The sequence below is a fragment of the Nuphar pumila genome, chromosome 10 (assembly GCF_984573655.1).
Source record: "Nuphar pumila chromosome 10, dmNupPumi1.hap1.1, whole genome shotgun sequence".
Lineage (NCBI taxonomy): Eukaryota > Viridiplantae > Streptophyta > Magnoliopsida > Nymphaeales > Nymphaeaceae > Nuphar > Nuphar pumila.
Genome location: NC_143258.1, coordinates 31,298,013 through 31,442,191, shown reverse-complemented (window position 1 = coordinate 31,442,191; position 144,179 = coordinate 31,298,013). Strand labels below are relative to the sequence as shown.

The following is a 144,179-nucleotide window of genomic DNA, read 5'->3' as shown; positions in this document are numbered from 1 at the left end:
TCGTGATTTTACTTGAGCTTTCTAGCTTTGCATAAAGTTCAAAATTTAAGTTAATAATAACATTTCAAGCGAATTTCATGACCCATGTAAATCCATTGGAATGAGTATGCTAATAACATAGGTTTGGACTATAGTCAAATCCTGCATAGCCTATAATCGAATGCATAACCAAGTGAATATGTTCTATGTCTGGATATAATATTATATTCATTCGACTTAGATGGTAATCATATGAATTTCGATGATAATCAAATTCTGAATTATATATGTTTGTTTGACTTGATAAAAATATCTCAAGTCGAATTTAGATATGAATTTAATCCAATGAACTCGGTCTTAGATCTATCTATAAATGTAAAGGTTCATGTGTTTATTTGATTTGTTAAAGTCTTAAAATGATATAAATTGCACATATGATTTCTAGCTCATTAGTTTTGTACATTCATTAGTAGCCAATATTTACCGTATATATACACGTGTGTGTCTAAGATAGGGATGTGCATCTATAGCTTTCTAAACTGATGTTAAAGATAGGAAATAAATTAATCTCAGCATACACAAAATTAAAATCCCGATACTAGAAACCAAGTCACCAAACCGATTTCTAGATTGATCTCACCCACAAATATATATATATATATATATATATATATATATATATATATATATATATATATATATATATAGAGAGAGAGAGAGAGAGAGAGAGAGAGATTGGATGGTGTGCCTCAAGATCAAGCACAACTCTTTCAAGCAATTTAACCCTAGGAATGTGTTAATCATAGTTTGTTTGGTAAGAATCATACCTTGGATTTTGCATTTTAGATATAAGATCATGATTTTTCAAGTGGTAAAATTTTGGTACATTGTGAGCATTGTTTTTTCATGCCTTAAACAAATCCTTCGTACATGTTACAATGATACGATCTAAAACATGTTTTTTTATTAAACAAACTATAGGATTGTTGGGTTTGTTTTAACCATTTGATCACTCGATTGAGAAATTTAGGGTGGGGCAGACTTGGGGCACACCATTTGATTTCTTATATATACAGAGTAATGTGCTCTTCTTGCCCACCTTCTCACTCGGCCCCCTCAAAAATGTCCCTTTTGGGTTTTTTTCTCACATCTAACACCATAGTTGTGATCTATAGGTTTTGTTTAGTGAGAACCAGCTTTTAGATCACCAGAACCCGACCTTTATACAGGTTTTTCTGGTGATTCAAAATCAATGGCTGAAGGTACCGATTTTTTCCAACTCATAAAATCATGTTTTTTCATCGAAAAGACATGATCCAATAGTCGGTTCTCAATGAATCAAGCATGCTAAACACATTTAACTGTGTAGATCTATCATAAAACACTTCAAAACTATGGGGCAGAATGGGTTAGAACCAAAAATGTATATATATATATATATATATATATGATAGAACTGGACATATTATGCCTCTTTTTCTCATTCTGCCCCATTAGGCCCCATAATTTGAAGTATTTTATGATAGATCTGAACCATTAGATGTGTTTAGCATGCTCAATTTAGTGGAAAATGACTCTTGAATCATGCTTTTCAATGAAAATGTATTTTTATGAGCCGGAAAAAGTTGATGCCTTCATAGCCATTGATTTTGGATTACCATATCCAAAAGTCAGTTTTCACTAAACAAAACCTATAGATCACATTTATGGCGTTAGATGTGAGAAAAAAAATGCAAAAACCTATAATTTTTGAAGCGGTCTAATGGGGTAGAACGAGAAAAGGGACAACATCAGTGCATTACTATATATATACATGCTAAATGAAACATGCTAAATGGTTTTTTTAAGCTTTTTTATTTTATTTTAAATTTTAACCATATAGATGTCATCTAAGTATTTGATTTTATAGGGATTAACTCTTCAAGAGTTCCATTTTGATGCATATGTGGGTTTTTATAAGGTTCAAAAAATCAATGATCCATAATCTTTGTAAATTTTTTAGGCTCCATATTTCATTTTTTCATTGAAAACACATGATCCAGGTATAGATTCCTAGTAAATTGACCCTGCCCAACACATTTATGGGGTCAAAACTACAAAAAAATATAAAAAAAACTGAAAAAACTGTTTATATAATAACTAGAATATGTAAAATACCATGTGAACCTCAGTTTTCATGAATCTTTTATTCTTCTCTTAAATCTAACCATATGGATATAATCTGGATCTAGACCCAATCCTGGTCTTGGTCCTAGTCTTGACCTTGACCTATCTTGTTTAGAACATTTTTGTATCTTATAAATCCTCTCTTTAAAAGTTTTTTCAAAAAGGTTTTTTAAAGGTCTTTTGTGATTTTTCTGAGAGGTGACACATATCCTTTTTAGATAGTCTCTACGTGCAAGCATGTTGAGACGTAAGTGACACGTGGTGCTCATGTTGGAACGGTGGTCGCCTATGATGAAATTAGTAGCACGTGCTGCCCATGATGGGACACTAATGACACATGGCACCCATGTCAGGACGATGACCGCCCATGATGGTCGAGTTACCTAACACTATTTGGTTTGTTATACTCTAGCTGCCTTAGATGAAAAATACAGAGATGAGTCTCTTCTTCTTACTTTTTTCTTCTTGTATATCTCTCCTTCTCTTTCTCACTGTGGAGATGTTCAGGGTAATTGTGTCGTGGTAACTAACCTATCCAGTGCCAAGGGAAGTTAGTATTGCACGAGAGGTGAATGCTTGGCTGTATCTTGGAAGCGAGGTTGTGTTCAATCTTATTACACTCGGGTTCAATCCTTGCCTTCATCCTTGCACGGGGATAAATTTTAACCTTCATTCCCGCCTCCATTCCCGTTTCATGCCCTTCATCTCCGACCCAAATGGGGGCGAGGCGGGGCAGAGCCCCGTTGTCCCCCGGTCCACTGCCATCCCTAGTACTAACCTCTCTCTCTCTCTCTCTCTCTCTCCTTTGCTTGCCTTGCTGTGGAAATACAGATTTTCTGTGGAAAGGAGCAGAAAGCCGTGTATTTGCTTCATTCAATCATTGAAATTTCCATTCCCCCATGTTTTTAAGAAGTCCGTTTCCCTAACTTTTTTTCTCAATTTTTACTTTCTCACACACAAATCAGATTTTTTGTGGAAACTGTGTAATTGCCTCTGTTTTTTATAAATCTTTTTTCTGTAGTTTTTCTAGTTTTATTTTGATAAATTCTGATTTTTTTGTGGAAACCGACTCCAACACACACAAAAAAACAAATCATGTAGTCGCCCCTGTTTTTTATTAGCTTTTTTTTTTCAGTTTTATTTTTTACCATATTTTTATAATATTACCCTACCACTTCAGTTTCTTTTTCAGCTTCCCGTCTCCTCATATTTTGAAGCTATGCATTGTTTCATCAGGTAGGGATGTCCGGATGTGTGCTCAAAGACAAGCTTGTATAATATTGGGTTCTGGATCGAGAGGTAGGTAGGTCTCTTAGTTTTCTGGATTTGTTTTTCCTTTTCTTCAAATTCCTTAAATCTTACATCATTGATCCAAATTTTGAGCGGTAAGCCTCTGTTCCTTCCAGAATTCGGTGAGTTCTCGGAAACACAAGTTCTGGTTCATGTTGGGCTAAAAGAAATTGAATAATTTTGCTATGTCTCTTTTATAAAATTATAAAATGGTCATAGTAGTAATAGGCCATTCATGATAACTGTTATTTTTAAAATGTGAACTGGTTCACGTCTATTAATGGTCATATGATATTAAAAAATTAAGGTAACATTATTGTCTAGTTAGGGTAAAGCATGAACAAAGCCCCTATGGTTTGTGAAAGCACACACTTAGCCTTACACCCACCCAACTTCAATAAACACTTTGTAGAAGATGACTTTCTAATTTATTCCATTTTTCCTAAGTAGGTGCCGGTGGGGATCCCACCCTCCATGAGGCTAAGGCAGTGGACCAGCAGGTCCTCTTTCAAAAGCTCCACCACGCAGATCCTCTCCCATTACGTCTCACCTTTTGGAGGCTCTTCAACTCAGGGGTCTCTGCAGGTTATCGTTTGCTGCCATTACCTATCTCTAGGAGCTTCTCCTCTCTCAAAAACTCAAGGCTCTCTGCAGGTTTTCTTTTACTTCAATCTGAGGGATCTTTCATTTTTTTTTCTCTTCTCAATGATTTTTGCTTCTTTCTATTGAGAATAGTGGTGATTTTGGTTCTTTGTAGTTTGGTTTGTGTCTTGTTTTTAGAGTATTTGCTTGACTTGATGAGTTTGATGAAAATAAAAAAGAAGCAGAACCAATGAAGTTTGAAGATTAAAATCTTTGTGCAAATGGAATGTCTTAGTTTAGCTAATTTATTTAAATGGATAATTCATCACTTTCTTATTTCATGTAATGGGTGTTCGACTTTTCTCTCCTGTAAGATTATATGCCATATTTTCTATATTAATTCCAAGAACTGGAAACCGTAGCTGTCTCCTGAACTGTAAACTGTTGGACATTTTGGGTTACGGGTTCAACCCACAGTTTGACCCGGTTTGACACCCTCTTAGTGGGTCAAGTAAGTGGCTGAATAATGGAGATAGTGGGTGGGAGTTATAGTGGGTGGGAGTTACGTGAATGTGGAGAGACCACATTCACGTAACTGCCCAATTCTTCCATTATATAAAGGGCTTAGGGGTTACGAAGTTGATGAGGATTCGTAACACATCCCTGCCCAATTTCAATTCTGCATTCAGGCTTAAGCAGAATAGGGTCCTGCTCACCGTCGACATAAGGTCTGGGCTCATTGTGGGCGTCGACCGGCTGAGGAGAACGCCGAACTACCTACACGGACAATGGCGAATCTAGGTACGCTCCCTGTCTTGTTGTTTTTACAGAGTTTCGCCCAAACAATGGGTTATGGGCCCACTGCCACGCATTTTCGCTGCGCATGGCTGTGTAGGCTGTATCGGCGATTTGGGCATCAGTGGAGTCGCCGTGGGGCGACAACCACCGATAACAAGCAGAAGAAAACCCTGGATCGCCTGTGGCCATTGGGCTGCAAAGGGGTTTAACCTCTGCCGGTGAGCCGTCGCCTGATTATGTGACCGGCAGATGTCGAAAGGGGTTTAAACAAAAAAAACCCTTTTCTCTCTGTTTTCCATTTCTGTCATCGGGCGAGGGGCTTTTGTCGGAAAGCTGCAGAGGTGACAGCGGTGGTCTTGCCGGCGCCACTGGTTTTCCCACCTCATCGCCGAAGTTACCTGTAAACCGGCGGCGACAATAAAAAAAAATTTATTTAAACCCTTACCTGTCGCTGGGGAGGAGGTGGGTTCATCGAGGTTTTCGCCGTGGGGTGTTTTGCCGACAAGGGCAGCCATTGGGTCGACGACAAACCTTGCTGACACCGCCGGGGACGCCGCCGTAGGGCGACGTCGTTCGCCGATGGGAGGGCGACGTGGGTCGCCGGAGGATTTTTGGGCATTTTAAAATAGCAGCAGGATCTTTGATGCCGGACTTGTCGCCGGATTGGACGATCGTCGTGGGGCGATATGCCAGCTGGATCGACCGGCAGTCGCCGGCGCTGCTGCTTCAGCCGTGCCTTTTTTTTTATTTCCTCTGCTTCTTCAGACATCGGACGACAAAATCTAGCAGCGTCGCCGTGGGGCGACGTCTTTCGTCGGTTGCCGGCAGGCGGCAACGGAAGCCGGCAACCGGCGCCGTTACGGCGACGTGGGTCGCTGTGGAACCGAAAAGGGCAGAAACCCTTTTCGGTTTCTCTGAAAATTCAAACAGAAACCCATAGGGTTTCTGTTTAATTTCTATCAGGGGACCGGATCGGGTCCCGAGTGAAGACCCGATAGCAGGGTCCGATCCAAACCCGAAATGGATCGGGCCTGCTATTATTTTTTTGATCTGACCCGGACCCATGAGGGCCGGGGTCTGGGTCTGATCCGAAAAGGATCGGGTCTCCATTTAGGATTTGGTTCGATCCGGATCCATTTTGGTACGGGTCCGATTCGAACCCATTAAGCTCCGGGTTATACCCGGATCCATGAAGGACCGGGTCGTACCCGGGTCCGGTTTGGACCGGGTCGTACCCGAGTCCGGTTTGGACTGGGTCGAACCCGGTATCCGTTTTGGACCGGGTCAAACCCGGTATCCGGTTTGGACCGGGTCATTCTCGGGCCTGTTTTGGACCGGGTCTGATCCAGGACTGTTTCGGACCGGGTCCAACCCGGGTCCTGTTCGGGCCGGGTTTGATCCGTATTAAGTAAGGGTCGGATCAGACTCGGATCCCATTTAAACTGGATTGGATCCATAAAAGCATGATCCAAACACTATTGAGACTGAATCGGATCAGGGACCTGATCTGACCCCTTCCGGAATCGGTTCAGAGCCTTTTTTGACCGGTTCTTTCCAGTTTTTCACCGATTCCGAGATGCTGAGACTTTATTTTCATAAATATAAAGAAATACAAGGATTTTGACATACGGTTATAGGGTTTTATGAACTTTTGTTCATATTAAGTATCAGTTTATAAGGTTAAGAACCAGTTTGGACCCTTAGATGACCGGTGCAGGGCGTTTTCAGACCGGTTCAGAGTGTTTTTAGATTGGTTCCTACTAGAGGACCCTGGGTTTTACCCATATGAGCATGCTTTTGTTATTTTTCATGCTTTATAAAGTATTTATTTTGAATAATGCATGACTTATGCATGTTAATTCATATATTTAGTGTTGGTTAAGTTATGCATGATGATTTTAAGCATGAATTGTAACTGAATTCATGAAAATTAGTTTATATATATTTGTTAAAGTATGAACTGATATTATGTCATGAATATACATGCATTAAAATGTGTGCATGGGCGTGCTCCATAATACGAATAGTTTTTTCGGTAAAAGATTTTGATTGATCGATTCATGTAATCACCAAAGTGATCTGAATCGTGTTAATTAAGGATTCTTCGGACCATATTAAGATTCGTAATTATGATTGTGTGTGAATTTATGAAACATTGATTCTACCCAAAGGTAGGTCGTTGTGTTCCAAATTTACACAGGGTGTGATAGTAGATGTGCATTCCAGCCCATGAAGCATGTTCGTACCCAAAGGTACAGTGTTGAATTGCCTCTGGATTCATGATCTACTAGTTTCACCAACTGAAGTCAATTCCTTGGGAATTGAAGAGACGGAGCAATTATGAGTATTATCGTTTTCACCAAAGCGAAACGATAATGGCTTAACTATGCTTGTCTCAGAAAAGGTGAAAATAAAGGGGTCTCATATTTACCTTTTCAATATAAATCTCGTATATAGCGATTTATCCCCCACTCATACGGAGAATAGAAAAACTGTTTTGAAGGTTGTCTATGAGAAGTGGGAGCGCTCAAAATGATGTCTATGAGAAGTGGGAGTATTCGAATAATCTTAGCCTGTTGCTTTTGCAATCTTGAGTGGCTTAGAATATTTGAGGTGTTATCTCTTACTGCAAGACAGTGAAGGAATTTCTGAAATCCATTGGGACAGAAATTATTAATTTTATACGAGATTTTATCTCAGGCCATTTGGATAAAGAACTTCATTATGGGTCTTGGTATAGTGGACTCTATTGAGAGACCACTAAAGATCTTTTGTGATAATGAAGCAGTTGTGTCCTTTTCAAATAACAACAAGAGCTTAACATTGTGTCGACACATGGAGTTAAAATATTTTGTTGTTAAAGAAAGGACTGAGAATCATCTGGTATGTATTGATACAATTGGGACGAAGGAAATGACTGCGGATCCCCTTACTAAAGGGCTAGCACCGGGATTGTATTCCCAACATGTAAAGGGGATGGGTCTTTTTTATTCCTTCTGATGTATGACAATACATTATGTAATCACATTTGTGTTTATTTTTTTATTCTCTAAGGTTTTGAGTTATTGTTGATTTTGCATAAAGAATCTCTCATATGGGTTAGAGAGAATATCATAATAACAATATTAAAGGACCAATAGAATAGGTGAGAGACCAACCTATTTATAAAGGTAATTTCTTTACATGCCTAAGCACTGAAGGTGAATTGTAGTGTAGTACAAGGAAATATGACATTTCATAAAGGGGTGTTCATATCCTTGACTCATACGATTCATCCCTGTGATAAAGGGTGGCATGTGAACCCACATGAAGAATTAAATCGAGATAACGGTATACACCTCGATTTAGTACACTTTTGGTGTCAATGGGTCAAGTGGGAGAATGTTGGACATTTTGGGTTACGGGTCCAACCCACAGTCTGACCCGATTTGACACCCTCTTAGTGGGTCACGTAAGTGGCTGAATAATGGAGATAGTGGGTGGGAGTTACGTGAATGTGGAGAGACCACATTCACGTAACTGCCCAATTCCTCCATTATATAAAGGGCTTAGGGGTTACGAAGTTGATGAGGATTCGTAACACATCCCTGCCCAATTTCAATTCTGCATTCAGGCTTAAGCAGAATAGGGTCCTGCTCACCATCGACATAAGGCCTGGGCTCATTGTGGGTGTCGACCGGCTGAGGAGAATGCCGAACTACCTACACGGACAATGGCGAATCCAGGTACGCTCCCTGTCTTGTTGTTTTTATAGGGTTTCGCCCAACATAAACTGTATACATGTGTTTCTTCTTTCTAATCCTATGATTTCACAAGCTGCATCATAGCCTTTCTAACGGCAGAACTGCACCTTCATTATCTATAAACCAATACATAAACATGTGCATGTACACACACTCTTTGTTGTTTTCCTTTATCTTTGTTGGGAAACTTAATCTGTAATTTATGTAAGTCTGAAACAAAGTTGTTGAACCCTTAGAATGGGGTTTTAAGTGAGTTGTAAATTAGCTACCTTTTTGCCATTTGAAAAAGTTGTAATATCATGTGTTTTTCCATGGCTATTTGAAAATTCTAAAATTTTGGCTAAGTACTTATGGAAAACATCTTCTAATATAGGTGACGTCAACTGCATCTGGGCATGTCTCAGGGCCCACCACTGACAAGACTAAAACGAGATGATTAATATTGGTAAAACTTTTTGTTTTTAACCTTTAAATTTGAGCAAAATTTGAGAAAAATTAAGGTTAAATTTAGGCAAAATTTAGAGGAAAAAAATCAAGTAGGTATACCATTAGATGCGTCTTCTAATTCTGACAACATTAGTATTTCATTTTTCTGAAATCCAGTTACGGTTGGCCCGAAAATCGCATTTTTCAAAAATGCCCTACCTTTATTTTTACCATTTTTTGGATTGGATAGGATCTGATCCGATCCGATCCATTTGATCCAAGTTTATATGAATCTAGACTCAGTCCAGGACCCATATTAAGTAAGATCTGATTCAGGTTTGGATCCATATGGATTTTGAACATGGATTTGGATCTTAGATTTAGATCTGGATCTGAAATCCAAATATAACAAATTTAAAGCTTTAAAATTGATTTAAAGGTTAAATTGAAGGAGAATTATGCTAAGAGAGGACTTATAGAGCGGGGTGACACTCTCTAAAATATTAAAAAATTTAATTAATAATTAAATATTAAATAATTAATACAAATATTAATTAATTAAAATTCAAAATTTTATTTATTGGATAAGGTAGAATTCTACATGAAGTAGAACTCTACCTAGATAGGTGTTCTAGAGGGGATGTCGCCCTCTTGATACACTTCTAATATATATATATATATATAAGAGGATAAATAGAAGAAGTTAGAGATAAATAGAGTTGTACATTTGGTAGAACTCTATCTTCTAAAGGATAGAGAATCTAGATAGAGCGAGGATTTTTTTTAAAGATTAAAAATAATAATAATAAATAAGAAAGAATAAAAAAATTCTAGAAAGATATATAAGGGGTTGGATTCCCCCTCTCTCCAGAATCGATATTCTAGAGAGAGAGAGGGAGCCCAACTCATGGGAGAGAGAGAAAAGAAAGAAATAAAGAAAAGAAAGGGAAGAAGAAAAAGGAATTGATCCGTCCTTTCTACCCTATATCCGACGATTTTTTTATTCTTTTACTTTTCCAAAATAAGGTACGGGTTTCTCTCTATGTTTTTACACGGAAGAATAGGTTAGATTTGATTCATGTATGGGTTTGAGGAAAAAGGAAAATCTGGTTACGAAACAACATATATTAGGTATATGTATTATTGATTTTAGTAGATTAATGTGTTCATATCATTTTTCATATATATATATATATATATATATATATATGTATATATATATATATATATATCGATTTTCCTATATGCGCAAATCTGAAAATATATGTAAGTGTATTTTCAGATTTGTCAATACTTTTGATTTTTATTTTTATATAAAAATAAAATAAAATAATGGAAGCATATAGATATTTTTTGATATCTTGTTCATGATAATATGTTTGTAAATCTATGGTTATATATATATATAAGCTTTGGCCTTGCCAATTTTAGGATAGGCTTGTTTCTATTCATGTTCTAAGAAAAAAAGGAATATCGAATGGTGTAATATGTTGTTTATTTTCTGCATATTGTTGTCCCTGCTTTGCCGGATTCCTGTGTTCAAACCAAGGTTTTAAAACCCGTGACTCGGAACTCGACTCGTTTTTTATTGACTCGTGACTCGACGGGTCAACTCGGTGACTCAGACCGGGTTTTGTTAACTTTTGATTTTAAAAGAAAAACAATATATAATTTGTCTGAAACCATGTTTTTGAGTAAACATAGTCTCCAAATGTCTGTAAGAATATAAAAACAACTACAAAGAGCTATAGAGGTTTGCTTGAATAATTGAATTTGATATCTATACAAGCACTTTGACTAATTCATGACTTGAATTAGAGGATTTGGTCACCATGAGTTCAGTCTGCTACTACCTAAGGTTCCTAAAATGGCCAATCATATATGCTAGCTTGTTTTAAAAGTTTTAATTCCCTCTCTAACAAATCCAAAAATGTAAAACAGGGATATATGTGCATATTGAAAGTTTACAGAATGCCCAATATCAACATAAATAAGCAATTTTCTCATGTATAAAACTATGCAGGAAATATATTAATGGCACAACTATAAAAAGACTACTAATATTTGAATATGTGCAATGCTTGTTCACATAACAAATGGATGATGAAACCTAAATGTGACTTCCCAAAGGAACAGTTGACCCGCCATATATAGTGAGAATCATTTCTTTAAAATATTTTGCTAGAATAAGTTGATAACACAGGGTGAACAGTAGTTTGAACAATATGGCGATTTTATTATATGGATTTAAATGCTTTTTTATCTTTAAATGATTTTTATTTTCTTTTTTATACAAAATCTGGGGGTAACCCTTGTTAAAATATATGTACTTATATATTTCGAAACTGTAATTTGAAATCGGGCTGAGTCAGGCCGAGTCAAGCCCGAGTTTTGGCAAACCGAGTTTGCCTTGCCGGGTTGACTCGTTGGAGGGGCGAGCCGAGTCGAGTCAATGAGTTGACTCGATGAGTTTTAAAACACTGGTTCAAACTGCTTGTTATGTCGTGCTGTTATGCTGGCTAGATTTGCATCAATTGATTCTACATCATGAAAATCTGGTTTGACACTTATAAGGTGGATTGTTATCAAAATTTTCTTTTCTGACTGAAAATCAGATTTGGTTATGCCACACCGTGAACTGTTGATGAGCAGGTTCTCTTTGGTCATATGATTGGTTGGTTCTGGCCGACTGTCATTGGTTGAGTTTCACTTTATAAAACTTTGTTTTGAAGCCCTATGTGACTGTCAAACAAAAACTGGGACACACCACCATGTCGATCATATTTATCATCATGTGGTAGATGTAAATTGTTCTGCTGATTTTGTATATCAAAAACATGTTTTGTTGTTGTGTATATCAAAAGTTTGATTTGTTGTTTTGCTTTTTAAGTTGTTTTACCTGGTTGATTTTGTTTATCTAATTGTTGTTGTCATACATACCAAATTATGTTGTTGTCATGCATAATAAAACTTGTTTGGTCATTGTGCATACCAAACTGTGTTGCTATTATATATAACAATCTGATTTGTTGTCCAAAATTGTCTATGTTATATTGTAGGTTATCCACCATCAGAATTGTCTATGTGCTGCTATGAAGACTATTATAACAGTTATATGTGCAGGTCTTGATGACGGTTTTCAAAACTAAAAATTTTGCTTAAGTTGTTTTGGGATAAAGGCGTAGTTGTTGTTGGTTGTCATCAGACCTGTATATGTCTGTTTTTTTTATTAGCAACATATCTGAACATGTTAGCAAGTTGCAGACTGTTAACAAATCTTGATTCTTTTTAGCCAAATGTGATTGTCACCAGCATCGATTCGCCTCATAAAAATTTGTTTTATGCTATTATTTTTGGGCTGACTATAACCCTATCGGATGCGGTCTATTTTCAAATGCATTTGGCGAGCTGTTAAGGGCATCAGTGTTGCACCCTTTGTGCAGCCACATAGTGCTGTTCATAGCACCCTAATGTACATTTTGGCAGCATAATATGCTGCGGGCATCATGTTGTTGCTTGCCTCAGCACAACAGGGACATGCAGTTGATCGCATGTCATGATGTCGGATGAGATAAAATACATACACATGTGTTGAATATAAATTGTGCATGTTATACATTTAATTATCATGTTGCAAGTGCTTATGTAATTTCTGAAATTCATTTTGATGTTTGTATAAATATGATCATATGCATATGTGAGAGCTTATGCATGAATTAGATCATGTTAATGGGTGTTGCAAGCATCTGTTCGCATGCGTATGCAAATTGATATTGTGTGATTGAATGTGTATTGTGAACGTAGCTTGAACGAGTGTGTGCATGTTCACTAAGAATTTTGCATAAGATGCATATGTCACTTGAGATGCTTATGTGGTCAAATGTGAACTACTGCAGGCCATGTGAGCCAAGAGCATGTGTTGCTCCAAAGTTGTTTTTATCCTAGAATTATCAGCTTTTCAAAATTTAATTATACTATTAAAATGTAACAGTTAAGGGCCCGAGTTGGGTTTTGCATATTGATTTGCAAAACAGTTCTTGTGTAAATAATTTGAATTTGTTAAAAAGTAGAAGAGACAAACATTGTAATTATTTTTCTTTCTGGATGTCCTTTCCATAGTGTAAGAATCTTGGACGACGATTTTGAGAAAATCGTGATGATACTAAAACTCTGTGCGATTGTGTCACTGAACCTGATGTGTTGGTTCACTTTCTGATACACTTTTAGGGAGATTTCAGTCACTTTGCCTGAGGGTGGCGTTGTTGACACAACTGTTATTGATATACCAAGAAAGTAGCATCAGTGGATGCTGATTTTTCTGATGTCTCAGCATTAGATGTTGATTTCTAATGTTCTGATAGATGATACTGATTCCTTATATCGGTCGAGAAACAAGTGTTGAACCCAGTAAATAAAATACAAATTGTGTCTTAAGCTATAATTGGGAACCTAATTTGGACTTCAAAAATTATTGTACTCGTTTTGAGTATCTGCAGGTTTAAGAAAAAGTTGAAACTAAAATTGTGTGCATTTAATAAGGTCATGCATACAAAAGAAACTCTGATAATAACTTAATAAGTTATTCATGCATGCGCATTGAGTCATGCATTTTTATTGTTCTGTATTAGTTCATGTATTCATGTTTATTCTGTTTTGCATGATATTTGTTATTGCATGATACTTGTGTTAAATGCTTGAATGATAAATTGATTATGAAATTGTTGTGGTTATATTCTTCTAAAATTATGCATGAATTTTGTTTATGCTCTTTACTTTCTGTTTGGATTTTTAGAGAAATTTGTACAAAGAACTTTGGTTGTTATCCCGTATTTCAAAAATATTTTTCAGGACTGGGAGCTCAATAATAGGGTGACTTGCTGCATAAAGCCTGTGAGTTAATTAGCGTGACATGTTCTAAGTTTTTAACAGATTGGCTATGTGTGACAAACTATTTATTTATTTTTGTTATTATAACATTTATTTTATTGAGTAATAAGTTTGTTTATTCCTTCATTGATTCAATACACTATCTCTTGTAGTTTGGTAATTATTAAATCTGTGAGACCCTGGATCCTTGGGTTTTGTTTTCACAATTGTTTAAAAAAAAATCACTTTTTACGAAAATAAGTTGGGGCGGTTATAAAAGTATTAGTGCAGTATCACCAACACAATACAATCCTTATAGGTCTACATTAACATAGAATAATGTTAAATTCAGATAGATATCTATAATTATATTTGCCTAGATTTTGATGGAATAAGACCTTGAAAATTTGCTACACGTGATAACAAATTTTGAGGGATTTTTTGGGTTTCTTGACATGCATCAATATGGCTTACTTGCTTAATTTATATTATGATGAATCTTCAGGGATTGTTTTGCTTTTGCAGCTGAGTTGAACCAGTTCCCCAGAGATCTAAAGACAGGTTGAGGTACATTGACAGAGCTGGCTGCGTTAGGTGCAGAGAAAAAGAGGATGATGTGATTCATAGGCTCAATATATGTTTCAGTTGGAAAGGAGTAACAAGAGTGAAAGTGATAGCGTAGTTGGATTTTTTTGTTAATTTTTTCTTGATGAGTATTGGGTTTGTGAAGTCTTCTGAGTGGATGACTTGAGTCATGGTTGAGTTTTTGGGGATTCTTCGAATTGGACTTTTGGGTCAATGACTTCAATTGCTCACCCCTTTTGTTATAAGACTGCTTGTGTTTGATATGTTGACCCTAGTTGCTAACATATTTAACCCTTAATGTTATAAAAGCACAAACATAGTAGTTGAGACAAAAACTTGGCTCTCTATAATTTTTTCTCAAATGACATCTATTACCATATTTCTATTGAAGGGTTAACCAAGCAAGCTGACAGAAACATTTGGCCAAACTGAACAGACATTATAAAAGATGTCACCTTGAATAGCATGGTTGATCTAGAGTAAAGCTCCTTTGTCATCCCTAAATATTCGAGCATTTGGTTCATTCAAAACCCTATTCTTTGTTCTCGTAACGGCACCTCTTCCCCTTTCTATCGTCAGAGAAAGCAGTTTGTTTGCGTTGTCCCCCGCATCAACAGAAGGTACCTAAGAGAATGGACCCACAAATGCAACGAGAACCCCCTGTATTTGCGAAAGCCAGTCGTCCATTTAATATACTATCCGAAGCAGATGGTTGAGCTTGAGATTCTTTTTTTGAAATCGGAATCGCCAATCGCCCCAACAAAATGGCCTTTACTTCAGCAACATCTGCCCTATTCACCATGCTGAAAAAAGGCCACCATTTCCATACCAGGCACCAATTTTTTGGAATGACTAAGTTTGTCTTGGCTAAGAACCAGTTGTCTAAAGCATGCAGATGGGTTTAGATGTAAATTCGGTCATGCTAACCAACAGGGGCTCCGCTTGTTTGGTAGGAGCAGCTAGTGCATGTCTCCTTGTGTTGGGACATTACAAGTTCAAATCCCATGGACCATGGTATCGTTGTATAACTGATAGGGGTCTCTGCCTAACCCCAGCTTGCCTTTAAAAAAAAAGAAAATCGGTCATGCTAACAAGAGTAAGCACTAAAAAAAAAGGTGCAGAACTACCTATTATAAATAAGTTCCATTAAAACTCTCTTAACGATTTATACATTTCAAAACGTCTCTTCCTCTCTCTCTCATAAGGGTAGGATGCCACAGGTGTCTAATGATGACATTGTCGTGCTTGGTCCCACCAGCATCCCCTGCCTTCCAACAAGGAGGTGTATACGTAAGGCAAGAGGTCCATGTAATATAAAAATTATCTAATAATAACTGAAAAAAAAAATATCATTTCAAAGAAAAATGGTGAAAACTTACCAGGTTAGCCGAATCTGAAATAAGTTATTGAATTTAACAATATACATGACTCTTACTCTAAAAAAACAATATACATCCGTCTTAAACTTTTAAAGGTTTGTTGGCCCTCAACCAAAGCAACTATAATGCTAAATAAGAGATCATATCTGTAAGTCAAAATGAACAAAAAAAGAGCACTAAAAGCACCTTTCACATAACCGTCTACTAGACCACAAAAAAGCCACCAAGAGTCGCACATTCCATCATCTCTTCTAAACGATAGCAAAATTACGGGTTAACACTAGGGGTGGCAAACACTACAACAAAGTAGTGAATTAACGACGACCTCATTCTGTCGTTATTCCGTCGCTAACCGGCTTAGCGATGGATAGCTTACGTCGTGAATTTTTTGATGCTAACTGGCGACGGAATAAATTCATCGTCAGTTCCGTCGCTAATTGCGACGAAATAACGAATGACGGATTCCGACGCAAATCCACTGGTACTAAACGACGACCTCGGCCTGACGACGAATTTACACCCGTCGCTAAGCCGTCGCTAAATTATATGTATAGCGACGGATATATCCATCGCAAACAAGAAAAAACTAAAAAAAATTATTTGAAAATTAAATATCGAGAACGCTACAATTTATATTTTCTTTACAATTTATATTTCTTGTAAATAAAAAACAAAGTACACATAAAATTTCATATAAAAGGAATCTAAAACAATTAATCGTTCCACTTTAAAATTAACAAGTTTAATTATTTACAATTCAACAATTACATTTTCGAAACAAAAAAAATAGAACAAATTCAACACATTAATCTAATCATCGTCAAGATTTTGTGAGTCTTCTTGTTCATTGCCTTGATCTGTCCCTTCAGCTCCGCTACGCTGATTATCGCTAGCAACCTACGCAAGAAAAGAACCGTCAGTATTGATAAACAAAATATATTTAAATAAATTATACACTATATGTGATTCTATCATGTGCTCATATGTGTTCTAAGGCAGTAAAAAAACTCTATATGTGATTCTATCATGCTCATATGTGCTCTAAAGCAGTCAAAAAACTCTATATGTGATTCTATTATGAATGATATGTGTTCTAAGGTAGTAAAAAAACTCTATATGTGATTATATCATGCTCATATGTGTTCTAAGGCAGCCAGAAAAACTCTATATGTGATTCTACCATGCTCATATGTGCTCTAAGGCAGACAAAAAGCTATATATATGATTTGATCATGCTCATATGAGTTCTAAGGCAGTCAAAAAATTAAATATGTGATTATAGCATGCTCATATGTGTTCTAAGGCAGTCAGAAAAACTCTATATGTGATTCTATCATGCTCATATGTGCTCTAAGGCAGGCAAAGCAAAAAACTTTATATGTGATTCTATCATAAATGATACATGTTCTAAGGCAGTAAAAAAACTCTATATGTGATTCTAGCATGCTCATATGTGTTTTAAGGCAGTCAAAAAACTGAATATGTGATTATAGCATGCTCATATGTGTTCTAAGGCAGTTAAAAAACTGAATACGTGATTATAGCATGTTCATATGTGTTCTAAGGCAGTCAAAAAAACTTTATATGTGATTCTATCATGTTCATATGTGTTCTAAGGCAGGCAAAAAACTTTATATGTGATTATAACATGCTCATATGTGCTCTAAAGCAGGCAAAAAACTCTATATGTAATTCTACTATGCTCATTTGTGCTCTAAGGCAGGCAAAAAGTTATATATGTGATTTGATCATGCTCATATGTGTTCTAAGGCAGTCAAAAAACTGAATATGTGATTATAGCATGCTCATATGTGTTCTAAGGCAGTCAGAAAAACTCTATATGTGATTCTACCATGCTCATATGTGCTCTAAGGCAGTTAAAAAGTTGTATATGTGATTCTAGCATGCTCATATGTGTTCTACGACAATCAAAAAACTGAATATGTGATTATAGCATGCTCATATGTGTTTTAAGGTAGTCAAAAAAATGGAATATGTTAAGACAATCAAAGTTACATGAAATCTAATGACATGTAATATATTGCATGAAACTTTCATACCTGAGAGAAACCTGCAATCGAAGTTCCCCTGTTCGGCAAAAAACTGTTGAACTCAGCTCGAAGAACGTCGGCGACGGTTTCATGGAAGTAGTCACGCATTGTGTCCTTAACGATCTGGCGCACATCATCACCAGAAAGAGTAGGTTGCTGCTTAGAGATTATGTCGACGGAAGAAGTCTGTGAGCCGTAACTGGAAGAAGCAATAACAGGTGAAGTGTTCATATTACTCTCAAACCCGAGCACACGACCCTTTTTGGGTTCACATACTGCAGTCACCCATGCTGCAGAATCAAATGATGGATGTTGAGTAGCGTCATCGCCATATCGCTCTACCATATGTTGCTCATATGCCTCCTACAAAATAATGTTTAAAGTATGCATTAATAATTAATGATAACATTATGATAACTTGTATATTGCAATGATTATTAATAGAATAAATACATATCGTTGTTGTTCTCGCCTTCTCTGATACGAAGTCTCCCGTGGTCTTCCGTTTATGTGTTTTAACAAACACATCCTTATATGGTACAATGTCTCCTTTTTCTGCTTCCTGCGAAGTTAAATGATAAAAGATTTAGTTAACAAGTTTGCAACAATACTTATAAAATTAATATTATATATTGATGAGTTACCATTTTCTTCAGTTGGCTCCCAAATGTCTTAGATCCACTTGTGTGTAGATGGGCTTCTAGCATTTTCACTCAATTTTGTGCAGCCTTTGCAGAGCGATTTCGAAATGCATCCCCCGCCCACTTATCGCACATTCTATCCCAATAATCTCTCCTGATAGTAATAGGGTCATGGCCCTTCCACTGTAGTGGATCATCTATTCTGCCAGATGTTTTTTTTTGTTGCAGTCTTCACATTGTGCAGCATGTCTACAAATCGATTGACAGTCACCTTCTGCCACACCTTCCTTGCATTATTTTTTTCCATCGTAGTTACGAAGCGATTCGAAGCCTACAAATATTTTCAGAAAGATATGACTAAAAAAAATTTAAATATGAAACACATTAACTATGATAAACAACTGTATACCGTGAATGAGGACCACAATCTATCTATCACCTCTTTTGGATACTCTTTTCATTGAGCGACTGGTCCTGGTAGATGTTGAAGAAGTGAATTCCTAATCTCGCGTACTACTTCTTGTAGCTCAAACCTCGTGTTGTGTATGAATTGGTACACAATAAATAACAATATAAAATATTTATAAGATATTGAATAATTGAAAACGAAATACTTACGGTCGATTATCGATATGCACTATTCAAATGAGTCTTCTTGTGCCAGACTGAGAAGACTTTGCATCCTGTGTTGGCTCCTGACTTGTGTGATCAAATGGTGTAGGTGGGTGGTGTACAGGCGAAACATCATTTATAAAAAAATACGTTAGAAATTCTCAGAATGCGCATTTCAACTAATCAAGCATCCAATTAGTTAAATGATATACCTATCACAGGAGCCCGTGAAGATGAAGGTTGGGCCTGACTACTACTGGATGAACGACCACTGTAACCTCTACGAACCATATTCTAACAAATAACAAATGTCATACAATACATTCAAATCATTCGCATCAAGTATTACAATACATTCAAATCATTCGCATCAAGTATTGCAATACATTCAAATGATTCGCAACAAGTATTACAATGCATTCAAATAATTCAAATCATTCATATCAAATACAATACAACTCATTCATTCGCATCAAGTATTACAATACATTCAAGTCATTCACATCAAGTATTACAATACATTCAAGTCATTCACATCAACTATTACAATACATTCAAGTCATTCACATCAAGTATTACAATACATTCAAGTCATTCACATCAAGTATTGCAATGCATTCAAATCATTCACATCAGGTACTGCAATGCATTCAAATCATTCACATCAGGTATTGCAATGCATTCAAATCATTCACATCAAGTATTGCAATACAACTCATTCATTCACATCAAGTATTACAATACATTCAAGTCATTCACATCAAGTATTACAATACATTCAAGTCATTCACATCAAGTATTACAATGCATTCAAATCATTCACATCAAGTATTGCAATGCATTTAAATCATTCACATTAGGTATTGCAATGCATTCAAATCATTCACATCAAGTATTGCAATACAACTCATTCATTCGCATCAAGTATTACAAAACACTCAAGCCATTCACATCAAGTATTATAAATTTATCATGCAATATATGATGTCATACAATAACAAAAATTATGATGCATGCATTGAAAACTTAATATTTTCATGTGCAAACTATTAATGACACGATACAATCATTTGAAACATGCTTTCATTATACAATTTCACATGGAAGCCATAATCAAATTGAAAGTAACTACATGCAAGCATGGATACAATTACATTAAACATTGCAATACATCGTAATCATTCATATCAAACAAATGACAAACATATACATGCAGCAAACACACTTCAATATTCCACTAACTACTACCATGCCGAGCATAGAATCCGTACTCAAAAAATAAGAATATTTCTATATTCATACATTAAAATCATGCTCAGCATGATCTCCGAACTCCAACAAAGCAACCCTTGATATCAACAACTAAGTGAGTGTGTGAACAATAACGTGTTACATATAATAAATTAAATAACATGTAATACGCTTGCATCACTTACTCACCACGGGTATTTACCCGATTTGCATTGTTTTTGTCACTTACTTACCACGGAAGACTGAGCACAAGCGGATTCCGTTGAGAAATCTGCAAAAAACACTGTTTTAAAATGAAGTTACAAAAACAAAAACGAGGCAAATGAAAACATCTTGCATAGGCCTTGAGAAGCCCAGTACCCAATGACCTACCGAAACCGCAGGGGGTCGACCCCCTGCTGGAAAATGCAGGGGGGGGGGCGACCCCCTTAAGGTATTTTAGAATACCTGTCTCCGTGCGGCGGCGAACAGTGGAGCCAACGAACGACAAACGACGAACGACGAAAGGCTGGCGGGAGCAGCGAAAGAAGAAAAGAAAAAGAGGACTGGGATTAGGGTTATGCGACAATTCGCGACAGATTAATTTTGTCGCTAAGCCGCCGTAAATCAAAACACGTAAATGACGACGGAATATATTCCGTCGCTAATTAGCGACAGAAGATTTTCCGTCGCAACCCTCGTCGCTAAATGTTGCATCAATTACGACAAAATATTCTGTCGCAAAATCCGCCGCTAATTAGCGACGACTTTTGCGACGGGATATATTCCGTCGCTATTTTCATAAATTTCACTGATTATAGCGACATATGTGTTTCGCTCGTTAATCCGTCGCTAACTAGCGACAAAATAATTCTGTCGCTAATAACCTATTTTCTTGTAGTGAAAATTCGACCCGACCCGTCAACCCGCTTCTTAGCCGGGTTAGGATTTGGCTTAAACTTGTCGTAAAGGGGTTGACCTGCCTAATCCGTTTATTAAACGGGTCATGTTCGTGTTAGGGGTATGCCAACCCGCCAACCCCTTTGAGTTGTTTAATAAACGGGTTAGGCGGGCCGGTCAACCCGTTTACACGAACCCGTCAACCCGCCGACCCGTTTATATATATATATATATATATATATAACCCTAACTCCAACCTGCCAACCCGTTTGACCTGTTTAATAAACGGGTTAGGCAGATGGGTCAACCCGTTTACACAAACCCGTCAACCCGCCGACCCATTTATATATATATTAAGTTATCTAACCCTAACTCCGACCCGCCAACTTGTTTAATAAATGGGTCACCGTGTCGTGTAATCGTGTCGTGTTGACCCGTTTATTAAACGGGTTAACCATGTCGTGTCGGGTTACCCGTTTAATAAATAGGTCGTGTTTGTGTTAGGTATTATGACCTGCCAACGGGCCAACCCTAGTTAACACCATCTTCATTTCCCTATGACATAAAAAGCCATTTGAAATTAGAAAAGTGAAATCAATAATGAACAAAATTTTTACATTATGTGCAGGTCACATCAACAATCATGCAAAATATGTTCATCTTGTTCAGTTGTTCTATTCGATACTCGTTGGAGAACCCGACTTGGTATATCTCATAGCTAAGAATATTAGATCTCTCATATATGAGATCTAAGGGATTAGAATGAAACCTAATTAGACATTCTTATGATCCTACGATAATTTGGTTTCCCCAAAACATCCTCTAGCCAGAAATTCAAACAGAAAGGCCTCGCCAAGAAAATTCATCACAATCCAAGAAATGCTTTTCATGGTATGTGACACCATGTAATATTACAAAGGTATAATATAACAAGATCTTAACAAGAAGTGCCCACTATGAGTGATGCAACATTTCACAATAGTGGACACTTGGACATCTAGGCAAATGGAAACCCATCCATGAACTACATCTAAGGCCTCACCTGGTGAGAATCAGCTAAACCAGCAGCAAATGTAGCTTAACCTGGCATGCATACAAGCTTGTCTTTGAGCGCATATCCGGACATCCCTACCCGAATATGAGGAGACAGGAGGCTGAAAAGCTGGGGGAAAAAGCTGAAAAAGAAACTGAAGTGGTAGGATAATATTATAAAATATGGTAAAAAATAAAACTAAAAAAAAAGCTACAGAAAAAGGGTTTATCAAAAACAGGGTAGGGTAACTACATGATTTTTTGTGTTGGAGTCGGTTTCCAAAATAAGTCAGAATTTTGTATGAAATAGTAATTGAAGTGGTAGGGTAGTAGGTATCAAAATAGGTAAAAAATAAAAGTGAAAAAAAAGATACAGAAAAAGGATGTATAAAAAAAACAGGGGCAATTACACGGTTTCCACAAAAAAATCTGATACGTGTGTGAAAAAGTAAAAGTTGAAAAAAAAAAACTAGGGAAAAGGACTTCTCAAAAACATGAGGGAATGGAAATTTCAATGGCTGGATAAAGCAAATACACGGTTTTCAGCTCCTTTCAACAAAAAATCTGTATTTTCTGTGAAATCAGAATATGTGGGAAAAAGCTAAAAAAAATATGAAATACAGGAGATACTGAAATTTCAATGGGTCAATGAAACATACCTCCACTGAAGCCCCCTTTTCTTCGTCCACTTCTTCTTCTCCGTCTTCTTTTTCCTCAGACTGCCTCTTTCTTTCTTTTTTCTTCCTGTCCTTTTCCGTCTGGGTTCGTACTAGAGCTCGCTGAAAGAGAGAGAGGCGGGAGAAGGGGTGGCGGACAAGGGGCGGCAGACGAAGCGGAAGAAGGGCCAGCGGCGGTGGCGGTAGCCGTAGCCCTTCTTGGTGGTCGACTCAGAGGAGGCAGAAGAAGGGCGGTGGTGGTCGACGCAGAGGAAGGGGGTTCTCCTCTGTAGGACATGCAGAGAGTGAGAGGGGGGTTCGTACTAGGGGGCCCAAAGGGGAGGTCCAAGGGCGAGAATGAAATATTTTCATTTTTGCTGGTGTTACGAACCCCTCAAACACGTTCAAATGTGAATGCCATCTTAATCCTCCAATTTACTGAACAAACGGTTCAGATGAAAACGCATTCCCCACATGAATGTGTTCCTTCCGTTAAACCTGCAATCAGAGGGAACAGTTACTCAATTGTTCTCATTTTTTGCTTATAAAAGGGTTTCATGAGCAACCCTTTTAAGAGAGAGCGAAAATACAGAAGTTCAAGGAAGGAAGAGGTCGACTTACCGTCTGCATACAGTGGTCTGCGCTTGTGGTGGCTGCGGACAGGCTGAGTTGAAGATCGTCCCTTTCCGACAAGCACAACAACTTGAATAATGGCCGCCTCAGGTACGTGAGCTCTGTCTTTCTGTTTGTTATGCAGGGCTACCACTACAGGGGATGCCGATTGTTTGTCGCTTCGCCGAAAAACCCCCAGCCATCCCTACATTGGGTTATGGGCCCACACCCCGCTTCCGCTGCGGGGTGTGCTCTGGGTCGACCAGCAAAGTAGGTCACCGTGGGGTGACGCTGCTGCTGGTCACCGGCGCCTGTCGCCGCTGGGCGACAGACAACAAAAAAAAACATTACCTGTGTCGTCTTCAATTCTCCGACGTTGATCGACAGCAGGCGGCGTCGATCGGCAGGCGTTCGCCGACAGCCGACAGCATGGGTCGCTGGCAGGCGGCGGGAGAGGCCAGCTCCCTCTGCAATTGTTGTTGCAGATGCTGTCGCCCCACCGTCGATTGCAGGGTGACCATTGGGTCACCGACGATGGTGGCTGACACCTCCTCGTCGTCGGGGTCGCCGGCGATCGTTCAATCATAGGAGCCGGCGGCAACACCCTGCAACAAATGAAAAGGGCGAAATAGGGTTCAGAAAACCCTATTTCGACTCTTATCGTTTTGTTTTTCGGGTCGGGTTCATTTTCTGAACCGGACCCGCCCACCAGAATCCGATCCATAAAGTTGATTCGGATCGGATCAGGGATTCGGGTGGGGACCCGCTGGGGTCCGACCCAGATAAGGTAAACAACCGAGTCAGACCCGGATCCAGCGGTTACCGGGTCCGACCCGAACCCGGTTATTACCGGGTTAGACCCGGATCCAATCCGAGCCGGGTCAGACCCGAATCCGGTTATTACTGGGTCCGACCCAGATTTGGTTACAACCAGGCCAGACCCGGGTCCGGTTTTGTACCAGGTCTGACCCGGATCCAGTCAGTACCGGGTCCGACCCGGATCCGGTCATTACCGGGTCTGACCCGGATCCAGTATGTACTGGGTCTGACCCGAATCTAGTTGCAACCGAGTCTGACCCGGATCCAGCCTATACCGGGTCTGACCCGGATCCAGGAGGGTCCATGCACTATTTGGATTGAACCGGATGAGGGACTGACTCAGCCCCTTTCCGTGACCGGTTCAGAGCCATTTTTTGCCGGTTCCTTCCAGTTTTTCACCGGTTTCGAGATGCTAAGACCCTGTTTTCTTAAATATAAGAAAATACAGGGATTTTGGCATACGGTTATAGGGTTTTAATGAACTTTTGTTCATACTTGACCCGGTTCATAAGGTTCAAAACCGGTTCGGACCCTTGGATGACCGGTTCAGGGTTGTTTCAGACCGGTTCAGAGTGCTTTAAGACCGGTTCGTGAAACATATGACAGGTTCATTCAGTTTTAGAACCATTTCGAGAGTCATATGTTTAGTCCATTTGGTTTACGGACTATTTTAAGATATTATTTTATATATAATATTGGCATTAAGGATAGTCAGATAACTTAGTTTATTCATGTCACCAAAGTGACTGAATACACATATGTTGTCAAAATATTGTACTATCATATGGTTTTAGTCAATATTACTGTTGTACTTATATTTATGAAACGATAGACGACCCAAAGGTAGTTTTATCGTGTTTGGAATTTAAGTAGGGTAGAATAAGGTAAATGTGTCGAGATACATCACACATGTGTATCCAAAGATACCTTGTGTTGATGGTCTATCTTCATAAGAACCTTAGTTTTACCGAATATGGTCGGTAGGCGAAGTGGTTTCGCATGTCGGAGCTCTTACCAAAGTAGGATTCCGATGACCCCCTTTACTCGCCTGGAAAGAAGCATATCAAGGGCCTTTATTATTTTGCTTTTTCCACTAAAGTTTTAGTCTCGTAAGAATGCTTCCTGATACGTGTCTTTTGTCATGCAGTTTCTAGTTCTGTGATTTTAGATGGCTCTAGCTCTATACCTTTTCTAGATGGATCCAATTTTAGTGATTGGAAAGAAACCGTTTTATTTGCATTAGGGTATATGGATCTAGATCTGGCCCTAAGGATAGATGAACCCGCTGCCCTCACTGATCAGAGTACTGTTGATCAAAAGATTGCTTTTGAGAAGTGAGAGCGCTCGAATAGGCTTAGCCTGTTGCTTTTGCAATCTAAAGTAGCTAAAAACATTTGAAGTGCTATCCCACAATGTAGAACAGTGAGAGAATTTATGAATGCCATTGAGGCATAGTTTGTGAGTTCAAACAAGGTCAGAGCCAGTACCATGATGTCAAAACTGATATCTATGAAATATACTGGAGGTCGAAACATTCGCCAGCATATTTTGGAGATGAGGAACATAGCATCTCAGTTGAATGACATGAAACTCACCATCTCTGATTCTTTCCTAATGCATTTAGTCCTAACATCCTTACCTTTGGAATACGGATCTTTCAAAATCTCGTACAACACACATAATGATGAATGGACATTTAATGAACTCATGTCCAAGTGTGTTGAAGAAGAAGAGAGGATGAAAGGTGAGAAGGTGCAGAGTGCACATATGACTTCTCATACGTCCAAAGCAGGACCAAGGAAGAATGCATTTAAGAGAAATGCTAAGAAGAAGCCAACTGGGGATAAGTCATCCCAAGATAAACAATCCAACTCTGCTCCCATAAAGTGCTTCTTTTGCAATAAGAAGAGACACATAAAGGCAGATTGCATAAAGTACAAGAAGTGGTTGGAAAAGAGAGGTAATTTGTCATTTGTTTCTCATGAATGTAATTTATTATAAATTCCTGAAAATAGTTGGTGGATTGATTCTGTTGCTACTGTTCATATTTCCAACTGTCTACAGTTGTTCCTGAGCAGAAGGAAACCAACAATACATGAGAAAAGCATCTATTCGGAAAACAAGATGCGTTCACATGTGAAGGGTGTTGGAACCTGCAGGATTACTCTGGATACGGACATAGTTTTAGATCTTCATGATGTCTTTTATATTTCATCGTATAGTAGAAACTTAATTTCAATTTCAAAGTTGGATAAATTTGGATATTGTTTTAAGTTTGAAAATTCCAAATTGTTCATATTCAGAAATTCAATTGAAATTGGTTCTGCATCTGTTTATGATGGTTTATATAGATTGAATGTGAAGATCCAAACTCAGGAGTCTCTGACTTCTGAATACGCATTAGTTGGAAATAAACGTAGCATGATGAATGATAAATCTTACATGCTTTGGCATCGAAGGTTGGGTCATATCTCTGAAAAGAGAATAAAGAGACTTGTAAATGAAGGGATCTTGCAATCTCTAGATTTTACAGACAATGACCCATATGTTGATTGCATAAAGGCTAGGCATACAAACACATATAAAGAGGGTGTCAAACGCAGTAGTGAGATACTAGAAATAGTCCATACGGATGTATGTGGACCGTTTTCTCCCTGTTACACAGGCGAAAAATATTTCATCACCTTTATTGATGACTATTCTCGGTATATGTATCTCTACTTGATTTTCGAAAAATCTGATGTTTTTCAGATGTTTAAGGAATTTAAGAAAGAAGTAGAGAAACAAACTGATAAGGTTATTAAAATAGTCAGATCTGATAGAGGTAGCAAATATTATGGTAGATTTACTGAGATGGGGTAAAGGGAAGGACCATTAGCGCAATTTCTTAAAGAGGAAGGCATTGTGCCTCAATATACCATGCCTGGTAGTGCCCATCAGAATGGTGTAGCTTAAAGAAGAAATCGTACGCTTAAAGAAATGGTCAGGGCTATGTTGAATTATTCAACACTTCCCATAAAATTGTGGGGCGAAGCCTTAAGGACTGTTGTGCATATTTTGAATAAGGTTTTTACGAAATCTGTGCCTAAAACTCCTTACGAGCTGTGGATAGGTAGGAAGCCATCATTGTCTTATATGCACATATGGGGATGTCCTGCAGAGGCTAAATTGTATAACCCCCATATTAAAGCCTTTGATCCAAGAACAACCAGTGGATATTTCATTGGTTATCCAAAAAGATCAAAAGGATACAGGTTTTATTGCCCATCTCACTCACCACAGATTGTTGAAACGGATAAGGCTAAATTTCTAGAAGATGATTCAGTAGGATTAAGTGCACTTCAAAGCATTGGTTTTGAGGAAATACAGGATCCAGTTTCATCACCTGTTAAGGAAAACATCGAAAGATACCACATTGCTATTCCTAATGATGGTGTGGTTGATCATTAGATTGTTAATGCACAAATCCAAAGTGAACCTATTGTGGACAATGCAGAAGAGCACGAACAGGATGATCAGGTTCCATCTGAGCCTGAGGAACGACCTGTTTGGAGATCCACAAGGATTAGGAGATCTGTCATACATCCTGATTATGTGGTGTACCTTCAAGAGCTTGGTGATTTCATAGATATGGATGATGACCCGTTGACTTTTATGGAAACTGTTGAAAGCAAACAATCTTTGCACTGGATTGAAGCCATGAAAGAAGAGTTAGACTCTATGGCTAAAAATCAAGTGTGGGATCTTGTCACGTTACCTAAAGGAGTAAAGCCCGTAGGGTGTAAATGGGTCTTTAAGACCAAGAAAGACTCCAAAGGTAACATAGAGACATAAAGCAAGATTGGTTGCTAAAGGATTCACCCAGATGGAGGGCATTGACTATAATGAGACATTTTCTCATGTCTCAACTAAGGAGTCAATGAGGATTATTCTGGCCCTCGTAGCTCATTATGACTTAGAGCTACATCAGATGGATGTGAAAACAACATTCCTCAACGGGGATCTGAATGAAGAGGTATACATGGAACAACCTCTTGGTTTCTCTGAAAATGATCGTTTGGTTTGTAAGCTTAACAAATCAATATATGAACTTAAACAGGCCTCCTGACAGTGGTATATTAAATTTTCCCAAGTCATTGTGACTTTTGAGTTTACAGAAAACATTATTGATCAATGTATATACCTTAAGGAAAGTGGGAGTAAGTTCATTATATTGATGTTGTATGTAGATGGCATCTTACTTGCAACCAACGATATAAAGTTGCTTTCAGAGACAAAACAGTTTCTTGCATCACATTTTGATATGAAAGATTTGGGTGAGGCTGCTTACGTTCTTGGCATTGAGATTCGTCGAGACCGAGCAAAAGGGTTTCTAGGCCTCTCCCAAAGATCCTATATAGAAAATGTGTTAAAGTGATATGGGATGGAGAATTGTTCTCCTACTTCTACACCCATATCAAAAGGTGACGAGTTGAGCCTAAAGGATTGTCCACAGAACGATATTGACAAAGCACAGATGAGTGCTTATCCATATGCATCAGTTGTTGGCAGCTTGCAGTACGCGCAGACATGTTCTCGACCAGATATTTCTTTTGCAGTAGGGGTACTTGGCAGATTTCAGTCTAACCCAGGTTTACCCCATTGGAAGGCTGCCAAGAAAGTCTTGCGGTATTTGCAAGGAACAAAAGACTACATGTTAACGTATCATAAAGTTGATCACCTCGAGGTCATTGGCTACTCAAATGCGTATTTAGGAGGATGCCTTGATAGTAGAAAGTCTACTACTGAGTACGTCTTCTTACTTGCTGGGGGAGCGATATCTTGGAGGAGTGGAAAGCAGATGACCACTGCTGCCCACACCATGGAGGCAGAATTCATAGCTTTGTACGAGACTACATCGCAGGCTATATGGTTAAAGAACTTTATATCACAGTTAATGGTGGTCGATTCCATTGAGAAGTCACTGAAGGTTTACTGTGATAATGAAGCTGCAGTGTCTTTTTCGAACAACAACAAAAGTACTACGTCATGCAAGCATATGGAATTGAAGTATTTTGTTGTTAAAGAAAGGACGGAGAATCATTTAGTGCATATTGCCAATATTGGTACCAAAGAGATGATCGCTGATCCTCTTACTAAAGGGCTAGCACCGGGATTATATTCCGAACATGTAATGAGGATGGGATTGTTAAACTCTTTTTGACATATGCATGTAAATAAAGTGATCACTTTCATATTTGATTCTTATTATGGTTGTTGTCAATCTCCTAAGGATTAGAGATTCAACTAAGGACCTTTAGAATAGAATAAAAGGGCCATTCTATTCATCAAGTTATTCCCATAAGTTTTTCTGGTTAAAAGGGTTTATCGTCGGAACAAGTGGGAGAATGTTGGGTTAAACCACCACGTTGGTGGTGGTTACCCACGATGTGGGTAACGCTTCCCCACATGAATGTGTTCCTTCCGTTAAACCTGCAATCAGAGGGAACGGTTACTCAATCGTTCCCATTTTTTGCTTATAAAAGGGTTTCATGAGCAACCCTTTTAAGAGAGAGCGAAAATACAAAAGTTCAAGGAGGGAAGAGGTCGACTTACCGTCTGCATACAGTGGCCTGCGCTTGTGGTGGCTGCGGACAGGCTGAGTTGAAGATCGCCCCTCTCCGGCAAGCACAACAGCTTCAGTAATGGCTGCCTCAGGTACGTGAGCTCTGCCTTTCTGTTTGTTATGCAGGGCTACCACTACAGGGGATGCCGATTGTTTGTCGCTTCGCCGGAAAATCCACAGCCATCCCTACATTCATATATATATATATATATATATATATATATATATATATATATATATATATATATATATATATAATGAAAGAAAGATCGGATCAAATATTGCTGTTGTCTCCCTCGTTCCCACCTCTTCTAAACATCTTTCAACCCAAAAGCATAGCTTTCAAGCCCTCAAAGACAAGTCGTGGCTAGCAATGAGAGGTCAAAAGGCTATCTGCAAGCCATGTATGTTAGGTAACTCGCATATAGTCGCCAAATGTATGGCAAGTTTATGTTTAATTGTGTCGTCTCAAATAGTTAAGATAGACACATAAGCTTTAAAGAAATTGCTCAGATGACCACCTGAGTTGCTTTTTCTCTCTAAAATTACTTATTTACTCCTAAATATAGCTATCAAAGTAAGGCTTACAAAAGTGAATTCAATATTTCAAAAAAGAAAAGGTTAACATTGTTATTTTCAAGGTTGTTAAATGCGATGAGGCGAAGCGAGGCGTTGAGCCTGTTATGAAGCGAGGCGTTAAAGCGTAAGCTTCATGATCAAAATAATAAAATATATAATATTAATAAAATAATGAAAAATTTAAATAAAAACTAATAATAAATAATAAATGACAGTATAAAATAAATTGTGTCCTCTCAAGATCAATTAAGTTCCAAATCCATCAAGAACCACTGGAACTCCACCCTCAAGCGCAAGTGCTCCACTGTCGGCAACCCTTCGGCCAAGCGATCCAACAGCTCCAAAAAAGATAAGTAAAAAAATAAATAGGCAATTTCTTCTTTGAAGCACGTAAATAAACCGGTAAACAATCCCAAAAAAACAAAAGTGAATAAAAAAAATGAAAGGATGAGTTATTCGAGTTCACTATGAGGGTGCACGCACGCACACACGCGCGTTGCTCCTGCCACTGGACCACACTTTTTCTGTTTCGGAATAGAAGAGAAGGTGAGGCACCAATTATACATTCATTTCACCATTAGCAATTGCATTAGAAGACAAACAAAACCAACTATTCACTACAAGAGGAAAACCCTTAAAATCAATGGAACGAGTTTATATACATGCACACTAAGAACTAATTTGACTAAATTTTCCTAGCCCAAGGAGCATGGGCTTACAAACAAAATATAAATAGACAACCTAACATTGCATATGTATTAAATCTAAAGAAGCAGATTGGTTAACCAAGCAAACAGATACAACAGTGTCTAACTTTCTGAGCTTGTTTGTTTGGCATGTCTACATTACAGATCTTTTGGCTCTTACTGATATCTATCTGAATCTATGCCACTATTTCAGAAGCATTTATTTAGATGTCTCTCTTTCAGTTCTTCATACAACTTTTACCTGAATTTAAACATGTTAGGAGATCTTTATCCTTTGTAGCATATTACTATTGTACTCAGATAAATCATGGGGGAACTGATGGTCAAAGAAACCAGAGTTTGTTGTTTCCAAGCACTAGATGAGCTCCTAGGTGAACAGTTTTCACTGCATCATCCAGTTTGAAAGGTTTTAATTTATGTTAATGTTCACATGGTTGTCACCTTACTTCCCAAAAGCTTATTTCATATGGCATATTTTCTTCACAATTTGAAAAGATAAAAGCAAGGTTGCCAAGAAGGGAAGTGGAGTTGGGGAATGAGGAAGGAGTATTATTTAGGCCCACAAAGTTAGAATTCAAGAAGCAGAACACAAATGGCTGGAAGATCACTTGATTACTAATTTACTATAGAGCATCAAGAGGAACCATATCAGGAAAATGTACAGAACCTTTGTACAATTTATCAAATAACGAGAATCCCACCTGAAAAATGCATTGCATGAACATCTGAATAACTCGATGTAAAATGCAAACTTGATGATTTATCTACATGCAAAAAAAATATATGGATCTCATTTGCAACTACAACACCCTTAATTCATCACATTAGGCCATCACTTCCATAGACAGTGTACCCCTTTATAAAAGCCATTTTCATGACAAGATAAAACAGGCAGAAATCATGCCAATCAATCCTCAAGTAAAGCAAACACTCTACAGCACTAACCCATATGAACACGTTGTTTCTATTCTTTGCCAGAGACATATATGAACCAAAATAAATAAAAGCCAAAATCCCCAAAACAATGATCAACTTCAACCCATGTTCTTCTATTACTTGCCCGAGAACACGCACGAACCAAAATGAAAAAACATTTATCGATGTCAACTCGTAGAATCTTTTCGATTTCATAAGTTAAATGCACGAATGAAAACATTTACTGCCAAACATTAACCGGCAGCAACCACTGAGCAGTCTCTTTTGAACAAAAAAGACTTCATGAAACTTCTCCCCTTCCCATTAAATTCTAGATACACCACTCACAATCTAAAAACAATTAACCGGATCTTTCATATTTTGCCTATCAGATAAAAAAGACTCAACCATGAAAGATGCAAACACAATTCCAGACAAACACTACCAGACCCTCAAGAAAGAAGAGGCAACTAACTTTAAAAGAAGAAATCACGTCGCTGATGCCTCAAGAAGAACAATCAAAAGCGACAACTACCAAGGGAAAATCAACTCCCCACACTGACAAACACCCAAAATGCCTCCACGATCGACCAAAAACACTTGATTCTCATCGTCAAAGCAAAACCAATTTGCACGACGAACAGAAACAACCGAACACTGAATACACGAAAACAATTTCCACGCCTACACAGGCAACAAATTGAAGAACTGACAATCATCCACACAAGAAAAACCAAAAAATCAGATGTTTCCAGGAGAAACGACAACTCCCACATAGAGAAAACACCGAAATTCCTCAACAATTGAGCAGAAAAGCTCTTTTTTCACGAAATAAGCAGGAGTACGACAGGAGCAATCGACCAGGAGGTCGTACAACCACCCACGCAAGAAAACACAAAAGAAACAGAGGTTTCAAGAGAAACGGCTATTCCCCACATAGAGAAACACCCAAATTTCTCAGCATCGAACAAAAAAAATGCCATTTCGTTCGGGAAATAAGCAGGAATATGCAAGGAACCATCAACCAGGAGGGCGTAAGGCTGAGAGAGAGAGAGAGAGAGAGAGAGAGAGAGAGATCACCTTGAACGGGCGACGTTGCCACATTTGGAGCACTTAGGCTTGTTGAGACCCTGAGGCTGGTCTTGGGCGCGTCCAAGCTTCATTTCGGACTATTTACATTGCTTTGATAGCTGGAAAGTGGCGAAGTGCCAGCCATGGCCGGTAAATAACACGCCGGACGATGATTCGGATGATAAGACCAAAAGCCCCACCCAACAAAACACAAAAACGAAGTTCTGATCTCTTTCGAAATAGAATTGAGAATCGAAGACGACATTCAACATGATGCACACGCCTTAGAAACGAAGCGCGTTTCGACTTGAGGCGTGCGCTTCACATGAGTGAAGCGTGCGTTTCAAGCTTGAAACGCTTCACTGCAATGCCTCAATACCTTGAGCGTGCGCTTCGCCTCTGAGGTGTACGCTTCAGGTATTGAGGCGTACGCCTCTCACAACACTGGTTATTTTTAAAAGTGAGCTAGAGTTAAGTGAATAAAAAAAAGCATCTCGAGCAGTCATTTGAGCAATTTTTAAATGGTTAGAAGTCTATTTTAAATATTTGGAACCTGAAGTAGTTAGATGTAAATTTACTATATGTTAGGCGCCTATAAGTAAATTATCATTTATTGTATGCTATATCGTCTCTGCTATTCTTTTTTTTTTTCCTTTTTTTATTTGAAAAGCAAGCTGAGGTTAGGCAGACCCCACCAGTTATAATTCAAAGTATCACTGGGGTTTTGAACCTGCAACACAAGGAGACGTGCACTGATAGCTCCTACCAACCAAGCGGAGCCCAATATGGTAATTTTGCTTTCTGTTTTTATGTTGATGTTAGTAATTTTGCTTGGTTTTGCAATAAACGCAAGGCCGGGTTTTATGATGCGGTTAAGTGATGGTCTAGTTGTAGGCGATGGACGACGTCTGATTTAATATTCTCCTCATTCGTCATACTCAATGGAACAATGGTGTTGCTTTATGTTGTCGGGTGGAGCAGGGGAAACAAGGAGGAAACACTCCCCCTGTTGAATCAAAATCCACTTCCTTCTCTTTAACGCCTTGATCCAAACATGCCGTTGGAAGAGCATTTGTGTAATTCAAGGACCAACAAAATTACATTGGTCATAGCCAATGAGAACGGTGCTGTAAGAAGGCAGCGGAAGAAAAAAAAAAACGCGATGACAAGATATGGTAAGTACGTCATTGATGATGTTATCTTTCCCCTTGGTAACCTTCCCACGTTCTGGCATATAAATGCCTCCTTTCAGTTGAACGTCCCACTATATCGTCATCAACACAAAACACGACGCTAACTAAAATACTCCGCTAAGCACGCGCTTTAACTCTTGCATCTTTTCCTGAGATTCCTGCGAAACCAAATCAAACAGGCAGTTCTCTCATCAATAATGGATACGATTGTCGACTTGCCTCTTTTCCCCTCTTAACACTAATCCCCAATTGGGACTACGAACTTGGGTAAGATCGGTTCCTAAGACGATGAAGGACAGCCACACAAAAGACTCGGAAAAGGAGGGTGACGTGGAAATTGTCCCACGAGACAAAAACAACTGTCTCTTGGGCCCTGAACGGTCAACAGGCACAGAAAGCAGGTATGGACTTGTGTAACACGACCTATAACCCACCGATACTAGGGGCGGAAAAAAATGGCGAGAGAGCATCAGGCCTGGACCTGATGCAGCTCTTAGATGTCGTTCCTTCATGTAATAAACGGCAGCTAGAACCATGAATGGATAGGTTGTTTCTTGGATGGGCTCCACAAATTCTGTCAAAGCCATTCAAGTTTTAGATGAACGGCATCTACGGCGAAAACAATGAATGGCTGAAGCAAAAAAGAAACAAGATAGTAGTATTCTTGCTGCCATTCATCACAAGGATAAAGGGCATCCAATGCAACTCTTAACAGTTTACCACCAGAGCTGCATCTGATTATCTAATGGTAAACCATCAGGATACCTTGGGTTGCATTCATCCGTGTTGATGAACGGCACCATAGTTACATTTCTTATGCCACAGATGGGCCTGCCCCCCACCACGATTTTCAGAGCCTTTGATGCTGTAGATGAACAGCATCTAGAGCACCTCCAAGGAATGGCTGAGAGCAAAAGCTCCATCCATGGCCATTGGGTGCAATTCATGTAGTGGATGAAGTATGAACAACATCCAAGGAACTTGGTGGTAGCCCTCATCCGATCCACACTCAATACCAACTAAGAGGCAAGCCCAATCCTTTCCAAGCAAAAAAGAACGATCTGACCTGACCCAAATAGACAGATCTACTTGCCGTGTGTAGACTTGTCTAAACATGAAATCTATTTGCAAGGAGTAGCAAATAGGTCCAGCTGCCAAAAGGGCCACAATAGAGCTGATTATCAAACGCAGTCAGCCTAACCCCATTCCATTCATTCCCTATGTCATCTCCTATCGGCATACCCCCTCTAAGATCTCATTGATGCAAATTGTTTTGATCAAATCCCACCTCATAAATGGTTTCAGCATAGTCAATTTAATTGAGATCGATCAACATTCGACAGATGTTGCTTTTTTTTATTTAAAAAATCACAAAAATTTTGTTTTTCAGCAGTTGACTTTTTAACCGCCAAAAAATCCTGCACTAAATGGAAGATGTAGATCACGTCTACAGCATCCGATTTGATCAAAACAGTTTGCATCAATGAGATCCCAGGTAGGGTATTATGATTGGGATAACCTTGGGGATGACTGAAAGTCTGTAACCCAAAGCTTTGCGTTAGATGACCCTGTCATTAATTGGGTTAGAGAAGGTTGACTTGCCTTTTGCAGGGCCACGATTCTTCTTTCAGCGTCACCCAACTGAGCAGCCATGTCATTCTCTACTTGTAGGAGCAGCTTCCTATGCGACGCCTCTAAGTCATCGCACCAAAAATTCCAATGTTAATAAACCGATCAAACTCAAAGTGAAAACTAAGATTTTCGCAACATGCATCTCTTGAAACAAGTCATCATTTACGGCGAAAGAAGCAGCAGCAATTAGGTGGGAATTATTGCACTTGTAAAATCTATATCGTAGGTGCAGTTTGGCTGGTCATGGACTTGGGCAGTCTAGGAGGACCAAGAGTTTAATTGTTCCGGCCAAAGAATCATCTGTCACTTGGACTGATAAATTTGAATGCTTTTGGTAAAGACGCAATCATATGAACAGTGTGTAAAGCAATTGGTTGCCAGGCATTGATTCTAGGAAAGAGGTCGGGAGCTTAATTCTTAACCTTATTCCCGTTTGAAAAATATCGAGCAAACCTTGGCTCCACTCAGTAACAAGCCAGCTCGAGCTAAGCCCAAGTTGATGATGAGTAGGGGTGTCAACTTACCTGGACTAGGGATGGCAGTTGGACCAGGGGAAAGCAAAGCCCTGCCCTGCCCCGCATCGCCCCGTTTGGATGGGGGATGAAAGGCATGAAACGGGAATGGACTTAAGCTTTCCCCCGCCCCACTCCATCCTTCTAAGGGATGACAATAGACAGAGAGGAAACGGGCCCCGCCCCACCTCACCCCCATTTGGACCGGGGATGAAGGACATGAAACAGGGGTGGAGGTTAAAATCCACCACAGTGCGGGGATGGAGGCGGGGGTGGAGGTTCGGATTTTGAGACGGGGCGGGGGTGGAGACCTTGTCCCCTGCCCCCACCCTGGTCCATTGCCATCCCTAACCTGTAAACCCTATAGGGTCTAAGTATGGTGATAAATAAGAAGACCCAATTAAGACCCATGTCTGGACCCTAAGGTCTGATTAATACATGGACCCAGGTATAGTTTGTGAAATTTTATACCAGACCCGGGCCCGACCCAAATTCCGATTAAGACAGCATAAATTTTCGATGTAAAAATGATAAAAAATATTGTTTAACGAGTATGACATGGCCGGGTTTGGTTCCACCTGAGTCCAAACCAAACCCGACCCATTGACACCCATAATGACGAGGGCAAGCTCGGGCTTAACAAATAAGTCGAGTTTGAACAAACCAAGCTCAAGTGCTCAACTCGTCCGGCTAGTTTACCTGCCATAGAGGCGAATTTAACTTTGTGTATTGATAAACTGAGGTTCTGAAATGAAGTGTACCAAAAATTCTGATACTCACATGCCCCCCTCTTGGCTCTGCCTCTCGGTAGTGGTACAACAGATTGACCATGACGACACGTGTTTTATGTCAATAAAATATGGGTCTCCCCTGAAAAAGTGTGGAACCTAACAGAATAATTGGACACCCCCTTCACCAGACTAGCCATTGGGTGGGCACCATCTGCTGGGGGTGTGCAGAGATCTGCTCGATATATTATATATCACGCTTCACCAAAGCGACCACCTTTGACTACCCCGTGCACTGATGAAATGTGACTGGATCCAGAGTGACCCCAATGAAAGCATCAATTATCACAATTCTAGTTCTCAATGAAAAGTCTCCCATTAATTGTTAACATTTTGAAATATTTTCAGAAAAATATCCGTATCATGAATAAGTACAATTTTAAAACGTTAAATATATCAAAATAATGATAATATCTCAATAAAATGATGTCAATAAAAATAGGAGAATTTTGAATTTCTTGCAATATTATCAAGATTTTCACGGCCTGTGATTTTTATCACCAGAAACTCAAAATTCGCTGATATTTGTGACTGTATGGGCTTGGGTCGACTATCCAACCAATCCCAGTTCCATTCAGACCAAACCGGTAACCCCTACCAGGTTAGATAATCGGTAAAGCCTGCTGACAGGGTTTTCAAGACATTCCAAAGATACCCAATCTTATTGGAACATTTTCCCCCATGAATTTGAACTCCGAATGGAGCTAAAAAAGGATTCAGATCCAGTAAGAAGCCTGCCAACCACAGTATGGTAGGATTCAACTTGGATCTGTATCAAAGCGGACCAGTTAGCGTCCCTACTGGCGCTCCTGTCAATGTTATTCTCCAAAAGACCCTAAAACACTAGCACTTTATTGTCGAGAGCAGCTCAGGTCATGTTGTCACCCAGGGCAGATTTGATACTCGGCCGAGCTGGGTACCTTTGTAAGGTACTCGACCCAATATGTGACCGGCTAATGGGCTATATATATATATATATATAATATGACCAGATTTGCTTTCATTCTTAGAAAGTTAAAACTCCTTTAGAGCTAGGTGGAAGAAGGGTTAGAAATATAACCATACTTTGCCTTTCCGCCATTGCTCTCAGATCTATCTGATCTGCTTCCATCTCTCCTAGCACGTTCTTGCACTCTTGGAGATGTAGACTCACGTTCTCCTTGAACTTTGCATGGATTTCTTGTAGTCGTTCTTGTTGCTCTGTACAACAAACGAAGAAAAAACATAACACCTTAAATAAATCATCAGTCACCAACAAAACCTCCAATTTGATTAACCACAATACCTGCTTGTTTTCTTCCAAGACAGCAATAATAAACTTTTCTAGAATGCGCTTTTTTCTTTCTTTTTTTTTCAACAGATTCTAATTAGAGGTGAACACATTTGTTACTTTATTTTGCTTTATCTACCTTGAAATCTCGTTTCTAACTTCTTCCTCTTGGTTTTGCTCAGATTGTTAAACTTCCCTCTGTCAAGAAAGATAAAGTTAAGTGAAGACAAACTAACTTCATGTAAAGATACGTGAAGACAAACTAACTTTTATGTCGCACACACACGTACGCACATATGGGTCTCATCCTGGTTGCCCCTTATAGAACTATACTCTCTTAACAAAAGTCAGTTTTTTTAACGAGGAACCCTCATCAAAGCAAGGAAAACCCCGGGTGGGGCCCCACGACCACCCTACCTTACGTGGCCCACCTCTAAAAGCTAAGGACACACCCATGCACCAGCAGCGTTTGATCCAGTGCCTTCATCTCAGCACCGTCACAACCGCCCTGCTGGCCAGACGGGCAAACCCTGCAGTGGTCTAACAAAAGTCATAGTTGCAGGCATTATTTAGACAATCATATCCTAAGGATGTGTTATGGTTTGTTTACTCAGAGATATGCATCAGATCAAATTATTAGATGCAGAATTTGACATTTTCTGTATGATTTTGGTGCATTGTGGGCCATTCTTTTTAAAAACCTGTGTGCAGACAAAAATCTATTAATCTAATACACCTTTTCCACTAAGAAAGATATGGAGATCTCATCTGTAGAGTTAGATCCTCAAATAAAAAAAATCAAAGGGCGACTAAAGAGTACGGCACTGTCAAGGGTACCAAAGCTAAGTTCATGAATGTGTGCAAGCGTGTGTGTATGTTTTTTTTTTTTGTGTGTGTGTGTGTGTGAGTGTGTGTAGAGAGAGCAATTTGGATCACCCACAGTTCGGTATGTATTTGAGACTCTGCACTGTGTAGTTGTGCTTCAATTTTTTCAATGGTGGATGAGAGGATGCATGAGGCTTTTCTCCTTGTATGAGACTTCATCTTCGTCTTGAATCTTTCTAAACCCGAAGTAAACTGAGTGATGGCCCTGCTTTGCCATGAAAAGGAGAATGCCCTTTAGTTGAGAATCAGATGGTAGCATTGTAAAATGATAATGGCAATAAAGAACTGCAGGTGGTTCAACAATCTAGTACAAGATTATAAAACAATTATTAAACCTGCACAGTAACAAAAGGCATATAGTGCAATGGGCCGCTTACAAGCTGCCAGATAGTATAAACTTGGTAAATTTTCACTGCAACTTTTGATAAACTCCAACTGTTCATAATTAAGAAAGTTCACTGAAGGTCTAAAATACGGGGGTCATCAAGTGACAACTTTCTTAAGACCAAAATGCTGAAACAGGCATCCAGCTAGCCATTTCCACTAGTGTCTATGATGTAGGGCTCCAAATTGGCCAGAGCCAGGGCAGATGCAGGTGAGTCTGCATCCATATCCAACTAATGAATCTTTTAATGAGTCCAGGTCTGGTTCAAACCAATTCTGTCATTGGATCAGGATTCGGTGGGGAAGTACAAAGATCCAGTAAATCAGGCAAATCCAAGTGCCATTAACCTATGCATGCAAAAGGGAGAACCATACAAGACATTACCATGACACTATTGTGTCTGGTCCTATCAGATCAGGCATTGGTTTGTATAACGGCATTTTGCAGGGAGGACCCCTTTTACAGAAACATTGGGATAGTGCTGGGATGTTTTGGTTAAGTTGAAATAGTCATGAGAGCAGATCAGGACTAGGAAGCCTTGAACACATTGCGATCCAAGATATCCCTGTTAATCATTAGAATGAGCAGTATCGGATGCACTCTTGTATTAGCACCATACTTCAGATAGGGAGCAAATGGCATTGTGATACCATTTAAACTTGATTCTCTTAATGACATTACAGGATTGTGCTCTGAAAGCTCATATGCATTTTGGCAAAATGGTCAGTGCACTTTACTGACTGAGTGGCAAACTACAGATAAACATCAGCGAGGGGCTTTGAGAGCATCATGCAGTCATTGACACCATTCAGGTTTCTTGACACACATTTTACATATGTAGATGTGGTAGTAGGCATGAACCTTGAATGCCACTCCCAGGTCTCTAGTGGCATCCAAAGCATATATAGAGGAGCTTAAGATTACAAACTCCAATATCCATTTGATACCTACAATATAGTGTTGGGATATGTTCAATTGCCAAAATGACATTACAAAAGCCTCCCAGAATGTTCGAGAAGGAGCAACTCCAGCTCAGAACCTGTCATCTGGTATGAATCTGAACTTAACTATAAAAATATATTGCTGAAAATCCAAGCCCAACATCCTGGATTCCTAACATCATGCATCCAAGTAAAATCTAAGAAAGTTATTCGTTTATATATGCAAAATCATTAGTAATCATTTGACCATGAGAATCCAAAATTTTCTTAAGAAGCAAAAGATGCAAATGCAAGCTGTTTCATTTCTCAAACCAATCATTAACTGTAGTGTAGAAGTAACCTTGCCAGTCCATCCTCACTTTGCTGAGATGCCACATGGAACTGAGAGGTTTCCTCCTTTCCTAGTAAGTTTTATGGCGATGATGCAGTAAAAGACATGTCAACAGGATAATGAGAAGCAAATGAATTGAAGAACATGATGAGGCTTACCCTTTTTGGATGGAGAAGTGGAGCTTGGGACTTTGGCCAAATTAGCTTGATGGCGTATTCGTATGCTACGACGGAGCAGAAATAGTGGCTTGTCATGGCTTTCTGGGGTCCATTTCTCTGTTGCCATCAGGAAACATGAAACTCGTGACGAACATTAAAAACCTAGGCATCCATTTTTCTGAAGAAACAGACAGACATCCAACATTCTAGAAGACTTGGTACACAACCATGCTTTGACTCAATAATAAATAGAACAGTTGATGCATTCAGATATTTGATACTCAAACATAACTTGGATCTGGAACTGGGATTCTACATTCCCTTTCCCAAGTATATCCATATGTTATCCTTCTCTAAAGATTAGTCATCACCTTTTTAGGAAGACATGTAGTCTTCAGTAAAACTGTGGGTCTTTCATAATTTTTGCATTTCAGTAGAAGGCAACAGACTTTCACAATAATATTTCAAAGATCCTGGTTAAAGATAAAAGAGAAGACTTCATAAAACAGAAACCGAAACAAATCTAGAGCAGACTACGATACGACTCATTTTCCTGCAGCTCAGTTCTCTCAATGGGCACTGGAGATCAAACGCACAAGGGAGGTGAGGGGCAGTACATTGATATATAATGTGGCCAACATGTCAATATGGCATAGTTTCACAATTATGGGTGCTTAAAAAAGAATAAAGTGGACTTGTTGGTGGGTCTATAGAGACCCAGGTTTAGACAGTCTCACAAGCACTGACTATCCTTTTGCAGGAAGCAGTTCAGAAACACTAAATCTTCCTCCTGCCTAGGAAGATAAGATGGGGGACCAAGTTTATAAGACGTTAGTCCAAATCATGGTTCTTTACCAATATACAATCATGCAATTGTTAGCAGTCTTTTGAATGGATGGTAGACTTGAACTGGTTCATGTCATGTGCAAGAAAGCACCTTTGTGCAACAGTTAGTTTGGTTGATCACTTACCTCCTCTGGTCATATGATGATTTTCTGAGTATTCTATATTCTGCTCTTCCACTGAAGAGGGAGAAGAATTCTTCTGCACATCCCTCTTCCCCAGTACAGGTGGAGTCCCAGACAAGGTCTCCTTATCCTCTCTGGTATCATCCTGCAAAACTAGTTAAGGAGGTGCACTAAAATCTCTTCTCCCAAGTGATCCAAACAGAAAATATAAACACAAAAGAATTAAGGATACAGAAGATGCTATGCATGTGTGTGAACGCCTCCGATGTTGGTAAAATCCTTCTGCTATTGACATGTTCTCAGGAAGTTCTGGACTGGCATCATCTATGTTATCATCATGCAGTGATGGGCTATGAAAACTCTCTTTCTTAGCTGTACCCATTTGGAATTTTTCTTTGTCTGCATCACATAACCATGATCTATGAAAACTTCCTTCAGCAGCTCCATCTTTTGCAACTGGTGAATTTTCAAGCACATCAGGGTCAAATCTATGCATGGGTGATCCCTGAATAACTTTGCCACGGCTACTCTGCCTTCGTAAGGCAGTAGCGTGACTAGCATCATCATTCTCTTCCTTGTCTTTTCTTTTTGTCATTATTGGAATGTCAAAAACTCCTCTATCAGCATCCTTTTCCATCATAGGACTTCTCAAACCTTCTGCATTTACTGTTTCCTGGGGTAATGGTGATGGCGATCGCAGTTTTTCCTTCTGTCCATTCATTTCCAGTTTCTTTTCAAGAATTGTGTCAGGCGAATATTGAATTCGCCGAGGTACAATCAAACCATGCTTCTTAGGCTTCCTTTTGAAGTTGGAGGAATGCCTGTTTACACCCAGTGCATCTGCTCCATGCCCTTCTTCTCCAGTAAATATGAAAATATTTTGCTGTGGAAGTTTCTGTTGGAGGGGTAAACTTGGAGGAAGCAGCCCAAGATTGAGTTCATGCTGCAACTTTGGAAACTTAATGGTTGGCTTTCTTTGCAATGCAGAACGAGTAAAAGGTTTACAGGCATTCTGGATTGGTTTCTCAGAATCAGTCTCGATGGTATCAGAATTCTGCTTAGATTTGTGGACTTTAGCATCTTTATCATCTCCTGCCTGTGAAGGAGCTGTTTGCAGTATATCCCACAGTTTCATTCTCAAAGTTTCTGTGCATTGATTTGTCTGAAGATTTCCATTTTCTTTGCTCATTGTTTTACTTTTTGTTTCCTTTTTATTTGATACATGCATTTCTTGAGTTGCTGTGAAAACAAACTCTTCTACCTTTTCTGGGTTAACACCATCCTTGCTCTTCCTTGCATATGTAACACAGTCAACCTTTGTTCGGAGACCATTTCCAGACTGCAAAATTGATGCCCTATTAGCACAGAATTCTACAGTTTTATTTTCCTTGTGGAAAGAGCGTGAAACCCATGCACCTGATTTCTGAATTGAAGTTTCTAATTGGCCACTTTTTAAATTTAATTTTCCCGCATCTTCTTTTATGTTTTTTACGCCAGCAAGATTTTCTGCACAGGGATCACCAGTTTCACTCTTCTTTTTTATGTCAGAGTCTATTCCTGCCAAAGCTCCCTGAACTGTGACACCAATTGAAATTTTGCGGTGTTGACCACAAGAATGATAGCTACTGCTGAAGCTTGGACTAGTACCAACATGTTCCTACAAAAATTTGAAAGCATCAAGCATTGGGGTTGGTTTTCTTGTTTTCCTTTTCATGAATCTATAAGTTATCAAGGAAAAGTACCAAACAGATTCAAGAAAGAGCAGCTTGAAATCATTTGTATAATAAGACATGCACACTTGAAAGGACAAATGATTACTTTAAAGTACATTTTCTGTAAGACTAACATAGAAACAAAAATTTCTGTAACATCCATCTGATCAACTGATAATCCTTACATGTAAAGATATGTTTTTGCAATATCATTTAGCATGACCATGAAGTTTCCACACCACAAACTGTTGAACCCAGCCATTAGAGTCCTCACATCATGGAGAATGACACAAATCGGACAATATCTGGATGCTTGATTGTGAAGGCATTATCATTTATCCATTTACTAGATTTCCTCTACACAATAACAGAAGTCCTAGATATTGAACATTGGGAAACTATTCTTAAACCTAGAGGATCGAAGGCTTATATGAGTGATTTAACAAAATAAAATAATATGCTTTATACATGTGCATCAATCTTCCCATACATAATGTGCAGCCAGTGCGCCATGTAATCAACTGTTTAATTTACTTGTAGGAATATCCGCAGCAAACGATTGAACCTAGAGGATTGAATTTCATCATGTGTTTAGTGTTGAAATGGATAAGAACTGCCTTGCATGTTGCACCCATACAGATGGCCAGTGCAAATTCACATTGTTTGAGCCCCATTTAAACAAGGAATTAATTGCATTTAAAGGCAATCCCAAACAAGGTCAGATTCTGCCTTCATGGCAAATGATATGTGAATCTGAAACATTTCTATCTGAACATTCCATTAATAACCATGAATGCTAAATTACAAGTTTGTATAGGGTAACTAAAATGTATAACCATGAAGGGCTAGAATCTTGTAAACTAGAATGTGCTGCAAAAGAAAATCAAATTGAGTCATTGCAGATGATGTTGCAATTTGTAGGTTGCACGTCCACCAAGAACAAATGAAGGACATAAGGTGAGCTAGGCATCAATTGTTCCCTCCTCAATGCAATCAAGTCATATCGTTTGTATGCATTGTTTAAAGATGCAAAAAAGAACACATAAAAATCATTTGTTATGACAATAAAGAAACTGTCTTAAGAAAAAAAGACTTCAAGAGAGTAGAATTCATGAGCTTCCCCCTTTATTGAACTTTTACAGACCCTAATAGCAGGATTTCTATCTTATATAACAAAATTGTAACCAAGTTGGCGAATATTGTTGTCATCATCTGCTTGAAGCATCCAAGGTAACTCATCCATTAACGAATGAAAAAGCCAGAAGACTCATTTTAGGTGCCAACCTTGCCACAAGAGGCAAAAAGATATCCTAGAAACACCGTTCCAAGCAAACCAGCAATTGAAGGTTTGCTTTATCCTTTCACTGATTGATTGAGTTAGCCCTGCAATTGGAATTGTTTTCTATCACGACAATCCATTGTCATAGTGTGTGTGTGGGGGGGGGGGGGGGGTGAGGGGGTTGGACTACATCAAAAAGTCAAATGAAGCAGGCATATTTCCAAGAAGCATACAAAGTTTATATCAGTTTATGAACAATCATAAGAAATTACTTACAAGCTGTCTTTTGTTTTCTATCTCCATCGCAGGCATTCTTCTCCAACTTACTGGGAAACCATGAAATAAGTCAAATGTTCAAGTTCCTATCTGAATGTATATTTAGAATAAAAAAGAAATGATTAATGACACAAAAATTTTATGCTTTCATTAAAGCATCAGCAAAGCAAATGTGATGAACCATAAACAAGTAATAATATCAATGATAAATCATGTAGGGTCTAACCAATGTTGTGAAAGCATTGAAGCGTATTGAAGCGCTCCACCAAATATGAAGTGAGGCGTAAAACGAAAGCCTCAAAAATATATTTTTAAAACTTTAAAAAATATAAAAACTACAAATAAATAAATAAAATGCTTTATTCATGAAGCAACAACCAATAAGAAATAGGAAATATCAAATAAATACCAAAAAATATGAGAATAACATGTAAAAGTAACATGAATGCAACAACTTGATCTAACTAAGTATTTGACATATAAAATATGAGCACTCAATGAACAATTAAGTAACAAAATCACTAGCAATTAGATTCATCAACATCATGTCATCATCAATAATGCATATTAGCATTAACAACCAAAAGTTAATGTATATCTAACTAATTTTTCAATCGCTAGAACACGTAAGAATGCATATCTAATTATCTATATTTAGTCTCACCCACAAAAACGCTTAAACTTATTTTTAATTCCCATGATCTAATGACACAAACTAAAAGTCACAAATTCACATTAACAATCTTTATATACAAAACTACAAACCTATACGTACACAATAGATTACATGTACATACACAATCTTTATATATAGTTATGTACATGTATAAACCTACACATACACAATCAATTACATGCATATCCACCTATCAAAAAATTATTTTTAAAATAATGGCACAAACTAACATTCACAATTTGATATACACAATCTTTACAAAAACCAACACATACAGTCAATTACATGTACATACATAATAACATGCACAGTCAATTAAAGAAGAAGAACAAAGGAAGAAGGAGGGAAGAAGAAGAAGAAGAAGCGGCAGCAGAGGAAGGGAAGAAGAAAAGGAAGAAGAAGAGAAAAGGAGGAGGAAAGAAGAAGAAGCGACAGCAGGAGAAGGGAAGAAGAAGGAGCAGAAGAAGAGGGAAGAAGGGAGAGAGAGAGAGAGAGAGTATGTACTTGCCGCCGGTGGTGGCTGCCGCTGGTGGTGGTTGCGCCTCAAGGAGTATGAGGCACACACCTCACACATGGTTGTGCCCCAAGGCAAAAAGTCCCTCGCCTTGAGGCGAGGCACACTTTTTGCGTATTGAGATGCGCTTTTCACAACATTGAGTCTAACTGAGCATTTCAAAATTACCAAAGATCAATCAAATACATACTGATAACAAATAACGAAAATGTGTACTTGTTTTTCTTACTTTATGTCAAGATTCACTTCTTATGTTCTTCAGTTTTACAATGTTTTAACCACTTAGCCATTTCAATTTCGCTAGGACCTGGAAAAAAATGTTTTCATGTATAGTTGATAGTTGAATAAAAGACTAGGGCTTGTTTGTTTCACACATTCTTTCATGTCAAAGGTCATTTTCATATGAAAGGGGGATCTTTCCTGCCTGGGTTGAAACCAACACCACGCAGGAAAGAGCAGTTGGGCCCCCCACCTTTTCACCTAAAATAAGGGGTTTCAGAAGAAACTGGCTTTCGTGTGACTTCTATTTCAGGCGATTCCCATTTCTACAGCACATGAAAAATGCCAAGCATAAGAAAATTCAGAATTATTTGAGACCAGCTATACCTAGAGAAATGTCAATTTGTATCTTATAAAAGAAATAATCCTTCAGAAGAATAGTTGTTGTAAATGGATGCAGCATTAAGGTTTAATGCAAACTTAGGGCCATAGACCTAAGAAATTTCTTAAGATCCATCTCGCAGCAGTTTGGTCATGACAAAATCTGAGTCCTAAGGAGAAGCTAGTTTTAAAGAATGATGAAATTGCGCAGATATTTGCATGAAAACTATTTAGTCTCGACAAATTCAGATCTGGTGTAGAATTAGGACTCCTGTTACGTGAAATGAATTATTGATTTATTCTAGAACCCAGTTAGCAGTCTTGTGTTTTTTATAAACAGACGCTACCCTCTGGGTTATGTCACTTTCCTAATCCTTCGATAGTAGAGCACCCCATCTCCCTAAGTTACGGGGTCATTTTGTCAAGTTCCTTCGAACCCTTATGACTATGACAACAGTTGTGACGCATACTCGCTACTATGGCAGGGCGGTACACTGTGCTCTCTCACGAGCCCTATTCACATCTAAGACTAAAGGCGAGCACTGAAATGAGAAAGGTTCACAAACTAAAGTGCTTTGTGTCTGCAGGTGTGCTCTGCCTAGCACAAGACAAAGCAAGGCAAGGATGAGCACAGCGCAGTTAGAGGCATTTGTCTTCGCCTTTAGATAGCATCAAGTGTCCGCCTAGCTCGTGCTGCAAACTCGCACACTTCACAATGCGAAGCTCGTTGTCTATTCCCTGCAACATTGCCATCTATGATATCCCTCAGTGATTTGCTAAGAAATACTAAAACTGCCACAAATTCCAGATGCAGGGCAAAATCAAGATTAAAGACTTTTGAAATCTTCTATTGATTGACTTCAGTAACAACACGATTCAAGGTTTAACATAGAATTAGGAACAGATATCTACAACATTTCCCACTCATTTATTTTGTAGAATGTAAGATTAAATTAACTATTGTGCTAATCTACTTAAAAGGAAAATATATTTTAAAAATTACAGAATCTATATCTGAATTCAAATAGAACTATGCATACATCAAATTTCTAGCAATTCACTGTGAAAAAGTAAAATTAAGCACTTCTATGGTGGAGTTAGTAGAAGAGAACCACGAGAATACTTGTCAAATTTTTATATGGCCTGGTTTTCAGCTCAGATTTCGAACTCTTCCCTGCTCCTAGACAATGCAGAAGTGTAGCGGCCAAGAATTGGGAATCCCAAGATCGAAATGCATTATCTGATCGTTGGTTTCGAGGTCTATCACATGCTTTCTGCTTATAGAAAAATTTACGACGGATATGTTGAAATTATGTGATCGGAAGGATCGCTACTCGTACGGGTTCCAAGATTTCTTTTTTGTTTCTTCGTTTATAGGGAAGTTTCAAGCGAGCACTTTGAAATTCCGTGATCGAGAAGCTCTTTGAAGATCCGATCTCGGACGCGCTTTACTGCTTTTCAATCGGCGTGGAATTTTCCGATGAAGGAACGAAAATCCAGTGACCAGAAATGCGATCGGAAACGACAATTCCCAAATTGAAGGGAATGACGGGAAACGGCGGAGAGGGGGGAAATGAGCATTCGAAAGCCAAAAGGGTAACCGGCTTCGGTATTTATATCCTTTGGTTGTGGGTTTTGGACATTTTCTTGAAGGACAATATTGTCATATAGGACATTTTTCTTATGACGAACTCACCCTCTCTACGACTACAAGCTTCTTTTTACCTTCTTATTTTTGTTGTGGAATTTCTGATTTGTCAAAGAGTATTTGTGTCTTGTGATGTGAGCATCATCAACCCTCGTGGGGGTGAGAAAAGAGCCAAATGAGTCGAGCTTCTCCTCCTCAGGTTTGGCAGACTTGGACCCAATGCTGACCTAGTCTCGCATTTGTGCGTCCGTTTTTTTCTTTTTTTATAGAAAAGTTGGGGTTTGGCAGACCCCTACTTGTTCATTGGTGAGAGAAAGAAAGTTGGGAGCCTACTGTCGGAGGATGCCAGAGAGGAGATGAGGATTTCATAGATGCTAAATTTGTTCACGAGCAAGGTGCTATAAGAATTATGGTAACTGGAATGGCATTCCACATCATCAAAACCCATTCATTTCCTCAAATCAACTGCTTTCATGAGAAGATGGTAATTACCAAAGTTAAACGTCGACTGCCACTCTGGCTGCCCATTCAAATCCTCCACAACTACCTTCTGTCATAGCTGGCAATGGCTATTCAAGTCGTTTTGACTTTTCATGGATTCTATACTTCCTACCCCAGCTACCCTCTCCCAAACAAAGCCTAATAAACCATTACAAGTTCTCCAAGGAGGGAGACCAATTAGGAGGTTTATCTTTCTAAGGCTACTCATTTGCCATAACAGTCATACTAGCTAGCAGTCTTGGAATGTGATTACACGATTTTGGAACAAAGGAGATTTTGAAATATGTAAAACGATAGAGAGAGTTAAGAATTTCCTCATGAACCATACCTGGCAGTCCTCGTCCTTCAACATGATTGTTGAGTATTCGAACTAAATCTCGTATGGAACTCTCAATTATAATATGATGATGACGTTTGGGCGTCTTTATGCAATATAAAGCTCAAATTCTTTTGTTTGAACTTGGCTCACCACAAGCTTTAGTTGAACCAAGCTTCAAGGAATGTGACAAATCTGGGTATTGAGATTTTCTCACCAAGGGAAAACCCTTGTAGCATGGTGGGGTTGGGCCTTGGCTGTTAGACAGGCAGTCAAGATTTGATTCTTGTGGTTCTCACCAACGATGTAAGTTGATGCCCAACATAGGCCTTGAGGGAGAGGGTCCTAGCATCGAAGTTTTACACTTCTACGACGATAATCTTAGGTAGGGAGGGCTAGGTTGAGCCAATGTGATTAGGTCTTCAATCTCATACATGGTTTCTTCAAGCAATAAATTAAAAAAAATTGTCATGTTTGCAAGTACTTTAAGAAACAGATTCAGGCTGTGTTTGGGAGCCATAATTGTTCCAGGAATTATGGATTTAGCATTTCTCTGCCTGTTTGGGAGCACCAGCCAGGGATTTACCAACTACATGCTCACACTGTTTGGGATATGCCAGGAACAGTTGTGGATTCAACATTTGCAACCCCAACTATCATCTCTCATACAATACCCCTAATTTGACAGAAAGTTAACATTCTTATAGCGTGGTGTTCAATTTTTTTAGGCAATAAGGCAAGTGTTATATGCAATCAAAGTAAATAGAGAGAGAGAGAGAGAGAGAGGTGCTACGATTTTCTGGTTTTATGGAAGGGTCAAGGGAGATAACGTGGTAGTTAGGAGGTCAAGGAAAGACGGGGAGTGTGGAATACAGTCGGAGGTGAGCGTCGGCATGGGAATCAATATTTACCTCCTCCCATGAGAGGCAGTCAGTTTGTGGATTTGGAGTCGGCACTTCCTACCTGAACACCCATAATTCCTGCTTTTCCATGCTCCCAAACATCATTTGGAGTTGTTTCCACATCTCCACTCCAGAGACCTCCGACAGTCAGCACCCAAACAGGGTCTCGAAACAAATAAATAAAAGAATCTTTCTCTTTAGAAAAAAGTGTCATGGGTCGACTCAGTGACTCCATTTCTCTCAAATTTTGGGGAATCATTTTCTTTTAGTGATGTCAATGGATTGAATTTTATTTGATATCCGATCTAATTCAATTCCATTTAGTTGCATTTGGTAAGCCAAAACAATATTCGATTGTAATTGGATGCAGATGTAGTTTTGATTTTTTGCTACCGAATCCCACAAGTATTCAAATTTAACGGATATCTGAATCCGTTAATATGTGAAAAATAAAAACTGCGGACCTAGCATTTGCTTTTCACCATCAAAATCCGAGTCCAAATTCAAATCAGTTTAGCAAACACCCAATTAGCCAAATACGGTATTGACACATCTGATGAATCTGAACCATTTACATCCCTATTTCCTTTGTTTTTCTCATTCTTCTCGTGCATCCATAAGAGAACCTTTTCTCTCATGTTTGAAATCGCGTGAGATTATAGTTCAATTGAGAATCAAATGATCTAAGCAAATATGCCCTAGAACATTTTGCTTCTCTCAAATATACATAACCAAATATAAAATATGAAAAATACAAATATATATCATCATCACCATCCTTGTCCCAGTAAAATCATAAAAACATATGAATAATATAAAGAAATCATATGAAAATATAAAAAAAAGTAAAGAATATTATGTCTCGTTAATGTCACATTCTTTTCAAAATAACTGTTATTTTGAAACTGTCATGATGTTCTTAGGATATATATCGGTGCTTGAATGTGATGATAAAATCACAAGGTTTTGAAATATTCAGTGGTATTTATGACATACGCTAACAGTTGACATTTATAAATCATGTAATTACATAGCCTAAGGATTAGCCAAATTAGTGTTGGTTTGTGTTATCATTGGATTAAGATTTCAAATAATTGTAATTCTGACAGTTAATTACTAGGGTCTACATAACAATAGCTTCATATTAAAAAAGAAAGAACATGTTTTCCCATGTTTTTTATAGTCCAGACCAATGTTGTAAAAATTAGTTTCTTAACGATTTTTTTCAAAAAATTCCAAAAAATCAGCCTGAGTAAAATATAATTGAATTGGTCTATTTAAGTACTGGTTTTTAGGATTTTTAAATAATAGGAACTTTGAAAAAATTACCAAAAACAAGGAAAATACAAGAATGAAGTAAATGATGACTTATATGGTCCAATCAAATTCCAAAATATTCATTTCTAAACAGTAGAATATTATGTGACAAATATCATAATTCTCATGAAAAAAACTAATTTAGGTCCAATGCAATTAAACTGGTGAGGTATCAATTCAATTAGAGTCGGTTGATTCAGGCTCATCTGAAACCAATTCCAATAACATTCGTCAATACACGACAATGCAACATTACCATCCAGCCATTGCATTCAGCCTCAATAGCCAAGAAATGTTGCAAATGAAGAAGAGCAAAAGGGAGAGTGGAATGCCAAATATTTTTTACATACCTCAACCAACTACACAACACAGGTATTTGATATTTGTGTTATCAAAAGATAGTTTTATTTATTTTTTAACAAATTGTTTTAATCTAACAAATCCTTCCAAAACATAACAAAATTTCAAAAGTTAGTTATTATAGTAATGCTTTGAGTAATAAAATGTAGTAACTAATGTTTTTAATGTAATTTTCATGTTTCTTAATATCTTAAAACTTGCTTCAGACAAATGATTTCGTGAAAAATGAATTATCCTTAAGCACACCACAAGTAGATAGAAACATACGCTTATACATAAAAAAATAGATTACATGATAGATCATGATTTTCTATAAATATTCTTACTCAACAGGGTAAAACAAAAGGAGCGAAAAAACCCTTGGAGTTAAAAGAAAAAATGAAGAAGAAGAGGAGGAGGAGGATATAAGAAAAAATCATCAAATACTTGTACAAAAAAAAATAGCAAAATCATAAACAACCATATTTCACCTTATCTAAAACCCAAAATATCAACAACTCCCATGGTTATGATCGAGACAATGAAATCCATTGAAGCTCAAACACTGCGATGGAGTTAACCCTAACCTGAGCGAGAGAGGAGTGCGCGAGTGAGCTGCTTCCTCAATGATCGGAGTGCTGCTTGCTTGCTTGAGGATGATCGCAGGTATATGGTTGATCAGAGAGTAGCTTCGTCAACGATCAGAGTGCCTATTGAACAATTTTCAGGCATTTGGATGATCAGAGAGTTGATTTTTAGATCGAGAGAATGAGGGTGAAGATGGAGTTAACCCTAACCTCAGCGAGAGAGTACGAACAGAGGATGATCGGATTGCTTCCTTGCTTGAGGATGATCTCCAGCTGAGGATGATCCGAGCTGAGCTGCCTCCTCGATGGATTAAATCCGCAGAACGAGAAGGAGGGCAAGAGAATGAGGGTGAGAATGGGGAGAGAGTTTAGGGCGAGAGAGGAGTTTGGGTTTCCATCTTTCGTCTCATTTATTTCTCCCGCCTCGCCTCTTTTTTTTTGTCTAAATGTAGTCTATAGCGACGGTCAAGGCTATACTTCAACACATCCAAGAACGACGGAATCCCCCTTTTATTGTAACGAAGAAAATATACATTATGAAAAAAAACAAATATATATCACCATCATTGTCCCAATAAAAACCTATGAATAATATAAAGAAATCATATGAAAATATAAAAAAATAAAGAATATTATTTGTCTACTTAATGTCACATTATTTTCAAAATAATTATTATTTTGAAAATGTCATGATGCTCTTAGGATATCTTGGTGCTTAAATATGATGATAAAATCACAACATTTTGAAATATTCAGGCGGTATTTATGACAGGCTAAAAGATAACATTTATAAATCATGTAACCTAAGTATTAGCCAAATTAGCATTGGTTTGTGCTAATATTTGTAATTCTGATAGTTAATTACTAGGGTCTAGCATCATATTAAAAAATAAATAACATGTTTTTTCTTTGTTTTTTATAGTCCAGACCAAGGTTGCCAGACTAGTACTTTAAAATTTATATGAAGTGAGAAATGGGGAATACAAAAGAAAACCATAAGAGAATTGAATGGGAATTGAAATAGAAAGTGAATAAAAACTAAAATAAAAATAACTATTCTTAAATTTCATGACCTTTTTTTGTTTAAAAATTATTTTTTTTGTCAAAATCTAAAAAAGTTGACTGCCAATTTGGAGAAAGCTCATAAAAAGTAAATGAGCAGTGTGAGAAAACACATAAAAAATATAAAAAGATGCGTGAAAGAACATAGAAGAAGCATAATATGGAAAGCGTAAAAGCGTGCGAGAATAAAGATTCTCATCAAGTTTTAGAAGCGAAGAGTATCGTGCTTACGGAGTGAGTTTTTGATAAGCGTGCTTCCCACCTATTTAAGATGCTGCCGGTAGCTCTCAAACAGACCAATGCAACAAAAATTTGTTTCTTAACGAAATTGGTTTTTAAAAGTTTTCAAAAAATCAGCCTTAGACAAAAAGAATTGAGTCGGTCTATTTAAGTACTGATTTTTAGGATTTTTAAATAATAAAAACTGCAAAAAAAATACCGAAAACAAGGAAAATACAAGAAGGAAGTAAATGATGACTTATAGGATCCAATCAAATTCCAAATTATTCATTTAATGTCCAAACGTTAAAATATTATGTGACAAATATCATAATTCTCACAAGAATAACTAATTTAGGTCCATTTGCAATTAAACTGGTGAGGTGTCAATTCAATTATAACCGACTGATTCAGGCTCATACGAAACCAATTCTAATAACATTAGTCAATACAAGACAATGTAGCCTTACCATCCAGCCATTGCAATCAGCCTCAATAGGTAAAAAAAAAAAAGGCAAATGAAGAAGGGCAAACACAACACATAGGTATTTGATATTTATGTTATCAAAGGATGTAGTAACTAATGTTTTAAATTTAATTTTCATGTTTCTTAAGATCTTAATTAAAACTTGCATCAGACAAATGATTTTCCAGAAAAATGAATTATCCTTAAGCACACCACAAGTAGATAGAAACATACGCTTATACATAAAAAAAATAGATTACATGATAGAGCATGTTGTTTATATAATGGATTGTTGACATATTATGCAAATTTCAAAATCAAACATGTATTTTAAGGACTTATATATACACAAAGGCAAAAACTAATAATATCAAATCATTTAACTAGTTCTTCTTCAAAGTAGCTATTAGTTCAACTATAAATGCCCACAATACATGGTTATGTTTAACATTAGTAAGAAAGTTGCATCATAAATCAGTAGGAAAACATAATTATTTATGAAAATAAAACACTACTATAACAAAAACTTACTGATCATTTCACAAATTCTCTAAACAATGATGAATTATTAAAACAAAACGAATGCTTTATGACAGAAAATTTAATGAATGGTTGCAAGTTATTAGCCATGTCTCCATTATTCTCTCTATAAATTAATAAGGTTCATGAGTATTATAAGATATAGTCATTTTACATTTAAATCCTATTATAATTCTCTATTGGAATCATGTGTAATGGAGTATAGGGCCTTTGGCTGGGACATGCTCTTTTCTTAATTGGTTGTCACACTACAAAAAAAATGTGAATTGTGCAATGCAAAATTGTTAATTTTTGCCAAATATTCAACTATTATAGTTTACAGGAAAGTTTAATCATCATGATTAATGAGTACCTTTTCGATGTTGAGACAATCTTCAATTATTGCTCAATATAAAAAGTCCAAAGTTGAGTACTAGAAAATGCTCCACTTGTTGACTGACTTTACTAACCTCCCTTCCTTCCCTCCCCCATTTTTTTTGGACAGAGAAAGTTGGGGCTAGTCTGACCCCTACCGGTTATACAACCATATACCATGGGGATTCAAACTTGCAACCTCCCAGCACAGGGTGACATGAACTAACTGCTCTTGCCTGACAAGTAGAGCCCCCCATTGGTAGCTTTTCCTGTAATGGCCTCAACTTATCTTCGTAAAAAGTATTTTTTTGTAAATAATTGCAGAAACTAAACCCAAGAATCCATGGTCTCGTAGATTTAATATATATCAAACCACAACCAGACAGTGCATTGAATCAACGAAGAAATAATCACTATATTAATTAATTGAATAAATATCATATAAGATGAAATAATAAAATTGTCTATCACAAAGAGCTACTCTGTCAAGAACCCAGAACATGTCACGCAAGGCTCGCAGTCTCCAGCTAGCAAGTCGACTCATCACTGTGTACCCGATCATGTAAAAGTTTTGAAAATGGTTAAGAACCAAAGTTCTTTATACAGATTTCTCTAAAAATTTAAAGAGTAATAAAATAATATAAATCAAATTCATGCATAATTTCAGAGGAATACTACAACAACAATTTTCATAATCAACTTATCATTCAAGCATTTAAACAAGTATCATGCAACAGCAAATATCATGCGAAACAGAATAAGCACAAATGCATAAACTAATGCAGAACAGTAAAGGTGCAGAATTCAATGCACATGCATGAATAACTTATTAAGTTACTTATCATAGTTGTTTTTGCATGCATGTCCCTATTAAATGCATACAATTTTAGTTTTTACTTTTTCTTAAACTCGTGGATACTCAACAACAACAACAACTACGCGGATACTCAAAATGGGCATAATATTTTTGAAGTTTAAGTTAGGTTTCCACTTGTAGCTTAACACACAAATTGTATTTTATTACTGAATTCCACACATATTCCTTAATCGATATCAGAAATCGGCACCATCCATCAAAACATTAGAAATCAATATTTAATGTTAGGACATCAGGGAAATCAACATCTACTGACATCACTTTCTTAGTATACTAATAATTACAGCTGAGTCAATAACACCACCCTCAGGCAAAGTGGTTGAATCTCCCTAAAATCGTGGCTAGGAGGTGAACCACCATATCGAGTTCAGAGGCATAATCACATACATAGTTTTAATATCCTTACAATTTCTTCAAAATTGTCATCCAAGATTCTCACATCGTGTAAGAGACATCAAGGAAGAGATTAATTACATTATTTGGTCTCTTTTACCTTTTTAAACAAATTCAGGTGCTTTACACAAGAACCATTTTGCAAATCAATATGCAAAACCAATTTCGGGCCCTGGCCCGTAAAATATAACAATGTAATTAATTTTAGAAAAACCAATAATTTCTAGAAATAAATTTTATAATGCATAAATAAAAATCAATAACATTGGAGCAATATATGCTTCAGGCCCACACTGTTAATAGTGGTTCACATCTGACCACAAAAGCATCTCAAAGTGATTTATGCATTTTTTGCAAAATTTTAGTGAACTTACAACACACCTTGTTTCAAAACATGTCCATAATATAATGCCCCAATTTTTGAAACAAAAAATTTTAGGATTTTTTTTTTTAAATTGCTTTACACGATTTTTTTAAGAATACAATGAAAACTCTTTTTAGACTTGGTTCAAGCCTTGGGTGGGTTACAATTATAAACACACACTTGTAAGACTAGAATAATTGAATCAAAGCATCACTTAGATTGCAATAAATCAAATACTAGTTTTTCAAATATCAGATTTTACAGGACTAAAGGAAAACAATAAAGTAAATATAATGATTTAGTCCATCGAATAGCCTAAAGAAATGTGACCCTCTTAACGCCACCCCGAGCCTCCTGTTATCGCCCTCTAGCTTATTCGTTACCTGAAATATTAAAATGTAAGGGCATTAGCTACAACCCCAGTAGAAAAATACCCTACATATAGTCATGAAAAGAACGTAAATACACAAAGCATACATCTTTCCCATTGCAAACAAATCATAGCATGTCATAGCATATAAACTCAATAAAGTTAATGATCACAACAATAATAATTTAATCATGCAGGATTACATAACAATTCATTCTTACCATCATGTAACATACCTGCATCATATCATTAGTAATCATGATAATAATCAACTAGATCTAGGGATGGCAGTGGGGCGGGGCGGGGCGGGGCGGGGGACAAGGTTTCCACCCCCGCCCCGCCTCAAAATTTTATCCTCCACCCCCGCCCCGCCTCCGCGGCGGGGATGGATTTTATCCTCCACCCCCGCCTTCATCCCCGTTTCATGTCCTCCACCCCCGCCCCGTCCCCGTCCCCGTCCCCGCCCCGTCCCCGTCCCCGCCCCGCCCCGTCACCGTCCCGACCCCGCCCCCGTCCCCGACCCCGCGGGATGAGCGTGCTCGTCACCGGCGCCGCTGGCTTTGTCGGCACCCACGTCTCGCTCGCCCTCCGGAAGCGCGGTGACGGTGTCGTCGGCCTCGACAACTTCAACGACTACTACGACCCCTCGCTCAAGAAGGCCCGCCGTCGAATCCTCGGCGACCACGGCGTCTTCGTCATCGCCGGCGACATCAACGACGCCCGGCTCCTGGCCAAGCTCTTCGACCTCGTCGCCTTCACCCACGTGATGCACCTCGCCGCCCAGGCCGGAGTCCGGTACGCTATCGAGAACCCGGCGTCCTACGTGCACAGTAACGTCGCCCGGCTCCAGGGTTAGGAAATTAGGGAAGGGAGTTAGGGTTAGTAAACAGTTCATCTGAGTTGGGGGCGGGGATGGGGCGGGGCCGGGACGGGGATGGGCCGGGGGCGGGGCGGGGATGGGCCGGGGCGGGGATGGGGCGGGGCGGGGCGGGGCGGAGGAACGTGCCAGTCCATCCCCGCCTCCACCCCCGGACGGGGATGGATTTTAACCTTCATCCCCGCCTCCATCCCCGTTTCATACCCTTCATCCCCGGTCCAAACGGGGCGAGGCGGGGCGGGGCCCCGCTTTCCCCCGGTCCACTGCCATCCCTAACTAGATCTATATATGTCAACATATGCTTGAACTAGAAATTATACATGGCATGCATAGAATTTTAAGTCAACATTCCATAAATCATTTAACCACTTGTGAACCTAATCAAATGCATTGTTTCTCTTTTCTTTCCTGAGGGGTACACGCCCAAGACCTAATCCTGACTCAGCAACGGTAGTAACCTCATGCTAACTATCCTTTTTATTTTATTTATATTAACATACCCTAACCTTAAATGTCATAAATATGCATTCACAATCATTGCACAATCAGTATAACAAAAAATAATCATTGCATTAATGTTTGAAGAAGTTATACCAAGACGAAAGAGACCATGGCCTACATCATAGTGACCCCTGAGCATCACTTTTCCATGTTTCCCAATTGTTACTTTGTCACTACGAAAAGAGACTTTGAAGCTCTCTTTGACAAAATCTACTACAGATAACAAATTTCTTCTCGTGAAAGGTACATATAATACATTTGTCAATAATAAACTAGTCTCTTCTAATTGAACCCTATAAGTTCGAATTCCGACCACATCACTATATGTATTATTACCCATATATATCTTATGATCACGAGGCTTTAGCTCCTTCAGTTCTACAAGTCCCTCTTTTGTCTTTCAGATGTGTCACGTCGCCCTTGAGTATATCCACTATCCTGGGAGGTTGACATCAGTAATTAAAGACTTAGATACCATGTAGACAACTTTACGTTTTTCTGCAACCTGCTTTCCTGAATTTTCTTTCTTTGACCTGTTTGGGCAATCTTTCTTGAAATGCTCTGATTTTTCACAGGAAAAGTAAGAACTTTTAATGGCTGCTCTTAGAATCTTATTCTGCACTTGACACCCCTTGAAATTCTTTCTGAACTTCTTGAATTATGGACCCTTATACTTTATCCCTTGAGATGGTTCAGGGAAGGTGACTTGTGTGTTTTTGGCTTCTCCCCTCTTATCTTTATTCATATGATCTTACTCAAGAGCTAATTATAAGGGGAGCTCGGTTGGGGTGGGGCACTTACAACATTTTTCCACGATGGTAGAAGGCTACTAAGGATGGTAAAAATTTGCATCCTCTCTAGGATATCATTCCTAGCTATGGCCAGATCCTTGGCCATTACTAGCATGTGAGTTACATGATCAACGATATTATCAAACTCTTTCATCCTACATGAATTGTACTACTCGATGAGAAGTTGAACATGAGTTTTTGAAGTCATATCGTACTTTTCTTTGATTGCCTCCATCATCTTCTTGGCCGAGTCATGGTCCTTAAAAACTCGAATAAGATTATCTTGCATGAATGTGAGGAGAGTTGTTCGAGCAAGTTGAACATCCTCAATAAACGTGTTGGATACTTTCTTATCCTCTTCACTAAATTTATCTGTTAGTGAATGTTTTATCTTAATACAAGCAAGGTTTTGTCATGGGTTAATAGGTACTCCATTTTCCCCCTCCATATGCCAAAATTTGTGCCATCCAATTTTTCAATTTTAGACAGCTCAACCATAATGTTTCTGTTTACCATAATGCTTAAACATATAAATACTAAGATTAATTATCAATTAGTAAATCTCAACTAATTTTCTTTTCAAGAAAATTAATCTTATGTCGCTTCTATTGTTTGGGCATGCATAAACAATTATTAATTATGCTAAAACATGTTAACCAAAAAATAATGCACTATTATATATATATATATATATATATATATATATATATATTTGATAAACAAAATCACTTATTCTAAGCATAATTAATAAATTAAAACCTTGTGCCTCAAATCTAAATTTTGAGTTTATCATAAAAGAAAACCCATTTATCTAAAATTTCAAAATTTACTATTTTTTATGAAAAATAACTTGGCTCAACTTAATAACAATAATTTTATACTTTTTTTGAGTTAAACAGAAAAACAACAACTGTTTTGTAATTTCAGAAAAATAGTTCCACTATTTCTAAAAAACATGAATCAAAAACCTTGTTCTGGAATAATTTCAATAGATAGGTCTTAAACAGATAAATGAGTAAAACAAAATAGTTATTTAGCAATATTCAAGCCTCTATAAGGAATTTTCAAGAAAATAATGGTCCTTAAAGCAATGTTTATAATATAACACAAAGTAAAGTAAAGTAAAGTAAAGAAGGAAGGACCTCGAGCCTTCCTTAAAACAAAAGAGGAGAGAGAAACCATCGTGAGTGGGGTTTGACCAAACCCTACTCATTGTAATATTTTTTTCTTTTTTCGACGAAGAGCTACGACAACGACGGTGAGCTATGGCATCGATGGGTAAATCTGACAAGGTAACCGAGAGGATGAGGTAGGAAACTCATGATTTTCTACCTTATTCTTCATTTTTCCGGTAGAGAGAAGACCCTTCCACCGTTGCCGATAAGGTAGGTCCCTCTAATCACCCTCACACCCCCTTTTTGGGTGGATCAAATGACTCAATCAACCCTATTTTTGGCTTTGATCGATGGGTTTTTTTATTATAAGGAAGAATTGGCCCTTAAAGAGGATTTTTTTTTCAGTGACAAATCTTACTACCACCAGTGCCAAAACTGGCCTCCATCGGTGCCAGATCCGGCCTATTATTGGTCAAATATGAGTCAAAGAAGGGTTGAACAAAATCTTCTATTTTCCCCCTTTTTTACTCTTTAATTTTTCACGATTTCATTTTTTTTGTTTTCTGTCAACTGCTCGTTAAACACCTGACCGATAGCCTTAAAATAAAATTTTCAGGGCTTATATTTTTATTGCTTAATCCAAATTTTCTTTTTTATGCTTGTGAGTGATGAGTACACTACACACGCACAATCATTCTGGATGTTGCAGGCCTTCAAACCAAAAACCACACCTGATAAGTAGTCGACTTGCTCTGATACCAATGTTGGACTTTGAATGCACAACAAAAGTAGAGAGAGAAAATAGGGTGTGAGCAGTTACGCGGTAAATCACTAAGGGCACTAGATTTTAATCATAGCCTTTAGTCCTTTGGATTCCTGATATTGTGATTACTAAAATCACTTGCCTCTGTATGTATAAACCAACCTCTCTGGCCTCATACTTATACTCCACCAAAGGGTGTTGGATTGGTTGTGTTGAAAGGAGAAATGTCCCTTCAATCTCAAGAGTCACACCTCTTGGAATGTGTTAATGTAACCATGTGTTTTGTATTGGCTTATTAGTGTTTGATTTATGTTAATTAGCAATTATATGTTGTTAATGTTACACAACACATGGCCAACCATCGGGGTGGCCCTCCCAACGATTGTCTTATGGCCACATAGTCATACACCTCAAACTTGTTATACTGCAAAGCATGGGGCCAATAAGGTAGGGGATAGACAAAATGACTGCGATTGAGGTGGGAAAGTTGGTAAGCTAGCTACTTGTCTTCTTCTTTGCATGCAAGCCAATCCTTCATGTTGTTTCGAGTGATCCAATGCTCGCTTAGTTTTTAGCTTAACTTACCTACCTAACACGACACATCCCACTCTGATGCTAGTGCTAGTTCAGCATGTGACCAAGAATGCATTGGTTGGTTGTCTTACTTACTTACCTCCCATCTTTGTTCCTCGCATTGCGAGTGAGAGGACTTCAGCTCGCTTGCTTCAACAACTCTTTGTCAGGCCTATACTCAGGGCACTCCCTCTTGCCTCAGGTGCCTCGTGCATTAGTAACCTTGGCTGCTTTGAATTAGTTTGCTAATACATTTTTATGCAACACACAAACTAGGTAACTAAAAGCTAGGGGAATATATATATATATAGCAACCAAAAATATGAGAACTAGAGTGTGAACTAGGTAATTTAATTTTTTTTTTTTACAAAGGCCATATAGATGTGTTTAACATGGTCCATTGTTGAGAATAAACAGTTGGATAATGCTTCTGTGATAAAAAAAATGACTTTTGTATGTTTGCATATTTATAAAAATTTTGAGTTACCAATTATCAAGCCTTAAAATTTTGGGGCAGAGAAGGGGACAAAGTCTCCACCCCCACCTTGTTTCAAAAGTTTGCCCTTCATCCCCGCCTCCATCCTTGCATGGGTTTTGATTTTAACCTCCATCCCCAGTTCATTCTCCATTTTATGTCCTTTATCCTCAGTCCAAATGGGTATCGATTTCATGTTCATGGAATCTGAATACATGTTTTTGTTCAGTTGGCCGATTTTATGAGTTTGAATCATATATGTATATGCATATATGTTTAGCCTGCCAATCTCATGTCTGAATTTGATTTATATACCAGACTACTAATAAGGTGTGTCTGATATAACTGCTGATTCAATGATGAATCTAATCCATATATATGTATCAGAGCATTTTTTTGAATCTGATATATATATATATATATATATATATATATATATATATATATATATATATATATATATATATATATATATATATTTCAAATCAAGCATTGAAATCTGATATAAGTATATATATCAGGCTATAGACCATGTATATGATCTAGACAGACATGTTCTACATGTTTGTTGATCATATACATGAGCTGGGCATATTTGGTTCTACTTTTTCTATTGATCATAAGCATGTCTTCATCTTGGATTCCACCTGGTACAAATATATATTTTCTGGTAGCTAATTCATGTACATGATTCTGATAAGCACACTTTATGTTTCTGATCAACACACTTTATGTTTCTGATTAGCCGATTCATGTACATGAATCTGATCAGCACTTGTTTATTTTCTGATCAGTTGATTCATGTACATGAAGTTGTTCATGCACATGAATCTAATCAACATTTATGCATTTTCTGAGTAGCCGATTCATGTACATGAAGCTGATCAGTATATTCATATTTTTGAGTTTTTGATTCATGTACATGAAGTTGATCAATATACTTAGATTTATTTCTGATTAGCTGATTCATGTATATGAAGCTGATCATGTACATGAATCTGATCAACATACTTGGAAATTTTTGCTTAACTGATTTATGCACATGAATCTGACCAACACATAGATTTATATTTTGTTAGCCAATTCATGTACATGAGGTTGATCATATACGAATCTTATCGACACTCATACATATATTTTTTGTTAGTCGATTCCTCTATTGAATCTGATCAGCATATACATATTTTTCTACTTAGCCGATTCATGTACAGGAGGCTGATTCTGATCTGTACACATGTATTTTCTGTTAGCCGATTCCTCTATTCAAATATGATCATGCATATGTTAAATTTCAGCTAGTTGAGCACTTACATGAGGTTGATTGATGTCTTCTTTTAAATCGTTGTAATTTTGAAAAGATTTTTAAATGTAAAACATGTGAAAACCAGACATCAAATAATAAAAACCGGTTCTCACTAGTGGATGAGACCGGGTCGAACTCAGGGAACGGGAATATTTCGTATTCAAGTACACAAATCTAAACTATTCTTTATTGCCGAGTTATTGAAATGTAAAATGTTCAGAAAAGTAAAAACAACTAACTATTACAACAAATGAATACCCTTCGCAGAGGGCGTAAAGTGCAATATTTACAAACCCAATTAAATTCCTAATTCTAAAAATAAAAGCAAAAATCTCTACTTGTGTACTTCCTCGTGTCACGTAATCTCTTCAGTTCCACTCCTGTGCTATCCTGCACAATTCAAAGGAACACGAGCAGCACAAGAGAGAAATATAGAAACTAAACAGAATATACTAACTAAATACTAAAACAATGAAAGATATGTAAAAGAACATGCAATGACAATTTCATATGGCATTGATTACTACATACTAAATCATATGCTAAACATGTAATATTACCACTTCCTAACTACTTAATCTAAGAACAAAACAATTAACAATGCTAACTATTATCAAATGCAAAGTATGTTATCTAATGTTAATGCTATATATGAATACTACTACTTCACACAGTAGATGCATCAAATTGCTGTTTATCAAATATTTGTTTATTAATCAAGAACAATCATGACTCAACCAAAGATTTAAACACAGGAGTTAATCAGGAATAGCTTTTGCTCAATTCAACCACATGTAAAGCTTTCACTGTTTAAAATTCAGCAACTCAAACAATTAGTAACTGTAAGACATGAATACTATTTGAATTTCTACTGGAAACAGTAAAAATCAATGCCATCAGAAACATTCACAAAATGAATTTCAATTGAAATTCCAAATACAGTTATTAGACAGAAACATTGATCTTTTGAAATTTATCTTCTGGAATTTCCCACAGTCACAAAAAAAACAATTTTATCAATCATGTATTAATCAAATTCAACTTTGATTAACTCTGAAAAATATTTTCTGATTAATTTTGAGTAACTTTGATTAATTCAAAACATAAAAACCTTGATTAAGTCAATCCTATTCACCGAAAATCAGCTACAACAATTTTGGAACTCTGCTATCAGAACTTTTGATTTCATTCGGCTGATCAAATTCAGATGACCGATTGAAGATGCAGTGTCCACCGAAGAGGCAATATCCAAAGCATTAATGAAATTCCTAATCGATCATTTGCAGTGCAAGGGATCACCGGAAAATGAAAAATTTTACCAGCAAATGAAAGAGTTCAGAAACAACTCTAAACTGCCGGATAGATCAGGCTTACCTGTAGCAAAGATGCTGAGACTTGTGTTCACGAGTGCTGGATTTCATTCAGCCTCAGCCGCCGGAATGATATCGCCGAAAAACATTGAACATCCGTGAAGTTCAACAATTTCTTTTGTAAATCACGATTAATCTAGAGGAATCACGATTCCTCTGTAACTCATGGCTGAACTCATGATTTCACAGCTTATGCAGGAGATTACTGGAGATTCAATGCTCAAACCAACGCCAAATCGTCGGATAGATTAGGCGATCTATTTCTGGCAAAACATAGATGCCAAAAATCGGGATTCCGGCCAGCAACAGAGCTCAACAATATTTCAGTTGGCTGGAGTTATTCCAGTTCTCTGATTAACACAGGAAATCAGTTTGATCGATCAATGCTCACACATGCTATGTTTCAATCATCGGAAGTCAGATGATTTTATTCCACCGTGAGACAGATTTTCACGGTGACTGGAAAAATTATTGTAAAAAAAAATGGATTCCGGTTAGCTGGAATGGATCCCAATTTTTGCTCAATATCAGATTATGATTCCGGTAGTTGGAGTTTCGTTGATCATCAATCAAATGCTCAAATGAAGTTCAAGCTTATCAAAACCAGAATCAATTGGATGTAATCGATCAGATGATCGATTTTTGTTTTGTTTTTTTTTTTTTAAATTGCTATCGATCATAAGAAAAAGAAGAAAAACAGTAAATCGAAATCAAGAAAAACAGTAAATCACAATCAAGAAAAATTGGAATCAAATGCAATAGATCAAATGCAATAAAATCTGCAAAAAAAAACAATATTAAACAATGCAATCTGGAAATTTCTGAATCTACATACAGTAAATCAAAACATGAAATATGCATTCCAAAACATGAGTTCAAATGAAAATTCAGAGAGGAGAAAAGAAGAAGAAGAAGAAGAAGAAGAAGAAGAAGAATTTAATACGTAACCTGGAAGGGTTAGAAGAGAGGTGGAATCCTCTCTCTTGCTTCAGCCTTTGTTGGAATTCTCCACCGGAAAGAAGATGAGAAAAAGAGGGGAAAATAGGGAGAAGGAGAAGAAGAGGTAAGAAGAGGTGGAGAGGAAGGGGAAGAAGAGAGGGCTTGGGCAAAAGAGAGAAGACAAGCTTCTCTTCCCCCTACGTATCATATTTAAAGATTTGAACTTTTCTCCATAAGTCCCTCTTCTTTGTAAAATTTCATTTCAAAAACTTCTCTTCAAAAAGTTATTTACAAAACAACTCAAAATGACTATGTTTTAGAAAATACAAAACTAAGTCTATTTTAACTCTAATTTTTTTTTTATGATTTTCAAAAACTAAACTACTACAATTATGTCAAACACTAAAATAGGCATTAAAATGTAAAATAAAACTATTTTTCATGCATTTTCTATTTTTAAATCATTTTAGCACATTTACTCAAAAACTAACATAAAATTGGGTTTTTGAAACATTATTTCATAAAATCATGCATATTTAAATGTTAATAAACCCTGAATTATATGCATGATCATTGATCTTATGCAGTTTGCATTCAGCTGATCATGTACACAAATCTGATCAGATTTATATATATATATATATCTTTGTCAGCCAATTCATGTTCATGAAGCTGATCATGCGCAGTTTGCAGTCAACTAATTGTGTGCATGTTTGTAGTCAGCTGGTCATGTATATGAATCTGATCGAAAAACATATTTTTTGATTAGGTACATAAATTTAATCCTAAACAGATCAATTTATAGTTTTCTTAGCATACACATGAATATAAATATAATTAAATATTTGCATGACTATAATTCTATGTATGTTTGTTGATCATATGAATAAATTTGATCATGAATAGTGTGGTATGCAAGTTTTTTATTTGCATGTGTATATGCTTGGCTAAATGTGCATTCTTTTTGTGTTATGAATGTGTATTGTGAACATAAATTGTGAAATTGTGTGTGTGTGTTTTATGTACACTGAAATTTTGTAATTTGCACAAATCACTTTTTGAGATATGTTAGTGGTTATGTGTGAACCATTGCCGGCCTATGTAGGCCAGGAGCACATGTTGATATATGTAATTAAATTATTTATGCATTGCAAAATAATTTCTGAAAAATATTATTTTTTAAAATTAATTAGACTATTAAATTGTGAGGATCAGGGCCTGAAATTGTCATTACATGTGGATTTGCAAAATGATTCTTCTGTAAAGAACTTGAAATTGATTTGCAATGGTAAAAGAGATCAAAACAATTTAATTGAGCTCTTTCTTGATGTTCCTTCTATAGTGTGAGAATCTTGGATAATGGTCATGGGAAACCGTGAGGATACTAAAACTTTATGTGCAATTATATTCTCGAAACCTGATGTGAGGTTCACGTTCTCTACCACAGTTTTAGGAAGCTTTCAGCCACTTTGCCTGTGGGTGATGCTATTGACTCAACTGTAGTTATTGGTATACCAAGAAAGTGACGTCAATGATTGATGATTTTCATCGATGTCCTGGCATTAGGTGAGGAATCCTAATGTTCTGATGGAAGGTGAAGATTTCTGATATCGGTCGAGGAACAAATATAGAACCCAATAATTGAAATACAAATTATGTGTTAAGCTATAACTAAGGACTAACTTGATCATCGGAAATTATGCCCATTTTGAGTATCTGTAGGTTTAAGGAAAAATGTAAATTAAATTTGTACATATTTAAATAGGGACATGCATGCAAAAACAACTCTGATAAATAACGTAAGAAGTTATTCATGTAGGCATATTTAATCATGTGTCTTTTACTGTTCAACATTAGTTTCATGCATTTCTACATATTTGATTTGACATGATATTTGTTGAATGCTTGAATGGTAAGTGTGGTAAGTTATTTCTTCTTAAATTTATACATGAGTTAATTTATGATATTTCTTTTAATGTTAGATTTCTAGAGGAATTCATACATGGACTTCGATTCTTACCCATTTTCTAAAACTATTTTATAGGCACATATGCTCAGTGATGCGTAGGACTGGCTAGCTAGATGACTCGAGACTTGTGACTTGGTGCTTGGGTTCTGACTTGTGTGCAGGGTTATTGAGAGAGTTGATTTTATATTTATGGATTTTTTGACTTATTGATTAATTAATGAAGTTTAATTTATTACTTTTAATTGATTCAATGAATGGAATTATTCATGGTTTAGTTATATTAAATCTGTGATGTACCTCGGGTCCTTGGGAGGTCTTTCATAATTTTTTTTTTTTTAAATTCACTATTTTATGAGAGTCAGTTGGGGTCATTATAAAGATGGTATCAGAGCCATACATCAGATTATTTGAAGATACCAATCTGTCTTTAGAAAAGACAGAGTTGCTATTAGAGCTAGTCAGAACCACCATCATAAAAGTCACAAACTTGTACTCTAGAAGTAGTCTCTACAACACTGGTAAGAGCTATCTTGTGAAATTTGTTTTCTTATTGTCTTAAAAATTGAGATTTTTTATATTTTGTTTGTAGGGATAATTATATTTAAATCAATGTTTTGTGATTTAAAATCTATACTTGATATGATTTTGCTTGTTGTATTGGGATCAATCCTAAGGGGGTAGGCTTGATGAGGGTTGTAAAATTTACTAATAAATTCTGGTTGAATTTGTTTTATAGATGTATGCATGTACTTGCTCTAGTTCTGGTGCTTCAGTGAACTGACAGGAGCAGAGAGACTTGTTCATGCATTTTGTAAATGTTCATGCATGTGCATAATTTATTGTATTGTTGAAAATCTTAGTATAAATGAATGTGCATTAAATTGACTTGATAGCATGATTTTATATTTATTGCCTACTAAGATATGTGTTACATGATTGATATATGAAGTTGTATTTGAATGTATTTTGATGTCGTGCATTTATTACAAGCATGTTATTTCCTACTAGGCTTTCACGAGTCTAACCTATTTTATTAGGTTTCAGGTAAATTATGATGTGCAACTGCAAAGCAGATGTGGAATGCATGGGCGACATCGAGAGTTTTTCGAGGATAGTTTTGAAAAAATAATTATTGTTATCAAAATACTCTGATATATATTTTAAATTATTGAGACAAAATTAAATCTTAATGTTCTTCATATTTTAATTCATTTATGAAGATTGATTGTATTGTAACCTGCCCAAAATGTTTAACCCAAAAAAAGAGTTATTTTTGCTGTTGTAAAAAGAAAAAAAAGTTTCCTCTGAAATTTTAAGTTTAAAATTTTGGAGTGTTAGAAAATGGTATTAGAGCAGGATGAAAACTTTGGCTCATGACACATCTAGCAGTCCGGCATCGCTCGATAAGTGGGTTTAATTGTTTAATAATTTAATTATACTATTATTATTTGATATAATTTATTTGTGCGATTGAAAACCTAGAAAATGATAATTTAATGGACGAAATTTTTTTAAGGAGGGTAGAATATATCATCTGTGAATTTTGTTTTAACTTTTAAATTTGAGCAAAATTCAAGTTAAATTCAGGTTAAAATCAAGTTAAATTCAGGCAAAATTGAACTACGACTCTAGTTAGGTCTGTTATTATAAAACCTATAAATTTTTGTGATTTTAAATAAATAAAGAATTCTGCTTTATCATTGAATTAGAAATTATATTTCTACCTTTTTTATTTGCAAGTATTGATACTATACATGCTCAAATACTCAGTTCTGGCTAACAAGGGTAAAAATGGTATTTTTGAACAATTTCAGACAAAATATTGTTAAATATTTAAATTATTATGCAAAATAATGCTTTTAGAGAGTCACAAACTCATCTAGGTATTTTCAAGGTATTTTGAACTTAACTAGATACCTTTTGGTGTTTTTTCTAAAGAAATTCTAATGAAGGACATTTTGGTTATAAAATAATATACGAGAAATATTTTAAATCAATTAAATTATTATTTTAGAAATTACCAAAATCATGAACTATTTAGAGTTAGTATAAGTATTTAATCGGAATAAAATGTAAGAAATCAATTTATGAAAAAAATGGATTTTTAGATGATTAAAATTTTGGATTCAAACCGGATCCAAATAGGACCCGGTTTGGACCTATGCGTACATGAGAGGGAAGGAGCAGGCGGGGCCCACTAGGGCACCCTCATTCTCACTTCCAAGAATCGGAACCCCAACCATGTAAAACTTGCAAATTTTTGATATTTTACGAAAAATAACATTGAATTAAGGTTAAAAATATTATTAATTTATAATTCGAACATTTATTAGGATTCAGAATAAATTTCCAGTGGAGAATTTATTCTGAATTAGGGTTTCATTTTTTAATCAGATTTGAATTTGAATTCAGATTTAATATATATATCTCAAATATTATAATTAGATTTAAGTTTGATTTAAATCTAAATTAAGACTTAATCAAATGTTAATTCAAGTTTGAAAAATACAATAAATTATATTTTTTATATATGATTTTAAATTTAGTTCAGAAGTAATACATGTGATTCTTTAGGGCATTTATAATAAATAAATAATATTTTTATGAGAAAAAAGTGTAAAAATATAATTTAGCATAAGAGAAATTATAAGAAATATCGTATGAAAACTTAAAGGTGATTTCAGTTGATTTTTATGAAATTCGCATTCAGAATTGAATTTATAAACAAGATCAGAATTTAATAAAATAACTGGTAAATTTCACCAAAATAAAGTCGAATAGGATTTTGGACGAATTTAGGATAAATCGATATGTATGTAATGTAAATTCAATACATTTAAATTTAGTTTCATGAGTTTGAAATCTAATATACAAAAAAATAATAATAAAACACTCAAAATGACACTAGGTCTTGCCGACCCTAGTAGAGATCGTTGTCGAAGTTCATTTATGAGAAAACATCTTTACGCTCAAGGGTCTCATCAATCCTTTTAAGTTTCAAATTTTCAAAAATTATTTCTGAAAAAATTGAATTAACCTCTTAAGGAATATTTAAAATAAATAATTTAAATATATAGAAATTCAAAATTTTATAGGTAAAATCTATTTACATCTAAGCGTAATTCAGAGTCATTTAATGTCATTTCATCTAATTTTATATTTGAATTTGTAAATAATTAAATTTTAATTTAATTAAGCAAGAAATCAAAATTTAATCATAAATAAAAAAGTTTATATGGATTTGGACCTTAAATTAGGTAGTGGATTTAACTAATGATATTTGGATCAAACCTAATTAAGTTGGATATAATCCATAATATTTAGATCAATTTAGGGATAGATTAGATTTGATATAACTCAGGGAGTTCTATACTCTACACGTAACCTGCGATTCGTGGGTATGAATACCTTTGATCTTTTATGAGTACATACTCTAAATCGTACCTCTCACACGTGGGTTTGGTTTAGAGCTGTCGGATCATGTGGTTGAAAGGGGGTTTTGAAAGAAAAACCCTCTACAAATCATTTTCCATCAAATCAATTTCTTCAGAAAATAAAATTATAAAAACTATGGTAGCTGATTGTTTTTCCAAATATTTTGATTTGGGTTAGTAGGTTACAATAATATTAATGTTTTATAAAAATTTGAAGAATTTCTATGGTCACTTTTCTGAGAAAATACGTGTTTTACAATCCAGGTTCTTTAAAAAAAAGTCGGTATCATATTTTCAGCCTGACACCTGACCAATAAATTGCTCGTATCTCCATCATCCAAAGGAGTTTTAATGAGTGGTTTATTGCGTTGAAAAACCAACAAAATTTTTTATCTACTGTGAAATTTTGGACTCTGTTCGTATCCAAATTTCAAAAATCTAATGTTGTGTCAAATTTGCCCAAATTACTTCATATCTTAAAGTGAATCCGAATTTCAAAGAGATCTAATTGTCATTGAAAAATCATCTGAATTTCTTGAGTGAATATAATATCCAAAATCTATTTTGCAAATCATCCACATTACTTTAAACATATTCTTATAAATTAATCATGCTTGTATGGAGTTCTAAAAATTTCCTTTTCCTTAAGTGCCTTTCATTACTTCATACTAACTTTGAGAAATTCCATAAGAATCTAATTTTTAACATTCATATTGAATGCATTTCATAATAACACCTTCACAAAAATCATCCAATTTGGGGGAAACATGACTCTTCTTAGGTCGACTTGGAATCGAAATTCGTGATATGCCTTATGCTTTAAAAAGTAAGAATTCTATAACATCAATGAAATTTTGCATGATAATGAACTATCAATAAAAATCTCTAATTGCTTCCTTCAAATCATGAGCATGATAAAATCGTGTGACTTAAGAGGAGTCATAAGATAGAAAGAATAGCAAAATTGCATATCCCTTTTCCATATCTACATGTGTTATAAAGACACATGTCTACATAGGTGAGGAGAGAAAGAGATTAGGAGAGAGAAGAAAATTAAAAGATTACAAATTTACTTACCTTGACTTAGGAACTTAGGCTTGAGCTTCTCCTTGCTTTAGATCTTTCAAAGCACTAAAGGGGTAGAGAAGAGTTCCTAAAGAGGTACCCTTCACTACTCTCAAATGAAGAAAGAAGAAACTTTAAAAACGTGAAAGGGAGAGAAAAACAAAAGAGAGAAGGAAGAGATGAACTGTTGGATGCTTAAAACTCTCAAATTGATGGGGTATTTATAGAGGGATGATAATGATTACTTTCTAAATGGATGGCTAAGATCAATTAAAAGGAATAAAGGGTCGAGATTAAATTATCTCGATTGTTAAAAATTTTCTCCCAAGCATAACCCTTGAGCCTCATATCTCATGTTATATTTTCCTAATATGAAAACCTATTCAAGCTAGATATTTTAGCCTTTATACTTTTTTTGTTTCACCTATGAAATATTTGGAGATTCATATGAGATTTAGTGCATCTCTCTTGAAGTTTATGAAATATTTGGAGATTCTTATTGGATTTAAGAAATCCAATATCTCATCATGAGGAAAAATTGCCCCCCTCTAGTGTACTTGCATTTGGTTTGATTCAAATTGATAATTACTACTTAGTTGTACTTTCTAACTACTTTAACTTTTCATCATTTTATTTGGTTAGATTCCAACTATAATTATTATCTAGTTGTCTTTTCTATTTACTTTAACTAATTATTATTTTATCATTTATTAGATATTCCATTTGACAACCTCAATTTATGCTAATTATATATTAGATATTATTTTTCTCAGAATTTCATATCGAGTGTCTAATTTTCCAAAATTCATTTACAAGGCTTATATATTTCAAAATTCATTTACAAGGCTATATTTTTCTAAAATTCATTTACAAGGTTATATTTTTCTAAAATTCCTTTACAAGGCTTGTATTTTCCAAAATTCATTTACAGGGCTATATTTTTTCAAAATTCATTTATAAGGTTATATTTTTCCAAAATTTATTTACAAGGTTATATTTTAAAAAAATTCATTTATAAGGATATATTTTTCAAAATTCATTTACAAGGCTATATTTTTCTAAAATTCATTTACAAGTTTGTATTTTTTCAAAATTCGTTTCTGACCAGTTGTTCTAAGTTCAATTAATCCTATCAATTTCTTACTCTAGATCATAGAGATATGAACCTTAAGTAAGATCGACATGAGAAAAATACTTGGAATTTCGTGGGTCTTACACTCGTGGAGGACTGAAGTGAAGTGTTAGTTATTGCGCGGCTAAAGCCTCCACTCTTACCTATTACGATCCTTGGAAGATCCAAGACAATTTTTTATGGTTATAAACTCATAACAATTTAACTTTATTATATTTGGATCTTTATGTTAGAAAAATCATAATATTTTAGATTGAGAATATTTCTGAATTATGTCTTTTCACTTATGCAATGGTTGTGCTTATGATTTAGAAATTTTAAAATCTTTATGTAACTCCTCAATTGTCTTATATCTTAAATAAATTTCGTCTTCCACATTTTTTTACGTGTGAAGGTCCTTAGAGTAATAACCTCGATTGAGTTGTATCTATGAATAATTTTGTACTAAATCTGATACTGAGAGACTAATATACACTCGCGCTTGCGCACATGTGGGCCATCTAGTATTTGGAATGTGGTCATAGATGTACTTGTTGACATATTATTTTCGAGAATCATGCAAAATTTTGTTATGAATAAAAAGTTTTAAATTTTTCTCAAAATGTTGGGTTTGGAAAAGTTTTAAAAAGGTTGGAGTTTTAAGGGATGTTACAGTTGGTATCAGAGCAAGGGTAAGAGTGACCTCAAGTCACGAGCAATACCGCCTTCGCAGGTATAATATCTATTATGTAAGATATTTTTTTATGCACATGTGAGCTGCATTATTATAAATTATGAAAACATGGTTTGATGTTTGCTAAAAAACCTAGAAATATGCTAGGACTCACTATTATTGTGTGTGTGGTTGCTTGCTTATTCAGATGGCATGGGCAGGGCGAGTAAATGACCTCTTAGACACTCTGACCACCGTAGTTGGGGTAGTGTAGAGACAATCGACAACCATGAGGGCCAATTTGCAAAATTTGGCAGATCATCGTCAGAATGCAGAGGGAGATGTCATATATAAAAATTTATGAATATGGACCCCCCCCAGTGTTCAAGGAAAAGGTAGACCCTACCACTGTCGAGAACTGGATAAAGGAAATGGAAAGAATTTTTTGTGTTCTTTGAGTTTTTAAGGATCAGAATATGGATTTTTACCTTAGAGAGGATAGGCAGTATGAACTCTCTGGGCCTTATTTTTATTGAGCTGTGAGGGACAATACCTTGATGGTCTCCTAGCCAAGAAAATTTAGAGGAACCAGGACTGCTACTTTTATCCTAGGTGGGCATGTCCCTGTGTACTTCTGCAGAAGTGAGTGATCATAATCATTGTGTGGCGTAATGCCACTCCCCTAAGTAGAATTCTCTCAGAGCAACCTGTTTCCTCTCACGATCTGGGCTCCGTCCTTGGGGGCTACAACTTAAGGAGCTACTCAAGAAAAATAAAATACATAGCATAATAAACACCCAAGTTAGTCAGCCTATTTCGGGTTGGTCCTACATTATACCCAGAAAGGCCGTTACAATCAAGTGAAACATAAAATACTTGCTCACTTTACTTTACCGCATTTTATTCCTGTTTCTAAAAGTTGTGAATTCATGCTCATTGATACATATCTTGTTCTCATCTGGATTTGATGATAAATACTTGAGATTGTTATTTCATACTTGCTTATGAATTATGGATATATTAATAGCTTGTGAAAATATTATACCTACCTTGTTGATAGTTGATGCAAATTCTGAGATATTTATATCATGCAAGCTTTATGTGTTCTATCTTGCATTAGCTATGTGAATTTTATTGAGACTTTTCAAAGTCTAATTCTTTCAAAATAAAAATGTTTTTAACGAGATATGTGATGGCTAGACCGAGTGCAGGATGCTAGAGGGGGTTGTGCACACTGATGTTTTTGATGATCCCAAGGGCTTCTTGTTTTATTTAAATTTTAATATTTTTTTTATTATTTAAATAATTATTTAATTGGATAATTGATTTATTGGTTCAATTCTGAAATGAAATTATTTTATACTTAGTCAATTTCTATTCAGAGTATGTGATGGTAGTAATTCTTGTAATGCAATATGTTCGGGAGATTTAATCAAGAAACCAATTTATGAAATTGATTTTCAAAATCAATATTTTCCCACTGTGTTTACTCACATAAGAAACAACAAAAGGATTTTGTCATTCAGATGCTTTAATTTTGAACTTTTTTCTATGGAGCTATTAAACGCCGGTGCATGCACAGACTGACTCCTTAGAGCTTAATTTGATTAAGGTGATGTCAATGATAAAAAACATGATTTAATAATTTCTATTATGTAATGGTTCAATCAAATTCATTGAAAGTGATTTCATACTGGATTTAATACTAGGAGGCTAAGATACACTCACGCTTGTGCTCAGACGGGTCGTCTAATACTTGGAACGGTTGAAATGAGTCCATTGATGAGACCATTGCATTATTACATTTTAGAAAAAAAATATAGAATCAACATTTTGTAAACTTGAAAAAAAAGAATTTCCTAGTATTTTTGGGTTGAAATCTGTTGGGTCGTTATACGATCTTTCAGAACGGGTTTGAAAATCCTGAATTCTAACTTAGGGATTCCTAGTCGAGATAATATAACTTTTCTCTCTCGACATAGGATCTTAACCAAGTGTTGGTGTAATCAATTCATGCCTAATATGCTGTCATATTCCTTCATATCAAGTAGGATTGCATCAACTGGCATATTTTGTCCCTTTATTTCAACATTTAAGTTTGGTACATATGTTACACAAAGAAGTATATCCTACAAGATTGTATACTTCTAATGTATTGTTCAGCGGTTCAACAGGTATATATAATTATTTAGCAAAATCTACCAAAATAAATGAACGTAATGCACCACAGTCGAATAAAACAAAAGCAGCTTGACCAACGATCAATATGGTACCTTGCACTAGGTCGCCCTTGGTGAGCTGCTCAACAGTCATGACATAAACATGACCTATTGATGTTGGCTTATATGGTTGCTGCTGAGATTGGGGTTGCCTGGAGGATTGCCCTCCTTTGATCATCCACCGCCTTCTTACAACATTCCTTTATATAGTGGCCCATCTTATCATAATATATGCAACCTCTCATATCCTTGAGGCAAGGTTGTCCTAGATGTTGTTGATTACACTTAGGGTAGGGGGTGTTGGATTGTTGTTATTGTTGTTGGAGAGAGGATTTTTCCTGTTGTGGTGGTTTCTGGGTTGGTGTAGTGGAGTTTCTTCCTTTGAAATTCTTCTTTCGAAATGGTGCTCATTATGCATGGCCACCAGAAAATGGCCTCTTGCCATTTCCTCCTTGTTTTACTGTCTTTTTCTTGCTCAAACTTTCCTTCAATCAATCATATTCTTCATTCAGCAAGATGCCCGCAACCACAACTACATGGAAAGTTTGTGGCATACTTGTCAGGACTTTGAAGCGAAGCCCTTCCTTAAGTTTCCTGAGATACTTTTTCACTCTCTCATGATCGTCGGCGAATAGGTTGGGACAATACCTCTCCAGATTCTGGAACCTAGTGGTGTAATATACTAAGTTCATACTTCCTTGACTTAACTCGAGGAATTCTACCTTCTTTTTACCCCTTGCATGCAGAGAAAAGTTGTTCTATAAGAAGGCCCTTCGAAAATCTTTTGAGAGAATCACTTTATTTCCAAAAAAAATAAATTCCCTTGACGATATCCCACCATTTTCTAGCATTATCCGTTAACCTACACGTACCAAAGTCTGTCTTCTTATTTTTTGGCATGGACAATACTGAGAAACCTCACTCAATTTCCTCAACCCAGCTTCCTGCCATTTCTGGGTCAACATTTTTGATGAATATCGGTGGTTCTAATTTAGAAAATTCTCGTATGTAACCTCTCCAGTTACAATTTTTGGGTACAACTTCTTATCATTGCCTGCCTCAGGCCTAATCTCGGATAACTGTGGCATGAGTATTGAGGGTCTCCATAACGAACCTCGTTGCTCTACCCATTTATCAGGTAGAGTTGGATTCCTTCTCGTGTGGCAAGTCATCCTTTTCATATTAGAATTACTCGATTATTACATGTAACAAATATAACCACAAAATAACAGAAAATACGATTGATAATATCCATTCGTTATTGTTTGACTGTCTTATTTAGGGCATTGATAGCCTCAATCATGTCATTGTAAGACATCTATTCAAAACAACTTCTTAGCATCTCAAAGTTATGCTAAGTCAGATAATATTAATAAAATATTACTTAAGGTATAATACTTACAGTGATATGATGGAGACAAGGCATATTCTATTCTAAAACCTTTTTGTGATTCTAGTTTCTGATACCATGTCTATCATGCCCCCAAAACCCCTGACCCGATATTTTTACTTAAAAATTTAAAAATTTTTGTTTCAAACTCTCAAGTAATGAAAAATAGAGTCTTTCGGCTTGATGTTCGGGTCAGACGATTCTGACAGATTACCAGGTAGAAGGAAAAACACTTTTTAAAGATCAGAGCAATTCAAAGATTCTATAACAAAATTTGCACATTTATATATATCAGAGTTTTAAAAATAGTTTTACAACTTCAAGAAGGCTTAATAATCAAAATAATACAAAAAGTATTCTAAGCAGGACCTGCCCTTGCCTTGCACAATCTCCTGTTCATTGCTCACTTGAAATTTTATCATAATAAGGTCAGACTTATGCCAGCATAGTATGTATCTTATCAATTTAAGGTAAAAACATAATATTTGATATTTACAATACAGGGTTCATAAATTTGTAAAGTTTGGTTTGTGTTATAACATGTATACAATAGTGTGATTCTGATAAACTTATGTTTTAATATTTAACTCCCGTTGTGGGTACTCACAGAGAAAACTTTGAGTGAGTTGAGACTATACGAGGGTTTATTATGCTATATGTTTTAGTACCATGTATGACTAATTAGCTCTATGACTCTGCAGAGGGGTCTTTAATAACCGGGAGAGAAGTTCACCCTCAGCTATAAACAAGGATGCACTCTAACCTTCTGCAAAAGTATGAAAACTACCCACCCAAGATATATATTGTAGATCATGTCCCGTATCTCTGATGGCCAAGAACATCGAGTCATACCACTCGAGAGGCACATTAACAATAGTATCCATCAAAGTTTGTACCTCCTACCCTCTCCAAGGTAGGCCTAGCTCTGAATGAAAAACAAGGAGTTTATCTTTCTTAGTATGTGTTTTATTAATGTGCCTACCTCTTATGAGCATTCTAAGGCACTGAGGCCCACATACCCCGATTGGGTAGCCAATGTTTTATGACACAATTATATGTTCTCTCCCATTCGGTGAAAGCTCTATATATATACGAGCTTGCGCCTGTGAAGGTGGATGCCCCTTTAAGTGTATGTATATGGATTTTCTTATCTTTCAGTGTTGCTCTAGCACTTTTGCTCATTCTGAGCACTTCGCCTATTCGGATCCCGACTATTATATTTTTCACACACTACAAGTATTTAGGTTGAATCTCAGAGGTTCCTTGAACCTTGACTCTATTCTTGGAATCAACGGTATGCTTATAAATAGAGGTCATTATTATGGACCTTAGGATTTAACAAATTTTAAGTCAATATTATTGAATTATCCATGTAGTTTATGTAAAAGACTCTTTGTAAAGTATGAATAGAGTTTATAAGAATCTAGGATAGTTATTTTTATAAGGGATATTCGCCAAATACCTATTTCCTGGAGGATTAGTTCTTTTAGAAATCTTTTTCTAGAATTTCTTGCCTTGCAAGATACTCAAAAATATTATGGTGTAACTTCATTAAGGGAGGTTGGTGGAATCGAATCTTGTTGGACTAAGCTAACTTGAGTAGAACCTAACTAGAGAGAATAAAGGTGGAGCCAAGCCGAGTCAAATCTAGCCGGGTTATGGTCAAACTGGGTGCACTTAGGAGGACTAGGTGGGTCAAGGTCTAGGCTCAAACCAAAAACCGGGTTAGGTCTTAGGAGAAAGTAAGCTAAGTTAGCTAGGGCTGAGTTTAGACCAAAGGCTTAACTTGGTTATGTAGGTCTGAACCTAAGGGGGCTGGGTTTTGCCTAGTAGCTAAGGTGTAGAGGAGGTGGCTAAGTGGAGGAGGAGGATCACCACAAGGGTGGCATCAAGGGGGCTAGAGGGCAGAGAAGAGAGAGGAAGAATGGGAGAGAACTTGGGTTGAGAATGAGAGAAATGAGAGAAGAGGGGGATATTTATAGGGGGTAGAGGGTGATTGACCTTGGTTCTCTTTCGGAAAACCATGGCTGGCCCATGATGGCTCTCAAGTGGGTCTGGACCTTCGGTAAAAACCCAAGTTCAATCCCTCTAAACCCAACTAAAGCCTAACTAGGTTAGTTCCTAGTTAGATTAGTTTTTTAGTCTAGTTACTTAGGTTAGTTTCTATTTCTACTTAGACCCCTAATAAAATTTTTATTTCATTTATAGGCTAATCTATACTTAGGGTGTGGTTTTGAATAAAGGGAGATTTTATGGGGTTTGATTAAGTCTGGTCAACAAAGAGTTGGACAATTATGATCTTCACATCATATTTGTCCCTAAAATTCAGTAATAATTACCACTATGCCCCCAAAACTTGTCGAGAATGCTCTGAATGCGTTATAACTCCAATTTTCATGAAATCAAGACTGTTCTTCTTAGAATTTCGATAAGAATGTAACCCAATATTTAAAACTCTAAAAATAGATCGGTAAAATTATGGCTTTTCCCTTAACCCCTCTTTCTTTCATGTATATATATATATATATATTCATTCAACATAAATTCATTGAAACAAGAAAATCTTTTATTTTTTTTATTTTTTTAATATTATGACATTGGTAATATAGGGGTCAGACTCATAAAGTCTTAGTAGGAATACAATAACAATGCATGCATAAAAAAAACTAACCATAGATGAAATCAAACATCATTTAGAGCATATGTATTATAGCATAACAATCACAAGGTATTCAACTGAATATGCATAGCTAATACTTTTATGCAACATGCCACAGAACAAGAACAAGTTCATGATTATGCATATGAATTATTAGGGCATATTCTCGCACAAGTTTTCATAAAATAAATGTGTTTAAGGGTTTTGTTTATCTTTCTTACCACTCCTGCGGGCATGCATAGGTTAAATCTTCGAGACAGAAGGGACCACCTGATGTTTATTATGCTATATATTTTAGTTCTTTGAGTGCCTTATTAAATTAGTTCTACTAAGGTGGTCCATGACCGAGAGAGTAACCCTCTAATGGCAACACCAAATCAGATGCATACTAATACTTCTGTAGAAGATGTAAACTTACCACCTAGGACACATTGGTAGTCTAACCCCCTAACTCCAAAAAATGGGGTTCAAGTGAAATGATCTTACTCTCAAAAAACACATGACGGTCCAATGAAGTTTTGTACCACCTACCCTCTTCAAGGTAAGTTAGTTTGAATGAGTTACTGTGTTCTCTTTATTAAGGGTGTCATTGCATTCATCACATGCAGTGTATATCATTCAACACTCAATGGCTCAATAGCCCCCATTTACCCCTTCAGTGTAAGTTTCCACATTGCCTTTCATAACATGAGCATCATACTACCCAATCATGGCAGTTACACAGTTTTATTAGCTCAAACAAATTAATAACTCATTCAGTATGCTCCAGTGCCTTTAAACCAGTCAAGCATCTTGCTTGTGAAGACAATAACCAAATATTATGTGTGCATGTATTTTTATAACTTGGTGTACTTTTAGCACCCCATGGGTTCTCATAAGCCCCTTGCCCATTCATGAGAGATCCTACGTGCATAAATATTTTTCATGCCTTATAGTACACCATCATTACATGCCACATAATATACATATTTGTGCACTCAAGGGACCATGTTGGCTCCTTTGAACCGCAAGCACACAATAACATAGTCATATGCAACGTATCAAATTCGTGCACTCATGGCACCACATTAGTTCCATGAACCACAAGCTTATTCATGGGCATCAATAAGTGCATGTATGCATTTCAGGTCTTATAGCACTACATAACATATGATATCATGTTGCATACCAACACATCATGCTGCATATCAACATATCATGCTGCATATTAAAACATTATAACATAATATTTTAGCATAGCATTCAATAGTTATTTTTAAGTGATGACACATTTTCCTAGCCTCAATAGGCCAACATATGGTACACCTACAGAGCATGTACCCATCTGGTTCACCTCTAGAACCAAACCATGTTCAACTGTTTTATTTTTAGAACCATGAAATGCTTTAAAGTACAAGTTTGAACTTTAAAACTGTTAGGATAAAATTTCTCATTCATTAAAAATTCTGCCATGAATCATACGTAATGATTTTGGTTATGAGATTTTTACTGTAGCCACCATGTTAGTTGTCTATAGAAAAAACCTAGACTCAAACTCATTCTTGATCATAGAATAAAATTTTTGTAAGTACAATTGTTTTTTGTTTACAACATAGTATTTTCTAATTTGGCCTTTTCAAAGAAACATCAACCAATAATTATACATAATGAAATAAATTATGGATTTTTTATTATAGTTAGCTTGATGTGTCTGATACAAGCTCCAAAAAAATCAGAACTAAACCCATTCCTAGTAGAGAATTAAAAATCACTCACTATAGTTCATTTATATTCTTTGACAAACTATGTTAAAAAAAATTAGGTTTTAGATCAAAATTTCATGTTTTTTAATTTTTAAACCATAATAAATTAGTGCACATAATTTTTTTCATTTGTTCTTCAATATACAAAATAACAAACATAAAAATTTTAATTATAAATCCTGAATATTTTGAGAGTTATGAATTTTACAAAAATATGCAGCCTACATAGATTTTATGTCGGGATAGAAAATTTGTGTCGACTTGTAGATGTTGTATCTCCCAACCTTTAACTCAATTGAGTCTAATTTTTTTGTTGAGAGTGCTTCCACATGTCTTAAACTTCTTCATTTTTTTTTAGGGTTTATAGGCTTACCGTTTTATATAACAATATTTATTTTCAAGGCTATTCAGAATAAGAATACAAGACAATATAATTTACAAGAAATAAATAAAAAACTTAATGATTTTCATCAAAAATACTAAGAACATGCATCTAACATGTAACGCCCCAGATTTCCAAAACAATGCTAAGTTAAAATTTTCATGATTTTTTTTCTCTGCAGCGGAACTTAGAAAAACTTTTAGCAGCAGAATCAGACGATATTGAGTCGTCAGTTTTAGAAAACTCCAAGCATATTACAGGTATGTGGCCAAGCAACTCATTGACTACAAAAGTGTTCCATTTTATCGAAAACCACATGTTTATTACAACATCACTACTTGGAAAAGTATTATAGGTTCAATAAAAAGAAGCAGTACAACTCTGTCTAGAGAAACCCAGGAACTCGATGCCGCCTTGCTCCGCATATCACAACGCATGTCCAACACCTGAAATCCTCATAAAATGGGGTCAGAACCACTGATGGTCTGGTAAGCAAGCAATCATGCATCCATTCAACTCAAGTAAATGCGTTGACCACTCAGGGTCACAGTTCACAATAACAATGCTCAAGTCTCCATGACTTAGCGTATATCGCAAGAGCCTCCTTAGAGCTATGAGTTGAACATCCGCTCAAGTCTTCATAACTTAGCGCAAGCCTCTTCCGGGTTGAATGTCATGTTCAAGTCTTTATACTTGGCACATCTGTATCCCACACATCTAAGAACAGCTCCTCGAGCTTCGTTTAGTCGTGCAGATAGAACACGGGTCTTTGCCCAGTCGATCCAGTCGTATACCGATCATGACATCTTCACAAAGGTTATGCAGGACTTGACTCAACCACGTCCATCCACTCATACATTTAAGCATCGCTGAACCTAGAGCTAATGCATTATTTTGATATTTAACCTCTTCCACCCTTGGTATGCGGGCGAAGCATTGTCTGAGCATCAATTCGACGTTCTGGGGGTTGATTATTCCATGTATTTTAGATACCTCAAAGGTTTGTTGACCCTATCCATAGTAGGGCAGTGTGTTTCAACCGGGAGAACCCTACTAGGCCCACATTAGGATGCATCATCTACTTGTAGTAGTTGGGTTCAATCCTTAGATCTTAAGGATAACCACGACCTCAAAACCAATGAGTGACTGAGGCCATCGTGAACTCTATTAGGTCCAAAGTCAATACGTGCCACTCAAGGCTGTACCATCACTGTCATTCCACAGTGAACATAATTCCTGAAGGGGTCTGTCAGTCTTACGATTACTTGGTCAGATATTGCATGCCATTTTAGGCAACCCGTGCTTCAGCACTATGGAGATATGTACCCAACCCCATTCAGTATGCCCCAATCACGGTCATCAACCGAGGGGGATACCCTAACACGATCATCAACCGCGGGATATATGTGAACTTAAGTTTTATTCATATGCATGATTAACTCTGCTCTCGACACTGCAGCCATCACGAGCATATCACCTCTTCTGGGTGGAAACAACACACTCTGGCTCTGCGGCCCTTACGAGTCTGGTTATATAACAGTTCTCGATGAGCATGCATATGACTCGATCTCAATAGATCGGCTGCTTGACGTATTTTTACGCAACGAGGTCATAACCTAGTCAAGACACAACCACTACTCTGGCGCAATGACCCTTACGAATAAGGTGCCCTTATAGGTATTAGGGAGATGAGTCATTCTGACATCATTCCAACAACGTGTATCGTTGTGTCATTTGACCAATTTTGATAGCTCTTTTGCCAACCATTTTGCCATTACCCTCCCCTGCTTCAACGACAGGAGTGCGACAATCCTTCCTACGTTGTAGAAAGTATTCAACGAATTGGGTAGCAACTCCTTTGTATGACGGAGTAACCTGCTATATTCTTTCTGAGCTATTTTTAGCTTATTCAGAAATTCCAGCAACACTTCCTCTCTTTGATGGAGAAAGCTTGCATTTCTTTTAACCATTTCAGCGGCATCTCCCCTCTTTGGCGGGGAAATTGCTACGCTTAACTCGGGGATGGATGCACACCGTCGTGATTACCCCACATCCATCAAGGTTGATTGGAACCTTGGGCCATTGCCAGGCTGTACACAATTGACATAGTTTTTACGAAAAAGCGGTTTTGCGCAAAAATGAAGCCTTTTCAATAAAAGCTTCACTCATCAAGCAAAATCTTGATCGATGAGCGGTAAGGAAATCATATCGGTGAGTTGGAGTTGATCTCTATTTGAATGTTCATTTACGTGCCATATATGTAATATAAGCAGAAGTCTGTGCTTTATATGACGGCTACGTAAAAGAAATGCATATACTTATTGTTCGGGGTGTGTAACCGAATAAAATATTCTACATATATATATATATATATATATATATATATATATATATATATATATATATATATATATATATATATATATATATATATATATATATATATATATATATATATATATATATATATATATATATATTTGCAGAAAGCAAGAGCCTTGGCATCATTCAACGCGATGACATAAGTTAAATGCATAATTGAAAGTGCATAATCAGAAATTGCATAAAGCAGGGAGCCTTGACATCATACAACGCGATGGCAAATGATAAATTACATGAGCCTTGGCGATATAAGACGCGATGACCATTTTCAGATGATATACTCCAAGTTTGATATCCAATGATAGTTATAAGACGAGCGAGTGAACACCGAAGTGTCCTAAAGGGCTCAACCAAAAACTAGGGCAAGATACCATTTTTAAGAACGCATATACTGCATATTCAATATATATATCCGACGATAGTTGCGAGGCAAGCGGTTGAACACTGAAGTGTCCCAAAGGGCTCAACCAAGAACTAGGGTAAGATACTACTTCAGAAGGTATAAGCTATATATAAACAAGCAAATACTTGGGAGAGATGGATCAACGAAGCAAACTTACTTCAAATTGCGGAAGAAACAACTCTAAGATGCTCCGACTACTTCGAACTGAGCTCGAACCTTCCTTCAAGAGGCCATACTAGGTCAGATGAGGTCGACCTAGTTGAGAAAGAGGAAGAGCAGGTCAAGCTACTCAACCTAAGTGGTTTGAACCAAACTGGGTTCGGTCCAACTCAACCAGGTTTAGCAGGTTCAGACTTAGCTTAAGCAGGCTGGGTCTGGGTTCAGAAAATCAAACCAGGGTTTGGGACCAAAAAGGACTTTGACTTTGACTTCAAACCCAACTAGGTTCAAGTCAAGTCAACTAGGTTTGGACCAGGTCAGGTGAGCTATGACTAGATCATGTAGGCTAGGACCAGATCAAGCAGGCTCAGGCAGGTTCAGACCAAGTGGGCTAGGTAGGGGAGGTTTAGGAGAGAGAAGAGGAGAGCGAGGGGTTGGAAATTTTTCAAGGAGGGGGGCTCCTCTATTTATAGGCCAAGGAAGTAAAATCTTTCTTGCCTTTTTAAAGGATAAGCCTTATCCTTTTAAAGGATAAGGTTTAGTCTATTTACTTAAACCACCCCTTGCTTTAAAACAAAGACAAGAGGCTCCCTTGGGTGTGGGGCCCACATGAAAATTCTATGGGATATTTTGTGGGTCTCATAAGATATTTTCTGAGGAATATTTCTGTGGGTCCCACAAAAATTTTGAGTTTTTGACGATTTTTTTTTGAAAATTTTTTAGTACGCCATTCTCTTCATATTGACGTAACTAAGAAAATTGGCTCGTACAAATCTCTTGATTTTATTTAGGGAGAAACTTATGATTCCCTGATGGTTTGAGCATATATTCACGAAGATACGAATATCCTAAGCATAACTGGTTCATACATATCGATTTGATTCATATTTCGGGTTCAGATGCTATTTTTACTTGGAAATGCCTCGTGAATTTCTTCAGAAAGATACTGAAAAATTATGAGTCTTACATCATTACCCCCTTAACAGAATTTTGTCAACGAAATTTCGTTAAGAGTACTAAGTGCGTAATTCCGGATATTTCTCCCACATGTTAGATTCATAATGTTATTCACTTAGTTCAACATCATATTCATTCTAATTATAACCTCATATCATGATTCATGATCGATGAGGTATGCTTCTCATATCTCAGTTCAAATTCCGCTACAACCATGAAAGTTTTGTTAAATCAATGTTCTTCCAACCGACTATCAATATAGCCATCTTGTGTAACTATTTCATACACAAAGATCATTCTTACTAGGATTTAACTATTTTAAAACAAGTTTCCTGTCAGACTACCTAGTATTGGAAATGTACCTCCTCACAGGTTTACCCTCTTCAGACTTACCTGATATTGGATTAGTACACCCTCACAGAATCATACTAGTCAAGCTACTGGTTTTGGAACATATACACTCGCACAGAGCTGTATACCCTCACAGGCTTGCCCTGGCTAGAATATCTAATCTTGAATATTTAAAACCTCACAAGACTCGCTTCTTAGGAATAATTTCTTAATGGTTTATTTTATTAAGTGACTTTTAGCGTTCTAATTATGCAAACTTAATTTCTCAATCATGGGGTCTATAGCCATCAATTTTGGGCATAAACACTTAAAATTCAATTTGATAAATCCAAAATTACTTTAGAGAGCAAGGATACATATCGATCCAGATGACCGTACACAAGGTCATGAGCCTCTTGTCTCAAGCATTTATTGGATCTTGTCTTTCGATCGCTTTTTACCTATTACAACTCTACCTATCAAGGTATTCAGATTCCTTGATATGGTCATTACCCGTGAGTTGTTCGATTGATACCACATAAATACGACCTACCACAGGTTTTTGCTCTGCCCTGGCTAGTAGTAGTCATTGTTCTTGTGCTTATTGAGAGGGTCCTCCAGATTCCATATTTCTCTGTTGAAGATCTGTGACCTTCTTACGACATTCACTTATATGATGCTCTGGTTTTCCGCAATATAGGCAACCTTCAGTATCGTAAGGACAAACCTCTTTAGGGTGATCTGAGCTACACCTCGAGCATCAGAAATTAGACTGTTGGTAGGGCGGATTTGCTTCTACCATCTGCAATGGCCGCTCGGCCTGTGGAGTAAAGTTATTTTCCTGAAAATCTCTCTTAGAAAAAGATGATCGTGATTCCTGGCCACCTGGGAACGTCCTATTGTTGTTCCCATTAATGGTTACCGGTCTCTTTCCTACGACCCCTTTGGATCGCTCTTAGTCTGTACTAATCTTCGAAGATGCTGCCACAACAACCTGAAATATTTGGGGCATACTGGTTATCACACGAGATCGTAACCCTCTCTGCAATCTATTTATATATTTATCGGCCTTTTTCTAGTCAGTGTCAAATAACCTGGAGTAGTACCGCTCAAGATTTTGAAATTTGGTGGTATAGTCAATCAGACTCATACTACCCTGCTCTAGCTCCAAAAACTCCATATTTTTCTTATTTCTGGAGTGCAACGAGAAATAGTTATCCAAGAAAGTTCTCTGAAAATTATCCCAAGGGATGACTTTAAGTTGAGAGAACTGGATGATCTTAGTGGTATCCCACCACTTTCGTGTGTTATCCTTCAGCCTATATGTGCCAAAGTTGGTTTTTTTATTCTCTGGTACTTTCAATACTAGGAATGCATGCTCTGTTTCCTCGATTCAGCTTTCTGTAAGCTCTTGACCGGCTCTACCGGTGAAGATCGATGGATCAAGCTTGAGGAACTTCTCATAAGTTATTCCTCCGCAGTTCTCATTGCAAGGCGGGGTTGGTTCTTGCCTTGATTCATGCATGGCAGACACAAGCATGTTGAGTGTCTCTACCAGGAACCCCTGTGTATGGGACTCCTCGCTCGGTATAGTTATCCTCGTCCTAGGAGCCTATTCACACATATGCACCAAAATCAGAAAAAGTATAAAATTTATACTTACAGTGCGATATCGCAAACATGATAGATCTTGAACCATGTTTCTTAGACATATGCTCTGATATCAATTCTGTAATGCCCCAGATTTTCAAAACAAAGCTAAGTTAAAATTTTCATGAATTTCTTTTTTTTTTCTTTGCAGCGGAACTTAGAAAAGCTTTTAGCAGAAGAATCAGATGATAATGAGTCGTCAGTTTTAGAAAACTCTTGGCACATTACAGGTATGTGGCCAAGCAACTCATTGACCACCAAAGTTTTCCATTTTATTAAAAACCACATGTTTATTGCAACATCACTGCTTGGAAAAGCATTATAGGTTCAATAAAAGGAGGCAGTACAACTCTGTCTAGAGAAACCCTGGAACTCGATTCCGCCTTGCTCCGCATATCGCAACGCAGGTTAAACACCTGAAATCCCCATAAAACAGGGTCAAAACCACAGATGGTCTGGTAAGCAAGCAATCATGCATCCATTCAACTCAAGTAAATGCATTGACCACTCAGGGTCGCAGTTTGCAATAACGATGCTCAAGTCTCCACGACTTAGCGTATATCGCAAGAGCCTCCTCAATGCTATGAGTTGAACATCCGCTCAAGTCTTCATAACTTAGTGCAAGCCTCTTTCGGGTTGAATGTCGTGCTTAAGTCTTTATACTTGGCACATCCGTATCTCACGCATCTAAGAACAGCTCATCGAGCTTTGCTTAGTCGTGCAGATACAACACGGGTCTTTGCCCAGTCGGTCCAGTCGTATACCGATCATGACATCTTCACAAAGGTTATGCAGGACTTGACTCAACCGCGTCCATCGACTCATACATTTAAGCATCGCTGAACCTAGAGCTAATGCATTATTTTGATATTTAACCTCTTCCACCCTTGGTATGCGAGCGAAGCATTGTCTGGGCATCAATTCGACATTCTGGGGGTTGATCATTCCATGTATTTTAGATACCTCAAAGGTTTGTTGACCCTATCCATAGTAGGGCAGTGTGTTTCAACCGGGAGAACCCTACTAGGCCCACATTAGGATGCATCATCTACTTGTAGTAGTTGGGTTCAATCCTTAGATCTTAAGGATAACCATGACCTCAAAACCAATGAGTGACTGAGACCATCGTGAACTCTATTAGGTCCAAAGTCAATACGTGTCACTTAAGGATGTACCATCACTGTCATTCCACAGTGAGCATAATTCCTGAAGGGGTCTACCAGTCTTATGATTACTTGGTCAGATATTGCATGCCATTTTAGGCAACCCGTGCTTCAGCACTATGGAGATATGTACCCAACCCCATTCAGTATGCCTCAATCACGGTCATCAACCGAGGGGGATACCCTAACACGATCATCAACCGCGGGATATATGTGAACTTAAGTTTTATTCATATGCATGATTAACTCTGCTCTCGACACTGCAGCCATCACGAGCATATCACCTCTTCTGGGTGGAAACAACACACTCTGGCTCTGCGGCCCTTACGAGTCTGGTTATATAACAGTTCTCGATGAGCATGCATATGACTCGATCTCAATAAATCGGCTGCTTGACGTATTTTTACGCAACGAGGTCATAACCTAGTCAAGACACAACCACTACTCTGGCGCAATGACCCTTACGAATAAGGTGCCCTTATAGGTATTAGGGAGATGAGTCATTCTGACATCATTCCAACAACGTGTATCGTTGTGTCATTTGACCAGTTTTGATAGCTCTTTTGCCAACCATTTTGCCATTACCCTCCCCTGCTTCAACGACAGGAGTGCGACAATCCTTCCTACGTTGTAGAAAGTATTCAACGAATTGGGTAGCAACTCCTTTGTATGACGGAGTAACCTGCTATATTCTTTCTGAGCTATTTTTAGCTTATTCAGAAATTCCAGCAACACTTCCTCTCTTTGATGGAGAAAGCTTGCATTTCTTTTAACCATTTCAGCGGCATCTCCCCTCTTTGGCGGGGAAATTGCTACGCTTAACTCGGGGATGGATGCACACCGTCGTGATTACCCCACATCCATCAAGGTTGATTGGAACCTTGGGCCATTGCCAGGCTGTACACAATTGACATAGTTTTTACGAAAAAGCGGTTTTGCGCAAAAATGAAGCCTTTCCAATAAAAACTTCATTCATCAAGCAAAATCTTGATCGATGAGCGGTAAGGGAATCACATCGGTGATTTGGACTTGATCTCTATTTGAATGCTCATTTACGTGCCATATATATAATATAAGCAGAAGTCTGTGCTTTATATGACGACGGCGTAAAGGAAATGCATATACTTATTGTTCAGGGTGTGTAACCGAACAAAATATTCTCTCTTTCTCTCTCTCTCTCTCTCTCTCTCTCTCTATATATATATATATATATATATATATATATATATATATATATATATATATATATGTGTGTGTGTGTGTGTGTGTGTGTGTGTGTAAAAAGCAAGAGCCTTGACATCATTCAACGCAATGGCGTAAGTTAAATGCATAATTGGATGTGCATAATCAGAAATTGCAGAAAGCAGGGAGCCTTGGCATCATACGACATGATGGCAAATGGTAAATTATACGAGCCTTGGCGATATAAGATACGACGACCATTTTCAGATGATATACACCAAGTTTGATATCCAATGATAGTTATAAGGTGAGCGAGTGAACACTGAAGTGTCCTGAAGGGCTCAACAAAAAACTAGGGCGAGATACCATTTTTAAGAACGCATATACTGCATATTCAACATATATATCGGACGATAGCTGCGAGGCGAGCGGTTGAACACTGAAGTGTCCCAAATGGCTCAACCAAGAACTAGGGTTAGATACTACTTCAGAAGGTATATGCTATATACAAACAAGCAAATACTTGAGAGAGATGGATCAACGAAGCAAACTTACTTCAAATCGCGGAAGAAACGGCTCTGAGATGCTTCAACTACTTCGAACTGAGCTCGAACCTTCCTTCGAGAGGTCAGACTAGGTTAGATGAGGTCGACCTAGTTGAGAAAGAGGAAGAGCAGGTCAAGCTACTCAACCTAAGTGGTTTGAACCAAACTGAGTTCGGTCCAAGTCAACTGGGTTCAACAGGTTCAGACTTAACTTAAGCAAGCTGGGTCTGGGTTCAGAAAATCAAACCAGGGTCTGGGACAACAAAGAACTTTGGCTTTGACTTCAAACCCAATTAGGTTCAAGTCAAGTCAACTAGGTTTGGACCAAGTCAGATGAGCTAAGACCAGGTCAGGCAGGCTAGGACAAGATCAAGCAGGCTCAAACCAGGTCAGGCAGGTTCAGACCAAGTGGGCTAGGTAGGGGAGGTTTAGGAGAGAGAAGAGGAGAGAGAGGGGTTGGCGATTTTTCAAGGAGGGGGGCTCCTCTATTTATTGGCCAAGGAAGCAAAAGCTTTCTTGCCTTTCTAAAGGATAAGCCTTATCCTTTTAAAGGATAAGTTTAGCATATTTACTTAAACCACCCCTTTAAAACAAAGACAAGAGGCATCCTTGGGTGTGGAGCCCACATGGAAATTCTATGGGATATTTTGTGGGTCCCACTAGATATTTTCTGAAGAATATTTCTGTGGGTCCCAACAACATTTTCGTCGGTCCTGTAAAAATTCCGGGTTTTCGATGATTTTTTTTTGAAAATTTTTGAATACGTCATTCTCTTCGTATTGACGTAACTAAGAAAGTTGGCTCGTACAAATCTCTTGATTTTTTTTAGTGAGGAAGTTATGATTTTCTGATGGTTTGAGCATATATTCACGAAGATACAAATATGCTAAGCATATCTGGTTCGTACATATCGATTTGATTCATATTTCGGGTTCAGATGCTATTTTTACTTGGAAATGCCTCATGAATTTCTTCAGAAAGATACTGAAAAATTGTGGGTCATACATGACAATTTTGATTCAACATAAACACATCATATACATGCATGTACACATCTAAGCATGCTGAAAATGCAAAAATTTAATCCATAACATGAATCAAACACAAGATCCAATATTTTTACTTAATAGAACATGTTTTTTCAAAAATGGTTTTCGAAAAAAGGATTTCGGTTTAAAAAAAACTCCATGCTTAAAATATATCAGTTTCTATGTGAATCTAGGCTAATATGAATGCTAAAATACATTTGAAAATCATCCACATCATGTTCATGTATCTAGCACCATAAACACACGCAAGGTTTCATGTATCTACCTCAAAATCAGAAAAATAACCAAAAAATGACTCTTCCCCTAGTGTGAACACCAACAAGTCCTCTTACGTATGTGCACCACCAAGATGCAGCCTCACTAGTTACACTAGACCTTAAAGTACTTCTCCAAGAGAGGGGCGTGTGGGAGGAAGAAGGAAGAGAGGGGAGAGAGAAAGCAATAGGAAATAGGCAATAGGGAGAGAGAGAGAGAACTCAACGGAGGACGTGTGAGAGGACGTAAAGGGGCTTGTTTTTTTATAATGTTCTAGTTGGTTTCCTATTCCTGCATAGAAACTTTCTTCAAGTTCCTCTCTAATTTAAATTTCCTTGAATTTCAATTTAATTTCATGAATTATAGTTAATTAGGATTCTTTTATGAAATAGGAAACAATCTAGCCCATTGGCTAACTAGACTAATGAAATAAAAAATTAATGACTAGTTCGACTTTATGCCTAAGTAGGAGATCTTGGACAAGTAGGAGGGGCCCACATAGGGAGGCATCCCACCCTATGGGTCTAATTACATACTTTAAGTCAATTTAGTTCTTAATTCAAACTAATTTCAATTTAACTTCCCAAAATTAAATTCAAATTAGAATTTAATCCAAATTTAATTTCAATCCAATTCAAATTCAAATTCAAATTCAATTAAGTCCCAAATTGAACTTCACATTCAATTTAAATCAAATTCAATTAAATCCCAAATTTAAATTCATATTCAAATTGAAACTCGAATTCAAATTGAAATTAAATCTCAAATTGAAGTTAAACTCCAAATTGAAATTAAATCTCAAATAAAATTTAAATAAAAATTTAACCCAAATTTGAGACATAAAATCCATCTTTATTCATTAAATAATTGTAAAAATTTCTCATATATTACATTCGGTGTCAAAGGGCTTCATCCTCAAAGTCTGCTCCTTGTTTGTTGGACTTTCAAAATACCTATAGATTTTCTTGTATATGTACAAGAAATAGTTAAATTAAAGTTTGTTCCTGCAGAAATAACCTTGACCATTCACTTCTACAAAAAGACTAATATGTAAAGGACAATCTAGAATATGTAGAAGATTTTTCTTACATCAAATTTTATCGAGAAGTGAATATTTATCAAATGTACCTTTAGATAATTCTAACATAACCTTAGAAAAATTTGATACATCCATAGGTAATAAAAGGAGTTTATCAACTAACATGTCTAATAAAATAAATTATTTTTACTAAAAACATCGCATGATAATTCTAATGCATATTCATAACTAGAAAGTAATAAAACAAAAGTAGAATACGATTTAAATTTCAATTCCTAAAATGAATTATTTGCCTTTGGTGCTGAAAAGATTTGCCCTTGATCCAAGATTCATCAAACTGACGGTGACGTATATGGGTTGGACCGTGAAGGGAGACCACTAAATGGGAATGTGACAATTCAAATATATTTTTAGAAAGATAAAAGGAACTAATATTCAAAGAAAAATCCTCCAAAACTTGGGCATCCTCTCTGCGCTTAACAATACCCCAGTCATTCTTATCATTTTGAACATATCTGCTAACCATCGAGGTCAAACCATATTTGACCTTTTCAATTGATCAACCCTTTTTTGTGCATCATGAACATTGACACATTCCGTATTCATATCAATAAGTGCACTACTAACAAAGACTGAGATTCAAATCCCCACTTTAATATATAGTTATGAATCTGTTTAGCATATTCAAGGACTGCTCTATTGGTACAAGCATTGAAAATGCCAACCAATGTGAACTTAGCCTGACTCCTGGCAAATGCATCTTAGAGCACAATCTCAAAGCTTCATCATTGCTCTCATTATGTGAAAATCCATTTACCATGGCTGACCAGGTAGACTAATTCCTAGTGCTAGAGCTACCAAGCATTCGAGTTCTGTCATCCAAACTTCTACTCTTTGAGTCTATGGTGACAAGAGCATTATCAACCAGAACATCACCCATGGGAGGTTTGTCATTATATGAACCTTCTCCTTCTTCCTCTAAATTTTCATCAAAGATGGGCTCGCCTTCAAATTCACGCAGGAGTTCTTTGTGAACCTCATCAAATGTTGAAACACCCTCAAATTCATGTGAGTGTTCTTCCTCGACTTCCCTATTGAAAATAGGTTCATCCTCAATTTTATGAAAGGGTTTCTCGTGAACCTATTTCATGAAAATCGCAAAGGTATAATCAACCTCTTCCTTCATGTTGTCTCTTGGCACTCGCTTGACTTTCATAATCGCTAATCATTGTGCCATTACATCCAACTGGTGTTGGAGCTCGTGGTTCTTCCCTATTTGAGGTTTTGGTACCTCTGGTATAATTTCTTATAATAGTTATAGGGAAGGAACTAGGATCTAAGCTTTTGTTCCATGTGCTCCCACATTACAATGATTATACTGGTGCAATATCTTTTGTGTCACTATAACATATAATTTCACTGGTGCTAAGAATTTTAGCACCAGAAAATATGATCTTTTACTGGTGCATCATGGGAGGCATGCCAGTAAATATATTATTTCTTGTAGTGATGGCTGGTTTAACAATAAATAATCAGTTTAAAGAAGTCTTCAGTTCAATGAGAAAGAAGAATCATAATAAAGATAGTTTTAGTTGAGAAGTAAGAAGAATCAGCTTAAAAATAGTTTGGCATCTCAGAAATGAGCTCGTACACTCACTTCACCAAGCCTAAGTAGCCCAAAGATCAAACATATATTAGTACCGATCCAGAAGCCTCAACTGAAGTGATCCATCATGAGATTTATTACAAGTTCATGAATTTCTTCATTTAGCATTTTTCAAGTTGCGAGTGTGCAAGCTTATATAACTCATGAAGCCCGTCAAATGTTTATCATAAAGGTCAACTTTTCTAGATCATGCATGATCAATAAACCTTCTTTGAAAGTCTAACTCTGCTGAATGAAAAGCTGATAGTTGGACCTTAATCGACCATAAGAGGCAACCTTGTAGTATCCATTTGTTTTGTTATGTCTGGTCAATTCTAATGCACAACAGGAACAAGAGCAGACAAGAGTATGTTGTTCACGAGAGAAGGAACACCATAATTGACCATATCTATTTGCATTATTACTCTTCAAAGAAAATTTCACATTTTGTTGCTTCAAGGAAAAGTAGCTTGGTATATATTATAATTAAAGCATGCTTATCAGAAACTCATTTCAGAATCACGATACTCATTGCTTCCAAAACTTGATGGGAATTTTAATTCTCTCTTGTTTCTTTTATGCTTCCCACATATTTTTTTCTTGGTTTCCTACATTTCTTTCACTCTTCTTTTCATGTTTTCTATGTGCTTTCTTTCATGCTTTACACTCACTTTCCATAAACTTTATTGTTAACCATCATTTTTAGATTTTGAGAAGAATTTAATTCTTACACTACAAAATCATAAAATTTAAGAAGTCATTTTTTATTTTTTTTCATTCAATTAGTACTTTTCTTTTCATTAGATCACATATTACTTTTTTATTCTTATTTTGCTTTTAAATTTATTTATCACTTCTTGCTTCTTATAAATTTTAAATTACCTCAGTTGCTTCTACCTTTTGTTTCGTTTCTTGCTTTTGCCTTCTAATCTGGTAACCTTGGTATATATTAAAAGGGGCCATCATATGAATTTATAGAAGTGTAACGAGGTAAACACCATCATCTTCATCTTGGTAATGATCTTGACCACCTTATTTTTTTTATTTTTGCATTTAAACAAAATGGTTTGTCTTAATCTTGACATCATCGCAGAAGGTGGCAAGCTAGGATTAATAGTGCTAGTGTCATTGCATAACGGGATTCGCCTCAAGTAAAAATTTTATATTCATACCTATGCATGTGATCAACTCTGTTGTTGAATAATATCACTATAAGAAAAATCTTAATTAGCGACGAAAATTTGTGACAGAAATAATCCATCACAAATATGCGACAGATTAGCTAGAGAAAATGAGCCATCCCTAAAATTAGAATTAGGGACAGACTTAGCAACAAAACAATTCTGTCTCAAAACCCATCACTAATTAGCGACAGATTAGTGACAGAAAAATTCCGTCCTAGCTTTGCGATGGATGAGAGACAAAATTTTTTTGTCGTGACTTAGTCGCTAATTGGTGACGAATTTTGAGACTCAATTTTTCCGTCACTAATTCAATCGCGAATTCCCCCCATAAAACCCTAATGTGAGCCCCTTTCTTTCCCTTTCTGTTTCATCCGCCAACCATTGTATGCATCCGCCAACCATCACTGCCCGTCGCCCGTTGCCATGTGCCATCGCCGCCCGCTAACCTCCTCTTCTTTCGCCCCCTGCTGCCGCATTGCTCACCATCTCTGTCCCCGCTCTCCAATGACCCACCGACGATGCCCTCCAGAGACCTCATCTCCCGCATCCGGCCCACCCTTTCTGCCTCGCCGACAACCCCACCTCCCTTTCCACCCTCGTCCCTCTTTGCCCTCTCTCCTCTCCCGTCCGATCTCCAGCCTCCAGCTGGATACTGTGAGAGTCCCCCCCACCTGCGACCCTCCCTCGCCGTGCACTTAATAGGCCATAGAGGGCCAAACCCACCTTCCTCCTCTATCTCCTAGACTGTACCTTCCCTCTCACCGCCACCCTCATCCCTCTTCACCCTCTATCCTCTCTCGTCCGACCTTCAGCCTTCAACCGAAAGCCGTCAGAGTCCCCTCCCACCTGCGACCCTCCCTCACCGACCTCTTCTTCTTCCTCCCCCTCTCATCTTCCTCCCTCTCTGTCAGCCTCAATCACTCTTTTCTCCCTTGACCCACACAGGTGACCTTGTCGTCGGTCATCCTCCTATTCCGGAGCCGACCTGTGGTCGGATACCCTTTGTCGGTGAGTCTGCAGGTATACTGCCTCTCTTTCTCTCTCTCTCTCTCTCTCTCTCTCTCTCTCTCTCTCTCTCTGCCAGCGGTGGCAGAGTGCTGCCCCTGTCATATATAAATGTGCATTGCAGGTACGTAGCTGAGCTAATTATGTGATGCTTAGTGCTAAGCATCACATGCGGCTAAAAACGTAATGCAAAAAGAAATAAGAAAAAAAATGCAAAGGCAAAAGCAATATAAATTGGGTAAATACCCGTGGTGAGTAAGTGATGCAAGCGTATCACATGTTATTTACTTTCTTGGATGCAACACTTTTCTGTTCACATACTCACTTAGTTGTGGATATCTAGAACTGCTTTGCTGGAGTTCGGAGATCATGCTGAGCATGATTTGAATGTATGAAAATAGAAGTGCTCTTATTTTTGTAGTTCAGAGTCCATGCTAGTCATGGTAGTAGTTAGTGGGATATTGAAGTGTGTTTGTTAAAGGTACATGTTTGACATTATTGTGATATGAATGATTGAATGTATTGCAATGTTTGACGTGACTGTATCCATGCATGAAGTTATTTTCGAATTAATTATGCGCTCCATGTGAAATTGTATTATGAAAACATGCTTAAATTGAATATATCGTGTTTATGAATGTGATTTCATCTTTTTAAATATCTTTGTGATATATATATATATATATATATATATATATATATATATATATATATATATATATATATATATATGTGTGTGTGTGTGTGTGTGTGTGTGTGTGTGTGTGTGTGATATATATATATATATATATATATATCAAATCATTATATTCACCAACAATGCATGATAAATTTCATATTTTTTTCATCGATGCATTATTATGATTCTCTTTTAACTGGTGAAGATAATATCCATAACATTATAGGATAAAATGGTTGCAAACCATGAATGGATGTACCGTAAGATAGTTGATAATGAGGTGTCGCTTGAATATATGGATGGTGTTGACAGTTTTATTGAATTTGCAATGGCAAGTGTCAGTATAGTGGATCTCACCGGTTGGATCAGGTGCCCCTGCACGATGTGTAAGAACAATCGATTTGTAGAACCTCATAGCGTTAGACATCACCTATAGAGGAAGGATTTTGTGAGTGGTTAGCAGAATTGAATACTTAATGGTGAAAAATTTTGGAATAATTTTGACGTACGAGTGGATGTGGTGCACGATAATCCATATGTAGATTTGATATTTGATATCACAGGACCAGAACTAGGTTCTACTATGGGTCCTAGTGATGTACCAACTAGAGTAGAGGAAGAAACATCAAACGATGCAGCTAGTAGATTTTATGATTTACTTAAAGATGCCGATGAGCCACTGTTGAATGGTTGCGAGAGTCACACTATCTTGTTTGCAGTTCTTCAACTACTGAATTTGAAGTCAGAGTATAATTTGAGCTAATCATATTTTGATCGTCTGTGCTCTATTGTGAAGAGTGTGTTGCCCAAAGATGAAAAATTGCCACAAAATTTCTACCGTACGAAGGTTATGGTCAATGCTCTAGGTATGGGGTATCAAAAGATAAATGCTTATCCAAATCACTGCATGTTGTATTTTAAAGATCAAGAAAATAACAGATCATGTCTGTTATGTGGGCATCCTCCGTTCAAGATAGATGCTTTCCATATGAATTGACAGATGCCCGTAGTCCAACGCCCTTCCTTGAATTTGAAAAGGAACACAATTAGACAAAGAAATCTATATTTTGAGAACTACCATATTGGCCAACCTTATTGATACGACATAATTTGGTTGTGATGCATGTGGAGAAAAATGTGTTTGATAATGTGTTCAATACGGTAATGAATGTCAAAGGAAAAACGAAGGATAATTCGAAGGCCCGTATGAATTTAAAAGTAATATATAAAAGACCAGAATTGGAACTCCAAGAGTATAATGGCAAAATACTGAAACCAAAGGCAAGGTACGTGCTTGGACCAGATCAAGTAAAGCAGGTATGTCAGTGGTTGAGACAGTTGAGATTTCTAGATGGATACGTCTCTAACATTGCTCAAGTTGTGAAGATAGACGAGGGACAATTATATGGGTTGAAAAGCCATGATTGTCATGTCATTATGCAACGGTTGATTCTCCTAGCATTTCATGATATGTTAGACAAACCTATATGGGGGGTATTATCTGAGTTGAGTAGATTTTTTAGAACATTGTGTGCATCGGAAGTTATAGTAACTGAGGTAAAGAATCTCTAGGATTCTATCGTCACTACTATTTGTCAGCTAGAGAGGATATTTCTGTCAGCATTTTTTGATGTTATGGAACATGTGATCATATATTTGCCATATGAACTTAGGGTTGGTGGTCCAGTGAAATATTGGTGGATGTACCCATTTGAAAGGTATATTTTTATTTATACTTTTCATTCTAATGCTATTGGGAATTTATTGTATTACGAGATGTATATTGTTGACAGATACATGTTTGACCTAAAAAAAATGTTCGGAATAAAGCAAGAGTGGAGGGTTCAATTTGTGAGGCATACACTTTAGAAGAAATTTCAAATTTCTCATCTATGTACTTTGAACCTCACATTCCAACATGTTACACTTGCCCATCTCGTAATGATGATGAAGAACAAATTACTGTAGCTGACAAACTGTTGATATTTCAACCACTTGGACATGCCTTTGGTAGTTGCCGGTCAAGACACTTGGAAGATTGAGAGCAAGAAGCAACACAGATCTATATCCTTTTTAATTGTTCAACGATTGACTCCTATATCGAGTAAGTATACTTAATATGTAACACTAAGTTTTATACGCGCGTACATGGTTTGATAATATAAATATTTGTTAAGTGCAGACGATTTGATCTGGAGTTGCGAAGAAAACTTTCACATTTCACTGATTCAGAAGTATAGAAAGAACGTGAAAATAAGTTTGGGGCATGGTTGAAAGAGTTGGTAAGGAAGATGACATGCATTCATTTCGTATAAACAACAATATGTTACTTAATTGGTCGTGATTAGAGTCATTGTTTATGCTTGTAGGTCCGCCATGGTGATGTTGATGATAAAGGAATATGTGATTTACAAAATGATCTGACCAAAGTTGTGCAATGTTACAACGGGTACATCGTAAATGGTTATCGATTCTATACAAAAGAGTACAGTGTAAACAAGTCAACAATGAATAGTGGCGTGTGTGTCAAGGGTAATAGTTATGGTGAAAATGAACATGACTACTATAGTGTTATTGAAGAAATAATAGAGTTGACTTACTTAGGCATAAATAACACGGTAACTTTATTCAAGTGTCATTGGTTTGATCCCACAACAACAAGAGTTAACAAAGCCTCAGACATTGTGAAAGTGAATCATAAATCAAGGTTTGGAACATATGAACCATTCATATTACCCTCGCAAACTCAACAAGTTTACTATACTTCATATCTGAATACAAGGAAGTCAGATAGAAATGAATGGTGGGCGGTTTGCAAGGTGAAGTCTAAACTATACCCTGAGTATGATCAGTTACATGAAGACAAGATTGCTGAAGAGGGTGATTACTATCAATCAGATGATATGTATGACTTCTCTTATGGTTACGATGTCACACACGGTTTGCATGTCACATCTCTATTGTTCGATGACACACATATAGAAGAATGTGATCCAAATGATATACCAAGTGGATGGGCGCCCAATAAAGAAGACGACGAAGAAGACGAAGAGGAAGAGAATGAAGAAGAAGAATATGAAAGTCAAACAAGTGATGAGGAAGCATACTTGAGCTAGTGAAGTATATCTTGTAATACATACCACATCACTTTCTCATATGCTCTTATTTTTGTAGTTCGGAGTTTATGCTAGTCACGGTTATAGTTAGCGGGATATTGAAGTGTATTTATTGTAGGTACATGTTTGATATTGTTGTGATATGAATGATTTGAATGTATTACAATGTTTGACATGACTGTATTTATGCTTGCATGAAGTTATTTTCGATTTGATTATGTATCCATGTTTATGAAATTGCATATCCTGTTATATTCTATGCATACTTAGCATGTACATGTACAATTATAAAACAGATTCATGTAGGACCTTTAAATCTTTACATTTCATGCATATGTCATATCCATGCTAAGTTCAAGAGTTATGCAACTGATCTAAATATCATTTTTATTTGTTAGAATATGGTTCGTGGAAGTCACAGTGGTTGAGAACTAAGTGGAGGTCATGGGATATCATTAGGTAGATGTCTTTGTGTTATATTTAAATATAGGAATTCATTATATTTTTTCTTATATGTTGATATAGAAAATGTTACTTATTAATTGTCTTTATAGGATCCCAACTCAGTGATAGCCAGTATCAACCTTCGTCTTCACATAATCCTTTAATAGGTATATCATTTAAATAAATGTACAATTGATTAGTTTACATGTGCATTGTGTGAATTTCTAACTCATTATTTTGTAGATGATGTTTCGCCTGCACATGACCCACCTACACCATCTATTCATATACATAACGAGACAACGTCGGATGCAGGGTCTTCTCAGTCTGATACACAATGACTCATTCAAATAGTGTATATCGATAGTCGACCGTAAGTATTAAATTGTCACTTGTCCAATACTTATATGATAGATAGTGTATATCGATAGTCAATTGTTAATGTGTACCAATTTATGTGCAGTGCGAGGTTTGAGCCACAAGAAGTAATACAAGAAATTAGGAAGTCACTACTTCAACATCTACCAGGACCGGTCGCTTAATGGAAAGAGTACCTGAAGGAGGTGTTGGAAAGATTATGGTCCTCATTCATGGTATATAATCGTTTATCATAGCTAATGTATTTCATATATAATTTTTTGTTATAGTCATGTGCACTAACTTTCTGAAATTATTTGTAAGCTTCGAATCGCTTCGGGACTGCAAAAGAGGAGCAAGACGCGAGGATAGTGTGACAGAAGATGGCTGTCAATCGATTTGTCAACATGCTGCACAATATAAAGACTGCAACAATAAAAGCAGCTGGTGGGATAGATGATCCACTGTAGTGGAAGAGCCATGACCCTTCTACAATCAGGGTGTATTATTGGGATGCAATGTGTGACAAGTGGGTGAGTTATGAATTTCAAAATCGCTCAGCAAAGGTTGCACAAAAGCAAGCGAAGATGCCCGCTGCCCATCTATACACATATGATTCTAGGATTTTTGGGAGCCACCAGAAGAAAATGACAACTCATCAATAGATATATATTATCAAATTTATAAGTATTTCTACATACTTTCTAATTAATTTTTTTATCATTTAACCGTAAAAAAAGCCGAAAAAGGAGGCATTGTGCCTTACAAGGATGTATTTGTTGAAACACATAAACATAAGAACACGAGAGAGTTCGTATCAGAGAAGGTGAGAGCGACAACAGTATGCATTTATTATATTAATAAACATTGTAATATACAAGTTACCATGAATTACATTATCATAAATATTGTAATTCTTGATTATTAATTCATACTGTAATCATTACTTTTTAGGAGTCATATGAGTAGAAAATGGTACATCGATATGGCGATGACTCCACTCAGCATCCGCCTTTTGATCCTGCAGCATGGGTGACTGCAACCAGTGAATCCCAAAAGGGTCATGTGTTTGGGTTTGGGAGTACCATGAACACCACACCAGTCGTTGTCTCTTGCAGTCAGGGATCTCAGAGTTCTCCCGCCAGCATAAACTCCCACCATCCGATTGACCCTATTGTTTCTTGGGATGGTGTCCACCAGCTTCTTCAGAACACAATGCGTGACTTTTTACATGAAGTCATTCCCAACCTTGTCCATAATGAGTTGTGCAACTTTTTTTGGGACAGGAGAACTTCGTCTGCATTCAACATGAGCTCTGGTGCCCGTCAGGTATGAATGGTTGAATTACTATGAATTTTTATTGCTAGCATTAGAATACATGTATGCATGATTGAATCACTATAGATTTTTTGACAACCTTAGAACACATATAAGCATGATTTCATCACTATGAAAGTTTTTTGACTGCTTTATAACACATATATGCATGATTGAATTACTCTGAATTTTTTTTTACTGCCTTATAACACATATATGCATGATTGAATTACTATGAAAGTTTTTTGATAACCTTAGAACACATATAAGCATGATTTCATCACTATGAAAGTTTTTTGACTGCCTTATAACACATATATGCATGATTGAATTACTATTAAAGTTTTTTGACAACCTTAGAACACATATAAGCATGATTTCATCACTATTAAAGTTTTTTGACTGCCTTATAACACATATATGCATGATTGAATCACTATGAAAGTTTTTTGACTGCCTTAGAACACATATATGCATGATTGAATCACTATGAAAGTTTTTTGACAACATTAGAACATATATAAGCATGCTTTCATCACTATGAAAGTTTTTTGACTGCCTTATAACACATATATGCATGATTGAATTACTATGAAAGTTTTTTGACAACCTTAGAACATATATAAGCACGATTTCATCATTATGATAGTTTTTTGACTGCCTTAAAACACATATAAGCATGATTTCATCACTATGAAAGTTTTTTGACTGCCTTAGAACACGCATATGCATGATTGTGATACATAACACGTTTATTTGATAGCCTTATAAACCATATATGCATGCTTGAATCACTATGACATTTTTTTGACAACCTTAGAACACATATCTGCATGATTGAATCACTATGAATTTTTTTTGTTAGCCTTAGAACACATATCTGAATTTTGTTAATGTTCTTCACTTTATTGCTAGTCTATCTGTCATTCAACCATGTTACTTTGATTTTCTTAGAATAGATGTATTGCATATAATTTATTTTATTATATTTTGTTTATCAATACTAACATTTCAGTTCTCTTGTAGGATGCTGGAGATGATCAAGGTAGAGGAGCTGATGCAGGCATGGATGGAGGGGCAGATCTAGACAATAAAGAGGATGATGCTCCAAATCTTGGCGATGATTAGATTCATGTGTTGAATTTGTTGCACGTACTTGTTGTTTCAAACAAACTCTTTGTATATGTTCACTTATAACTAATTAATACTTGACGAGGATTATAGTGGGTTGTTAAATTTGTTTCACTTATAGCTTGTGCTAAATTTGTTTCACCTGCTTTGTATATGTCTTTTTTATGTGTACTTTGTTTTTTATACACAGGTTATATAAATTGTATAATGAGAAATTTTTTCTTGATATTTATATTTTAAATATTTTTTTTATTTTTTTAAAATTTCACAACGAATTAGCGACGGATATTTTCCGTCGCTAATATCCGTTGCAAATGTAGCGACGGATATTAATCTGTCTAAAAAACTGAATCAGTCGATGTTTTGCGACGGAATGTAATCTATCGCTAAGCCGTCGTTAATTGGGTGACATAATTTAGCGACGAAAATGTATCCATCATAAAATTTTAGCGACGGTTTAGCGACGGATATGTATCTGTTGCAAAACCAAATCAGTCCTTATTTAGCGACGGATCTTAACATTCGCTAATCTGTCGTGAATTAGCATCAGAAGTAGCGACAAATCAGTTATGTCGTTAATTAGCGACCAAGAAATCGCTATAGATGCTATCCATTGCTAAGCCATCGCCAATTCGTCGGTAAACAGATGGGCGACATAGTTGTGATGAATTATCGATGGATACCGTCCGTCACTAATCTACAAATTTCTTGTAGTGTATGATGAAATAATAAATAGACCATAAAACGACCTTATTCATCAAGTAAACCCTTTGGTTGCTCATGATAATCTTATAAGCAAATGAATAAACAAATAGTTTATGCAACTATCCAAAGGACTGAAACACATAAGCAAATGAATATCCAAGTTTTTTTTGCAAATAATTGATGCAAATGCTATAGATTGGTTAATTGCAGTTATTTTTCATGTCAAAGAGCTCTTTTTGTTGGGCACACATTGATGACATCTGTGGGCCGCTGGCTCTCATTGACCGCACTAATGGATGGTAAAAACACAAAGGACCTATCATCTGATCGGTATGGTGATTTATCCCCCAAGAGTTTCCTTGTCATTTCTCGGGGGAGTGCTTAGTGTAACTAAGGAATCGGTACTTTCAGGCATAGTGACAAATATTTCACTGCTGTTGGAATAATTCAGATGGTTTTATGATATTCTGAATAAGATTGTAATAATTCGAATGCAGTGCAATCTAATCCTACAGTGGTAACTCTAGAGAGTGGACTGACTGTACGGTGCTGCTCCATACCTGTTGCAAGTTTGAGCTGATGGGAGGTCAAACTCGTGATATCCCACGCTTGCCTTAACGAACTGAGCGGGGCTAATCATATTGCAATTTAATTAGTCAAACGAAACAAAATATGTTGAGCTAAGTAGTTGGTCATTAACGCATTGCTGCAGATAAGTCGTTTTATTAAGTTGCAATTTTTTTTCTGGCATATTTTTCAAGATTTTACATACAAGGACCCGATATAAATAAGAAATCTAAAAACAAATGCATGACAGAAATTTGACACATTTATTTTTGTTTTCTTCAAATGGCCGAGTACAAAGATGGGTTTCATGCACCAAGTCCTATTATTTGAAAGTCTTGCAACAAAAATATGTATCGTTGTTCGTAACATGGGTTTGATTAATGCCTACAAAATTGGAAGCACAAAAAGTGCAATATACCATGATATCGCTAAAGACAAAAAAACATCAAAAAAAGACAAACGGCTCACAAATTGGTCTCTCTCTCACACACACACACACTCACACTCACACTCTCTCACACACACACACACACACAGAAAGTAGGAAAATGTTTCAGTTTTCACACAAAAACCTGTTAAAAACTAAGAAGTTTCTAAATAGAAATATGTAACGTCGTCCACCTGGGGCGGTTACAGGAGGAGGAGGGGCGTTACCCCTCTCCCTCTCCCACGAATGGAAAATGGGGAGAGGGAACATATCCCTTCATTAAGGAAAGAGGGGGGTGAGAGAGGTAACGTCTGCCCTCACTCATGGCTATAAAAGCCCTATCATTTTCGACAAAGAGTAGACACTCAAAGACAAAGAGGAAAGGAGAAGAGAGAGACACAACGACAGTGAGGGACGCCACCGCCGGTCATGTAAGTTTCGTTTTTCCCTTTCCTTTGAAAAAAATGGAAAATTTGTAGAGGCGCAAGGACAAGGAGGACGCTCATAGCGATGGTGAAGGAAGGGGGTGGGGTTCCCTCTGTCCTCACAACTGGCAACTGGCAGGTTGTCGGTGATGGGAAAGAAATAGGAAAATGGTAGGGGCAGGGGGCGAACCCTGCCACTTGCCGTTCATGGTGAAGAGGCGTAGAGGAGTCCATCCCTCTGTCCTCACCGCCAGCGGCCCGATATATATATATATATATATATATATATATATATATATATATATATATATATATATATATATATATATATATATATATATATATATATAAAATAGAACGCGACAATGCCGCCACGTTCAGGTGGACGACAGGGGGGTTGCCCCTGTAGCAACCGTCGACAACCATAAGGTTGCCAGAGGCGACTGCACAACGGAGACAGAGCCGATCCGGGCATCATGTAGACTCGGTTTGCAACTGCATAGTAGACTGAGTCACCATGCTGCTCGGTCTGGGCATGACCAGACCGAGCTGGGTCAGCAGACAATGGGTGACTCGATCTGGGCATGACCAGACCGAGCTGGTCAGCAGGCGATGGGTGAATCAGTCTGGACATGTCTAGACCGAGTCAGGAAAAAAAATATCTTTGACAGCTTGACAGACTGAGTCGGGTCTGAGTATTCTCTGCATACCGACTCAGTTTGAACAAACCGATTCGGATATGACTTAATGCGACAAACTATCTCGGTCTAAACAGACTGAGCCAGATCCATATTCGGGGCAGACCGACTCAGTCTGAACAGACCAAGTCGGGTCAACTATTGGTAGATCGACTCAGTCCAGATCGAGTCAGGTCTGCTGTTGGCAGATCAACTCAGTCTAGATCGAGTCAGGTCTGCTGTTGGCAGACCGACTATGTAAGACCCATAAAATTTTTAAAAGAAGTTTTGGTGAAAGCTTGTTACAAGTGGCAGTTATCGTTTGAGTTAGTCGTGACTTGTAAATATAGGGCTCAGAAGGCAATTTCTAGCCTTCTACTCACAACAAGTCATCCACGAAATTTCAATGTTTGATTTGAGAATAATCTCTAATGTTTTCTTGAGAGAAGCTTTCACGGAAACATCAGAAGGAATCGAGCTTGGTGTCGCATTGCGGGAGCACTCAAGGTGCAACCCACGTCGACAAGGTGGCCACAAGTGGGCGCACCTTGGCTCGCAGAAAAGAGGCTAGTGGTAGCCACGTAATAAGGCCCAAGACCTAGGATAGAATCCACCAAGCTGGGCAGTGACAATTTTGAGAGAATTTCAAGCTAATTCAAACCTTATAATTCGATTGGCTCTTCAAGGGTCCACTTGAGAAAATTTTGGTGGTGCCACACCCTAGAGGGGCGTGAGCACCATCCGCACCATCCATTTTTGGAGAATGAATCTCCACTGTTCGTGGGAAACACTAGCCTTTAAAGAGGGGCTACCTTTGAGGGGAGGAGGGAATAGTGTTTCATTTTTTTTTGAAACACACACATGCACTCTCTCTCTCTCCCTTCTCTCCCAAAAAACCGTGGGAGCCTCTCCTCACCTCCACCATGGAAACCACTTTGATCATCCTCCTTCATCGTTTTTGAGTAGAAGAGGGTATCAACCAGGACTCCCTTCTACCCTCTAAATGAAAAAGGGAACCCCTCCTCCGTTTGCACACATCTAGGGTGAGTTTCCATCCACAATCCCTTAAATTTTTGTTTTCTTTTATTTCGCATTTTGGTTATAAGTTACATTTGAATTCGGTGAATGGTTGAATGCCGAAAATGCCGTTTGAAAGGGGGTCATTTCGTTCTTTCCTCTTACCTAAACCGGGTAGTGGAGGCGGAGGAGCGTGGGTGAGTGTAGGACCAACCTCCCCCATGGTTCGGTTCTCTCTCTCTCTCTCTCTCTCTCTCTCTCTCTCTCTATGGGGTCAGTTTGGGAGCTCAACCTTGGTCCATGGGAGCCCCCTTCCGATGCCCTTTCAGTCTCTCTCTCTCTCTCTCTCTTTTCGTTTTAGGCAGCCTGAGGTCTGCCCCACGATGGCAATACCTCTGGGACGTCAAACCCTTTGTTGTTGCGCGCTGCGCCCTGCATGTTGCTTGCTAGGCCTCACATGCTGCACCCTACGCCCTGCGCTCTGTGCCTTGCGTGTGGCACCCTGCGCCCTGTCCTTTGCGCTCTGCGCTCTGTAGTAGACCCCGCAGGAGTCTGCCCTATGGCAGGCCCTGCTCCTTGCAGCAGAGCCTGTAGTGGTCTGCCCCATGGCAGGCCCTACACCCTACTGCCCCAGCCTGCAGGGGGTCTGCCCCATGGCAGGCCCTACACCCTGTTGCCCAGCTTGCAGGGGTCTGCCCCCGCTATGGGAGTTCGGTTGCCGCAACTAACCGGTTGGTGGTTCAACTCGATGCATGGGTCATGTTGGTTTCCATGCCCAAGGCAGCTGTGGGTCTCAACCACTTTTTTCGTCGCCCCGCCGCATGTGTTGCCGCAACAGATGTGTGACTACAACCTCCTGGCAGCGCGTTGGTGCACACTTTGTTTCCCGTTAGCAACCACCAATTATGGTTGTTCTGTTTGGTTAGCCTTCGTGGGGCGAATGAACTAGTTGGCGGCCACATTCGTCGTTTTCCCTATCGAATATGCTAGCATGGGTATGAATGCGCACAAAAGACAATCGTTAGGTGAGGCCCTCAACATCAATGGCCACGTTGCAATTTCGCCAAATACGTCGCTAAATAACATGCAAGTTAGTTTTCCAATGCCAAGCTAAACAAATTCCCACTTGCCTTATGCACTTAGCACATCACGACACATATTGAAATGGCTTCGCAAAGAGTGCATGTATCGCCTAGTATGCTTGTCGAGAGGTGTAAGCGTGATAAGAGTAGAGTATGCTCATAAATTGTCATAGTTACACTCTTATGCATGTTGCACCCACATCAAAGTATGCCACGTATGCATGCAATGCTATAATTGCATAACTATGCCTCTCATGTGTATCATTAATGATCGTGGAATCGTTTTGTTAAAAACACCACATGCACATGATCACTTGTGGCTCAAAGAACACCATGCGAGGGTAGCGACACGTTTCCAAATCCTCTATGAGGGCTCTCAAGAGTCATTTTTTTGGGACTATGTGCATTGCTCGTAAGTGAGCTCACGAGGAGTTGTATAGTACCCCCTACAAATTAACAAACATGGTGTTATGGTCGTCTTCATTGGCGACGTGCTCCTCTTTAGCCGCATGAGGCTTGAGCACGTGAATGGGCGGGCAAAGACCACGTTCATGTCACTCTGTGGGGGACACAAGGCAAGAATGCTTATACACTCCCAAGGGAGTTATGGTCCATTAAACGAGCCTAAATAAGATAAGCTTCCCGATTACCCATGCACAACATGTCCCACCTTAGCGAGGGTGGTCAGTACAACCTCGAGTGACAGGTCATTACTACGACACGTTAAGGAGCGAAGGCATCCTTTTTGGCCTCCAATCGCTCAAAGTTAGGGAGGTCGAGGTTACCTGTTGAGGTACCTCCACTACTGCAGTAGTGTGGATTGCAATCCATACCTGTGCAGGGTCTTCTCTCAGCCAAGGGCTGCCCGCACGAGATTACTCGGTCTGTAGCGACATCGGTTATCACATTAGAATTGAATAACATACGTTAGGTGCTTGTCTCACAGAATACGAGTTTTTCCTTCATGCACCCGAAGAAGTAAACAAGAAGAACTTAAATACTAACCAATCACATGCTGACCTTGCTTATTAGGTGCTCTTACTTTGTTACTTGGGAATTGTAACATGTGTACTTCTTACTTGTGGTTTTCCTTGCTATACTTATCGTGGATGCTTTACTTTGGCAGTTCTTGTAGTTCTAGAACTTGTAGCACGCCTTACATAGATGCTCACACACACTTTTGCTTTAATACATGACTTGACCAAGTTAATCGTAGTTGCTATTTACCTTAATTTATGTCATAATTGCTATCTTGTCACATGTTTTCTTTTGTGAATGGATCAGCTCACCACCTCGCAAGAGAACTGACCCCATTTTATGGGGTTGCAGGTGATGACTGGTAGTTGTGTGGTGATGACCGGCGTATCACGGAGACTTGGGACCCACAATTGGACGGGCGCGGTCTTTGTTTTTGGTTTTGGGGAAAAGCCCCCAGTTGTTGTGAGACATTTTGTATGAGAACATGACGTATATGTCTTTTCGGTCTCAAAATTTTGTAAACCAATAGCATACTTTAGATTAAGTGATTTGGTTCTCAAGTTTGATTTATTCCTGTAATTCACCCAATGTTTCAACTAAGTTTTCCATTCTTTTTCCCGTTTGCACAATGTTTAAAAAAAAAACGTTTTCTCTGAAAATCTTAGGATTTCAAAGGTTGGGATTTTAAGCTGTTACAGTTCTGGTATCAGAGCCATGTTCAAGTGTGGTCCAAGACTCAACATATGTCGTCACTTGCACTGTAAGTATACTTAACTTGGCAGTTTTGAGTGTTTTCTACTTAATCTTTGCTTGCTTAAGTCTTTATGCATGATTGGGTGATTGGGTTGTTAGATGTCGTCAGAAACAAGACACGAGATAATTCTAAGAGCCTTGCAAGACTTGGTTCAAGGCATGGAGGCCCTGGACCAAGTAGTTTAGAAAATAGCATGAAGTGCCCAAGTGATAGCAAATCAGGCACCTCGGTGTGCCAGATGTCAGATGGAACACGTTGGACAGATTTGTCCACGTGAGCTGAATGATTGCCCTTACTGGGGTCTTAGAGGGCACCTCAAGGATGAGTGACAGGCCAAAATATGTGATGAATTCTGGAAGGGAAGTGCCGAAATGGTAGAAGACATGACATCATAGGCCAGTCCGGTACCACTTGAAATCGATCGTGTGGGAGATTTACTTGCTTTGCCAAATTCTCCCCAGTACTCACCAGCTTCATATTCTCATTCTATTTGTCCTTAGTACGTGCCGACTTCACCTCCCTTATCCCAAGTTCCTAGTTCTACTGAGTACACACCAACATCTCCCCCTCATCCCAAGCAGAGACGGTGTGGGAACCAGAACGAGTACCGAGACCGGTACACCAGTAGGGGGTGAAAACAGTTGTGGGATAATGAACATCTTGTAGAAACATTGAGTCAATGTTTCATTTTTGTTTTCCAACATGGTTGGATATGTTTTGTAACCTTGTCATAGTGAAAAGGGTATTTTGGGCTTCAATATAATGAAAATTTCATGAATCTTTTGGATATGAATAGAACTTACATTTTGAAAAGTGTACTTTTGCTTATACGAGTTATTTCTCTTTCAAGATGGCATGGCGAGGCCGATGTGATGATTTGATGGAGTCCCTCAGCAACTTGGTAGAGGTTGTTGGGCGTCAGGCAAAAACAATGCGAACTATGGGCAACAATTTTCAATAGGCGACTCAGGGGCGCGAGACTCTTACTCTGACCCCAACTACCACAGTACCCTACAAGCAATTCATGGGTATGAACCCTCCGGCCTTCAATGGCAAGACGACTCCTGAGGCAGCAGAGTGTTGGATTAGAGAGATAGAGCGGATCTTTTGCGTTCTTCAGGTGGGTGAAGAGCGGAAGGTCGATTTCGGGACGTACCGGTTATGAGAGGATGTAGAGCATTGGTGGGCAACTACCCTTGAGGTGAAGTTTGCCAACGAGCCAGTGACTTGGGAGCAGTTCGTCGAGGTTTTCTATGCGGCTTACTTCCCAAAGCATGAGTGTAGCCGGAAGATGCAGGAATTTCTGAATCTTCAGCAGAGAAATGCTTCAGTGGTAGAGTACACCATGAGATTCCGTAGTCTGGAGCGCTACTGTCCAAATCTCTACATTCCTGAAGAGGAGCGAGCGATGAAATATGCATGGGGACTGAAGCCATCATTGCAAACGAAGGTCTACATCCGTGGACTGCAAACTCTAGATGAGGCCATTGAGGTAGCTACCCTTCTGAACCAAGATTGGTTCGAGTCCTAGAGGAACCAACCGTTTTGAGGAAATCAGCAGTCGGGCCAAAAGAGTTGGCCTAAGAAGAGACACACTCAGAAGAACTCTGGTGGGAGGAAGTTCACTCCTCCAAGGAAGAAGCAAAGATTCCAGGGTAACCTCAGATCTCAACCACAACTGAAGGCACCAGTAGCTGCACCCGGATGTCCGAAGTGTTCGGTGGATCATCCTGGTAGGCCGTGTCCCCGAGACACGGGAGGATGTTTGTACTATGGCAAAATGGGCTACTATATTCGTGAGTGTCGGAAGAAGATGGCAGACAAAGCTAGGAAGGGCGCACTAGGACCTTCGCAACCTCCTCAGCAGCGTCAGCAACCTCAACAGTCCAGGCTTTCAGGGCAAAAGACGGTGGCGGGTCGTGCTTATGCGACTACCGTGGAGCAGGTGACCAAGGGTGAATTGGTTCAAGGTACGGTGTTGGTATTCGGACAGGCGACTTTTACCTTGTTTGATTGTAGTGCTTCTCACTTATTTATCTCTGTTAGATTTGCTAGGAATTTGTCTACTCTGGTAGAAACTTTGAATTTTCTGTTAGAAGTTCGCACCCCGACGGGTGATCGATCCCTCTGTGTGGAGTACATCCCTGGTATTCCGGTATCTGTAGTAGGACAGAGTTTGCCAGCGGACGTCATTCTGCTAAACATGACCGAGTTTGACGTCATTTTAGGCATGGATTGGTTGTTTGAGTACCATGCCCAAGTTCTTTGCAGAGAAGGCAGAGTAGTGCTTTCTCTGCCCGATTTTCCCATACTGGAGATTCGCCTCTCTCGACCCATGAGAGACCATTGTCTGATTTTGTCATTCAAGGCTCAAAAGTACTTCCGTAAGGGAGGTGTTGCCTTTCTAGTCAGTCTGGTATCGGTCGAATGAGTACTGACGCCTATCAAGGACCTCGAGGTAGTTCAGGAATTTCCTGATGTGTTTCCTGAAGAATTATCGAGATTACCTCCTCAGCGAGAGATCAAATTTTGCATCGAGTTCTTACCAGGAACGACTCCGATTTCAAAAGCGCCTTACCGTATGGCTCCAGCAGAACTTGAGGAGCTGAAGCGTCAACTGCAAAAATTAATGGAGCATGGATTCATTTGGTTCAGCACCTCCCCCTGGGGTGCACCAGTGTTGTTTATAAAGAAAAAAGATGGATCATTGCGGTTGTGCATCGACTACCGAATGCTCAACCAGGCTACAATAAAGAACAAGTACCCATTACCCAGAATCGAAGATCTCTTTGACCAACTGCAGAGGGCAAAAGTGTTCTCCAAGATTGATCTCAGATTGGGCTATCATCAGTTACTGATCAGAAAGGATGATATCGTGAAGATGACTTTCCGCACTAGATATGGATTGTACGAGTTTGTGGTGATGCCTTTCGGACTCACGAACATGCCTGCAACATTCATGGACCTCATGAACTGGATTTTCCGTCCATTTGTGGATACCTTTGTTATTGTATTTATTGACGACATCATGATCTACTCAGACAGTGCTAAGCAACAACGAGAGCATTTGCGACTCATTTTGGGAGTACTTCGGGAGCACTAGTTGTTCGCCAAGTTCTCTAAGTGTGAGTTTTGACTCACTCAAGTTATGTTCTTGAGTCACGTGATATTCAGAGATGGAGTTTCCGTCAACCCAACAAAGGTTGAAGCCATGGTTAGCTGGAAGCAGCCACAAAGCACATCCGACACCCGGAGTTTCCTGAGGTTAGCAGGATACTACCGGCGTTTCATCCAGGATTTCTCCAGAATTGCCTTACCCATGACAAAGCTCATGCGGAAGGGTATCAAGTTTGAATGGACCGATGCGTGTGAAGAAAATTTTTGCATTCTGAAGACGAAGCTGACAACTTCGCCAATATTGGCTTTGCCCTCAGGGCGAGGTGGTTTTGTGGTGTACACAGATGCCTCAGGGACAGGTTTGGGATGTGTGTTGATGCAGCATGGTAAGGTCATCGCTTATGCGTCGAGGCAATTGAAAATTCATGAAAGGAACTACCCAACTCATGACTTGGAGTTAGCAGCAGTAGTTTTTGCATTAAAATCTTGGAGACATTATCTGTACGGAGACACTTTTGAAGTATTTTTGGACCATAAGAGTCTCAAATATCTTTTCTCGCAGAAAGAATTGAATATGAGACAGAGGTGATGGATCGAGTTTATCAAAGACTATGACTTCAAGTTGTCTTACCACCTTGGTAAGGCGAATGTCGCGGCGAATGCACTTAGTCGCAAATCTGGTGGTTTTGTGGCTAACCATGTACGAAGTCAGAGATTGCTTAAAGATTTGGTGGCTTGGAAGCCATTTTCTATCAGTGGTGGGACCATCCAGTTGTCCGACCTAACCATTTGATCAGAAGTTGAGCCCAGAATTATCGCAACACAAAAGCAAGATGCTCTGTACGCAAAATTCTTGACTAGAGCACGAGAAGATGGTACATCTTTTCGAGTTGCGGATGACGGTGGCATTCACATGAAGGATTGACTTTGGGTTTCAGATGACCCTGAGTTGAAGAAAGAGATCCTTGACGAGGCTCATGCCTCCAAGTACACTGTCCATCCCGGCGGTACAAAGATGTTCAAGGACCTCCAACGTAGATATTGGTGGAACGACATGAAGCGGGAAGTCGCCGCTTATGTATCACGAGGCCTGACTTGTCAGCAGGTCAAGATTGAGCACCAGCAGCCTGGCGGTGTCATGCAATGATTCAAGATTCTTCAGTGAAAGTGGAAGGACATCACTATGGATTTCGTGGTAGGGTTACCGTGAACCAGACGAAAGCACGATGCTATTTGGGTGATTGTGGACAGACTCACCAAGTCTGCTCATTTCTTGCCTATCCGGATCAGTCAGTCGCTCAAAAGCTTAGTCGATTTATATATTTGAGAGATCATACAGTTACATGGTGTACCAATGTCGATTATTTTGGATCGTGATCCGAGGTTTATATCGCGACTATGGGGACAATTGCAATCTGCTTTGAGAACAAGGCTGAAGTTCAACATAACTTTTCACCCTCAGATAGACAGTCAATCAGAAAGGACGATTCAAACCTTGGAAGATATGTTGCGAGCTTGTATGCTCCACTGGAAAGGCGAGTGAGATTCACACTTGTGTTTAGTTGAGTTTGCCTATAATAATAGTTATCACGCCAGCATCGGGATGACTCTGTACGAAGCATTGTATGGGATACCTTGCCGATCACCGTCATATTGGGATGATATCAGCGATAGATCCAGCGAATTGTCGATTGTTCTTCAGCACTACACTCAACAAGTGTAGAAGATTCGAGAGCGTTTGAGGTCAGCTCAGGATAGACAGAAAAGTTACGCCGATAAGAGACGGCGAGAGCTTCATTTCAATGTTAATGATATGGTTTTTGTGAGAGTGTCACCAATGAAAAGCATTTTTTGTTTCGGAAAGAAGGAAAAATTGAGTCCTAGATACGTCGGACCGTTCAAGATTCTTGAGAGAATTGGAGAAGCAACTTATCGAGTTGTGCTACCTCAGCAATACTCCCAGATTCATAATGTTTTTCATGTGTCAATGTTATAGAAGTACATTCCATATTCATCATACATCATCTGTTATGAGGACGTGAAAGTCTAAGAGGATTTGACTGTGCCTGAGCGACCAATCAAGATTGTTGATCATCGTGATCAAGTCCTGCACACCAAGACGGTCCTGTTGGTCAAGGTGCGTTGGCAACACCATGGCATTAAAGAATGCACATGGGAGCCTGAAGCAAGTATGAAGGAAAAGTACCCTAACCTATTCGAAACCTGATGTATGTGATTTCGCGGATGAAATCCCTTTTTAAGGAGGGTAGGATGTAAGACCCATAAAATTTTTAAAAGAAGTTTTGGTGAAAGCTTGTTACAAGTGGCGGTTATCGTTCGAGTTAGTCATGACTTGTAAATATAAGGCTCAGAAGGCAATTTCTAGCCTTCTACTCACGACAAGTCATCCACAAAATTTCGACGGTTGATTTTAGAATAATCTCTAATGTCTTCTTGAGAGAAGCCTTCGCGGAAACATCAGAAAGAATCGAGCTTGGTGTCGCGTTGTTGGAGCACTCAAGGTGCAACCCACGTCGACAAGGTGGCCACAAGTGGGCGCACCTTGGCTCGCAAAAAGGAGGCTAGTGGTAGCCACGTAATAAGGCTCAAGACCTAGGATAGAGTCCACCAAGCTAGGTGGTGGCAATTTTGAGAGAATTTCAAGCTAATTCAAACCTTATAATTTGATGGGCTCTTCAAGGGGCCACTTGAGAAAATTTCGGTGGTGACACACCCTAGAGGGGCGTGAGCACCATCCGCACTCTCCATTTTTGGAGAATGAATCTCCACCATTCGTGGGAAACACTAGCCTTTAAAGAGGGGCTACCTTTGAGGGGAGGAGGGAATAATGTTTCATTTTTTTTTAAACACACACACACTTTCTCTCTCTCTCTCTCTCTCCCTTCTCTCCCCAAAAACCGTGGGAGCCTCTCCTCACCTCCATCGTGGAAGCCACTTTGATCATCCTCCTTCATCATTTTTTAGTAGAAGAGGGTACCAACCGGGACTCCCTTCTACCCTCTAAACGAAAAAGGGAACCCCTCCTTCGTTCGCACGCATCTAGGGTGAGTTTCCATCCGCAATCCCTTAAATTTCTGTTTTCTTTTATTTTGCATTTTGGTTCTAAGTTACATTTGAATTTGGTGCATGGTTGAATGTCGAAAATGTCATTTGAAAGGGGGTTGTTTCGTTCTTTCCTCTTACCTAAATCGAGCAGTGGAGGAGGAGCGTGGGTGAGTGTAGGACCAACCTCCCCCATGGTTCGGTCCTACATCCTCTCTCTCTCTCTCTCTCTATGGGGTCGGTTTGGGAGCTCGACCTTGGCCCATGGGAGCCCCCTTTCGATGCCCTTTCAGTTTCTCTCTCTCTCTCTTCGTTTTAGGCAGCCCGAGGTCTGCCCCACGATGGCAGTACCTTCGAGACGCCAAACCCTTTGTTGGTGCGCCCTGCGCGCTACACCTCAAGCGCTACGCATTACGTGCTGCACCTTGCGTGTTGTGCCCTGCGCGCTGCACTGCTACGCCCTACGTGCTGCACTCTGTGCCTTGGGCGCGGTGCCTTGTGCGCGACACCTTGCACCCTGTCCTCTGTGCTCTGCGCTCTATAGCCGCAATAGATGTGTGACTACGACATCCTGGCAGCTCATTGGCACACACTTTGTTTCCCGTTAGCAACCACCAATTATGGTTCTGTTTGGTTAGCCTTCGTGGGGCGAATGAACTAGTTGGCGGCCACATTCGTCGTTTTCCCTATCGAATATGCTAGCATGGGTATGAATGCACGCAAAAGACAATCGTTTGGTGAGGCCCTCAACATCAATGGCCACGTTGCAATTTTGCCAAATACGTCACCAAATAACATGCAAGTTAGTTTTCCCATGCCAAGCTAAACAAATTCCCACTTGCCTTATGCACTTAGCACATCACGACACACATTGAAATGGCTTCGCAAAGAGTGCATGTATCCCCTAGTATGCTTGTCGAGAGGTGTAAGTGCAATAAGAGTAGGGTATGCTCATAAATTGTCATAATTACACTCTTACGCATGTTGCACCCACATCAAAGTACGCCATGTATGCATGCAACGCTATAATTGCATAACTATGCCTCTCATGTGTATCATTAATCGTTTTGCTAAAAACAACACATGCACATGATCACTTGTGGCTCAAGGAACACCATGCGAGGGTAGCGACACATTTCCAAATCCTCGATGACGGCTCTCAAGAGTAATTTTTTTTGGGACTATGTGCATTGCTCATAAGTGATCTCACTAGGAGTTGTATAGTACCCCCTACAAATTAACAAACATGGTGTTATGGTCGTCTTCATCAACGACGTGCTCCTCTTTAGCCGCGTGAGGCTTGAGCACGTGAATGGGTTGGCAAAGACCATGTTCATGTCACCCTGCGGGGGACACAAGGCAAGAATGCCTATACACTCCCAAGGGAGTTATGTTCCATTAAACGAGCCTAAATAAGATAAGCTGCCCGATTACCCATTCACAACATGTCCCACCTTAGAGAGGGTGGTCGGTACAAACCTCGAGTGACAGGTCGTTACTACAACACGTTAAGGAGTGAAGGCATCCTTTTTGGCCTCCTGTCACTCGAAGTTAGGGAGGTCGAGGTTACTTGTAGAGGTACCTCCACTATTGCAGTAGTGTGGATTGTAATTCATACCCGTGCAGGGCCTTCTTTCACCCAAGGGCTGCCTGCACGAGATTACTCGGTCTGTAGCGACACCGGTTATCCCATTAGAATTGAATAACAGACGTCGGGCACTCGTCTCACAAAATATGAGTTTTTCCTTCGTGTACCTGAAGGAGTAAACAAGAAGAACTTAAGTACTGACCAATCACTTGTTGACCTTGCTTATTAGGTGCTCTTACTTCGTTACTTGGGAATTGTAACATGTGTACTTCTTACTTGTGGTTTTCCTTGCTATGCGTATCATGGATGCTTTACTTTGGCAGTTCTTGTAGTTCTATCACTTATAGCACGTCTTACATAGATGCTCACACACACTTATGCTTTAATACATGACTTGACCAAGTTAATCATAGTTGCTATTTACCTTAATTTATGTTATAATTGCTATCTTGTCGCATGTTTTCTTGAAATGTCTTTTGTGAATGGATCATCTCACCACCTCGCAAGAGGACTGACCCCGTTTTATGGGGTGCAGGTGTTGACTGCTAGTTGTGCGGTGATGACCGGCGTATCGCGGAGACTTGGGACCCACACTTCGATGAACACGGTCTTGGTTTTTGGTTTTGGGGAAAAGCCCCCTGTTGTTGTGAGACATTTTGTATGAGAACATGACGTATATGTCTTTTCGGTCTCAAAATTTTGTAAACCAATAGCATACTTTATATTAAGTGGTTTGGTTCTCAAGTTTGATTTATTCCTGTAATTCACCCAAAGTTTCAACTAAGTTTTTAAAAAAAAAAAGTTTTCTCTTAAAATCTTAGGATTTCAAAGGTTGGGATTTTGGGTTGTTACAGACTAGGTCTAGATCGAGTCGACCAACGATTGGGTTAGATCGACTCGGTCTAGACCGAGTCAGCCAGGTTTTAGAAAAAAAATCTAATAAATAGTGAAAATATATATATGGAAAAGAGGATATGAACATGTATACGGAGAGGGGTGAAAATTGAGAAGGTGAAGACCTCAATTTTCCCAATACAACTCAGATCTGGGTTTGGATCCAAATTAGATCTAAACTCAAATCGGATCGGCTGCATATAAAGTGGATCAAAAAATAATTGGATCCAGTTGAGTTTAGTCCAAATCCAAGTCTTTTTCATTGTTGATGCTAGACTTGTGCCAAACCATCACGAAAAGGTCGGGATCAGACGTATCAGATCCAAGATTCAATCAGGTTTATAGTTAAAAACTTAAATGATCCGCTTTGGAATAAGAGTGGATATGGATTCAGAGTTCAATCGAAAGATCCAGTTAAACTAAATCTAAGCTATAATGAATGAGAATTAAGGATGGTGTAAATATAAAATGAATCGGAAAAAATTATATGAACTCAGAGATAATCAAAGAGTAAAAAGACCATTTTTTTCTCGATATACTCAATTAGTAAACGAGGCATAACTTGTCACCCCGATATCATATTCAAGGGATTTTTGGATCATTGGATTCTTCTCTTTGAGTATGATCCATTAGCAAGGAATATCATGACAAACTCTAAAAGAATGGAGTCAAAATTTGTCATTAAAACCTAGGGATATTTTCATAATTTTCATAAAAAAATAAGACTTTAAATGATGATACAAGATATTTGTCCATTTTAGACCAGAACTTGCAAGAAGACTGAGGTTATTCCTTAGAGTTAGAATTTAAGCGTTTCAGGTAAGTGAACATTTAAAAATTCCTTCTTAGTTAAATAAAATACATACTGATTAGTTTAGGCATCCTGCGATATGATTCCATGTGTTTTAAGTATACTAGTTTTGTTTTATTTTGAATAGCATAATTGTTTAGCATGCTTAGGAATCCATAACCTTGATATTCTGTATGATGCTTAAATGAGATAATACATGCTGCATGTTTCTTGCTTTATGACATTATTTAAATTATGAATATATCTTGTGTGGAGGATTCATAACATTTCTGCATGTAAAATATTGTTAAAAGTTGATGTACGACTTTGAGAAATGAGTATAGAGTTTCAGAGTTTTGGGATGGTATTTGTTCTGAAAATATCATGCTATTGCCTTAAGAGGGGCATTGTAAGTGCCATGACTTAGCAAGTGGATTCTGTATTGGAATGTTATCCTTAAATATACAACATGTGTATACATGTTAAAAGTAGTTAGTGGGCATACATTGATGATTGTATAAGGCACTAACTTTAAGAAATGAAAGTTAAAAGAGTATTATGCATAGGATAACAACATAGAGTATAATAAAAAACTCTGCTATGTGAGGCATGGTCTAGGGCATTGTTGGAGGTGTGTACCTTGGGATTTGCTCAGAAATTCCTAGGTGACCCTTAGGGGTTAAAACATTATCCACTAAACACATGTAAGATGTAACATGAACCACAAAACCTTTGGAGCAGGTATAACTCCTTGAGTACTTTAGGAGCAGGTATAGATACCCGAGCTCTTCGGCTAGCTACCGATGAGCACTTTGTGGCTTGCAACCAGCGAACATCTGCAACACTTGTGTCCATAGTCTGGGTCGGTTTGGATTATATTGTTGTGAGTGGTTCATATGCCTGGCCAACACTGTAGACTCTGAGTTGTCTACACGGGTTGCTACGCCCAAAAAGGCTATTTTCGAAATAGCCGATTAAAGTAGAATATGAATGTCTACTTTAAGAATGATGATATAGAGAATGGTAAAGGGGGTAAAATTTATAAACAACATGTGTGCTTAGTTAGCAAACAAAACTAAGATTAAGAGCTTAGATCTCACTATAGTTGTAACGGTCGTATCTAATTTTATAAATGGAGACTTACTGAGTTATAGACTCACCCCCTCTCTTGGTTACAACTGTAGGTTCAGAGACTGCTGCCGACAAGAAGAATGGACCGTGGACTTGTGACTCAGCTACCATTAGACTTCACTGCATTTGAAGTATTGTCCAATTTATATTTTGTATTTATTCTGCTTATGATACTTTTTGGATGGTAACAGTTATTTTCAATGGATGTATGGACCTTCAGTTATTAAAAAAAAATAAATTTCTAGTATGATTTTGAGGTTATTTTGATAGTTTTTTTCTTGAAACTAACGTCCACGAACCCGGACTCGAGAGGCCCCGATTTGGGTCGTTACAAAATCCAAACCCAAGTTACATCAACATGAAAAGTGAATAGGAAATAGAAAACACTTTCACATTTATCCATCACATCTAAAAAAAAGAATGTTCATGACATACACATGTTCCATTGCCCCAAAGTATAAAGGCAAGACTGTTAAGGAGAAGATGTCTGGTGTAAATCAAAGTTCAATTAGGACTCATGCTCATCAAGAGTCTAATGCAGAGAAGAGTCCTGCTAAGAAGGTGACTCCCTACAAGAAATAACAGTTTTACTGGCGCAACAACTGCGTGTACAGTAAAAGCCTCACCTGTTTACTGGCGCAATTTACATTTGCCAATGAAAACAACTTTCACTGGCACAATATTTGCGCCAGTGAAAAACATAAAACTGCTGCAGAAAAATATCTTTACTGACACTAATTTAGCGCCAATAAAAGTGGAAAATATAAAAAAATAAATAAATTGCACAAAACTCTCCATAACTTTGTCCACAGCCAAAAGCAGGCATTAACAAAAGATCAATGGAATACACAAGCCATACCAATCTTTGTCATAGAGAATTGCAACATTTGCAGTTACCATAAAATACAAATCATTACAATTTTAACTCCTGACTTTAAAATACTACAAAAACATAAAAGCATGTAAAAAATAAAGTGCTCACCAATAGTCCAGAAAGAATCATCCATTTTAATAGGCATATATAGTTCTCCCTGCACAATTGCACAAAATGAAAGTGATAAACACTTAGAGAATAATTCAAACAGATAATGGCATTTCTATGTCAATTATATTCAAAATAGTAAGCAAAGCTGGCAATCCTTTGCCCAACAGCCTCTACATGAATATGTGTGTGTGTGTGGGTGGGTGTCTATAGATCATCAGTATATGCAAAGGGAAAAAAAAAGATGGGAATTATGCCATTAAGATTTTACATCCTGATTGTAAAGAAAACTATGCCATTAAGATTTTATCATCTACTTTCTCTCAGAATCACATCAAGATGGCTATTTAAATGCAGAAATTTTTAAAGATTGAGTTGGTACCTGAATCCCTGATCTGTCTATTCACAAGAGAGCAGAGGGAGAAATAAATGATTCAGTTCAGTACTTACCATCAACAAGAAATAGATTTTTCAAAAGACCATCAAGAGGCTAGCTTCTACAACATGGATGATCTTCATCAGAGGATGCACTTGGCACACAGAGGACCTTTGACGCAGCTGTGTGGCTTGTCACTAGGCATTTGTTTGTCAAGTCAGACAATTCAGTAGCAAACTGCATATCCTCCAATGTTTTGTCAAGAAATAAAGGGGAAGCATTTCCACCAAAAGGCCTCAACCTTTCACTTTGAGAAGATTCCTTGACCATCATTTTCTTTAGATTTACCAGCTCAGAAACATTTGAAACACCTTTTGCTTCCATTGGCCTCACGTCTAGATATCTTTCTTCATAGTTTTGCAATGGAGAGCCTTCAGAAGCTTCTGAGCCATCACTTTGAGAAGATATCTAACAGTGGAAAACAACACATCTAGACTAGCAAATCACATCTAACTATCATGAACTAGTCAGTTACCTTCTCTGCAGAAAGAGCATCTACACAGACATTGCTGATCAACTGGGAGTTTACCTGTGAACAAAACCCAAAGAAAGTAAGCACATGCTTGGAGAAGTATATCCAAACAAATGTAGGCGATACAACAATAAAAGCATTGGCAATATATTATAATGCAAAACTGGCATTATAATGATAAATTTCAAGCTAAATCTTCTCTCCAACTGCTACAATAATGGCTTAGCATATCTAATCAGACATGAATATCTCCAATCACAATAAACTCCCATTTCATATTCATTGAAAAACACCTATCATCCAAGATCTTGAGGAAAAAGATAAAAGCATCCATGTGAGAGACAAGGATAATACGACTACAAAATGATAAACACATATTTGAGCTTTGCCATTAATGAATGATCGAAACATACTTGAACTTTACCAATGGGTTCTCCACCAAATCATGGTAGTCCCAAACAAATGTTGGCGTGTGTGTGAGAGGTATACTTACATTGAGTGTTGAATGGCTTCAAAGGCAGTGGATGCTGGCAGAGTCATTCACATCGACCTTTCTGTTCTCGTTCTTATTATCTAAAATTCAGTCAAGGAAGCCAACTTGTTTTCCTTGAATGATGTCATACCAAGAATTCCTCTGATTTATTATGAAGTAATGTATGTCACAGGGACTCTCCAACTAGGTGCCGCACCCGCACCCGATGCGGTCAACCTGACCCTGGGTGCAGTCAACGCACCCGGGGTCATTTATGTCCAACTTTTGGTATATATATATATATAATTTTTTATATTTTTGCCGCACCCCCGCACCCAAGTTTTTTGAAAGTGCCGTACCCCCACACCCGCACCCATGTGACATAGGAAGTAATTAATTGGAGCTTTATTACTAAACTTATTAGACAAGCCCTCAGACATGCAAGTGAACTCCATAGCTCACGAAGCATATGAGCATCAACAACAAAATCATGAGGGAAATATTTCCTCTATAATTTGTGAACCATGGTGGTGTATGGTGCACTTGACTCATTCGACAGGCTTTCAGGTGTTAATAAAGAAACACTGCTTCCAATGATGCTTTGTTCATTTTGTTCAAACTACACTGCCAATTTAGCATGAACTTAAGTATGTTGCACTGAAATGTCTCATCATGCCTGTCAAGAAAACAATAGTTTTTGCACCTCTCAAAATTGCAATCTTCAGTCATCAGAGTTGACCAGAGGAAGGCTCCCTTACAATTAATATATCCATGAATACCAAGGGATCAAACCTAGGTGCCACACAAATATTAATGGCATTAATAATTCCAGTGATTAAATCTCCACAATGATGGTAGCAAGTCCTATTACTCAAAATGTTAATAACCAACAATGGATATCTAAAGTACTAAACAGAACAAGCCTTGATTGCCAAGATCATCCATGTAATCAACTCAAAATGATACAAGATGCTGATGGAGAATCGAAGGCTTTATCACAGCTAAGGATACTCTGATAAATATGAACTACCTTTTCTCTCTTTTTTTTCAGTCTTTAATCTCCTGTCTGATCAGTTTAGATAGATCTTAAATGACTAAGCACCAAAGTTGAAACTAATTTTGAAAGTTCCTCACCTGATCTATCAAGGGAATCAGTCCAATTGCTTTTTCTCGTAGAAAACACCCAGGAAGAACTGGTTCCTATTAAAAAATGGAAGTCCCCAGTCATGAAACTCCATTTTGATTGAATAAATACGAATGACAAATACAGTACAGTAAATCACAATGTCATAGCCAGGCAATGGAACAAACCTTGATTGTATATTGACCAAGAGGAGCAATATAGGTAATTTTGCCCATGGAACCAGGAGGAAGTGCAACATGATGCTGCATCAAGCTTTTCTCAAATACAGTCTGCAGTATAACGTGACAGCAGTTAGCTTGAGTTACCTATGATGCAGCCAGAAAGGCCAACTAAAACTCACGGCATACAGATCACCACCAGTCTGCAGATCCCCCACATCTGTAACAAGGCAAAATGTCGTCATATGTAAAGGGTTCAGTCATGGATAATCTCTAGCAAGCTGAATCGACTAATCTCTAGCAAGCTGAACAGACAGATTTCAGACATAAACTACACAGGAATATCTGAAAGAATAAATTTCCTTTGAACATAAACTTCAGAATTCATATATGAAAAATTAACTGGCTATAATGATGCAACTCATTTACTTATAACAAAAGAGGAAAAAACATATGGCATTTCCAAAAGCTTGAACAATTCAGATCTAGATAAACAATTCACAGCAAGATTTCTTCAAAAAGGAACATTATGGGGCAATGTTCTAAAACTTTTATTTCAGCCAAAACAAATTATCTAGTAAAATGCATACCTTGCATTATACAGTTTAGCAATAATCATGGAAAACATACTAATTTTCAATCAAATCAATAAAATGGAAAGATGACATTCTTAGCTTTCTTTTGTTTTGAAACCTTTCTAGTATGGCTATTATTGCAGGACATTATATTCCAACATTTTTCTCATAGCTCTCCATAGCTTCTACCCCAACAATTTCTATCAAATGCAAATCAGATCAATTAGAACTCGAGATAACTCGAGACCGATGAAGATCAAACATGCACATTTATGCAAACGAAAAAGAGAAAAGAAGAACAGAAAGACATTCACGTCCGTTCTTCTCTTTTTCAACTATCCTTCAGTTTAAGCGATAACAAAGAAAATGACATAAAACAATCCGTCACTCACCAGAAACTCTTTTTCTTTTCTTTTTTTCTATTTTTAGTGAAGCTTCACGATCGCGTTGTTGTGGTGACGCCTGAAAGCATCCGATCTTTTGCACTTTAAATGGTTAAAGGTGTGCATCAGCAGAGGTTTGGGAGAAGAAGAAGAAGAAGAAGAAGAAGAAGAAGAAGATACCTGTGAAGATCTTCATGCCCATCTTCTCCAAGGGATATACCTGTGAAGATCTTCATGACTGGGGACTTCCATTTTTTAATAAGAAGAAGAAGAAGAAGAAGATACCTGTGAAGATCTTCATGCCCATTTTTTTAAGATACAATATATTGATAATTTTGTTTTTGGTTCTTCTAATTCCAAGTTTCTTCTTAATGATATACTTTTTGTTCTTGCCATTACAAGAAACTTATTGTCTATTCAAAATTTTTATTAAAGGCAATGATGTTTTTCTTAATTTCACCATGATCAGTGTTATGTGAAGGATTGCAAAATGGGGAAAGTCATACTGCAGGGTACCAGTGACTAAGGCCTATACAAATTAGACATCTCCAAAATTGCTCAAACATTGAAAGATCTTCCTCTAACAACATATGTTGGAGAACAGGCATCAGTTGATTAGTGGCACAAACATTTTCAACATCCATCTTTTCATACAGTTATTCAGATTTTACATAAACATAGTTTACCTTATCTGCATAATAATGTTAGCTCAGTGTGTGAAGCATGTCAAATTGGTAAAGTCACACTTTACCCTTTGATCCTTCTATGCATAAAGCTAAAAGACCTCTTGAATTAATTTATTCTGATGTTTGGGGACATGCCACTGTTGTTAGTAGCAGAGGTTATTTATATTATGTGAGTTTTGTGGATGATTTCTTAAGATTTACTTGGTTATATATTCTTGAAAGAAAATATGTAAAATCTATAGATTTTTTGAATTTTGAATCAAAATAACGAGAATTTCAATGTGGCAAATTCAGTTTATGAAAATGTCAATCAATTGGGTGACTTAGTATTTATTTTGGCTAATTAGGATTAATTAGCATTTGTTGAAATAAATATTAAGCATTTAATTATTAAGTATAATTAATTAGTGTTTATTTGGTAATTAACCAACAATTAATTATAAACTATGCATAATTAATATTAAGTGGGTGATTACACTTGAATTATCCATTAAATTGAAAATTTAAGTTAAGTAGAATTTGTTAAATATTAAAAGAATTTTTTATATTCTTTTTAGAGTTTGGATCTAGCTTAGATCTGGACCAGATCCAATTGGAGTCAGATCCAATTAAAAGACCTAAAGTGAAAATTTCATAATTTAAAGTTTCTAAAAGTAATAACAAATAAAATAAGAACTTTCAAATAAAATATTATTATTTTAAAAAAGTAACTAGTGGTTAGACTTAGTTGGAATGAAACCAACTAAGCCAACCAGGAGGGGGGGTGCAATTTTGCCTAAGCCCTACATTGGGAAGAGTGTGAGGGGTGATAACCAATGTGGCTCCTCATATGGATCCCAATATAGAATCTCTATAATTTCTAAGAAAAACAAAAATGAAAAAATATGGAATGGTAGCATATTATAGCTTACCAAATTTGTGAAAGTCTTCACATGACTAGAGAGGGTCAAGGGTCAACCTTGAAAATATTTTTTGAGAGGAGGGTTATACTCTATCTCAACCCTTCATCTCCCTTCATGTAAGTTCAACCGCACATCTCACCTATACATGAGCTTTGCTTATAAATACCTCTCAAAAAATAGAAGAGAGGCATTCTTGATCTCTCTCTCTCCTCCAATGTTTTTGAGGTTTTTCATCTTTTTTTCACTCAAGTGTAGTGTAGGGTACCTTATAGAGGGACTCCATTCTACACAAGTTGTGGTAGAGGAACACATTTTTGGAAAGATCAAGCACCACTACAAAAAAAAAATGTAAGTTAATTTTTCATCCATTGTATTTTGAGTTTTATTTAAAGCTTTTCTCCTTTCCATTCCATACAAACATGCATTCTTGTAATGCATGTGGAAATGAACAAGGATTCTCATAGATGAAATCATGAATATGTATATTATATATGATTTCTCTTATGTTAAGCACATACTTAATGTAAATACATGGTTGATGGAGATGTACACCAACATTAATGGTGTTTCATCATTTTAACTCATGATTCATGTTAGAAACATGGTTCATATGTGGTTCTTGTTGTTTTATCATGTTGCAAGCCTTGTTTATGCATAACGTATGGTGTGTTTTCATTTTTGAAACACATACATGGTTAAAAACCTTGTATATGCATTATGTATGGTGTATTGTTATTTTTGAAACACATTCATGGTTAAAAATCTTGTTTATGCATTATGTATGGTGTGTTATTATTTCTGAAACACATTCATGGTTAAAAACCTTGTATATGCATTATGTATGGTGTCTTATCATTTTTGAAACACATTCATGGTTAAAAATTATGTTTATGCATTATGTATGGTGTGTTATAATTTTTGAAACACATTCATAGTTTAAAATCTTGTTTATGTATTATATATGGTGTGTTATCATATTGAAACACATTTATGATTTAAAACCTTGTTTATACATTATGCATCAAAATTTATCATTTTTGAAACCCATTCATGGTTCGAAACTTGATTCATGCATGACTTATTAATTTCGAAACCCATCTGGTTCTTCTGGAATTGTCTCTTCCTCGGCCAACTCTTTTGGCCAGGATGCTGCTGCTGCTGATGTGGTGCGGGAGTCCTCTGGGATTCGATCCAGTCATGCTCAAGTAAGGAGGCCATCTCCAAAGCCTCATCCACCGTCGTTGGTGCACGGATGTACACCTTCGTTCGTAGTGCTGGCTTCAGACCTCGAGCAAATTTAAGTGCTCGTTCCTTTTCTGTCGTGTATAAGTTCGGACAAAATCTCTCCAAGCTGCGAAAATGTGACATACTCCGCGAGAGAAGAACTACCCTACTGAAGGTCGAGAAACTCCTGCATTTTTCGGCTCCTCTCGTGAGCTGGAAAGTAGGTTGTGTAGAATGCTTCTACGAACTACTCCCAATCAACTGGCTGGTTATCGAATTTTATCTCCCAGGTGGTCGCCCACCACCTTTCCGCATCCTTCTTGAGACGATATGTCCCAAAATCTACTTTACGATCATCACCGACTTGTAAAACACAGAAGATGCGCTCTATTTCTTGGATTGAGTCTTTGGCTGCTTCAGGCGATGCTTTCCCGTCAAACGAGGGAGGGTTCAGGCTCATAAATTGCTTATATGGAACTGCTGCAATAGGAACTTGGGCAGGTGCTCCCTGTCCCTGGGCGGCCTGCTGGAGATGCTCGCCCATGTTCCTCATGGTTTTCGCTTGACATCCTACAACCTCTGTAAGGTTGTTCAAAGTCTTCATAAAGTCATCACACCTTGAGCGCCACGCCATCTAAATACGCAAAATTTATACGTAAGCAACCGGCAAGTACACATAGATAGAAAATTTTTATTTTATTAACATGAAAACTGCAGCATTACAGAAATACCCTTCATCAAGATAGGGTTAAACAAGCACTGCCAACAACTTTAAGCAAAACAAAACGAAACACGAAACACTGACTCAGTGTTTCTAACATCAAAACATCACATCACAATTTCACGACTTGCTGGTATAGAAGTCCTTGTAGTTCTTCCAACTACCATAGCGCCTTGGCCTAACACGTGGAGGAGAAACAACATTCCTCAGCGGCGTGTCAGAGATCTTCTGGACTTCCATATGGATCGGCGGCACATACTCCGAAGAAACAATATATGGATAGGACTCGAGAGAATATTGGGGAGAATCGATTGCTCCACGCCTTTCTCCGTCCTGGCTATCCACTTCCACAACCAATGGTCCAGTGACCAAAGATACATCGTCGATGTCTTCCGCATTGCTCCTCCAGAGCTCATCCCTCTGCTTCGTCTGGCATTCCTCTTCGACATGCCCACGAAGACTACAGTAGGGGCACTCAGCCAACTCACGGGGACAGATCTGTCCCGCGTGATCTTCCAAATACCTTGCACAAGGAGGTGCCAACATATGCACATTACGTGCCAAATGTCGCACGGCTTTTTTCAAGGCCTCTTCGCCTCGAGTCAGGTTTTGGAGAGCTTCCAAAATCTTACCATAGCTCGGGTTTGTCGACATCTATTACATACACAGAATCACATACACAAAACTATCTAAAAAGCAGGAAATAAATAAGCTTAACTTACACTTACAGTGCGATGGATGATGCACGATGAAGCTCGGACCACACTCTTAAACTCTGCTCTGATACCAACCACTGTGGCGCCCCAAACCCTGACTTTGGAAAAACTTAGGATTTTTCTGTGATTTTTTTTTTTAAAGGTTTTTAATTGAAAACAGCGGAAAGCAAGGTGCTGGAGAAACAACAAAGCCGCGAGTCTGGGCGGCCACCACAGGTAGTGCAACAAGTAAAAACAGTGTAACCAAAATATAACCACCACGTAAAAAGGGCATACAACCCAACAGTTTAAATGTTTACAAAAATAGGAGTACAACAGTCCAAAATAGGGAATACATCCCATTAACACCCAAAACCCAAAAAGCACAGGATCTGCAAAACAAGTGTGGGTCCTTCGAGCCTCCACCGTGTATCATCGCATCCACACTATACCTGTTCGTCACCTACATCCTCATAAAACGGGGTCAGTCCTCTTGCGAGGTGGTGAAGAAACAACCACAACATATACATATATTGAAAAGAAAAGCAGTAACAGAACTGACAAGTGTAAGTGCCTGTGTCAGGTAAGTGCAAAGTGACAAGTACTAGTCAACAAGCTGGAGTAACAGGGAACAAGTAGCTAAAGCAGCAAACTGAACTGTAAGGTGTACTGAGCAGCAAGTAACTAAAGTAACACTGAAGTGACTGTAACAAGTACTCAAGCAGTAACAAGAGTTGACAGCAAGTAGAGTAACTAAGTAACAACTGAAGCAAGTAAAGTAACTGAAGTAAAGTCTACAGCATAAGTAAAGTAACAACTACTGTAAGTCAGCTGTTTGGTTAGTCTTTAAGTTCTTCTGATTACTCCTTTAGGTATGCGAAGGAAACCTTGCATTCTGTGAGACATACACCAGGCGTCTCTTATTTAAATTATAGTGTGGTAACCGGGGAAGCTACAGACTGAGTCAACCTCATGCGAGCAGCACACGGCTAGGAGAAAAACACTCGCATAGCCAAGGATTGCAATCCATACTACTGCAGTAGTGAGGTCCTAGAAAGGCAACCTCGACCTCCCTGAATCTGAGTGACTGGAGGCCAAAGGACGCTACAGCTCCTGTCAAACACGTGTCGTAGTAACGACAAGTCACTCAGAGTTGTACCGTCCACCCTCTCTCAAGGTGAACCATTTTGTGAATGGGGCGAAGCAGGTTTATCTTTCTTAGGCTCATGTTCATTCATACCTCACAACAAGAAATTTGCCTCGTGGTCCCTGCGGGGTACGCAAAACGAGAACTTGGCCTGCCCATTCACGTGCTCAGCCTCACACGGCCAACGGAGCACACTGCTCGTGAAAGTAGTCACAACACCATATTATTTATTTCTTATTCAGGGTATATCACACAAGAGTCCATTACAACACAAGGGCCACTGCCCGAGGACTCCAACTGAGCCCACAACAAGTCATTTTTGTTTATTCATACCCTATGGTGTTTAATTTTCTATCTTTTCATTTCATAAGGTAAGTGAACCTAATGCGCTTACCAATGCTTCAAGCAATGTACCTCCTTAGGGTACGCACTACTCAATAACAGTGTCAGGTTGTGCCAAGTGCAAAGTGTAAGAGTAACATGAGCTATCTATCATTGCACAATAAAGTAGTCAGAGGCAATTGCATAATACGCGATAATCACAAGGCACTAATTTGCATAGTTTAGTGTTAAAATTGCATTTATCAATATTCCACACGTATGGGAATTACATTCGCGTTTCCACGGGTTTGAACTTGAATTCAACCAAAATCCCATCTTATGGGAATAACCTTTGCTATTATAACAAGCAGAGCAACATGCCTCACGATGAGACAGTTAGAAACATGTTGCCACGGTATGGGGAGCCGCGCCCGCGGACTCGAAACCCTAAGTTTCTTAACAACACTTGTGATCCTAAATCAATGAAGTCTCTAAGTTCATGAATTTACAATCATGTTCAACTGCATGCTTTTTTAATCTGTTGGATGTAATCTAAAGCATAAGGGTTTTCCTTACGGAATCACAACACACTTACGTGTCGAAGGCGATTCCGAAATAACCCATCGAATGGGTATTACATTGGCATAACCACGGTTCGGGGTGTCGCACCCGCGGACCCGAAACATCCGTTTGCCAAACCGGAAGTGGACAACTCTATGGAGTTCTACATTTAATTCGGAGCGTAACATCATCTGGGGAACAATACTTGGACGGGACACAGGAGTGTCGCAAGTCCTTTCGGTCATACCGAATCGATCATTATGGGCTTTAGTAAAGATATATATATATATATATATCAACATTATCATATACATGCGACGAGATACATATACACATATACACGTATATACAAATTTCCATTCACATTCAAATATGTGTATATATATATATACATACCCATACATGTATATATATATATACATATAACTATATATATATATATATATATATATATATATATATATATATATATATATATATATATGTATATAACTTACTCGGACCTGGTGCATCCGAAAGCACGTATACATATGCCGACATCCTAAGTGCGAGGAAGGTACGGGACAAGGCAATTACTAGTTGAACCTAATATGGTTCAACTCAAAGTAGTTGTGGACTGGTTTTTGATAGGAATGTGTTGACAACCACCATGGTGGCATTACGGGGCTGCAAGGGTGCCAAAGCGGGAGTCCGCACGCTTGCTGCCCAAAAATCCAAGCAAAGCGATGGTCTGGTCCCACGGACCAGACCATCACACAAGCTAACCGAATCTGACCCGACTTGTGGATCAGACCAGACCACTACAAGAATTCGGTTGGGGCTGGTTCAAGCCCCGACAAGGGTAAATCGGGTGTCTAGTAAAAAGTGTGTCCTAAGGTTGACCGAGGTGTCTGGTCCATAGGACCAGACCGCTGTCACAACATGCTAAGGTATGAACTTTTCAGTTCAGACCTAAGCCTAAGGTGGTTTAGCTGATGGGAGGTTCGGGGTGTTCAGTACCGATGGGCTGGCACCTGGCTCCAACATGGGTGAGCCGCAGCTAGCACTAGGTGCTAGCTGAGCTGCCAATGGGTTCAAGTCTTTACCACGGTTCAGACCCGCACCCACAAGGTGCTCATGGGGTACCAAGGGTGCTCAGCACCCATGCGGTGCGCACCCAGCTCCAGCCAAGGAACGGCTGGGTTGGGCTCATGCGCACACCACCAAAAAAAAAGAAAACAAAAGACACACTAAAATATTTTTAACCCCGACAACATAATGATATAACGTAGGCTGGGCGCCTAAGTGCTACGTGCGTGCACAGGCCATCCGAACAGAGCCTGGCTCTAACGCCTGGCAAGCATGCTGGCTGAAGGGTCTGGTCCACTGGACCAGACCTTGCAGCTCACGAGCAGAGATCCAAGGGGTCGAACAGCCTACCCAAAAGGGTCTGGTTTCGAACAACCGGGCTTACCTGGTCGGTTAGACCACTCGGTGCCCCGGTGCGCCAACCGAGTGAACCGACCTAAAACCAAAAAGGTCAAAATAAAAATAAAAAAAATAAAATAAAGAAAAATGTAAAAGAGCAAGCATAGCCTTGATGCTAAAAAGTCCAGGGGTTCCCACACCCAAACGGGGCTGGTCACGACATGACTCGAGCCCAAAGGCACGGCTACAACACCAGTCCCAATGGGTTGGGACTGGGTTGAGCCCAACACTAAAAGAACTAAGCACAAAGGGAAGTAAAGGAAAGTGCCAATGGCTAGAACACACCAGCCAGTGTTCCAACATTCCCAGAGAAGGCTAAACCGACTGGGTGTAGGCTGGACGAGCTCAGCTCGGTCCAGCACACCCCGAAGAATCATATGGCTAGACAAACGCCATGCATTCAAAAACGTAAATAATACTTTGCTAGTAAACAGAAAATGTGCATAGAGGAAAGACTAAAACCTGAAACAAGATGGTAAAACCCGAAGAAACGGATGGTAAGTATTTGCAACAAATTCTCCTTTCTTTTTTTTCTAACATGCACATATGGAATCTAAAACTGAAAAGAGGCGGTAAGGAAAAATCGAAAAGACAGATTGTGAATGAAGCATTTTTGTTCATATCAACTCATGTCATTTCAAGATTAGAAACATAAATTTTTAATACTAATCCACCGTTGGGCTTGCATGCAAAGATGCAAAGCTCCACTGGTTTCCTTTTTCATAGCAAAATCCTAACGAATAAGGTGAGTCTTCACCTTGGTTGCTTAAAGAAGATGGAAGAGGTTGATGTGCTGCAGCAACTCCACGCCAAGGAGACTCCCACGTATGGAGGTAGGGGACAAGAGAGAGAGAGAGAAGGTTTGGGAGAGAGAAGAGAGAGAGGGTCCTATGGAAAATCGCCCAACAAGAGAGGGGCCCATTTTTTTTTCTAGAGTTTTATAGAAGTTTGCTTAGAGTTGGACGGTTGGGATTAATCCCTACAAGATGGAGGGCTGGGGAGCTCCACGCCCCCCAACAACCAATGCATGTCATTCTTTCAAAAAGTTTTAGAAAACTTTCAAAAACGCCCTTTTATAAAGCCTTTAAAATTTAAGCAAATTACAAGGGGGCGCCCTTGGCTGCCACCCAACTCCACCTATCGACTTTGAGGATTTGAATTTTTTCAAAAAACTTACAAATTTGCCATGGGGCGCCAGCCCCATGGCTCCCTTTTGGAAATGACGCCCCTCATGATGGAGCCTAGGCTTCATCATGAGGGTTTTGGAAAAGATACATGGCCAATGAAGGCCTTCTTTAAAACCTATGCAAAAATTATTTCAAAAATGCCATCTAGCTGGTCAATCCTTGACCAGCTGGTCAACCATGGCCATGGACGTCCACTATAGGGGTCGTCCAAGGGTTTGGGTCCACTAGATGCTCCGGATCCAAATCCAAAACCGCATATTGTGTTAATGATAAAATAATGCATATTTAATGCATTAGAAAAATAATTTAATTCAAATAAATTATTTAGTTCTCTTCATAACCTTAATTAACATAAAATGTTCAATGTCTTTCGAGGAAATTACCTTTCGTTTGCTAGAATTAAGTGTTCTAAGATTCGGGTCCAATATTAAATTGAAACTCGTAATTCACATGCACTGACGAGGTTTTTTCGTCGTTCGGATCTCAAATTCGGGGTGTATCGTCACAACCCTATTACAAACTTACCCTAAAAGTTTCAGAAGTTAACTCGTTTTGGATTTCCCAAAATCTCTCTTTTACATAAAATTACGTGATTTTATCCGATTCTCAAAATAAGCAAATCTTCAGAAATTGCCAAAACATAAAAATTTCATCGATTTCAATATATTTACGCAATATACATCAAAATTAAAATCGTGGATCTTACATCATAGGCCTATGCATTCAAAGTAATTCAATCTATCCATACATGAATTAAAATATTTATGACAATACATATGCTTTCAAAGTAAATTCAGTCTATGCATTCATGAATTATAATGTTTATGACAATGCATATCATATGCATATTTTTTCAAAGTAATTTTAGTTTATGCATACATGAATAAAAATATTTATGACAATACATATCACAAGCATATGCATTCAAGTAATTTTAGTTTATGCAACCATGAAGAAAATGTTTATGAAAATGCATATTATATGTATATGCAATCAAGTGATTTTAGCATATGCAAACCATAAAGAAAATGCTTATGAAAATGCATAAGTGTATATATATCACATGCATGTGTTCAAGTGATGCTCTATGTGAACTATAAAGAAATATGCTTAAATGCATAAGTGCACACATAATAAGCATGTGAGCAATTTAATGTTTCATTCATACATTCAAAGATGAATGAATTATGAGATGTCATGTGATAGAATAACTCATGTAATTCATAAATGCCTTTGTGTGTGAGTGCATATGCCCATGCATTCATAATAGAAATGAGATGCATATGACAAAATCATTCATTCATCTATGTGAGCATATTTATGCCAAAATACATATGAGATAAGATGCATATGAGATGTATAGATATGTTTTAGAATTTGTACATTATGAACTATGTCACAGGGACTCGGCAAAGCAGGTGCCGCACCCGCGTCGACGTGACACGACATGGGTGCGGGTGCGACACCGGGTGCGGTCAACGCACCCAGGGTCATTTTCATCCACATTTTGGACGTTAAAAAAAAATCCTGATAAAAAAGAGTGATTAGGGCAATTTTTTTTTTGCCCAAATCACTCCTCTCCTCTCCTCTTCCGCACAGCCCTCTCCTCCTGACGCCACCTCCGAAGCTCCTCCTCTCCCTCATTGTAGGTATGTCCCTCTCTCTCTTTGCTTGTGTCGGCAGGGGAGGGGCCGAGCCCCCCTGCGCCCTCTCTTGCTCTCGTTGGGTCGGTAGGGGAGGGGTCGAGCCCCCCCTGCGCCCTCTCTTGCTCTCGTTTGGTCGGCAGAGGAGGGGCTGAGCACCCCCTGTGCCCTCTCTTTCTCTCGTTGGGTCGGCATGGGAGGGGCCGAGCCCCCCCCTGCGCCCTCTCTTTCTCTTGTTGGGTCGGCAGGGGAGGGGCCCAACCCCCCTCTTGCTCTCTTGTTGGGTCGGCAGGGGAGGGGCTGAGCCCCCCCTGCTCCCTCTGTTTTCAGTAGGGGAGGGGCCGAGCCCCCCCTCTCGCTCTCTTATTGGGTCGGTAGGGGAGGGGCTGAGCCCCCCATGCTCCCTCTGATTTCGGTAGGGGAGGGGCTGAGCCCCCCCTGCTCCCTCTGATTTCGGCAGGGGAGGGGCTGAGCCCCCCCTGCTCCCTCTGTTTTCAGCAGGAGAGGGGCTGAGCCCCCCCTCCCCTTCTCTCGCTCTCTTGTTGGGTCGGCAGGGAAGGGGCTGAGCCCCCCCTGGTCCCTCTGTTTTCGACAGGGGAGGGGGTCGAGCCCCCGTCCCTGCTCTCTGTTTTTGGCAGGGGAGGGGCTGAGTCCCTCCTTGTTTTTGGCAGGGGAGGGGCAGATCCCCCCTCCTTGGTGATTTTATATCAAGATAATGTCAGTCTGTATAATTGATTTAAAATTTTGAATGTATTTTTTTTGTGTTTTCAGGATAAAAATGATGGATAAAGGGAAAGGACTTGCATCATCCTCATCCCAACATGTGAGTTTTGCTGCTAGTTTTGCTGATAGTTGCAGTGGGATTAATGATGTGGAGCCACTATGGGAACATGTAGATAAACTTGCAAAAACTGGAGAAGGAGGTGGTGGAAACAAGAGATTTCGATGCAAACTCTGCGAAAGAGATTTTGTTGGGTCTTATACAAGAGTGAAGGCTCATTTGTTGAAGATACCAGGACATGGCATTTCAGCTTGCAGAAAAGTTGATGAGGCAATTCAAAGACAATACAAAAAAATACAAGAAGAATATAAGAAGAGAAAAGCAATGGTCGATTCTTGTGCAGTTAGTGTGCCATTTGCAAGCCACCAAGAAGATGCTGAAAAAAAAAGAAAAGTTAATGTAGGAGGTAGAGGAACGATACAAGCATCATTCAATACATATGGAAGAGAAAAATTGAATAGAAAAGTTGGGAGGTATTTTTATTCTGGTTCACTCCCATTTAATAAGGCTAGAAATCCTTATTGGAAGGATTTAGTAACATCCTTGGCAAATTGTAATTTGAGTGGTTATTTGCCTCCAAGTTCAGAAAAAATACGAACCACACTTCTTGCATTAGAGAGGGCAAATGTGGAGAGGTTGTTGAAGATTAAAAAATATTCATGGGAACAAAATGGAGTTTCTATTGTGTCTGATGGATGGACAGATATTCAAAGGCATCCATTAATCAATTTCATTGCTTGTTTGCTTAGTGGCCCAATATTCTTGAAAGCAGTTGATGCATCTGGGGAATATAAAAATGCAGAGTATTTAAAGGGATTGTTTATAGAAGTCATAAAAGAAGTGGGTGATAAGAAAGTGGTAGAAATCATTACAGACAACGCTCCAGTTTGTAAAAGTGCAGCGTTGAGTTTGGAGAGTGAGTACCCTCATATTTTTTGGACTCCCTGTGTAGCACACAGCTTAAATCTAGCCCTAAAGAGCATCTACAACCTCAAAGAAAAAGAAAATTCACAAGCATATGCTTTATGTTCATGGATTGAAGATTTAGAAAGAAATGTCAAAATCATTAGGAATTTTGTTGTTAACCACCATCGTGCTAATGCTATATTTAATAGGCATTTTGATTTGAAATTGTTAAAGGTCGCTGAAACATGTTTTGCGTCCATCATTGTGACTATGAGGAGGATTAAAAGAGTGAAGAATGCTTTGATTAACATGGTGACTGATGAAAATTGGACATTCTATCGTGTTGATGATGATATCAAGGCTCAAGAAATTAAAAAATTCATTCTTGATGATGAGTTTTGGGACAGAGTGGTATACTTCCTTCAATTTACACAACCTATTTGGGAAATGTTAAGAGAAGTTGATAAGGATGAGCCCATGCTTCACAGCGTTTATGAAATATGGGATGATATGATTGAAAAAATACAAGCTATAATTTTCAAGCATGAAGAAAAAAATCCTGTATTGGATGATTCAGATTTTTTTAATCATATTCATTCAATTTTAGTCAAAAGATGGGATAAGAGCAACACTCCTTTGCATTGCATGGTACATTCTCTTAATCTAAAATATTATGCAAATAAGTGGTGGGCTGGTGGTATTGGTCGTGTCCCTCCAAATTTAGACCCAGAGCTATCAAGACATAGAAATATGTCACTACAACAAACCAATGGATTAGCGACGACCTAAATCTGTCGCTAATCCACCGCTAATCCGTCGCTAACCAGCTTAGCGACGGCTTAACATCGGATTAGCGACAGATATTTTCCATCACGATTTTTTCGACACTAATGAGCGACGAAATATATCCGTCACCCATTTCGTCGCTAAGTAGCGACATACTGTATCTGTCGCCCGTTTCGTCGCTAAATTATGACAGAATAATGAATGCAACATCCGTCGCAAGGCCGTCGTTATTAAACGATGACTTCGATTTGGCGACGACTTTATAGTCGTCGCTACCTTCAACGGTAATATTAAATAGCGACGGATATATCCATCGCTAATCCGTCTTAAACAAGAAAAAAAATAAAAAAATTTATTTGAAAATTAAATATTGAGAAAACATTTCTCGTGCTACAATTTATATTTCCTGTACAATTTATATTTCCTGTGAATAAAAAATAAAGTACACATAAAAATACATATAAAAAGAAACTAAAACAATTAATTGTTCCACTTTAAAATTTGCAAGTTTTAATTATTTACAAATCAACATTTACATTTTCGAAACAAAAAGAAAGTAGAACAAATTCAACACATTAATCTAATCATCGCCAAAATTTTGTGCGTCTTCTTGTTCATTGCCTTGATCTGTCCCTTCAACTCCACTACGCTGATTATCTCCAGCAACCTACACAAGAAAAGAAAGGTCAGTATTGATAAACAAAATATATTGAAATAAATTATACACTATGTAATTCTATCATGAATGATATGTGTTCTAAGGCAGTAAAAAAACTCTATATGTGATTATATCATGCTCATATATGTTCTAAGGCAGTCAAAAAAACTCTATATGTGATTCTACTATGTTCATATGTGCTCTAAGGCAGGCAAAAAGCTGTATATGTGATTCTATCATGCTCATATGTGTTCTAAGGCAGTCAAAAAACTGAATATGTGATTATATCATGCTCATATGTACTCTAAGGCAGTCAAAAAAACTTTATATGTGATTCTATCATGCTCATATGTGCTCTAAGGCAGGCAAAAAACTTTATATGTGATTCTATCATGCTCATATGTGTTCTAAGGCAGGCAAAAAACTGTATATGTGATTATATCATGCTCATATGTGTTTTAAAGCAGTCAAAAAAACTGTATATGTGATTCTACCATGCTCATATATGGTCTAAGGCAGTCAAAAAACTATATATGTGATTCTATCATGCTCATTTGTGTTCTAAGGCAGGCAAAAAACTGAATATGTGATTATATCATGCTCATATGTGTTCTAAGGCAGTCAAAAAAACTTTATATGTGATTCTATCATGCTCTTATGTGCTCTACGGCAGTCAAAAAACTGTATACATGATTCTATTATGCTCACATGTGTTCTAAAGCAGGCAAAAAACTATATATGTGATTTTATCATGCTCATATGTGTTTTAAGGCAGTCAAAAAACTGTATATGTGATTCTACTATGCTCATATATGCTCTAAGGCAGTCAAAAAACTATATATGTGATTCTATCATGCTCACATGTGTTCTAAAGCAGACAAAAAACTATATATGTGATCATATCATGCTCATATGTGTTCTAAGGCAGTCAAAAAAACTGTATATGTGATTCTACCATGCTCATGTATGCTCTAAGGTAGTCAAAAAAACTGTATATGTGATTCTTTCATGCTCATATGTGATTTAAGGCAGTAAAAAAAGCTGTATATGTGATTCAATCGTGCTCATATGTATTCTAAAGGTAGTAAAAAAACTTATATGTGATTCTATCATGCTCATATGTGTTCTAAGGCAGGCAAAAAAATGTATATGTGATTCTACCATGCTCATGTGTGTTCTAAGGCAGTAAAAAAACTATATATGTGATTCAATCATGCTCATATGTATTCTAAAGGCAGTAAAAAAACTTATATGTGATTTTATCATGCTCATATGCGTTCAAAGGCAGTAAAAAAACTGTATATGTGATTCTATCATGCTCATATGTGTTCTAAGGAAGTAAAAACACTGTATATGTGATTATATCGTGCTCATATGTGTTCAAAGGCAGTAAAAATATTATACTGAAATATTATATAAAAGGTCAGTATTGATAAACAAAATATACTGAAATAAATTATATCCAATGCACCTAAGTTAAGGCAATCAAAGTTATATGAAATCTAACGACATGCAATATATCGCATGAAACTTTCATACATGAGAGGCACCTGCAATCGAAGTTCCCCTGTTCAGCAAAATACTGTTGAACTCAGCTCGAAGAACGTCGGCGATGGTTTCATGAAGTAGTCACGCATTGTGTCCTTAACGATCTGGCGTGCATCATCACTGGAAAAAATAGAATGCTTGGAGCTGATGTCGACTTGAGAAGTCTGTGAGCCGTGACTGATGGAAGCAACGACAGGTGAGGTATTCATATTACTCCCAAACTTGAACACACGACCCTTTTTGGGTTCACCTGCTGCAGTCACCCATGCTGCAGGATCAAATGATGGATGCTGAGTAGAGTCATCGCCATATCGTTTTACCATCTGTTGTTCATATGCCTCCTACAAAATAATGTTTACAGTATGCATTAATAATTAAGAATTACAATGTTTATGATAACTTATATATTACAATGATTATTAATAGAATAAATACATATCGTTGTCATTCTCGCCTTCTCTGATACGAAGTCTCCCGTGGTCTTCCGTTTATGTGTTTCAACAAACACATCCTTGTATGGTATAATGCCTCCTTTTTCTGTTTTCTGCGAAGTTAAATGATAAAAGATTTAGTTAATAGGTTTGCAACAATACTTATAAAATTGACAATATATATATATATATATATATATATATATATATATGAGTTACCATTTTCTTCAGGTGGCTCCCAAAAGTCTTAGATCCACCTGTGTGTAGATGGGCTTCGGGTATTTTTGCTCGATTTTGTGCAGCCTTCGCACAACGATTTCAAAATGCATCTCCCATCCACTTGTCGCACATTCCCTCCCAATAATCTCTCCTGATAGTAATAGGGTCATGGCCCTTCCACTGTAGTGGATCATCTATTCCGCTAGATGTTTTTTTTTTGCTGCAGTCTTCATATTGTGCAGCATGTCTGTAAACCGATTGACAGCCACCCTCTACCACACCTTCCTTACATCATGTTCCTCCATCATAGTCGCGAAGCGATTTGAAGCCTATATATATTTTTAGAAAGTTAGTAGACATGACTATAACAAAAAATTAAATATGAAACACATTAACTATGACAAACAACTATATACCGTGAATGAGGACCACAATCTGTCTATCACCTCTTTTGAATACTCTTTTCATTGAGCGACCGATCCTGGTAGATGTTGAAGAAGTGAATTTTTAATCTCGCGTACTACATCTTGTGGCTCAAACCTCGTGCTGCACATGAATTGGTACACAGTAAATATCAATATAAAATATTTATAAGATATGAAATAAGTGAAAACAAAATACTTACAGTCGATTATCGATATACACTATTCGAATGAGTCTTCTTGTGCCAGACTGAGAAGACTCTGCATCTTGTGTTGGCTCCTGACTTGTATGATCAACTGGTGTAGGTGGGTCATGTACAGGCGAAACATCATTTGTAAAAAAATACGTTAGAAATTCTCAGAATGCGCATTTCAACTAATCAAGCATCTAATTAGTTAAATGATATACATATCATAAGAGCCCGTGAAGATGAAGGCTGGGTCTGGCTACTACTAGATGAACGACCACTATAAGCTCCATGAACCATATTCTAACAAATAAAAAATGTCATATAATATATTCAAATTGTTTCAAATCATTCACATCAATGCAATACATTTCAATATATTCAAATAATTCAAATCAAGTATTGCAATACATTCAAATTATTGAAATCATTGGAATACCTGCAAATCAATCACATCATTGCAATACATTCAAATCATTCACATCAAGTATTGCAATACATTCAAATCATTTGCATCAAGTATTACAATACATTCAAATAATTCAAATCATTGGAATACCTGCAAATCATTCACATCATTGCAATACATTCAAATCATTCACATCAAGTATTGCAATACATTCAAATCATTCGCATCAAGTATTACAATACATTCAAATAATTCAAATCATTCACATCAAGTATTGCAATACATTCAAATAGAGGTTTGTATTACAAGATTTTGCTCACTAGCTTGAGAATTCTTCCTCATCACTTGTTTGACTTTCATATTCTTCTTCTTCATTTTTTGCCCATCCACTTGGTATATCATTTGGATCACATTCTTCTATGAATGTTTCATCAACCAATGGAGATATGACATGCATATCATGCGCAACATCGTGACC

General features: G+C 37.9%; 2 protein-coding genes across 2 annotated transcripts; one reads left to right on the top strand and one right to left on the bottom strand.

The window, feature by feature from the left end:
* Window positions 1-34,299: 34,299 nt before the first annotated feature.
* On the bottom strand, window positions 34,300-109,387 carry ASY3 (asynaptic protein). Its single transcript, XM_090018346.1, has 11 exons — window positions 109,190-109,387; window positions 43,800-43,964; window positions 42,540-43,646; window positions 42,311-42,452; window positions 41,340-41,456; window positions 41,191-41,251; window positions 39,580-39,729; window positions 38,779-38,837; window positions 38,435-38,569; window positions 36,040-36,131; window positions 34,300-34,595 (listed from the first exon to the last, which is right to left on the bottom strand). Exons 1-11 carry the CDS (start codon window positions 109,385-109,387, stop codon window positions 34,542-34,544), a joined length of 2,280 nt encoding a protein of 759 aa, XP_089874472.1. The 3' UTR covers window positions 34,300-34,541.
* Window positions 109,388-112,618: 3,231 nt separating this feature from the next.
* Window positions 112,619-113,125, top strand: LOC149826606 (uncharacterized). The gene is made up of 2 exons (XM_090018345.1): window positions 112,619-112,714; window positions 112,802-113,125. The coding sequence occupies exons 1-2, from the start codon at window positions 112,619-112,621 to the stop codon at window positions 113,123-113,125; spliced, it is 420 nt and encodes a 139-aa protein (XP_089874471.1).
* The last annotated feature ends 31,054 nt before the right edge of the window (window positions 113,126-144,179 follow it).

Coding starts and splice junctions, on each gene's coding strand:
- ASY3 (XM_090018346.1), bottom strand. CDS start 109,387: ATGGGGCAGACCACTACAGGCTCTGCTGCAAGGAGCAGGGCCTGCCAT. Junction 43,647..43,799: donor GTGCAGAAAATCTTGCTGGC/GTAAAAAACATA, acceptor TCAATTTTGCAG/TCTGGAAATGGTCTCCGAAC. Junction 41,457..42,310: donor TCATCATATGACCAGAGGAG/GTAAGTGATCAA, acceptor TGATGGCAACAG/AGAAATGGACCCCAGAAAGC.
- LOC149826606 (XM_090018345.1), top strand. CDS start 112,619: ATGGGTATGAACCCTCCGGCCTTCAATGGCAAGACGACTCCTGAGGCA. Junction 112,715..112,801: donor GGATCTTTTGCGTTCTTCAG/GTGGGTGAAGAG, acceptor CTTGAGGTGAAG/TTTGCCAACGAGCCAGTGAC.